General features: G+C 40.6%; 2 long non-coding RNA genes across 2 annotated transcripts; both read right to left on the reverse strand.

The window, feature by feature from the left end:
* Nucleotides 1-24134: 24134 nt before the first annotated feature.
* Nucleotides 24135-55814, reverse strand: LOC132413849 (uncharacterized). Its single transcript, XR_009516832.1, has 3 exons — nucleotides 55631-55814; nucleotides 54607-54752; nucleotides 24135-24326 (listed from the first exon to the last, which is right to left on the reverse strand). It is a non-coding gene; the product is annotated as an uncharacterized lncRNA (long non-coding RNA).
* A 2238-nt stretch (nucleotides 55815-58052) lies between these two features.
* LOC132413852 (uncharacterized) lies at nucleotides 58053-108292 on the reverse strand. The gene is made up of 4 exons (XR_009516833.1): nucleotides 108121-108292; nucleotides 103550-103687; nucleotides 96956-97105; nucleotides 58053-58226 (listed from the first exon to the last, which is right to left on the reverse strand). It is a non-coding gene; the product is annotated as an uncharacterized lncRNA (long non-coding RNA).
* Nucleotides 108293-144179: the final 35887 nt, after the last annotated feature.

The raw sequence follows: 144179 nt of genomic DNA on the forward strand, positions 1-144179 counted from the left end.
CCCTCCCTATCCCACCCCTCTAGGTGGTCACAAAGCACCGAGCTGATCTCCCTGTGCTATGTGGCTGCTTCCCACTAGCTATCTATTTTATATTTGGTAGTGTATGTATGTCCATGCCACTCTCTCACTTTGTCCCAGCTTCCCCTTCCCCTTCCCTGAGTCCTTCCCTTCCCTCTAGTCCTTGTGAGATTTAATTCAACAAGGACTAGAAGGAAATGCATGTTAAAATGTGTGGAAGGGCTTCCCTGGTGGCGCAGTGGTTGAGAGTCCACCTGCCGATGCAGGGGATGCGGGTTCGTGCCTGGGTCCGGGAGGATCCCACATGCCGCGGAGCGGCTGGGCCTGTGAGCCATGGCCGCTGAGACTGTGCGTCCGGAGCCTGTGCTCCGCAACGGGAGAGGACACAGCAGTGAGAGGCCCACATATTGAAAAAAAAAAAAATGTGGAAAATCTATGTGACACTAAAGAGGATCACAGAGTCAAGCTAAACACGGGAGACAAACTTTTAAAAAATTCTGATTGTGCGTCCATAAGCTAAAATGCAGCTGAACAAGTAGATATTAAAGAAAGCAGCAAACCCAGGCACAGTCCTGCTTCCTATATGAAGTGGGTAAATATTAAAAGGACACTGAGAGGTCATTATAGTTTAGAATCACTGCATAGCAGGCTAAGAATAGGGAAGGAAAAATGGAAGTCAAGGACAGAAGGAAGGAAGAGAAGGAAGGATTAAATCAGTAACAGAACAAACCAAGCCTACTTTCCTCTACAAATACCATTTCTGCCAAGAGAATAGAGGATGCTAATAGTGTTCCATCTTCAATAATCCACCTAACAACAACCTCTAGTGTAGCTACTGTAATGATTTATGCAGTAATTAGCAGAAACCCTCCTTATCTATATTATCTAATGTGGATTTGCAGAAAAGAACATAATGTAAAAACCCTGAAATAAGAAAACTCTAAGAGACATAAGCACACACCCAAAGCTACTATTGGACATAGAGGAGTAAAAAGAAACAATTGTTCTTTCCTGACGTCAGAATGTGGCAGGTTTAACACGAAAAGGGAAGTTATCTGTGGATTTGTCCTGTTTTGTTTTGTTTTGTTTCGATGATAGCATCTGCTGAGAGACTTTTAAAAATGGAAGGAAGAGCTACAGCAGATCTAGCAGAGACAAAATGAAAAGCTGTCTTTCCTGAATCCCAAACAGCAGCAGATAAAAAGGAGAGAGTAAACGAAAAGGTCATCTCACACTCGTGGCCTTCTGGGTTTGGGGTTTTCCTTTTTCCTTTGGCCACTACCCTGCCATCCATTTCCATGTTGTTTTTCTTGTTGAATCAAAAGTGATTATTTTCCAGAAGCTCTGCTTGTTTAGGTCATGGGAATTGGAGGTTGTTATCATTGTTGTTACATTTGGGATGATTCTCCAGAGTAACAACAAAGTCTACAATGTTTATGAATTTATTTTCTAGTTTGATCTTTCTATCACCTTTACTCTTCCAGATGGGTTTCAGTTGCATCTGTATGCCTCCCCTGTTGTTTATGAAAGTACACTTAATGTTCGTTATCCAAGGCTGCCCTGCATTAACCTCATAGAATTATATGAGCAGAGAAATTTTAAAGCATAAGAGACACAGAGTTTTTCTTAAGTCTTATTAATCATATTTTGAAAGGGATAAATGTCTTGACAAACTAGTCTGATTATATCTGGTCAAGTAAAAGGAAGGTCTTCAAATCAGCAGACAAAATGTATTCAATTTACATCTATAGTGTGTCTAAAACTATACCCAGGCACCGTAAGGGACGGGGCATTTTTAAAATACAAGACTTGGTCCTTGCTCCTACACAGTTTAAAATTTAACTGAAACAATTTAGATAGCCAGGAAAAGGCAAGCAAGAGGATGAGAGGTCTCAGAAGGAACAGAAATGCCAGCAAGACCTTGAACTCTTAGGATTCGTGGAGAGGTAGACAAGGGACTCCAGCCGGGGAATAGCAAGATTAAAGACATGTGGGAGGGTTGCTTTGAGAATTTTCAGGAACACTGAGTAAGCCTAAGAGGAAGCAAGCAGAGAAAGCCAATTAACATGTTAAAAGGGAGTTTCAATTATTTCAACTCTAAGAAGGGGTCATTTTTCTGCTCATTACGGCATCAAATGCTCTGACTAGATGAGGTATTTTTCCCCATTTATCTCAAGTTCTATTTCCTTTAATGCACAACTTTTTTGGTAGTAAACTAAATACAAGATCTGAAGTAGTGCTTCTCCATAACCAAAGTATGACCTCTTTCCTACAGAAACCACATGTTAGCAGCACATGTTCCTCACACCACCTGCCCACCCTACTGTCAGCCTAGTAATAGTTGGGTGCAGGGAAGGGCTCAAAAAGCATGAGGGCCATATGGGCTGGGTTTGACTTTTTCTGTTTGGGGGGGTTTGGTGGGATTTTCCTGTTAGTATTTTATATAGAGATAATGTTCTATTAATTACTTAACTTCCACTCCTTTGGAAATGGAAATAGTGCTAAAAAGCCACACCTGTAAAACTCTGGGTTCTGCTGTTTAATTTTGAAATTTCCCTTTAATTCTCCTCCTTCAATGGGACCAATGTTCAGGTAAAGCTGTGAAACAACCTGAAGACAAATAAAAGGGAAGACAAATAACAATAGGTGCCATTTACTAGTATCTTTCATATGTCAGATCTCTGCCAAGGACTTTACCTGCATTATCTCATTTAATCCTTCCCACCATGCTAGGAGGTCGGCATTATAATCCCTACTTTATAAATAGGGAAACCGACAGGTTGAGCAGTTTCCCAAAGTCACGTTCTAGTGAGTGATGGAGCTAGAATTCAAGGCCTAGGCCTGCCCTTAACTACCATGCAAATTTCAATATGGAATGTGGAGAAAGTGAAAGGGAAGAAGGGCTACAGAAGAGAACAACTGAAAAGATGGTACTGGTGTCAAAATGACTGATCTATCATTCTGAAGCAAGAAGGTAGCTGAAGAAGTACCAGGATTAAAGACTTTAAAACTGATGAGAGATACAGAACTGATGAGCAATACCTAGAGAGTTAATATTTGGTCTCAGCTATAAATACTCTGAGCCATTAAAATGCAAATCAAAACCACGAGATAAAAAAAAAACAAACCATGAATCAAAACCACGAGATAAAAACAACAACCCACGAGATACCACCTCATACCTGTCATAATGGCTATTATCAAAAAGACAACAAATAACAAATGTTGGCAAGGAGGTGGAGAAAAGGAAAGCCTGTTGGTGGGAATGTAAATTGGTGCAGTCACTATGGAAAACAGTATGGAGTTTCCTCAAAAAATTAAAAATATAACTACCCTACAATCTAGCACTTCCACTCCTGGGTATTTATCCAAAGGAAGAGAAAACACTAGCTTGAAAAGATATAAGCACCCCCATGTTTATTGCAGCATTATTTACAATAGCCAAGATATGGAAATACCCAAGTTCCCACCGAGGGATGAATGAATAAGGAAAATGTGGCATGTACATACAGTGGAATATCATTCAGCCATAAAAAAAATGAAATCTTGCCATTTACAACAACATGGATGGATCTTGAGGGCATTATGCTAAGTGAAATAAGTCAGATGGAGAAAGACAAATACTGTTATCAACTCACCTATATGTGGAATCTAAGAAACCTGAACTCATAGAAACAGAGAACACATTGGTGATGCCAGAGGCAATCTAGGGTAGGAGAAATGTGTGAAGAGACTCAAAAGGTACAAACTTACAATTATAAAATAATCAAGTCATGGGGATACAATGTACAGCATGGTGACTGTATTGCATATTTGAAAGTTGCTAAGAGAATAGATCTTAAAAGTTCTCATCATAGAACTTCGCTGGTGGTCCAGAGGGTAAGACTCAGTGCTCCCAGTGCAGGGGGCCTGGGTTTGATCCCTGGTCAGGGAACTAGATCCTACATGCATGCTGCAACTAAGACCCAGTGCAGCCAAAAATAAATAAATAAATATTTTTAAAAAGTTCTTATCATAAGAAAAAAAATGTGTAACTATATGAGGTGACAGATGTTAACTGGACTTATTCTCTATTTTTACCATCAATTATCTGTGTGGGCTCTGCTCTGCATGGATATAGTCAAAATGAAAAAAAGTGACCTTCTCAGAAAAGCCAAAGATTAGAAGCTCCAGAGGTGGTGCCCAAGAAGGAGAAATGGTCTCTAGTTTTATCCTTTCTTATGAGGAAATAATATCAACAGAAGAACCAAGGAGTAGAGGAATAAGCTCTCTCAACAATATCATGCTTATCTTCAAAGCACACTATCTGGAACATTTTGTCATTTTTTTAGACCACCAGTGTTGAGAAAAGACTATTTAGAAAGACAATAATTTAAATGTAACAGGATCTTTTTTTGTAGGCTAGACCAGGGTTTGTGTTGGACCAGTATCTGGATTTAGGCAACACTCCTGGAAGTACTTAGGATCTTCCCTAAGACCCTAAAAAATTGTCTTTCAGCATCACAGGATGTTCAGGGACATGCAAGACATGGAAAGGACTCAAACTGTGACAACAGCGATATTCAGGTACATTAGAAATATGTCTTCTGGAAAAGTCCAGGGAAAAGTAGATGTCAGGAAAGGACAGCCAAGTGCCCAAAGAAAAGCACTGTATATAAGGAGAGTATCTGGGATGGTAGATGAGAAGCAGCACAAGACCTGAGTATCCAAAGCTGAAATGCTGACTGGTCCAGAGCAAGGAGATGCACGACACCTTCTAAAACTCAGTCTCTTGATGGTGCCTAAGCCCTTAAACCCAAGCAAAAGGAAGTCACTAAACAGCACCTGGGCATCTTTGTCTCTTGCGATCCAAGACTCAGAATTTAAGCACAATCCATAATCCTACATATCTGCTCTCATCACTAGTTTGTTCAAGCCTCAGGGAAACTCTTCACGTCTCTCATCCTGTCTTTGAAAGAAATGACAACTGTGTCCACATGCCATGAAGGTTTGTGGGCTATGCCCCTGCCAACTTCAGAGACTGACAACGCTTCAGAGCACAGGGATGATGTGAGTAGCAAAAAGTACTTAAGGCAGGGAAAAACATATTAAATACTGTGTCACAATCATTCCCAATATTATGAATATAATGGATTCTTGCATAATGAAGTATCATTTCCCATTACTACTGAGCATCCACTGTCTTCCTTCTCTTCACGTTTCAAATTGGGGTTCTAGAGGCATTCACAAATCAGCACACCACTTACAGCAGTTGCATATGCAAGACGAGAAACGTTCTTCAATATTAAATAGCTCACATTACTCTTAAATTATACATACATAAGTTTATCTTTAAAACTATGCATAAAGATCTAGACAAAACATGCATGAAGCAAAATATCTCTTTTTTTTTTTCCTCTGCAGTACACGGGCCTCTCACTGTTGTGGCCTCTCCTGTTGCGGAGCACAGGCTCCAGACGCGCAAGCTCAGCGGCCATGGCTCATGGGCCCAGCCACTCCGCGGCATGTGGGATCCTCCCGGACCCGGGCACGAACCCATGTCCCTTGCATTGGCAGGCGGACTCTCAACCACTGCGTCACCAGGGAAGCCCCAAAATATCTTTTTTTTTTACATTGGCAACTAGATGGACATTGAACCCTAGAAGTAGTAATAGCTTTATTTTTATAGGTATATTTAAATTATTTAATTTATATTCAGAAAATTAAAATACCAGCTTTATTTTTTAAATTGATTAAAATTTATGATTTTCATTAATTCCCATTTGAATTTTACCTCTTAATTTCAATAGATCTTTAATATTTCAGAAGAAAAAAAGAACCATTTGGAAAATATGAAAATATTTTATTTTTCAATGTTTATATTTATCTTAATTTGTTTTAAAAAAGTGTGTTCAAATTTAGTACACCATAAGTAAAATTATTTTTTTCATACTTTAGATCATCAAGGTTGAAAACAAGATAAAATCATGGTAGAAATACAAAATGGAGTTCAGAAAAGTAAAAAGACTGAAATTTTAAAAATAGAAATTTCATTTTAATGAAGGGACATTTGTCAAGAAAGAAGGATAAGATATATTAAAAAAAAACACACAAACTTTTTTTTAATGTGCAAAACTGTATCAGTAAGATCTTAAGCCACTCTGCTGTACGAATTGCCACTTGGCCACTGGAGAGCTTGTAACATAATTGAAACAGATGTATCTCTTGAAGTCTGTTTATGAGACAGTCTAATTATCTCCCACATACCCATGTGCCCAAGAAGGAGAGAGCTGGGCTCTAGACGGAGAGGACAATTTCCTGTTGACCAGAGGGTGAAATGAACAGCTTGGGTCAGCAGCAGCAGAATTCCAGACCATGGCAACTCAGAGGATAAACACTCCAGGTCACTAGAGGTCAAGGGCAAGTTGTGCATGCCAAGCAGAGAGGCAGCAGCCAACTTACAGGACCAGAAGGGCCCAGACAGCCAGCTTCTGGCTTCTCTTCCTCTGTCTTCTGGAGGATTCCCTGAGTAACACAGTAGCCATAACAAATCAGGGCCTGCCTCTCAGAAGAAGTTGTCATTGACCCACCAAATGAGAGGACTACTACTGTGAAAGTCACCTCTACCGGGGAACTTCCACAAGCTGGTGGAATCTAAGAAATATTCAGCTTCTATTGATACAAGTGAAAATATTTTATATGAATATTATTAAGTAACAATATCCCAAGGCCAGCCCTTAAGTAATATAAAACTTAGAAATAAAGACATTATTAAGGGCTTCCCTGGTGGCACAGTGGTTAAGAATCCGCCTGCCAATGCAGGGGACATGAGTTCAAGTCCTGGTCCGGGAAGACCCCACATGCCGCGGAGCAACTAAGCCTGTGAGCTACAACTACTGAGCCTGCATTCTAGAGCCAGCGAGCCACAACTACTGGGCCCACAAGCCACAACTGCTGCAGCCTGCGCGCTTAGAGCCCGTGCTCCACAACAAGAGAAGCCACCACAATGAGAAGCTCGCGCACGTCAACGAAGAGTAGCCCTCGCTTGCTGCAACTAGAGAAAGCCCACGTGCAGCAACGAAGACCCAACTCAGCCAATAAATGAATAAATAAATAAAAAGACATTATTAAGCAAGACTAATCCATTTAAAAAATTTCCCTGAATACAATAAAATACTATTTTGAGATATGTATTTAAAAATCTGGGATTTTCAGCTTCTTTCGTCTCACACTTTAACTACCTAATACAACATATGAGGTACTTTAAGAAACCAAAAAGTCTCAGAGATAACTTGGTGAACTTTAGGTTGGCTAGTTTCTTTAAGACATAATTGATATGTTATAGTCTTCTACGCCATAAATGTCATAGGTACCACTGAATAAACATACTTGAAAGAGAGGCTCTCTGTTCTAAAGCAAGCATAGCAAAGAAAATGTGTTCGGAAAGGATTCTTTTTCTAAGAACTATAGAACTTATTATTATCAGTTTTTTTCTGGGGAGAGGATTCCATTCTTTTACAATTGTCAACATTTCCTTGAAAACAAATGGGAGTTTCTCTCTCTGCTTGGGATATTTGTCGCCAAAGGACAATTTTACTGAGGAACTTACCTCTCCAGTCATTGGTGAAAATATGAGAACTTTCCAGAAGAACATGTCCTGTAAGTCTCCCATCGGGAGGAACCTCTAATGCCCTCAGCCACATTCAAATCTTTCCAGTGACTAAATTTCTATGCAGGAGGCAGTCTTCCCAGATTGGTCCACTCGAGGCAGGTGAGGGGAACTGAGGCATAATGTAATGGAATTGTCTGAATGGTTAATATTTCTCTCTGCTACTTAGGGAGCTTTTCTTCAGACCATTTAAATAGGCATAATATTCACCACACATGTTAGGTGTCCTAGAACTATTTTAAAAAGACTCTTCCAACTGACCTCTTTTAAACAAATCACACCTCTCTCTGCAGTTGGAGAAGCAGCCCACATTCAAATACCAGTTTCCCACTTGGAACACATAGGCTGGGGAATTTTCCCATTCATCTCTTCATTTTGTTGGCTCTCTTATGTTAGCTATGTCTCTCACTAAGCTATTTTGAGGGCAAGGTCTTAATGATCTAGCAATCCCACTCCTGGGAATATATCCGGAAAAGATGAAAATCGTAATTCGAAAAGGTACATGCACCCCAATGTTCATAGCAGCACTACTTACAATAGCTAAGACATGGAAACAATCCGAGTGTCCATCAACAGACAACTGGCTTAAGAAGATGTGGTACATATATACAATGGAATATCACTCAGCCTTAAAAAGGAACAAAGTTGGGTCATTTGGAGAGACGTGGATGGACCTAGAGAGTGTCATACAGAGTGAAGTAAGTCAGAAAGAGAAAAACAAATATCATATATTAACACATATATGTGGAGCCTAGAAAAATGGTATAGATGATCTTATTTGCAAAGCAGAAATAGAGACACAGACACAGAGAACAAACGTATGGATAGCAAGGGGGGTAGTGGGGGGTGAGAGAAACTGGGAGACTGGGATTGACACATATACATTACTGATACTATGTATAAAATAGACAGCTAATGAGAACATTCTATATGGCACAAAAAAGTCTACTTAATGCACTGTGGCGACCTAAATGGAAAGGAAATCCAAAAAAGAGGGGATATATTCATTTTGCTATACAGTGTAAACTAATACAACATTGTAAAGCAACCATACTCCAACAAAACTTAATAAAAATAACCTATAATAGAAAATAATCTGAAAATAATATTTATAACTGAATCACATTGCTATACACCTGAAACTAACACAATATTGTAAATCAACTATGCTTCAATAAAAAAATTAAAATAAATAAATAAATTAATTAATTAAATAAAGCCATTAAAAGCCAGTGTTTAATGAGCATTCAGTATATGTCTGACATTGGGCTATAAGCTATGCATGAATTATCTCATTTAATCCTTTTGCAACACTATGAGTTTGGATCTGTTAATATGCTCATTTTTCAGATGGAGGTGCTGAGGTTTAGAGAGATTAAATAAACTGCTCCAAAAATCTGATACCAGAATCCAGACTCTGAAGTATTTAATTGCATTATTTCTAAGAGACATATTTTTTCACATTTAAATATCTCTGGAATTGCTGGGATATCTGACAACGTAAAATTTATTACAATTAAAACTGGCAGTGGTTTTCTTCCTTACTGGTACTTAATATAACACTGTGCCTCACAACCTATGGCATCTCCATTTCTCTGACCTATTTTAGTCATTTTTAATTTCCATCTAAGTCATATTTAATTCTCCCATAGGACCTGACCCCATCCCAGTACAGGGTAGACATTCAGTAATTCCTTGCTTATCCTCCTCATTTACTCCTCTTTTTCCCCCAGTTTTACTGAGATATAACTGATATATAACATTGCATTAGTTTAATGTATACAACATAATGATTTGATATATGTTTATACTGCAAAATGATTACCACAATAAGTTTAGTTAACATCCATCAGCTCACAATAGGGCTCACCAATGTGCCTGCCCCTTCAGGGTGATTCCAGGTCTCTCTTTCCATTGACCAAGCTGCCCTGTGATTTCAGGGTAAAAGGTTGGACATCCCTAGTAGCTTATTATACTAGCTTGTGACCTGGCACAAGAATGACTAGTGTGTAGTCATACTTATAATTCAGACCCTGGAAAATTTCATACACATCATACAGCTCAGACAAAAATGACAAAATAACTGGGTGACATGTTGTCTGTAGATCAAATGAGCTTGTCACACCTGCATCTGCTCTTCTCACGAAGCAATGGAGACCACATGGTATGGTGGTCTCCATCACCAGTTATACTCAGCACCCACATGTGTCTCCCACATGGGCAAATATCCCACACCCATCAGTGTTCGCAGCTCCCTAACACCGTCCTTTCAAACAGACTTGAGCAGCATCTTTTCTGGTCCCACAGAAACCTCCCAGATGCCCCGCCACTCTTTCCTTTATATACCACTGATGATAGCTTTGGTATAATTCATATAACTTTGTTCTTAGAAAGAAAGCTAGACAAAAAATCCAAGTGTAAATATAATGAGAATGACCTGGAGTACCCCTCATTTACATATCATAAAAATGTCTGAGGGACAAACAAGAATCATACTAATTTTTAAAATAAGACTGCAATGTTTAGCTAGAGTACGGGAGTAATTGCACCAAAGTGAGTTGAAGCCAAGACATAAATTTCCGGTGGTGCCGGAAGGAAATCTGCCATGTATATGGGCAGCTCACTTTCCGGCCCTGGGTCTATGAGGCTTTAAAAGCAGGCAACACACATATACCCCAGCACCTCCAAACCATCTGTCTAGATTTGCATTTATGGAGGTTGTTTTCAGGTGAAACTTCTGCCCAAACCTAAAGACAAGCAAGCAAGTCAACTAAATGAAAACAGTAAAAAAGTAAAGAGGAAACAGCTCCTGAGGGGAGAATGAACAGGATTCGACCTCATTTAAATACATTTCAATCACCTATTGTGGCTCTGCAGGCCTACCGGGGCATCCTCTAGTGCATGTGGTGGGTAAAATGGCGTAGAGTAGAGCCAGCCTTCATTTGCCCTCTATGCCTATCACCCTCCTGGCGCATTATTTGAAGCGCTCCCCTTCCTCCAAATTCTTGAGACTTGCAGTCCTCACCTGTCTCCTTATTGGCCCCTTTTTGCTCTAATCTAATTGGTTGACTTAATACAATTCACATTTTCCATCTTCAACAACACCCCCATCCCTTCCTGTCCTCCCCAAAAGTACACTACACCTTCAGAGCCTGAAATGTTCTATTTTTCCTGCCACATCTTCCCTACCAAACAGACTCTCCACCTTTGTCAGGAAAGCCACTAATACTTCAGAGCCAGGAGACGCAAATGCCGAGACCTTGCCGTATACTCACAGTAGGCTAAATATATCCCAATCTGCAAATATAAACAACCCATCAGTCACCCATGAGACTCGGAAGCCAAAGGCGCATGAGCTACCACAATCTGTTGACATTGAAGTCTGAACCACAGGGCAGCCTGAGTGAACTGGGGACTTGAGGTCAGCTTGGAAGGGCAGCCACACTAGGAATCCCCATGGCTGCCCACAGTTCCAGATGAAGTTCCCTCCAGCAGTCCCAAGAACACATGCTGAAGTCTTAACCCAGCATCCAATGGGCTTCTGAATTAGTCAGGGCTCTCTAGAGAAACAGAACCAATAGAACGTATATGCATAGATTTATTTTAAGTGATTGGCACAAGTGATTGTAGGGCCTGGTAAGTCTAAATTGTGCAGGGCAGACTAGCAGGCTGGAAATTCCAGCAGAGTTGATGTTATAGTCTTGAGTTCAAAGGCAGACTGGAAGCTGAATTCCTTCCTCTTCCAGGGATCTCAGTCTTTTCTCTGAAGGCCTTCAACTGATTAGATGAGGCCCACCCATACTATGGAGGGTAATCTGCCTTATTCAAAGTCTACTGATTTAAATGCTAATCATATTTGAAAAATACCTGCACAGCAACATCTAGATTCGCGTCTGACCAAACAATCATGGCCTAGCCAAGTTGACACATAAAATTAACCACCACGGGTTCCAAGAAGCCTGGTCTCTTCCCAGGAAGCTCCAAGTACTATCCCCTCTTCTCCAGGCCACTTAGCCTGGGAGCTGATCCAGCCTCCATAAGAACAAAGTCACACACACACACACCCCCCATAGTCTTATCCCAAACGTCGGTGAAGGATCCCAAAGGCCCAGAGACTTCTTAGTCACCCCAGATTCCAAGGGCAAGTCTCTCCTCTCCAGAGCACAACACGCTGTCTGAACATGGAGTGTGGGCTTCTCATTCCCTACACCCTTGCATAGATCTTAAAAGAACCCCGTCACCCCACCAAAAGAACTGAACTGGGCAGTTGATAGAGTCACAAAATCCACCTGTCACATACTTCTAGACTGTGTCTCTTGAACATCCAAACAGAACACTCGTAAGTATTTATTCTTAAATTACATTCTTAATTACTCAGAGATCTCTAGACTGGTATCATTTTACTTAAAAATTGAGCATCTTTAGTATGTCAACATTTATACATATCAGGAAATGTGTTCATTTAATCTCTAAGCTTACTCTTAATTTCAGAAATAGACCAATTCCCTACTGTTTTTGGTAACAGAGATGATAGCAGTGAGAACACACACATATAAGAAGATACATCCCAGGCTCAGAGGCCATGTGAATTTGGTCCCTGAAGCCACAAAGTAAGTCAGGAGGCAGAGATCACCGAAAACAAAACAAGGCGAAAGTCTGTAGAGCACTCATTTCCCTACGGTTGGCGTCACTTCTATACACAGAGGCTTTGTAAAGCATTCTGAGACCAAGGGAGAGGAATGCCATTCAGCAGAGTGAAAAACAAAATATGAACCACGGCATCACCACCAGGGAGAAGATTTTCCAAATACCTCTTCATTTTCTGGCAAGACAATTTCAAGCAACTGTAACATCCTAAAATAAGTTACTGCAGATCCTAGTAGCATTGTAGAAATGAAATTAGTTCCTCTATTCTTAGTACAATAGATTATTCAAATAGTAATGGACAGCTGCTGCTAGTGCCCAAAGAGCCTTGCATTCAAGGAGGAAGTGGCCACAATTTCTGCTTCATGCTGGTCTGCTCCCTCCCCTAAGAGGGAAGTGGAACAGTGCGATCAGCTGATCTAATCTGCCTTGTTATCATCATCGGTAGTTAACATTTATTGAGCGTCAGTGGTACGTAAGCGTCTGGCAGAGACTAAAGCTACTCAGTGGGCCCCTTGGCCTGGTTTCAGCCCCAAAATGTCAAAAAGACCAACCACCAAAAATCCATAGCAAGAGGGAGCAGACTTGCCTCATCGGACAGAGAGTTGCCTGATTACACAACAGGAAAAAGAAGTGGCCAGAAAAGAAGTTGAAAGAGGAAAGCAGATTTTTGGAAATGTGTCATTTCTTTCCTTCACCCGTTGGCCTCTTTGGTAGGGCTTTTGTAACGAAAGGATAATTATTTACAGAAATGGTTCACAGCCTGCCAGAGAGAAGATCAGAAAAATATTAAAGATTTCTCGTTGAACAGAGGAGGTTTTGATTTCTGAAGAATGACAAAGTTCTTCTCCACTCAAGTTGTAGTCAGTCTGGGAAAACCGAACATTTACAGTTGCCCTGGTGCCACAAGTTGAATCTGGCATACAGAGAAAATGTCCTCATACCAGACAGGAAAGTGTGCATACCTGTTTTCTAGTAGGTCACGTGGGCCTGAGTCAAATTCTTGGTATACTAGTCATGTGACTTTAAACAACTCACAACTTCTGTGTCAGTCTCCTCATTTGTAAAACAGAGATGACAATGAAACCAATCTGAAAGGGTTGTTGTGAGGATCAAGTGAAATAACACATGTAAAACTGTACTAACTCTGTAACTAGCACAGTACTTGGCGCACAGTAGGTACTCAAAAAATATTAACTATAATGTGAGAGCACTTTGCAAACATCGAGTAGGACGCAAATGCCAGTTACCTTGTATGACATGAATGGTTACAGAATCATCTTTTAATTGCTTCCAAATAACATGTTTCCTTTCTGTAAACAGACCCACATGGTAAAAGGTGTCTTGTGATGGTGAGTTTCCTGTCTGGCTAGAGGCCGAGTTAAGAGGGAGGTGCCCTCCAGAGCTGAGGAGGAAGGTGAGGGAAGAGGTGCTAGTTCCAACCTCCCCCTCTTTCATTTTAACGGAGCTGGAGAGCCTGGACCCCTGGAAAGTTCTTCTGTTGTTCGTGCAGCCACATTTTTCATCTTGCTACGCAATATTATCACTTTAAAACATTTGAGAGTCAACTGACAGAAAGGGTATCTCCTGGCAGCATTCGACTGGGGAGGAATGAGGCATTCCCCAGCCCTCACCGTTTTTCCCTTTCCCCTCCTCTACTCATACCCTGCAATGGAGCTCTGGATCTCTGCACAGAGCTGCCATTCCTGTACATGGGACGCAGCCTAGTGTGATGCTGAACTGTCAGCCAGGGTCAGACGACATGAATTCAAATGCCGTGTGACTTTGAGAAAGTTACCTTACCTCTCTGTACCTCAATTTCCTCATCTGTTAAATGCAGATAACGGAAATGCTTACATCAAAGGTTTGTTGTGAGTATTAAATGTGATAACATATGTAAAAAATAGGTGATCGATAAACATTAGCTATTAGAATCACCATCTTCATCATCATCATTATTGCACACATTCCTCACTCCTCTCAGAACATCCACCCACAAGCTTGGCAGTCATCCTCTCTGTGAAAGTACTAAATCATCTTCTATGGCAACTGGTGACACTAAGTGAGAGGAGACTAAGAGGACAAATGTAGAGGGGCCACAAATGCATTACCTGCGGTCCGAATTAGAATAGTTCACCATCATGAAAGACGGCAAGCCCTGCGTGGAGAGTTGAGCGGGGAGCGAAATAGGATATCCTTGAAGTCACTAAGGTTTAATATCTAGTACAAGGTTTTCTTGTACTAGATGGACAGAATGACTCATCTGTGCTTCAGGGCTACCGCCTGGTTTCACAGATGAGAAAAGTAGGGCCCTGGAGTAAATGAGTTGCCCAGAAGTTCACAACAGACACTAGAACCCAGGTCTCCTGACATCTAGTCCAGCACTCTTCCGTGACTTCCATGACTCTCCCTTGTACTGACATGTTGTACAAACTCTGACCCCAGGTTGAGAGGGAGGGAAAGGCAGGCTCAGGGCTGGAGCCTCACTCATTGGGGACCATCCCAGCTGCATCTACCAGTAAGTTGACCTTCTTCCTGTCCTGTCCTTACTTCCTTATTGGTCAATTCCTCTTCCTCTCCCAGGTCCCAGCCAGGCTTGCAAGAAGATACAGCATGAACATGGCTAAAGCAATAAAATGCAGGTTCCCAGGTTCAAAGCCCTTCTCCGGCCCCTCTCCTGTCTTCCTTACTCCCCCACACTTCCTCTGTGTTCTCGTCCTTTCCATCTAGGCCCTGTGACCACTAGCCCTATAGACTCTCCCTTGGAGCCCTTCTTTCCCTGCTTCCCTTCCCTTCTACTCTCACACACTGCAGGAAATGCCTTTCTTTGCCCTTCCATCCAGCCACCTGGCTATCCCCCCATCCTGTAAGTCTCAACTGCGGCCTCCCTAGCTCAGCATCTTTCTGAATCACTCCCACCCGCTGTCGGATGGGATTCAAGAGCCACCCTTCCTGGTTCCCACGTGTGTATTTCTATCTTTGCATCCTTGCACTTACCACACTTTTTACAGTTTGCTTCCCTGGTACCTAGAGCCCTTTGAGGGCAGTGACCATCTGCTTTCACATCCCTGGGACATAGCATAGTGCCTGATCCAATACTAGGTTCTTAATAAGTATTGGTTTGAATGAATGTAACACAAGTAAAGCTCTCCCAGCTATGCCATTAGGTACAACTGCCCCTGTTTGCATGTCAGTGACTTAAAACCCTTTCACGAGTTCCTTAACTGATGAAATAAGCAGTGGTGTTATTTTCTGTTCTGATTCTGATTTTCATACCTCCTTTCATGAGACGTCCCCTCACTTCTTTTTCTCTCTTCCAAAATCTACAATTTCAAAATTAACCTCTCAACTTAAGAGGTTAAAACGGACTTGATGTCACAGGGGTTGCACAAATTGTGGAATCCTTGACTAAGCAGGAAATACAGTTCTTGCAATGACAGACACACCAAACTAATGGTAGAGAGGTCTCACTGCATTCAATACACATGCTATAGCTGAAGGAAGGTGCCCTGGAAAACCACACCTCCACGCTCAGGGTCACTTACTCACTTCTTGCCACCCAAGAAGCTTACGAGGTGCCCCTGGTGCATTCCTTCTTCTCAGTTTCCTACTTAACCCCTTTCTCCTCAAACCTCCAGCCCCGCCTCCTTATTCTCACCCTCAGCTGCTGTAACCTTGCTTGCCCTTTCACTGGAAAGAGAATCCACCCAAAGGGAACTCCCACAAGCTTGCACCTCGGCACACATACCTCACGCATCCACACCTGCGCCTTTGGACTCTCCTCCTCTATCCTGGAAAAGGCTAACGCTTCCACCTGTGCACTTGATCCCAACCCTTCTTGCCTCTTCTAGGACATTTCTTCAGCTCTTCTCCCCAACCTCATGCAGCATTAATTTTTTCTTCTTACGCTGAGTACATCCATCAGAAAACATGCTCTCTCCCACTCACCTGACAAAAAAAAAAAAAAAGAAAACAAAAGCCTCTCTTCCTAGCTACTTCCACATTTTCTCCTTCCCTTTATAGCAATGCTCCCCAGGAACTGTCATGAGAAGTGTTTTCAACTTAATGCTCTCTGTTGTGACTTGAATCTACTCCAGTCATACTTTTACCCTCAAAACTCCATCAAGATCCCAAGCCCCCTCCACATTGCTAAAGCTATGGTCCAAACTCTGTCTTCAGCTTACTGATATTTCAGCAGCATTCGAGGCAGGTGATAACTCTATTTTTCTGTCATCTCCCTCTCTGACTTTAAGGACCCCTCACTCTCCTGGATTTTCTCCTACCTGTCTGGACACACCATCCTGACCTTCTTTTCTGGTTCCTCTTCATCTCTCAAATCTCTAAATGTTGGTATATCCCAAGCTCAGACCCCAAATTCTCTATCTATACTCACTCCCTTGATAATCTTATATAGATTTATAGCTTGAAATACCGTTTTCATGTTGGCCATTTCCAAAGATGTCTAATTAGCATCTTCAGCTTATCATGTCTAAACCTGAACTCCTTTTTTTTTTTTTTTACATCTTTATTGGAGTATAATTGCTTTACAATGGTGTGTTAGTTTCTGCTTTATAACAAAGCGAATCAGTTATACGTATACATATGTTCCCATATCTCTTCCCTCTTGTGTCTCCCTCCCTCCCACCCTCCCTATCCCACCCATCTAGGTGGTCACAAAACACCGAGCTGATCTCCCTGTGCTATGCGGCTGCTTCCCACTAGCTATCTATTTTACGTTTGGTAGTGTACCTATGTCCATGCCACTCTTGCTTTGTCACAGCTTACCCTTCTCCCTCCCCATATCCTCAAGTCCATTCTCTAGTAGGTCTGTGTCTTTATTCCTGTCTTATCCCTAGGTTCTTCATGACATTTTTTTCCCTTAGATTCCATATATATGTGTTAGCATACAGTATTTGTCTTTCTCTTTCTGACTTACTTCACTCTGTATGACAGACTCTAGGTCCATCCACCTCATTACAAATAGCTCAATTTGGTTTCTTTTTATGGCTGAGTAATATTCCATTGTATAGATGTGCCACATCATCTTTATCCATTCATTCAATGATGGACACTTATGTTGCTTCCATGTCCTGGCTATTGTAAACAGTGCTGCAGTGAACATTGTGGTACATGACTCTTTTTGAATTATGGTTTTCTCAGGGTATATGTCCAGTAGTGGGATTGCTGGGTCATATGGTAGTTCTATTTGTAGTTTTTTAAGGAACTCTTGATACATACCCCCAAATTAGCTCATTTGACGCTAACTGCAACTCAGTTCTTTCAGGTGCTCCGTCAGAAACTCTTGGAGTCATCTTCAGCTCCTTTTTCTCTTTACCCTACAGCAGCTCTGTCGGCAGATCCTGTTGACTCCACTCATGTTCTGCCTTCCTCAGAATCTTCTATTATTATTAAAAAGCTCTAAGCCTTACACAACTACAGAAATTCAAAAGGAACCACAGATGCTGTCAAGAATGCCAGAGAACACAGACGACCCCAAGAAAGAGCCACAACTCTGCCTGACCCTCAGAGCCCTCCTCACTCCTTGCCTCCCCTGACACTTCTGCCCTAGCCCCTTGTTAGCTAATAACATTGCTTAATTTTTTGTTTTGAAATATTTACAGATTCACAGGAAGTTGCAAAGAAAGTACAGAGATCCCACGTATTTTTTTATCCACTTTCCATCGATGTTACATCTTACGTAACTATCGCACATTATCAAAACCAAGAAATTGACATCCGTGTGTATGTATTGCTCCATGTCATTTAATCATATATGTAGATTCCTGTAACCGCCACTGCAATCAAGAGACAGAACTATTCCATCATGAAAACGAAATTTCTCATGCTACCCCTTTATACTATCTACTTCCCCTCACCCTTAACCTCTGCAAATCACTAATCTGTTTTGCACCTCTCTGGTTTTTGTCATTTCTTTAATGTCATATAAATGGAGCCATATCGTGTGTGACCCTTTGAGACTGGCTTGTTTTCACTCAGCGTAATACCCTTGAGGTCCTTAGAAGTTATTGTGTGTATCAACAGTTTGTTCCTTTTTTATTGCTAAGTAGTATTTTGTGGTATGGACGTTCCACAGTTGTTTAACCACTCACTTGCTGAAGGATGTTTTGGTTGTTTCCAGTTTTTTTTACTATTGCAAATGAAGCTGCTATGAATAATCCTGTACTGGTTTTTGTGTGAACATAAGCATTTATTTCTCAGAGATAATTGCCCAGGACTGCAATTGCTGGGTTATATGGTAAATGTGTGTTTAGGGTTTTATGCTCGTTTGTTCTTTTCATTTTGTTTTAGAAACTGCTTAACTATTTTCCCGAGTGGCTGTACCATTTTACATTCCAAGACTTTTCCAGAATCCTACCACTTCTCACTACTAGGAGACTACCCTGATCCGAGTTGATGTCCTCTCTCCCCTGGATCACTTTAATAGCACCGTAACTGCTGCCTCTACTTGGTGTTCTCTCCCTACTCCTTCTGTCTACTTTTCAATCCAGCAACCAGAGTGATCCTGGTGAAATGAAATTCAGGTTGGGTTACTCTTTTGCCTGAGACTGTACAATAGCTTCTCATGCCACCCTGAGAGAAGTCAAATCCCTGACCATGACCTAGATAGTGTGCCTATCCTCTGATTCTGTTTCCCATTGCTCTCCCCATCACTCACTCCTCTCCAGCTATGACAACAGCTCCCTTGACCTGCCCTACACTCTTGTCGACTTCACATTTGCGGTTCCCTCTGCCTGGAACGCCTTCCCACATATCCCATTCCCAGACTCCTCAGAACTTTATTCAAACATCTCTCTCAGGGAGGCTTCCCTAGCCACCCTACCTCCCTACCAACCTCCTCCCCTGCTTTGTTCTTCTCCTTAGTACATTATCACCTCCTAACATGTCACATGTTTTACTTACCTTATTACCTCTCACCCTTCACTAGAATGCAAAAGCACCCTGAAGGCAGAGATTTGTGTCTATTTTGTTCACTGCTGAATCCCCAGTGTCTAGAATAATTCCCGGCACATAACAGATGCTCAACGAACAGGTTTTAAGTGAATGGATGGATAGGTGAGTCAACAATCACTAACTACAAAAATGTGATTGCCAGCGTTTCATATTTGTACACAACATCCCTGGGTGGAATGCCATTCACAGCACATTGAAATGGAGGCCAGAACAAAGCATCAAGACCACTTAAAAATGTTCCCAGGAAATAATGACACATACATATTTGTAAATGGGCTCATCAGTACTGCACTGGGCCACCCTGCTAGAGTCTTTGCATTTCTGTGTCACTAGAACAAAACTCTGGAACTGTCCCAGTTCTGAAGAGTCACATTGGTACACACAGCTCAGGAAGCTGAACAGCAAATCAGAAGTTTAGTCCCTGATAACCTGGACAACAAGGACACATACAATTCACATCACCCTTTGGTTGTCGATCCAAACACAAAGATGAAATCCTTCACTCCTTCAATGACTGCTTCTCAAAGCCTAAAAGAACAGAATCTCACCTCACTACCCATGGCATTACACTTTGGAACCAACCTTATACTTGGTAAGAGATAAAATTTAACCAAAACACAAAGAGTTCACAGTGGGTAGAAGAAAGTTCAACGCCAATGAAAAGAGTCTCTTTATAGGCTGACAGGTAGCAAGGCATGGCATGGACATGCTAGAAAAAAATTCGGAGGCTGATTTATACTTACTGATATCAATTGCTAGTTTTTTGAGTGCTTCCTCTGAAAACAGCCAGCAATTATATAGCACATATTACATACCAAGGACTATTCTAAACAGCTTACTAACTCAATCAGCACCCCCAGCCCAAGACAACACTAGGAGGCAGATACTATAATGAGCCTCAGATTACAGAAAGTTTCACTAATGGGTCCAAAGACACACAGCCGATGAGTGAGGCCCCCTGGACTTGAACCTGGGCAGCCTGGCTCTGGAATTTGTGTTCTTCACTTTGCGTCTCCATTTGGTGCTAATGTCTCTGCTAAAATGTTACCCTCATTATCTCATTGAGTGTTTAAAACCACACCAAGCGGTAAGAGAAGGGGAAACCGAAGCTTAGAGAGGTGAACTAAGAAGCCTGGGAAGTGGCAGCGAGGGTTTCAAACTCAAGTCGGCCTGACTCTTAATATCCATCTGCGCGGCCTCTTCCAGCCCCTACTACCTTTTCCTATGCGGTTCCCCTGGTGGAGGGTAGGTTGCTGTCCCTTGGCTACCCACCCTCACCGCCCTCTGTCCAGACTGCAAGCCTCCACACATACAAATTAACCTCTCCTTCCTACACATTTCCCTCAGTTCTGTAGGAAAGGAAATGTGACTCGTGTCTCACTGAGGCTTTCCTTTGAATGAAGTCTGCTACTTAACTCAAATGAAGTTTTTATCAGTCTGGCTTCAGACACTAAGGTAAGAATCTCAGAGAGCATTATGGACATATTTTTGACCAAGAAGGTCTCTTCCTGATAGGCCATAAATCATATCCCCTGAGCAGTCATCTTGATCTATAAGGAAAGCTGGCCAAACCACAGGAGGCCACATACTGGTTGTGTGATCTCTGACAAGTCATATCATCTCTGTGCCTCAGTTTCCCATGTGCAAAAATATACCTACCTCGTGGGGTGTGAGAGGATTCCTTGAGCTATATACAGTGCTTAGAATAGCAGTGCTTAGAAAAGTTCCTGGCACAAGGTAAGTGCTGTGTAAGTGTTTGCTATTGTTACCATGATTATTAAATGCCTGGCTCACTGCCCTGGCACGGAGTGAGGAGATGGGCTCCCTATCTCTTCATTCCCAAAGTCCTCTCAATCTAGAAATACTTTCTGCCACGGGTTTTCAAGTAAAACTTGCTTTCTGCCTCGTGAAGTGGAGAATTTGGGCTGATTTAATAATACCTGCTATTTATATAGTGTTTTTCTTCCTTGAAAGACCTCTGCGCAACCAACAGTTCTTTCCATGACCCTGAACAAAGAAAGATTCTTTAATGGGAAATTTGTGAAAGAAATGTCGTGGGCCTCCTTTTCAGAAATGGCTGAGCTAGTCAAAGTCTGCTTACTGTGAGAAACATGACACAAACTACCACAAAACAAGAACTTGCAGGTTACAAGAAAATGCCCTTTGTTCAAATGCAAAAAAAAAAAAAAAAACTCTTTTACATTTATCGGCATTTGAGAGTAAATTTGCATTATTCTGAACGCTTTGCATGCTGCTTCTTAGGCTTCTTTTAAAAGAAATTTAAGAGAAGGAAAAGAAAAGAGAATAGCACAATAAAAAAAAAAAAAAAAAAAAAAAAAAAGCATCCTTTCCTTATCTAACTCCCTCAGTGGACATTTAGCAGAATTAGACTGCTAAGCAATGTTATCCCATTTCTTTGCACAATCCACTGACAATTTTCACCTCCTTTGTTGGAAACTTCTACGTTTCCTCCCTCTTCTTCAGTGTACTGTTCATCTTCCTCATTCAGAATCTATTATTTCCCAATCCCTGAATTTTAAATTAGTCACACTTAACTCTTTCCTTACTTTGTGCACTCAGTTCTGAAACATAGGCAGGAAATGCATTCTGCTTCCTACAACTTCAGAAACATCTGAATACACACTTCCATAATAATTCACCGCAGTAACTCGCAACATTGCAACTTCAAATGAAAGGATCTGCTCAGGAAGTTATGAAAGAAATCAGATAAATGGTTAAACACCTACATGGTCAGAGATGAAGGGGTTTTCCTAAGTAGGGTATCATAAGGCACTCTGCTTCCTGTGAGCCTGAGGACAAGAGCTCCAGTCCTCCGAGGCAAACCATCTATGTCTAGCCAACAGTGACTCCCCTCTTTTACCAATCTGATTAAAAGATCAGCTTTTGTACCCACATGGCTTTCCTTTCCAGATGTCTGGCCTGTATTTGGCATAAAAGACATTGGGCTATTCACAGGTGGGAGCCCTGTGATTCTGCCCCATGGGTAAGACATGCCTGGCTGAGGGCCTCATCCAGAATGACAACTCAGTGGGGTCGGTCTGCAGCCACATCTCCCCCACTGTCAATGGCTCTCACACATGCCTTTGACTGTAACCTCTGTCTGCAAACAGTGCAACCATTGCTTTGACTTCTGATTACCACACAGCCTGTTCACAGGCACAGGTAAGAGCTGTGTCCGAATAAGCAGAGTGCTGTTGTATTTTCTTCATTAGATTGAAGGATTCAGTTACCTAATTATGGGTGTCCTTAAGTCCATGGTGGCCAGGTTTATACAGCTGAGTAGGATTTGTGTTGCTGGGAAAACATACACTCGTTGTGCATTTTATCCCTGTAGCTTTGCTTGGTTCCAAGAATTCTCTTTGTTTTTGTTTTTTTTTGGCGGTACGCGGGCCTCTCACCGTTGTGGCCTCTCCCATTGCGGAGCACAGGCTCCGGACGCGCAGGCTCAGCGGCCATGGCTCACGGGCCCAGCTGCTCCGCGGCATGTGGGATCTTCCCGCACTGGGGCACGAACCTGTGTCCCCTGCATCGGCAGGTGGACTCTCAACCACTGCGCCACCAGGGAAGCCCCAAGAATTCTCTTTGAAGTCAGTGCTCTTCAGTTCAGATGATTAGCATGTGACTTTAATAAGGTCAGAGCCATCAATCTATTCATTTGTCAGTTATTGTCACTCAATTCCATGTCACAGACTATACTAGTCCTAGTCGATTGACTCAGAAATGATGGTAGGTTACCAAGAAGACCAACTTATGAAAATGCGGCCAGATCAGCACAAATCCACCATCCTAAGAGATGAAACAATTCAAGCATCTATCCCACCAAAAAGAAATGGGTCATTGCCCTGTGAAAACAGCTGCACTGAATATAGAAGTGTTCCATTAAGAGTGCCATTCACCCAGTGTTTATGTACACAACTCCAAGCCAGCACCTGTATTAATACCTAATGTCTGTAATTAATATCTACAGTGTCAAAAGATGAGAGTCTAAGGTTCACACAATTAAGGACGTCACCACAACCAAAGCCTTCATGGATTTTCTCTACGGTCTAAAAGCATAAAATGCAATGAAATTGGCTTTGCCTCCAGAGTAATTGTGGCAAAGTTTAGAATGCCATCAGAATGTATTACATCAGTAAACTGAGCATGAAGGCTGATCACCAATATAGATCATTTTTAACAAAAAACATAAAGAGCCGGAAGTAGGTACTTCCCATATCAAAACAGCCAGAAGAGTGAATGTTCTGGCCCAAGGGCAGGGCTCACTTTGTCTCAGGCGTAGATATATCCCCATCAGTGAAGACGAATTAATAGAGCTCCTTTTGCCAAATGTCATGGATTAGTCAAATCATACAACTAACTCTCCTGGTTCTAAATAGAATACCTGTGGCTTGTCCATAGGGATAAGATGCACTCATCTGCTGATACCAGCACTCATATATTAACTAAGTTCAACAAATAAGCCTTAACCACCTAATTCAGGCTTGAATTCCAGACAGCCATTGATCAAAGAATTATATAAATACATATAAACTCCCATCTGTGATAAATACTATGTGTGAAAGGTTTCTAGTGCTAAAAGAGCAGAAAATAATCAGAACATATCAGTATTGTGATTATACTGATCAAGCGGAAATAAATATAATATTTAATTTTCAGAATTCTTGTGGAGATTAAGTTTGATATATACAAAAACATATTTTTAAATGATACATACTTAGATAAAAATATGGATCATTTTACTATAGTGGATAGACTATGTTGCAATAATAAGTAGTAAATAAAATCTCAGTAACTAAATACATAAAAGGTTTATTTCTTACTCGGGCAAAATCACTGGCAAGTCTGGAAGCTCTCCAGGGCAGTTCCCTTCAAGCAGAGAATCAGGAATCCAGTCCACTTGCATCCTGGGGCTCCAACATCGCAAGATGTGGCTTCTAGATCATGGTGGCAACAAAGACCCTCAGAGCAAGGGATCGCAGAGTCATGCACTGGTTCTTAAATGCTCCATCTTCCCACAAGGGCACTAGCAAATGTCAGGGAGAACATGACTATTCAGTAAATAGTTCTGCTATGAGTGGGAAAAGCATGGTTATTGAACAAGTTATCCAACTTTTTCTGAGACCATTTTCTCATTGATCAAGTGGAAAAGGTGATTCACGCTATCTCACAAGGCTAGAGAATTAATGTGAAGAACTTATATACCGCAAGGAGCCATAGAAAAGGCTGTTACTGCTCTGTCTACCACAATCACCAATGACACCAACACCAAGGGGAAGAATAAAAACTGAGTTGAAGAATGATAGGCCTGGACTACTTTCTGCTGATGGAACAGGCCAGCCAGCCTGGCACCTAAGAATTGACAGTATCCTAAATCATGTCATTTGCAGGTAGAGTAGGGGAGTGAAAACAGCACTGAAGAAAACCGGTGCAGACCCTGGCCCTCTCCGCTAACCTCCTGGAAAGCACAATTTGGTTTCTGGGTCACTGCACATTTACCTAATTTTCTTACTGGGCTAGTCTAAAACTGTCTAATTGTTAAGAGACCCAGTTTTTTTTGTTTTTTTTTTTAAGAAGGCTAAATATACCTCGTTGCCTAAGTACTTTCTCATCCTGAATCATATAATCCTGGGTCAGAGATGAGGTATATCACTTGTTTAACTGGCATTATTATTCCCTATTTGACCATTATAGAGCCAATGGTCCTGATCTAAATTACAGACCCTTCTTTACCTAACTAAAAACCAAGAAACCAATAAAGAAGCAATTCCTGGTTATCATTATGGCTCCCAGTTGTCTTTGCTAAGATGGAAACTCAGGTGGTATTTATCTATTTGAAAAATATTGTGCTTATTTATACTCTCTTAAGCAACCGTCCTCAGCACCAATATGTCTGCTAAATATGCTCCCTTTATTGCTTTGGTGACAGATTCGACAGTTAGGTACACAGCATGACAAATGTATATCTTCTTCATCATGGGTTTTAGTCCTCTATTTGCTCGTGCAGGCTAGTCACAGCTAGAGTGAAGAAAGCAGTGTGCTGTAACATTAAAGGCAATACCAAAAGCAGAAAAAGGATATTTCTATTAAAAAAAGGATAGTTCTATAAATATTTCTATAAAAAAAGGTGAAAGAGAATGAAAGGAAAGTAACTGACTGTGAGAAAAACGTCTCAGAGGTTCCAAAAATCAAAGATTAAAAAAAAAAATCCAAACGCTTGGGAGATTAATTTAACCACGACAAAAAGATGATTCTGAGAGAAACAACCTACAAGACCAATTGAAAAATAGATGGCTGTTTCAGAAAATAGAATAAAATTGGAAATGCTGAGAAGGTAGAAGGGATATGGTAGACAAAACGGCACTTATTTAAGAAGGTTGATAGCCAGAAATGTATGTTACTATTAAATACTGTGGTGACCCAAAGCAAATAAAATACCCCAGTAACACTACATTTCTGTTGCCTATTAAGAGAAGTTATAGAATCTTGGGGGCTTTCCCTCAAAAATAAACTTTGAGAAATCACACAAAGGAAAGCGATTCACTACATGACCTTGTAGAGATTCATTCTTAACTAAGTAGTCGAGTGTCTTTTTTTAGCTTGTTTTATGAAAATTGTCTATGCATTAATATTACATCATATTATGAAAATAAATACATTGGGATGTTTCGAAAGGTGCTTGCGGGGCTTCCCTGGTGGCGCAGTGGTTGAGAGTCCGCCTGCAAATGCAGGGGACACGGGTTCGCGCCCCGGAAGATCCCACACGCCGTGGAGCGGCTGGGCCCGTGAGCCATGGCTGCTGAGCCTGCGCGTCCGGAGCCTGTGCTCCGCAACGGGAGAGGCCCCAACAGTGAGAGGCCCGCGTACCAGAGAAAAAAAAAAAAAAAAGGTGCTTGCACATCTGTGTTTATGTGTGTATGTTCTGCAGGAGGTGTGACTACAGGTGGGTGATTGCTTGTATGTGTACGGTACGTTTACTTATGTCTGCGTGACTTGAGTGTGCCCATATGTGGTTGTGCGTGATATGTGTGGTCGTGCATATGAATGGCTGTGTAAGTGTGTGGCCTGTGTGTGTGAATGTGTGACAGGGTATATGAGTGTAGGTGACTCTATGCATGAGTGTCTGTGGGAGGTGTAATTGTGAATATACGCAGCTCTGTGTGAATGTGGATGTATATGGGTGTATGTGTTTGTATGTATGTAAGTATGCGTGTATGAGTGTATATGTGAGTGTGATGTGAGTGTGCGTGTGTGTGCACATGGGCACATGTAAGCATAAGGAAGAGCTGTTACTAACAGTAGATCACTTCTAATAACCCCAACGGTAAGGTGTTTCCATGGCTTAGAAGGAGACAAAGAGTAGAGATATCTAGGGGCTAAGCAGCATAGCAACTTGCTTCTTATGAGATCTCTTAGACCAGAACCACATCAGTGCTGAGTCGTTTCCTAAATGGTCCCCTAGAGGCTGAGGCCTGCTTTCCTCACTGCCCCATTCACTGCTCTTTTTATCCTCATTAGCTTGAGAAGGCAAACAAACTCCAGCAGTAGCCCTTATTTGCTGCTAACCAGGTCCTTCTCAATTCTAGGCCTCCTCTGTGAAGAAGGTGCCAGGCTCCACCTGTTCATGCCTGCCCATGACGCCTTCCAAGCCCTGATTACAAACACTTTCATTCAAGAAAGCCTCCCTATCCAGCGCTCCCTCACACTGATCTCTCCCTCAGCCCTTAAGAATAGCATTTATCATTTTGAATTACAGATTAAATTGAATTAACTGTACAAAGAGATGAAATCACGTGGCTATCTGCCCAGGGTGATTATAATTATAATAGTTAACTTTTATTGAAAACTTACTATGTGCCTGGCATTCTGACAAATAAGCCTTTTATATACATCTCAATTAATTGTCACAACATGCCTTTGACATAGCTACAAACATGACTTCCATTTTAAAAATGAGGAAAGTGAAGTCCAGACGGTTTAAGTAACTTGTCCAAAGTTTTTTTTCTGTCTACGTTCTCTGCTGTTCATATCGATTACGTTCTATTGATCTGTTCTCGAATTCACAGATTTTATCCTGTCTTTTCCACTCTACTATTGAGCCCACCCAATGAGTTTTTACATTGGTTATTGTATTTTTTTTTGGTTCTATAATTTCCTTTCAGTTCCTTTTTAATATTTTCTATTTTATTTCCTGAAATGTCATAATTTTCCATTTGTTTCAAGAGAATTTGTAATTCCTTGGGAAGCACTTTTAGAAGGCTGCTTTAAAACTGTTGTCAGATCATTTCAAAATCCGATTCATCTTGGTATTGGCATTTGTTGACTGTCTTTTCAAATTCGTGTTCTGATCTTTCTGATTCTTGGTATCAGTGATTTCTATTGTTCTCTGAGCATTTTGGATATAGTAGTAGGAGACTCTTGATCTTATTTTATCTTATTTTGAGCAGACAGCCCCCCTAGTGAGGTGTACTGCAAGAGTGTATATGTTCAAGTTCCCCCTGGGCCCTGCCAACACCAACTTGGCAAGAGCAGGGCACTGACTCACCCTGCCTCACTGCAGATGGGGTTCCTAGTCAGCTCCCCCTTCTGCCCTATTGATGTCTTCCTGGTGAAAGTGGGGCACCAGCTCCCACCTTGCTGGGCTCTGCTGCCACCAGGGGAGGGGAGGGAGTGGGGCGTAGTGCCAGCAAGCCCTGCCTCAAACCTAATTCTGTCTTGTTGCTACCGAATCGGATCCGGTGGAAGCTCAGCTCCCCACTGGGTCCCGCGGAGCCCAGGGGAAAGTGGAGGGCCGACTAGTCCTGGCCTGTACCACCTCCTTAAGGTTCATTGCTGCCGGGTGAAGACAAAGACTCAGGTCAACACTGGGCCCTGCTGACACTACGCCAGCAGACTTGGTTCCACTGGGCAGGGAATCCCACTTGGACCTGCCAACACCATCCGGTGGAAGAAGTGAAGCCCGCTTCTGCCGTGCACGGGAGAGAAGGTTAGCTTCCTGCTCAGCCCTGCTGACACCACCCTGTGGGGTTAAGGGAGAAGGCTGCCTGCCTGCTTCCACCCAGCCAGGGGGTAGAAGATAGAGCGGGCATCTTTCCACTGGTGTCTGTCACTTGGCTAGAGTGTTTTCAAATGTTCCTGATCCTTTGCTCAGGGAGAACAGGCTTTCCTCGGAGCTTTTTAGTCTGTGCCCGTTGGTGGCTCTGGCTTGGAGGCTTCTGCAGTGCCTGTACAGAATATATAGATGACAATAAGGTAACTCGGGGATGCACAACCGTGTCATTCCTCAAGGTCCCAAGGTCCAGGCAGCCCATTCTTCTTCCACCTCTCAGAGACTTCCTATGCTTTTTTGTCGTATCATGTCCAGAGATGTTCAGTTGTAATGGGGGGAACCTGGGAGAAATGGGGCTACTCCATCTCAGTGAAATAAGAACTATTCAAGGTCTTATAAACTCAGAAATAGTAAGGCCAGAATTTGAACCCAGGAGGTCTAGTCATAGAAACTATTATTTTAATTGTCAAGCTAGCACTACTCATAATAAAATTTATATGTGTCTGAGTTTGCTAGGGCTGCCATAACAAAATACCACAGACTGGGTGGCTTAAGTGACAGACATTTATTTGCTCACAATTCTGGAGCCTGGAAGTCCACGATCAAGGTGTCAGCAGGGTAGGTTTCTTTTGAGGCCTCTCTGCTTGTCTTACAGATAGCTGCCTTATCACGTGTCTTCACATGGACTTCCTTCTGGATGTGTCTGTGTCCAAATGTTCTCTTTTTATAAGGCTAGTCACGTTGGATTAGGGCCCATACCAAGAACCTAAACCTCATCTTAATTACCTCTTTAAGACCTCATCTCCAAATACAGTTGCATGCTGAGGTACTGGGGATTGGGACTTTAGCATATGAATTTGGGGCAGGGGACACAACTTAGCCCATAACAATGTATCAAATAATAATATAGTATATAAAAGAGTATATTACATAAAGGTAAGATATAATAAATGTATGTTATACATAATATGAGAAAAATAGCCTGAATGTACAGTTGGCTCTTGGCATCAGGGTGAATTGACCAATTTGCACAATTCGCACATTGGATGTTCTTTTTTTTTGAATATTTTTTTTATACAGCAGGTTCTCAATAGTCATCAATTTTATACACATCAGTGTATACATGTCAATCCCAATCGCCCAATTCATCACAACACCACCCCACCCCCCAGCTGCTTCCCCCCCCTTGGTGTCCATACGTTTGTTCTCTACATCTGTGTCTCTATTTCTGCACTGCAAACCGGGTCATATGCACCATTTTTCTAGGTTCCACATACATGTGTTAATATACGATATTTGTTTTTCTCTTTCTGACTTACTTCACTCTGTATCACAGTCTCTAGATCCATCCATGGCTCAACAAATGACCCAATTTCGTTCCTTTCTATGGCTGAGTAATATTCCATTGTATATATGTACCACATCTTCTTTACCCATTCATCTGTCGATGGGCATTTAGGTTGCTTCCATGACCTGGCTATTGTAAATAGTGCTGCAATGAACATTGGGGTTCATGTGTCTTTTTGAATTATGGTTTTCTCTGGGTATATGCCCAGTAGTGGGATTGGTGGATCATATGGTAATTCTATTTTTAGTTTTGTAAGGAACCTCCATACTGTTCTCCATAGTGGCTGTATCAAATTACATTCTCACCAACAGGGCAAGAGGGTTCCCTTTTCTCCACACCCTCACCAATTTTGTTGTTTGTAGATTTTCTGATGATGCCCATTCTAACTGGTGTGAGGTGATACCTCATGGTAGTTTTGATTTGCATTTCTCTAATAATTAGCGATGTTGAGCAGCTTTTCATGTGCCTCTTGTCCATCTGTATGTCTTCTTTGGAGAAATGTCTAATTAGGTCTTCTGCCCATTATTGGATTGGGTCGTTTGCTTCTTTAATATTGAGCTGCATGAGCTGTTGATATATTTTGGAGACTAATCCTTTGTCTGTTGATTCGTTTGCAAATATTTTCTCCCATTCTGAGGGTTATCTTTCCATCCTGTTTATGGTTTCCTTTGCTGTGCAAAAGCTTTTAAGTTTCATTAGGTCCCATTTGTTTATTTTTATTTCCATTACTCTAGGAGGTGGATCAAAACAGATCTTGCTGTGATTTATGGCAAAGAGTGTTCTTCCTATGTTTTCCTCTAAGAGTTTTATAGTGTCTGATCTTAAATTTAGGTCTCGAATCCATTTTGAGTTTATTATTGTGTATGGTGTTAGGGAGTGTTCTAATTTCATTCTTTTACATATAGCTGTCCAGTTTTCCCAGCACCACTTATTGAAGAGACTATCTTTTCTCCATTGTATATCTTTGCCTCCTTTGTCATAGATTAGTTGACCATAGGTGCGTGGGTTTATCTCTGGGCTTTCTATCTTGTTCCATTGATTTATGTTTCTGTTTTTGTGCCAGTACCATATTGTATTGATAACTGTAGCTTTGTAGTATAGTCTGCAGTCAGGGAGTCTGATTCCTCCAGCTCCGTTTTTTTCCCTCAATACTGCTTTGGCTATATGGGGTATTTTGTGTCTCCATACAAATTTTAATATTTTTTGTTCTAGTTCCGTAAAAAATGCCATTGGTAATTTGATAGGGATTGCATTGAATCTATAGATTGCTTTGGGTAGTATAGTCATTTTCACAATATTGATTCTTCCAATCCAAGAACATGGTATACCTCTCCATCTGTTGGTATCATCTTTAACTTCTTTCATCAGTGTCTTACAGTTTTCTGCATACAGGTCTTTTGTCTCCCTAGGTAGGTTTATTCCTAGGTATTTTATTCTTTTTGTTGCAATGGTAAATGGGAGTGTTTCCATAATTTCTCTTTCAGATTTTTCATCATTGGTGTATAGGAATGCAAGAGATTTCTGTACATTAATTTTGTATCTGGCAGGTTTACCAAATTCATTGATTAGCTCTAATAGTTTTCTGGTAGCATTTTTAGGATTCTCTATGTATAGTATCATGTCATCTGCAGTGACAGTTTTACTTCTGCTTTTCCAATCTGGATTCTTTTTATATCTTTTTCTTCTCTGATTGCCGTGGCTAGGACTTCCAATACTATGTTGAATAATAGTGGAAAGAGTGGACATCCGTGTCTTGTTCCTGATCTTAGAGGAACAAGATCTTTCTGTTTTTGTTCTTGTTCCTGATCTTAGAGGAACAAGATCTTTCAGTTTTTCACCATTGAGAATGATGTTTGCTGTGGCTTTGTCATATATGGCCTTTATTATGTTGAGGTAGGTTCCCTCTATGCCCACTTTCTGAAGAGTTTTTATCATAAATGAGTGTTGAATTTTGTTGAAAGCTTTTTCTGCATCTATTGAGATGATCATATGGTTTTTATTCTTCAATTTGTTAATATGGTGTACCACATTGATTGATTTGCGTATATTGAAGAATCCTTGCATCCCTGGGATAAATCTCACTTGATCGTGGTTTATGATCCTTTTAATGTGTTGTTGGATTCTGTTTGCTCGTATTTTGTTGAGGATATTTGCATCTATATTCATCAGTGATATTGGTCTGTAATTTTCTTTTTTTGTAGTATCTTTGTCTGGTTTTGGTATCAGGGTGATGGTGGCCTCATAGAATGAGTTTGGGAGTGTTCCTTCCTCTGCAATTTTTTGGAAGAGTTTGAGAAGGATGGATGTTAGCTCTTCTCTAAATGTTTGATAGAATTCACCTGTGAAGCCATCTGGTCCTGGACTTCTGTTTGTTGGAAGATTTTTTTTTTGTTGTTGTTGCTGTACGTGGGCCTCTCACTGTTGCGGCCTCTCCCGTTGTGGAGCACAGGCTCCAGACGCACAGGCTCAGTGGCCATGGCTCACGGGCCCAGCTGCTCCGTGGCATGTGGGATCTTCCATGACTGGGGCACGAACCCATGTCCCCTGCATCAGCAGGCAGACTCCCAACCACTGCGCCACCAGGGAAGCCCTGTTGGAAGATTTTTAATCGCAGTTTCAATTTCATTACTTGTGATTGGTCTGTGCATATTTTTTATTTCTTCCTGGTTCAGTCTTGGAAGGTTATACCTTTCTAAGAATTTGTCCATTTCTTCCAGGTTGTCCATTTTATTGGCATAGAGTTGCTTTTAGTAGTCTCTTAGGATGCTTCGCATTTTTGCGGTGTCTGTTGTAACTTCTACATTTTCATTTCTGATTTTATTGATTTGAGTCCTCTCCCTCTTTTTCTTGATGAGTCTGGCTAATGGTTTATCAATTTTGTTTATCTTCTCAAAGAACCAGAGATTAGTTTTATTGATCCTTGCTATTGTTTTCTTTGTTTCTATTCCATTTATTTCTGCTCTGATCTTTATGATTTCTTTCCTTCTGCTAACTTTGGGTTTTGTTTGTGCTTCTTTCTCTAGTTCCTTTACGTGTAAGGTTAGATTGTTTATTTGAGATTTTTCTTGTTTCTTGAGGTAGGCTTGTATAGCTATAAACTTCCCTCTTAGAACTGCTTTTGCTGCATCCCATAGGTTTTGGATCATCGTGTTTTCATTGTCATTTGTCTCTAGTTATTTTTTTATTTCCTCTTTGATATCTTCAGTGATCTCTTGGTTATTTAGTAACGCATTGTTTAGCCTCCATGTGTTTGTGTTTTTTACATTTTCTTTCCTGTAATTCATTTCTAATCTCATAGCATTGTGGTCAGAAAAGATGCTTGATATGATTTCAGTATTCTTAAATTTACTGAGGCTTCATTTGTGACCCAAGATGTGATCTATCCTGGAGAATGTTCCATGCACATTTGAGAAGAAAGTGTAATTGGCTGTTTTTGGATGGAATGTCCTTTAAATATCAATTAAATCTGGCCTATTGTGTCATTTAAAGCTTCTGTTTCCTTATTTATTTTCATTTTGGATGATCTGTCCATTGGTGTAAGTGAGTTATTAAAGCCCCCCACTATTATTTTGTTACTGTCCATTTCCTCTTTTATAGCTGTTAGCAGTTGCCATATGTATTGAGGTGCTCCTATGTTGGGTGCATATATAATTGTTATATCTTCTTCTTGGATTGATCCCTTGATCATTATGTAGTGTCCTTCCTTGTCTCTTGTAACATTCTTTATTTTAAAGTCTATTTTATCTGATATGAGTATTGCTACTCCAGCTTTCTTTTGATTTCCATTTGCATGGAATATCTTTTTCCATCTCCTCACTTTCATTCTGTATGTGTCTCTAGGTCTGAAGTGGGTCTCTTGTAGACAGCATATATATGGTGTATATATATATGGTTTTTTTATCCATTCAGCAAGCCTGTGTCTTTTGGTTGGAGCATTTAATCCATTCATGTTTAAGGTAATTATTGGTATGTATGTTCCTATTCCCATTTTCTTAATTTTTTTGCGTTTGTTTTTGTAGGTCCTTTTCTTCTCTTGTGTTTCCCACTTAGAGAAGTTCCTTTAGCATTTGTTGTAGAGCTGGTTTGGTGGTGCTGAATTCTCTTACCTTTTGCTTGTCTGTAAAGCTTTTGATTTCTCCATTGAATCTGAATGAGATCCTTGCCGGGTAGAGTAGTCTTGGTTGCAGGTCCTTCCCTTTCATCACTTTAAGTATATCATGCCATTCCCTTCCGGCTTGTAGAGTTTCTGCTGAGAAATCAGCTGTTAATCTTATGGGAGTTCCCTTGTATGTTATTTGTTGTTTTTCCCTTGCTGCTTTCAATAATTTTTCTTTGTCTTTAATTTTTGCCAGTTTGATTACTGTGTGTCTCATCATGTTTCTATTTGTGTTTACCCTGTATAGGACTCTCTGTGCTTCCTGGACTTGGATGGCTATTTCCTTTCCCATGTTAGGGAAGTTTTTGGCTACAATCTCTTCAAATATTTTCTCAGGTCCCTTCTCTCTCTCTTCTTCTTCTGGGACCTCTATAATGCAAATGTTGTTGCGTTTAATGTTGTCCCAGAGGTCTCTTAGGCTGTCTTCATTTCTTTTCCTTCTTTTTTCTTTATTCTGTTCCACAGCAGTGAATTCCACCATTCTGTCTTCCAGGTCACTTATCCGTTTTTCTGCCTCAGTTATTCTGCTATTGATTCCTTCTAGTGTAGTTTTCATTTCAGTTATTGTATTGTTGTTCTCTGTTTGTTTGTTCTTTAATTCTCCTTGGTCTTTGTTAACCATTTCTTGCATTTTCTCGATCTTTGCCTCCATTCTTTTTCTGAGATCCTGGATCATCTTCATTATCATTATTCTGAATTCTTTTTCTGGAAGGTTGCCTATCTCCACTTCATTTAGTTGTTTTTCTGGGGTTTTATCTTGTTCCTTCATCTGGTACATAGCCCTCTGCCTTTTCATCTTGTCTATCTTTCTGTGAATGTGGTTTTTGTTCCAGAGGCTGCAGGACTGTAGTTCTTGCTTCTCCGGATGTTCTTAATATCACGGCAGGCGTGGATTATAACTGCCAAAGGTATGCAGAGGAAGAAGCTATTGCCCCCTCTGAGCCACTCTGGTTGAGGAATAGGAAATCCATGGGCTCATCCTCCCCTTTTCCTGAAAAGACACCAGGGCATGGCCTCTCACCTCCTGACCTGGGAAGGGGAAGCTGCTAGAGACAGTCAATGTCTCTTAACTGCTTGTTGGGGTAATTTGCAAGCTCAGTCCAGGTCCTAGTGCCCATTTCCACTGTTCCTCCAAAAGCTCGGTCACCTGAACTACAGTGACACCCAACGACATGGAAGAATCTTAGCAATTTAATATTAAAATTTAAAAGTAAGTTTCAAAACACTGCTTACAACGTGTTACCCTTTTTATAAAGTGAGAACAATTAAAACAAAACTGCATATACTTTGTAAGAACACTACAATGACACATATAATTAACAGTGATAAATACAACAAACTATATAAAAAGAAAAGCAAGGAAATGATGAATATAGGATCCAGGCTGGTGGTTACCTCTGGCAGTAAACATCCATACAATGAGGTGGGGATGGAGGCATGGAACAGGTTAGATTTAGTAACAGCCAGGGTCCCAGCTTTTGTTGTGGATGGTGGATCAAAGGAGATCTTTACATTATTTAAAATAACAGAACAGTCAATTAAATAAACAAAAGTGGGGGGAAACTAGGTTGTTAAGAGTTGACCTCAGTCTTAAATTAGCTAAGAGTCAGGGTTACTTATTACTTTCCTCTCCTCTCCCATTCCTCCAGTTAATGAAGAATGAACTGTATATTTTAAAGGATGATATAGGTTTCCTACCTAAACATTTTAGTGTGTCACCACCCAAGCTGAAAAATAGCAGATCAAGAATTATTTAGGTGGGCTTCCCTGGTGGTGCAGTGGTTGAGAGTCTGCCTGCCGATGCAGGGGACACGGGTTCGTGCCCCGGTCCGGGAAGATCCCACGTGCCACAGAGCGGCTGGGCCCGTGAGCCATGGCCGCTGAGACTGCACGTCCGGAGCCTGTTGCTCTGCAATGGGAGAGGCCACAGCAGTGAGAGGCCCACGTACCACAAAAAAAAAAAAAAAAAAAAAAAAAAGAATCATTTAGGTGTATCCTCAGCATTTGCTACCTAAGGAATTTTCCAAACATAGTTCCCAGCCCTAACCCCAGAGATTCTGATTCTACAGCGGCAATAAGATCTGAGAATCTATATTTTATGTTGAACTCCAAAGCAGCTCCTAGGAAGTTTGACTTCAGTGTCTTGGTGATTGACTGTGTCCTATACGTTGCTACCACATTCACTCTCTGAAACTTTTCTGTTTCCATATTACTCTTCCTTCAGGAATCTTTACTGGTTCATTTTTGCTGGCCAAATCTAAATCCCCTGCCCACCTTTCAAGGCCCTCTACAATCCGGTGCCACCCTAATTATGCAGATTTATCTTACACATTCTCCACAGGCATATGTCAATACAATCAGGCTGCCTCTCGCTGCCACCAAATGTGGAGCTCATTCGAGCCCCCAGCCTAGTTTCTGTGCAGTCCTTGTCTGGAAAACTTCTTCCCTCTCCTCTGTCTCTCCAGATCCAGCCCCAGATCCAGGCCAGCCCCAGGCCAGAATCAAAGCTGTCTTTCTCATATAAGCCATTTCTGACTTTACCAGCACATAGTAGCCCGCAATGGATTCCTGTGAAGCGACAGACACATTTCCTCATTTCTCTTTACTCATAGTGGACCTCTGTGTGCCTACTTTTTTTTTCTTCCTCTTCATCCACTTATGATTTGGATTACACTGAAACCAGTGGACACTAACAGCACCATCACTTTGGCGATTCCTTCTAGGAAATGTCCATCTCCTTTTGTTCCCTGACTAATGCCTAAGCCACGCTGTTGACAGAATGACATCCCACCACTGATCCTAGTCAATGGAATAGGAATGACTCTCTAATCCAAACCAGGCCAAGGAGGTCCTTCCCCAGGATTTTTAGACTCAGTGCCCAAAGATTTGAAGCAGAAAAAGATAACAGTTTGGATGCCGATGTCTTAATATCTGCCATGTGTTCTGCTATGGGTAAAAGAGAGGCAGAGAGGGCTAATGTTCCAATAGAGAAAAGAAGGAGCAGTTGAACAGAAACAAGCAGAATCAAGGACTGGAGAGAAAGTTCTGGTAGTGGTTGAGTGCATGTTTCTGGCTAGTTCCTGAGCCTTGACTGAATTCCTTTTCTTGGGTTAGTGAGACCCCTCAGTATTTAACAAATTCTTCCCTTTCAGTTTTGCTACTTTAAATGGAGTTTCTTTTACTTTCATGCAAAGAATCAATCTTCTTTATGATCCATTCTCCATGAAGCTGACCCTGCTCATCCCTGTCCACCTTCCTGAGTCCTCTCTCGCCTGCCAGTCAAGAAAGCATGCTGGGCTTCCCTGGTGGCGCAGTGGTTGAGAGTCCGCCTGCCGATGCAGGGGACACGGGTTCGTGCCCCAGTCCGGGAAGATCCCACATGCCGCAGAGTGGCTGGGCCCGTGAGCCATGGCCGCTGAGCCTGCGTGTCTGGAGCCTGTGCTCCACAACGGGAGAGGCCACAACAGTGAGAGGCCCGCGTACCAGAAAAAAAAAAAAAAAAAAAGCGCATGCTATGACAGGGATGACTACTATTAACTAGTTCAGTTCTCATTTACTGAGTGCCCTGTGACCATGTGATGCTGGGTGCTAGAGATATCAGACCCTAACGCCCAGGAGAGAAAAGCAACATTAGACCACACTCTAAAGAAGGAGTTGACATTCAGCCATTCGCTCAGCTCACCTCAACTTTGACCTTCCCCAGAATCTCCTTTCGTTTCTAGAATGTAAGCTCCCAACATTCCTGGAACCACCCTTCTGGGTCTCAGGATTAATATTTACTGATTAAAAGAGAGAAGTGTAATTATATATAATTAAATACATTCTCTCAGGTTTGGCAAAAAAGGAAAGAAGACTAAACCCTCTTCTTACTTCAGTGCAGGGAATGCATATTCTCAAACTTCACAAAATAGATTATCTCCTTGATACCTGACTTTCAGAGAACAAATCATTGACACACATATCAGCTCACTCAATGCGTTGACTATTTTTACTCCAAATCTTCACATTTATATAGCATATATCCATATTCTTAAACTATGGATTTCATGAAGCAATAAGAATTCTGAGCACATTTAATATATCTAATATAAATTAGTTAATTATTTGCTCTGTGACCAAAGCAAGGATTGTGCTTTGCTCCCAACCTGGGTTTCACAGATAACACTGTAGCTGGTGTCCCAAACTGCACTGTGGCCATGAAGAAATGTTCCCACTCACTTTGCACCAGATCTATAGAGCACACATATTTATGCCTGCCAAGTATTCAGGCTTTTGAAAGGCTCACCCTGTGTCAGAGCTCTGAATTCTGTAGTATCAATGGAATTTCGACACACAAAATAAAGTTAGCTGTGGTAAATGATTAGCAAGGGAAAACTGTGGGTCCCATGGAAAAATCAGAACAATAAAAAGTGTAAAAAAAACCCAGTCTTTTGGACACTCCCAGAGTCTCTCCCTGTGGATCAATTAACTGACACACTCAGATGCTGGCTGTCCTTCTTGTTTTCAGAAACACAGTCCCAATTACTGGGCTCCAAACTGCTACATTTTATAGCTGAGATGATTTACAGCCGATGTTTTCATTGCACAGTATGTGTTCCTCTTTGCTAAACAAAAAGTTCACAGAGAAGAATGGCAATTGAGGAGGGAGAAAGGGAAACAGGCACCTGAAAGATCAGACTCAAAAAGCCAAATGCAAATTAAGGAAAAAAACAGCAGTCTTTGGACTTCGGCCCATATTCTTTTGCATTTGTTGCCAAATGCGTATTTAAAGAAATACCCGCAGTTTAGAATTTACTTTTTGCCTTTGTTGGAAGTGCTGATCTGCCATAGGGTTGGTTGACCAGTAAACCTGATTCAGTCACCAAAGGACAAAAAGCTATCAGTCAATCTATTTTGCTATCTTGCTTTATTTATGACCAAGTCAGATAGACTATCGGAGATCCTTTTACTTGCTTAATGCTCAACCATTAAAAATATTTCTAGTGAAGTGTGGGAAGTAGGTTTCAAATTTAATACAGATGTGGACGAAGCCTCAAACCTATCCCAAACCATCCGCTGAGGAGGAGAGTTTACTTGCTGTAACAGATTTGGACTATTTGGTTTAAATAAATGAGGCAACCACCTCTTCGATGTGATGGTACAAAACCACTCTTCCCTGACCTGTGGCTTATAAATGAATTTTATTTTCCAAGTTCTGTCTTGGGAAATTAAGAAATTACACACGATAAAAAGGGAATCTGACTCAGAAAACGGTACAGATTTATCTGCTGTAAAACCTTTGTACTCAGGGGTTTTCAGTGAGGGGAGAGAGGGATATTACCTTCCAGGAATCATCTGGCAATGTCTGGAGACACTGTTGGTGTCACAACTAAGGTGAAGGGGGCTATTGGCATATGGTGGGTAGAGGCCAGAGATTTGGTTAAAGGTCCTCTATTGTGGAGGACAGCCCCCCACAATAGAGAATTATCCAGTCCAAAGGTCAAGAGTGAGGGGATTGAGAAACTCCGCTTTATACCTTCACATGAATTAATGATCACATACTTTCATAAATTTAGCTAACTAACAGCAGGTTTCTGTACAGTTTTATCTCATCGAGGAAAGTGCCTTGGGTGAGGAGGAATTAAGAAAAAGGCAGCAGAGACCTCAGAGGGAAAGAAGAAAACTAAAAAGGGCAGTTACCAGAGTTGAACACAAACCTCTCCCTACATTTCACTTGGGCTTAAAAACCAATTACCTACTAGAACCTAATTAATAATCAGCCTTGTTACACCCTCATCTCTGTTCTAAAAGATGACTTGGCTCTACTCCTGTTCCCACAGGTGTTCAAATTTTCCATTAACTTCTTTGCACAAGGAAACAAATTTCCCTTCTTTTTTTCCTCACCTCTTGGGGCTTCTTTCTGGACTTCTAGGTCCTAGAATTTAGCTTTTGATATTCAAGACAGAAAATAGGCCTCATTTACAACAACCTTTGTGTATTATATTTCAAAGTCAATTTCGCATTATTCACCCCAAAGTCTATATGTTTTGTCTATGATACAACACTGGGACAGAGGTATCTGCCAACTTAACAGAGAATTCTCATGATATAAAGGGTGCTAACCCTCTCAGTTCTTTAAAAGTATTGATACACATCACAATCTGTCAGACCAACATTTCCCATCACTTTTCCTTAGAAGAGTAGTTCCTTGTATGTTGCCTGGAGAAGAGTCATACAACCACATAAGATAATAACATTATACTACAAATGAGTAACTGAGTGTAGACTATGATCCTGCACTCTGCGGAATGTTTTATATACATTATATTTTTCCTTTCCACAACAGCCTGAGTTGGGACTCGTTTTGCCCATTGTACAGGGAAGTAGCTTGCCCAAGTTTCATGGCTAATGGTGAGCCTGGGATTTCAGTACAAGTCCATCTGTGCTCAAATCAGTGCTCTCAAATATTGTGATCTACTACTGGGTTAAACAGTTAAGTAGAAGTTCTTTACTGCAGAATTTCTTAGACCCTTTAATATACTACTTCTATTTATAAGCTCTGAACTCATTTCCCAAACTGATTTGTCCCATGCATCTTTTTCACCATGAAGCATCCTGCATGATCAGATCTCCACAGGACCTCTTTAGAACCAAACCATGTTCTGCACCTGGCAGGACCTGGTCAGAGAAAGATCTGAAGGGAAGCTCACACCAGTTAGTTGTTCACTGAGTAACCTGAACTGGTGACCACAGAATCACCACTGAAAAACCTTGAGAAGCACGACAAGTGTCAGGGGGCTGATGAGAGAAGGTGTATTTTCTGAGAGCAGAGGCTAAAGGGAGTCAGGCTTTTTGTAGAGTTGCTTTTAGAACTTAAATCAAGCACAATTTTCTCCCTACAAGCTTCATGTTGGGGTCTTTACCAATGAACAGCTGGAGAGTATTAAAAGCTGTGTGAATATTTTCTTACATTTGAGAACAGGAGATGTTAAAATAAACTGGCAAGGCAGGCTTGGTGACTTATGAAGTGTCCCGCGCTATAAGCAGTCTGGCTGACTGCGAGATTGGTTCATAAAGGCCAAAAATGAAGTGTTACCATTGAATGCATTTCCACATTTCCATAAAAACATTGTTAGCTTGCTATGCTTTTCAAAACTTTCCTCTCTGTTCCTTACTTTTATAGTCAATACTTAAGTGGGATCATGATTCTGGGAAAATTCAGACTGGGAAACAAAGGACAGTCAGATAAAGGGATATAATGTATCCCATAAGTCATATACACTTAGAGAAACCAAGAGGAGAGACAGCAAAATAAAGCCAGATGCGAATTTGATATGATTATATCATCCCTTCCAATAAGAAGAACACTTCCAAATTCACATCTTTTTTTTCTCTTGGAATTAGTTGCATCACTGAATTCTTTCAAATAAGTGAAGCGTTGAGCAGCTCTTGCCCAAAAAGAATTACATGAAGCCCACACAGGGCTTTGAACATTCATTTGCATTTGAATGATGCAAATTGTAATTTGGTATAATAAAGTCTATGTGACTGAGCAGGAGAAATTATATGAACAACCAGAATTCCATTCAAGTCCTCTCCTACTTCTAATCCCAACATGCTAACTTCAATCTACATGTGCCATCAGAAATGTGTTTCTGTAAAATAAATAATAGCCTTCCTAACCCTGACACATCTGCCTGGCTTAATAGGATCAAATTATTGGTTATTATGGGCTATTTTCATTTAATGTATTCTCAAGGATTCCCCATGAACAATATATGTTTCTGAGTCTTCTTTGGTACAGCAGTTACAGCATTATGGTGCCACAATAAGAGCGAACCTAAGACATGTTGAGGTTCTGACGTGGAATTAGCACAGTGACAAATCTGTATTATGAAAGATCATATCTTTGCAGGAAAAACAATATTGATCATTTGACTATCAGACTACAAACCTCTATAAAGGTACCTCCTTATTTTCAAATACAAATAGACAACAAGGCAAGAAAAGCTGTCTGATCTTTCCTCAAAAGGGTTAATTTGTATAATTTCTAAGCCTGAATATTACACCATAGGATAAGGGGGACTAAGGTATCACAATTTGGGGGAATGCCAACATGAAGGGGAAATGCCATTTCTCTTCACTGTGTGTGTGTGTGTTTGTTTGTCACTATAGCATTGCACCGTCCCCTTGAAGCTGAGCTTAAATTTTGCAAAGCACTTTCATAAAAAAGTATGACTTTCTTTAGTCTTTGTATCGACTCTTAGACTTCAGAGAATCTTAGAAGTCATCTAGTGTCCCCACCAGCCCCTCCAATCGGGACTTACTTCTTCATTGATGGGCAGTAATGATGGGGAGGCAGCTAAGGATGCTTTGGGGTAGTTACATCCCCTGTTGTGTGTTTCCATGTTTTGAAAGTGCTTCCATAAACAAAAGCAGAATTTACTTCCATAAAGTTCTTCAGTACCCTCAGGAGGAGCAACGCAGACTAAATCTAGTCCCTCTTTAAAAGACCAAAAGGCACACCAGTCCACCCTTGGAAGGATCTGCTCTCCTGAGAGCCAAACATGGCTGTTCATTCAAGCATTCCTCATGTGATGGTGAGGAGACTCAAGCATCCTTGCCTCCTTTCTCTGACACTCCTTCACAATCTCGTCTTCTCTACCCACCCTTTCATGTTTCGGTTTTCTCATTTTCCTTCCCCTTGTCTTCTCAAACCACACACTCCCAACTGTCATATGGATGAAGATAACCAATTCTGAATCTCCAATACAGATTTCTCTTTTGAGCTCAACTCCTACCTGAACCATATGCAGGCACCAAAGGCATCTCAATCGCAAAATGTCACAGCAGCGTCTTTCCTCTGCATTCTCAATCTCGATCAATGCTATTTACCATCACCCAAGGAAGACATTTTGAGTCATAATAAATCCTCTTTCCCCCCTCAATAAATTTCCCTTCCAGTAACTCTACTTCCTAGAAAATCCTTGAATTCTGTTCCCTCTTCTCCATACCTCTCCTACTAACCTTCAATCTGGTCTCCTTGGTTCCAGTCTCACCTTATTTCCCTCACTATGGCCAGAGTGATCTTCCCAAAACACAGCATGTTTGTGTCACATCCATTCTAATCACAATAAAGGAAACTGTATCTAACAAAACCCCCTTTCACATCGTGCAAAAACTACCCTTATTGGTCATGTTCTATCGACAAAAAATATGCAAATAAATCGTATTCTGTTTTTTAGAAGAAGTTTGAGTTATACAAAAGAAACAGTTGTCAGAAAGGAAGAACTGCTGCTTTCCAAAACATTTCCACCCAGCTCATCGGTTCTCAGCTGTTAGTTGACAGTAAACATATGGGAGGAAACTACAGTATCAGACAAAGATTTAAGAGCCCCATAAAAATACCTGTATATTTAAAGAAGACATTTTCCAGACCCTCATACCTGTGTAGGATAAAAGGATATGTTCTGAGATTCTTTCAGTTTTTAAGAAAGAAGTTAATCTTCCATCTCCCCCATCATTAGTAACTCCACTGGACTTTTACGCCTTTCTACACACAAACATTATAGGGGGTTCCGATAGAGTTCTCTAGGAGGGATAAATGCACTGAGGAGAAGAGTTTGAAAGGTTTGTGATTCAGTGGCAGAAACAGAAACCTTTATTACAGTTTTTTCATGAGGCAGGTTAGCTTCTATTTCATACAAATTGTCCCTGTCACGAACAGCATCACACTAGAGATGAAAATGGATTTCATTAATCTTCAGTCACTTTTATGGAACAAAGCAGGGTGATTTAATTATATATTCTTAGGATCCTAAAATTGACTCTCCCTTTCTTGGCTCTTACAATTTTCAGTAAATACACACTAAGACTCACAACTTTGGAGTTTCTTGATGAGTTCCCAAACAAAATATCTCAGATGTGTTCATTTGTCTAAATTTATTTGAACAAAATATTTAAAGGATGATGATGGAATGGACCCTTCCAGATGAGTAGGATGTCTTGAGTTTTCAAATTTACTTACTTCTCTTTTGACAAAATCCACAGTAGAGTCTCATTGGCAGTGAAGTAAAATTAAAGAAAAAGTTCTTCTTTATTATTGTTATTTTTTAAATTGACATATAGTTGATTTACAATATTGTGTTAGTTTCATTTATTATTGTTATTGGACCTTGAAGAGTAATGAACTCTGAAAAAATAAAACACTAAATCATTAATAATAAATAATTCCAGTTAGGTCCCAGGCCTGAAGTCTGAATTTTTTCATCTCAAAAGGACTGACATACACTCTAGAAACAAAACTGGTTTTCTTGCATGTTTATAAGTGTTTATGTAAGTGTGAAGCAATGAGTTTTATTCTTCACTTCCTTCAAAAACAGGAGTATTTTGGGTTAGATCAGATCTTCAAAGCCACAGTCAGGTGTTGCCAGCAGCTTCTGAATAAGTTCATTTTTACTTGGTGTAGGTTTAAAAAAAATTGGTCCATTAATGAATATTATTTGAATTGAATTTTCATAGTTCTGTGGAAAATCAAGCAGCACACATGTTTTGGTGGCCATATCACAAGCTCTTCACCCTCCCCAAGGACTTGTGAGGGTGGACATGTTCATGGTCAAGTCACTGTCCTGTTTGTCTACCCAAACCAGATAATCTGGGTCACCATTACGCAGAAAAATGAGACTTGATACTGTTTCAAAGAAGGAAAAATAATTGCAATAGTTTTTGCTCTAAATTTTGCTATAAAATGCTTTTTTAATCCTCTCCAGAAACTTAGAGACTATTTCAGATGCAACAGAAAACTTGAAAAAAAAGAATGGAATGGGAAAGAACGGGAAGGCCATCCTTAAACATGATGCTTGAACAACATCAATCCCCTACCTAAATGCAACAAAAAATGAGGACAATAGCTCTCTACGGTGGATAAAAAATAAATAAAACCTGTGAGTGTAAAACAAGAGCACTCTGAGAAGATGTGTTAACAGAGGATTAACCTCTGAAATGCTAATAAGATAGGGAGGAAATGATAAGAAAATTAGACTGCATTTCTCCATACTGAGCCAAAGAGGTAACAGTGTATCATTAGCCAAAACTTTTATATGCGTTGCCATATATGAAAATCTACATACATTTTGCCCTATTTTTAAAAATGGATGTGAAATAGGAACATTTTAAAACACCTCAAAACAGCACTAGTTTCAGATATTTTATTTAACTTTAACCTCTTCTCAGGACCCATAACTCATTAATTAAGGATTCATCTCTATATTTTAGATCTTGGTTTAAGGCCCCTCGTACCACATATGTCAATCCAGGGCTATCTAAAGCACTAATTTAAAATGTCAAAAGTGTAATTTTTCTTTACAGCAGAAGTAGAATTATAAAAATTAGATCTTTCCATTACAGATGACGTTTACCACTCTAATCAAGGTTAGCCTTACATGTGGTTGGGGTCAGAGGTTGAATGAGAATGATTCTCTACTCCAAAATAACTCCAGCACAGGTCTGCCATTGAGATTTTGCTTCCACCTTGGTAAATACTCCCATTATCCCGGTTCTGAGTCATAACAACCATAATCATAGTTATTGTATTTTATTGTGGATTCTCTATGAACCAAATACTATGTTCAGCTCTTAATAATTGACATAAATGAGTCCTTAAGTATGGACACTAAAGTCAAGCTCCATGTATTTGAACCCTAGTTCTTGAGAAAATTACCTTACCTTGCTGAACTTCTGGTTTTTCAAGTGTCAAATGGGCTTAATAGTATCTAAAATCATAAGGTGGCTGTGAAAATGATGACCGAGAAAAATTAAACAATTTCCCTAAGGTCACACACAGCTAAGAAGTGGAAGAAACAGATTCCAACCTAGTTCTTATAATTCCAAATTCCCATAACTTTCCACTATATCACACAGCCTCTAAGGGTGCCCAGGATGACATGCAGATAGAAAGTACCAGAGAAGAACAAGACACAAACACACACAGTGTTTCTATTCTTGGGAGGAGACACGGACCTTTTGGGGTCCTGGGATAACCTAAAGAAGACAGATTCCGTTTGACTCTCAAAATCTTAGGAAAGCATATTGGCGACGTGTTGATCTGGACATCATGGGAGCTGACAAGGAGTTTCCAACCGACTGTGCCCAGCATACCACAGAATATAAGAAAGAGAAAAACTCTTTCTCCCGGTAAAACATTTTACAGTCCACTCCCAGCTTCAGCATCCTTTGAACCCCTCAAATACTTACATTTTATGATAGAAGATGAGGGTACCTTTCAAGAAAGTTGGGATGAGTGATGCTACTCCTTGGTTGTAAGCTCCACCAGGGCAGGCAGACCATCAGTTTTACGGATCACACTATTCATACTACCTGACACGGGCTGAGTTAACTCTCAATAAGTGTTTCTTGAATTGAATTCAATCCAATTGCTACTCTGATCTTCATCTATAATGCACAGATATTTGACCCTCCTGTTTTCTCTTGAACTCTTAATTAACTTCTAGCAAATATTCCATTTGTCATGCATTTGGATGCCACCCGCATTAAGCATCTGTAAGGCAAAGACCCAAAGCCACACAGATAGACATATCAGCCCAAGGAAAATGGAAACATTCCACATCAAAAGGAATGTGCATTATTTTAAATGTTTCTGCTTAACATGTAAGATAATTGATGTTGACAGAGAGATGTAATATTACATGATACTGACCTGGATTTAATGTAGACTTTCCTCCTTCTTCATGGAATCCAGAAAGTCTCTTTTCTTGGTAAGATGTTACAGTCATCTGAAGAATATGTGGTCCAAAATAGCAAGGGGGGAGGTAAAATCCTATAAGACCAAGTCTCAAAGCCACATGCCACCACTCTGAATCTTTGGTGCCATCCTGCAGGCTACCTACCACAGCTTTCCTCCATTAAGTCAAGTTTAGGAAGCTGAAATAGCATTGTTCATAAGGCTATATAAATGCAACTACCTTTCTGTGAAGCTATTTGGAAATACATGTCAAAAACCTTTACAATATGTCTATCCTTTGACTGCATAATTCCTCTTCTCAGAATCTATTCCAAGAAAATAATCACAGATGCAAAGAAACATCTGTGTTATAAGAGAAAATAAGTTTATCTTTTATAAATAAATAAATTTTTATAAATAAAAGATCCAGAAAAACAAAATGGTCGATTAAATTCAGGTGCATTCATTGATACTAAGACTCACTTTTTTCCAGATTTTAACATCTCTGAAATTGGAATGTGTCTTATGGTAGCTGGCCCCTTATTGTCACCATCAGCTACGAAGTAGCCACAAAGTAGCTGTCACCGGCAGGCATGCATTAACTTGGTCACAGATGTTCATCTTGTCATTACCTCAAATGATTGATGTACATTGTTGGTACTACACATGTTGATTTCACTGCCATTTAAAATGTCTTCAAAAGTAACACTGTGATTGGGTATTGAGATGAAAAGTTATTGTGTACACAAATAGGCATGTAAACAGAGCTGCAGTGGGTAAATTTTATATTGGTGAAGCACATATTCATCCTAGGGGAAATGATCACTATTCCATATTTTGTTCCAAAGCAAAAAATCGTGTGTTTTATAGAACCTAAGTAGATGAAACTGTGCTACATTTTGTTTGCTGAGGAATATGCAAAAGAAGCATCTCCTACACGCTAAGTAGTGCAACTCAAGCCAAGAGCATTGCCAAACGCTTAGGAGAGATGAAAGAAATGTCAAAGCATCAAAAGGCTGGTGTAAGCAACAAATGTGTTTCAGGAGATCATTAAGGCTTTGTGTCATAGCTTAATTGGAAACATTCTTTTTTCCTTTCGTAGTAGTATGTAAAATAAGGTGTTGTACCTTATTTTAATGGCATCTTAAAATCATTTAAAATAAAGACTTCCTGGAGACATAGAGAAAACTTTGGGCTTAAATAAAAATATAAAAGAAGAATAAGAAACTGCAAACTCACAACCATGTGAAATAATTTTTAAATAGTGTAGAAAAGTGAAAGAAAATATATTAAAATGTTAAAAATTCTGTCAAGTGAGACTATAATTAATCCTTATTTTCTTCTTCCTTTTTATGTTGCCCAGATTGTTTTTTTTAACTTTCCATGTTTTTTTTCTAATAATAGAATGTAAAATTGGAAACGTTTTTCTTTTTTTTAAATTGAAGTATAGTTGATTTACAATGTTGTGTTAATTACTGATGTAGAGCAAAGTGATTCAGTTATACATATATATACATTCTTTTTTTAAAAAAGAATGTTTTTTTAATTAGTTCAAAATAATATTTAGAATATTAAAAACAAAAGTGGAAATGCACCCTCCAGGGTCTCACCACTTCCTTTATAACCATGACTGTTATTTATCTAAGCCTTTTTGAATCTGTTTATACTTTATATCCTTATTCTTCTGTGAGATTCATAAGCTTCCAGTTCCACCTCCTGCCAGGTGTTCCTAGATTGGGCACGTGCATGTCAACCCCAACTATATTCTTTACACCTTCATAATGTTCAATCAAACTTTCTTGGCCTTTGCTATTCCAACCACAAATGCTAATTTATTAAATTTTTTCTAAATATTGAAGCTCTTCCAGAAAAATTAAGGATCTTTCCAACTCAACTTTCTTAATACTTATAATTATTTTGAGTTCACTACCCTAGGCTATTCTGAGATCAGGTCTATAGCAGAGCACGTTTATTCCTAAGTTATTTATCCAGTTGTGGCATCTTTCAGTTTCTTTTCTGTATGACAGAAACTAAGAGGAACAAAAGAGGAAACACATCTTTTTTCTGGGTATATTATCGATCAAAGGGCTGCCTAGCTGGTACCGTTTGCAGCCATGGACTTTTTGATAGTAACCTTACTATCATAAACTAGAATTTCTGAGTTCACTGAGAAGATGAACAAGGAGAGCATAAGGTGAAGATGGAACAGAAATAAGGAAACACAGAGGCCGAATTAAACCTCAGAACCAGGGGACTCTGGACAAGCTGAATTCATGCTGGGGAATGTATCCCCAGGCCCATCTTTTTCTCTGCCCTGGATCTTTCTAAGTTTTACTGCATTTACAAAATCCGTCTCTGTCTTCTCTGGTCTCTCTCATTCTTCTACAGTTGAAAAAAAGAAATGTGCCCAAATGCCACAGGCAGCCTTGGGTTGCAAACAGGAAACAGGATGAACCCCAACTTCACATGCTTGGGCTCCTCCTCTGACAGAAGACTTCCCCCAGAGGAGCATCTCTATTTGTCTCTGCAGTTAGCAAGGTTGCATCCTTTGTGCCTCAGGCACATGCACACTTTTGTCACTCGTGGAATCTGTGAGTGGCCCTCCTGCAGATGTGGCGAGACTATCAGAGCAATCAGTTCCACAAAGAAAGATCACCGTGGCCCAAACTAAGCTCTCCACTGGCACCATCAATCAGCCAAGTCCTTCAGTCCCCCACAAGTAAACTTATTTGATGGTATAATTATAAAATCATCTAAGCATTTAACCTGCAGTCCATAAGCTTGTTCAGCTCCCTATTTGTGCCCCATCCCACCCCCAACTAGTTAAAATAATAAATAAATAAAATGTGGTTTGATGCTACTCGCTAACAACTGATAATCAATACCTGACTTGGTCTGAGATTGAAGTTCAAGACTTAACTTTGCCGGAGCTAGACTTTTCCCAGCGACTTGGACACAGAGGCATGGTGGGAAAGGATGAGATGCAGAGATGACACGGCAACATAGAGCTTACTGCAAATCAGAGACACAACACATCAGCTCAGCGTGGGGAGAGGAACATCCGGAGTGCAAAGTTGAAGGAGATGGGAGAAGGGTGTGCTGGAAGTGTCTTGTCACCGTCACATTAAGACTTAGACTTTGTGGGACTTCCCTGCTGGCACAGTGGTTAAGAATCCGCCTGCCAATGCAGGGGACATGGGTTCGATCCCTGGTCCAGGAAGGTCCCACATGCCGCAGAGCAACTAAGCCCACGTGCCACAACTACTGAGCCCACGTGCCACAACTACTGAAGCCTGCGCGCCTAGAGCCCGTGCTCCGCAACAAGAGAAGCCACAGCAATGAGAAGCCCACGCGCTGCAACTAACAGTAGCCCCCGCTCGCCGCAACTGGAGAAAATCCACACACAGCAACAAAGACCCAATGCAACCAAAAACCTTTTAAAAGTTTTAAAAAAGACTTAGACTTTGTAAAGTCGAATCTGCCAAAACTTGTAAAATAAGGATACATCTCATTGCTCTGTCATGTGTGAGATGTTCATTAGCATTTCATGCAGGCAGGCAGAAAATTGCTGGGGGAAAAAGGAAGAAATCACATTCCGAGCTCATCCCTCACCAAGAGCTGCAAATGTGGCACTTCTGCACAGGAGGAAACCATAGCCTGCTGGCAACAGACGCTTCATCAACCCAACCCACAATGAAAACACAAAGCAAGCAAAAGACGCTGCATCTTTACTGCTCTCAGGACGTTGAGAGTATGTATCAGTCTTAGGAACATTTCCTGGGATCATTACATAAACTCTCTTTGCACCTGAAGTACTGTGCTCCCTACCTGAATTCTGTTTAACTCATTAGAACAGAGGTATGATTCACTTCTTTAATGATCAAATATACTAGAAATCTGGGGAAATGAGGAGAGAGGGAAGGAAAGGCATTACCGCAGCCAGAGCACTAGAGGGAGGCTGGGTTTCATCTCTGTCCCAGCCCCATTCTTCCAGGACTTTTCAGAAGAGGAGCCCTCTCGAATCACGCAGGGCTCCACAGCCCCAAGTGATAAACCAACCTCGATGCTGGATTTGACTTTCATCTTTCAGGTTATGTTGGTCCTTGTCACTCTGCAAGTTCCCAGTTATCCATGGCAACAGGGAACACATGAAGCAAACGAAGGCAAGGCCTTCAAATCCTTTACCTCATCCTTCAACACCCTTTTAGCAAAACCAATTAACATGGAACAAAGTGGACTGCTTGACATTTTACCCCTTCCGCCTTTAATTGCCCTGTTTCTGGTGGAAGAGTAATGAACAGCGACATGGTCTAAAGGCCGGATGTCTAAAGAGGACAAAGTGGGCTGGACTATTGGCGCCTGAATTCTGAAGAGTCAGTTTTGTATCTGAGTCACTTCCAAGATGAGGGCGTTATCTTGCGGGAGCCTAGACTGACCAGTGTTTGGCCTAAGTAGTGCTTTGCGTTACAAATGTATGCTGAGGGGGAGGACAAAATAAGAAGCTATTACATTGTCTTAAATGTGTGTCTTTGAATTGACTTCCTGTCACCTGCCACTAAACACCCTCATGTTGCTGCCTGCAAAGGACTGACAGCTTTCAGCTGCTGCTGTCACCGTTCCTTGCACGCTGACACCTCAGATCGTAGCACCAAACCTTAGCACCCCTTTCTTTTAATATACCAGGATTTATTCCACATCATCCAGTTCTGATGGTTCATCACTTAAAACAACAAGAACCACCTGAGACTATTACTTAGCCGTTTAAAAACCATACTGATGCAGAACATTCGATGACATGGGAAAGTGCTCATCATATAATATTAAATGAAAACACCCAGATACAAAATTATATATGCAACACGATCTGATTTGATTATGCATATATATGTGTGTGTGATTCCAAAATATTAATCTTGATCATTTCTTGGCAAAGTGGTTAAGAGTAATTTTGATTTTCTTCTTTATGCTTTCAAAAATTTACTAAATTGAGCATGTATTATTTTCATAAGCAGAAAAGAAATAATCTTTTCAGACTGCTACACAGAGGTAAGATAGTCCTCAGTTTAAACCTGCATGTTATTGTTTATTTATACCACATTCTACTCCACTAACTTCACTTCCTATCGTCTGGATTTCCCAAGGCCCACATGGTTCAACTTTGTTTCCGGCATCCGGGATGCAAATGAGGCCAGCAGGGTGACTTCTGGGTGACTCAGCGCATCATGTGTCAGGAAGCAGAAGGAACCAGAAGACCTGGATCCTGGTCCCCAACCTGCCCCCAAGAGTAATCAGGGCCTTGGAAACCCCTGAGCATCCTGGGCCAAACTCTCCCCATATATGAACGGAAAGATTGGGCCCATCTCACTCGAAATTTCTACTTTCCATGAGCTGCTAGATCCAATGGCAACAGAATGTGCTAATCGCCATGAGTGTGAGGTTACTGCAAAGTTCTGTTCACAGAGCAAATGATTCTCACGCAACCAGGAGTGGTGAAAGCCAATAGTCATAAATATGCAGGAGATCCAACATGCTGCTTTATCTCAGAACAAATCTCTCAGGCAAAATATTCATTGCAGATGTAAATACAGCCCAAATTTGGGGCGGGGGCTCAAAAAAGAGACAGGCAAGGTAGTCTTTGAGAAACTTAAATTATGTAATATTCCAAACATAAATAAGGAGTTAATATTTAAGTTTAATATTTAAGTTTAATAGTCTGAATTCATCTGAATCATCAGGTGACTCAAGTATAAACACCTGGAATGATTACAATAACCTGATCTGAACAATTAGTCATAGAAAATATAACCCTTAACTTGGATGGGATTATTGACATTTTAAAGCTAAACTCTGAAAATTATACAAGCAATACATAAATTCACTGTAAAATAAAATTCAAACCATACAGATATACATAGAGTAAAAACTGGAAGTTCTCCTTCAAGTCTCACCCTCTGCCCACCCACGCCTCTACTTATAGGTAACCTATTTTAGACCTTTTAAAAGTACATATCTTTACATAGTTCCTATCTGTCTCTCGCAAAACACCACAAGAATATCTATAAATATCACAAGTCTTTGTTCTGTCAAATTTAACCAAAAACTTGACAAATTTCTTACTAAAATGGAATAGTTGCTTTTCAAAGAAAAGTCCATTATTTATAGCTTCTAGAATTGATGCTGACCATTATTCTCTATCTCTGCTAAATCTTGTTATCTTTAAAATAATAAGCAAATAAACATGGATATTAGAGGAAGAAATGTTACTAGGACAGCAAGAACAGCACAGAAGCCTCTGCGTGCGCAATTCTTGGCCTCCCAGACACAGGCATATGCCACCCTTATTAGCTCAGACTCTTAACTGAGCTCAACAGATGCCCCAGGTTAGTTCCCATTTGACAACACATCCTGCCTGTGGGCACTGCTAGGAAACAGCATCACAACTCTTGCTTCTCTGCAAAACCCGGACAGAGCTTTGGGCTCGAGAGGAAGGATCAGGTATTTTGCAGGTACTAGAAGTCCAGAGATGGCACTTAGGGACCAGCCCTTAAGGTTTCATTATTTAAATGCTGACACGGACAATTTATTACTGGCAAAACCAACTCTGTGCAGAGATCACTTAAGTATAGAGCTCACCTAAGAGGGGAAAAACATAAGGAATTAAATACAATTAGCCAGACAGCTAAGGCCCTAAAAATTATTACATTAGGCTCAGGGAGGGGAAATGATGCTTTTGTTAAAGGAGAGGAAATACACTCTATCTACTAATAAAAACTATCATTTATTGGTGATGCTATTCTAAGCATCTTATGTGTAAGTTAAACAATTTAATTTCACAACAAACCCAGACAAAGGTGCTATTATCATATCCATTTTAAAGATGAGGAAACTGAAGAACAAAGAGCTAGTCAGCTTCATCTTGACAGGATCTTGGCTCTCCCTCCTAGTAGCAAAATGGCTGCAGTAGTGTCAGCCTTTACATCGCCTCACCACACCATTCAGAGGAAAAGAAGCCCTTTTCTGGAATCCACATTCTCACTGGCCTGATTGTGTTACATGCTCTTCCCTTATGGACAGGGAGACTGAAATATTCAGATTAGACTAAGCCAATCAGAACCATCTGATTACATACCTGGAGGTATAAGTAGGATCAGTGTCATGTAAACTTCCTGGGGGATAACGGATGCTGGAGAGGTGAACACCAAGCGTCTACTACAGTACTCATCAGCCAGAAAAACACAGAGAGTTCCTCCAACAGTATAATTATAATATACTCCAGCTTGAACCTCTTAATTCCCATTGGCACTATTTGTTCTGAAACAATATGTCCTCCACGTAGTTACCTTTTTTTTTTTAAGTCAAAGTTTTATTCTATCTCCTCTTCCCCAGGATCAATTTTTCCTAGGGACAATAGGTTTGCAATACATGTTGGGCACTCTTAGGCATATATGTGATAATTATTTTAATTAGAAAATTTGATAGTGCAGAAGTAGGACTATCATATACTTTGTGATTAGAGAAAAATCAAGATTTCAAATGAGAAGATTCTTTCTACCTAGTCGTCGTACATATGCGTTATTTTACCCCTGAGTTATAGAGTTAGTGCTTACACACAAGCAAAGCGCACAAGTAAAATCAAGAACTGTATGAGCCCTTATGAATTCCTCAGAATTGCTCCTCTGCTTTTATTCTAAACAGATAATTAGCTAACCAATTTAAAAGATGTTCTCAAATGAAGATGCCACGGTGTTCCTTGGGAACACATTTTAAAGTTTAATGACCTTCACTATCAGTGTGACACTTATACTGAAACTAACATTGAATTCAAGTTAATCCAATAAATATTTGTTAAATTTAGTGTACCTACTATGTAACCATCTTGATCATGCCCGTGTCTCAGTAGAAAACATCCTCTACAGTAGCCTCCATAAACTAGAAGACCACAATTGTACATAAGTTGATCAACACATAGGTATCTGAGCATCTGTGCTAGGAAAATAGGCATGCAAACAAGTGTAAATGTTATCCTCGACCTTACCTCTCCAGGATACATGGTTGAATTCCATTTTCCTAGTTCTTCATCATTTCCATGGCTTTTCTCTGGACCTTCTGCTAGTTTTCCACAGGTACGATAAATTGATGTCTCACAATTGAACTCCACAAATACAAACAACAAAATGGATTCTAGAAAAAAATAAGTGGTTTATTTTGAGAAGCAGATTCCCAACCACAATACTTTTACATTAAGTTGTGCTTGAATGGAAAAGAAAAATAAATATAAAACTGAAAGAGTAAACATAAAAGATATCACCTAATAATCCAGAAACATCTCATATGATTGTTACTAGGGACGACTAATCCAGTACATCCCTTGGCTAACACCAGCTGTCCATAACTGAAGCAGACCAGCAACCATTCCCAGGCCTACAACATACGTGCACGCTGCCGAGAAGGACTAATTCTATCAAAGCCTGAGCAGCTCCAAAGTTCCTTCAGTTCTGCTCTTAAAGAAGTTTCAGAATCATTTTAGACCTCTCCAGTGTGATTTAAAGCTCCAGAACAGGCCTATTAAGGGGTGATTGAGGTCATCTTGTTTAATGCAAGAATCCCTCTACACCCATGGTTATCCATCGACCCAGAAATGGGAAGCTAAGCATGGCTGCTCCTATGATTGTCAAGTTCCAAATATCGGGAAGCCATTCCTTACACTAAGTCAAAGCCGAGTCCTTATACACCTCCACTCTGCCATTCCTACCAAAATATGTCTAATCCTTCTTCCAATGACAAGCCTTTAAATAGAGGAAGTCAGCTATCATATTCCCTTCTTAGTCATATCTCCTCTGTCTTCATAGAACATCCTGCAGCTCCCATATATTTTGTGTCATCTTTCTCCTTGTCACTTCGGTTAAGCAAGTTAAGTGATACAAAATCTAGACGTTTTGGAAAATGTACCTGCTTCCTTTTCTACCACACTGCTTTTGTTAAAGGTGTTTATATTCGTTTTGCAGTCACTCCGAATTAAACAAAGAAGTGAACCAGTATACAACCCAATAAGCATTTACCCTGAGGATGTCCATTTTGTCATGAGTCAACATTCATACTGCTTTGTGTCTCTTTAAATGATACTCTGCTGATTTCCTCCACCTTTGAGTCTCTCTGTATTCGGCCTTCCCCATTCAGTCATTCTTGCCCAGGAGATTAAGGTCAGGTAGCAAATGCCTCTTTTCTCCATCATCTAACTGATCATGCTGGGTGTGACACTTCAACCTCTCCTTCATCTGGAGAAGTGACCTCATGTTAGATGGTAATGCTGTGGAGGAGAAAACAGAAAGAGAAAAAGCCTATTAACCTTCAGAAAATGATCGTACAGTTTGTGCTTCTCAACACCTGATTATTTTCTAAGCAGTAAAACTTTCAATTTATTAAGCCCTAGGTGGGTAAGTGATGCTTTTATAAACAGAGAACATGAGATACCATTTTTCAGTGATCCCGTGGCAACCACACAAACTGGGACAGATTGAAGTAATGACCAACTATGAAAACCACAGATCTGAGTTCCAAACACAAGGTGTTCTGTCTGCACATTTCTACATTGTTATTTAGATAGGTAATTCTAACATGTAACTCCAAAAGGCGGAATTCAGACTTGGTCTGAAAGACCTGGGTTATAATTGTAGGTCTGACCGAAGTATTCAGTATAGACCCAGCTTCTACTGTGTATAGTACCCTTACCTATCTTTACCTTCAAAACACCCTGTCAAGACCCAGGAAGAAGGGCTCCATTTTACAGATGAGATCACTGAGGCTTGGAGACTTATGACTCGATGAAGCTCACGTAAGTGCCAGATGGAGTTAAAATAGGAAATAAATCAATCATTGAATCAGGATACCATGCTAAGTATTCATCGTAGTAGTCTTCAGTGTTTATTATAGCCTCTCTTCTCTGAGATCTAATATAACAAAATTAACTTCTGCTTTTACTTGCCCTAGATTTTTGACAAGTGACACAAGCAAAAGTCAAAAGAGAAGAAGGATCCTAAGAAGGTTGCAAACATGTGTCCTGAAGGAAACATCCCCAGGGCACTGCCCGGCAGCCAACCCTAATCTTGGCTTCAGTGATGAGAAGTCATCACATGCTCTGATAATGCACAAACACTGCAAGGTTATCTTAGCACCTGCTAGTGGCCATGCCCCCTTCTGTTCCTTGCTACAGAAAACTGGCTCTAGATACCTATTTCCAGCAAGTATATAGGACCTTACAAAATACTGGGTCTCAAGATAGGAGTACCCAATGTTCCACCCTCTCTGGATTAAGGTATGAAAACATTTTTTTTTAATGTACCAGTGTGGGGAGGGCATATTTTTTCTTTCTCATTTTCTGAGATCACTGGGAATTTTCTCACTGAAACTTTTTCAGAAAAAAAAATCCTTGGGGGGGCTGTGCAATTTTCCAGATATTTCTGAACCCTCACACCACTTACTCTGGGATTAACCACATGAATATCATGAATCATTTTTAGGTAATTTAGCACAGAACAATTTTCTAATCTCTGCTTTGCCATTTTCTTTATAACTGTGGGCTAGTGACATATGTTCCTTCATCTGTAAAATGGTGATAATATTAGCCTACTCCAGGAGACTTTGTAAGAATAATAGAAGAAAAGCCTTTAAGTTCATCTATAGCAACCACCCCCATGGATGAAGATTTCTAAGGGATCTGGGAGGGGTCGGAGGGAGCACAGAGGGAGTGGGATGATATAAGGAACTGAGAGCAAGAAGCCCAGCCCACCCCTCCCCCAAATATATTATCCCACCTTATCTTTCTCTAGTACAAGCACTCTCTTATGATCTACTTCTTCTGGGCCAACAGTTTCTCCATCAGACCTCCTGTAGGTCCCAGGTAACTACAAATCCCATGTTAAGAACACTTGCTTAAGATTTTGCTGGAGCTTCTCACATTTCTATATATGCATTGCTGATTTTAAGACTGCCCGAAATATGTGAAAGCCATGGCTAAAGATTCTTTCATTAAGGAAATTATAGTGATGTGGAATCTGTTTACTTTTCACCTTGGAAACCAAATACATTACCTGCCACTTCCTGTTTTAGGCTTAATATGGTTGACAAGCTCATACAGCCCCATATCAGTAAAGCAAAAGCTGGTCTCCAGTGGAGACCATCCTGTCATTCTTACATACACAGTCAGCCTTGGAGGGAATAAAGTAATACCCACCACTGGAGAGCCAAGGAAAACAAAAGAGACTAACCTCAACTGAACACCAGCATGGCAGAATTGTGAAAAAATAAAGCCACAACTTTACTGGATTTAAAAGGAAATTACATAGAGAAAAGCACATTTTTTTTTGGTTCACCCAAATAAATAATATTTAACTCTATTAGTAACTTCTACTAGTAGTTAATTCCTACTCTCTTCTACTGAAAACACTTAGTTTGCAGACAATGTGTATCAGTGCTTACAGGTCAAGACACTGACAAAACCTCAATTCAGGAGCTTCCCTGGTGGCGCCGTGGTTGAGAGTCCACCTGCCGATGCAGGGGACGTGGGTTCGTGCCCCGGTCTGGGAAGATCCCACATGCTGCGGAGCGGCTGGTCCCGTGAGCCATGGCCGCTGAGCCTGCGCGCCCGGAGCCTGTGCTCTGCAATGGGAGAGACCACAACAGTGAGAGGCCCGTGTACCGCAAAAAAAAAAAAAAAAAAAAAAAATTGATTCAAAACATAACAACTTAGACAGGATTTTTGATCACAGATGTCAGTGTTTTCAAAATGCTAGAATATCACTTAATAGCAAGCACTTTTTTAAAAAAGAGAACTCAACTGTATTTGTCTATAAATTTAATGTGATAACCCTACTTTTTTAATTACATAAAATTTTAGTATCTATATTGAATTTGATGAAGATGTTTACCCATAAATATAGCTAAACAACAACTAACTCCTTCTTATGGGAACAAAATCAAGACAAAGGATATACTTGTCAAGTATAAAATCTGATAAATTTTAGTTTAGCTTCACAAGTCTTAAAAATGACCTAGACTAGATGATCACATATTCGTTCTCCTCTTCCTTTCCAACCACCTGCTTTGTATCATAAGCCATACCCCTCCATGCTTTTGATCCCTTTCCTGCATATGTTAAAAAGCCAGTGGTTCAGTAATTTCAACCCCTCTCTCTCTATGTGTTTCCATCTACCTTTTCAACAGTTATCAAATTAACGATCTGTTCATCTCCAAGTCACTACTGAAGCACCCCATAAATCTACAGATGTGCTTTTGATTCAATACATTTTACCCTCATTCCTTCTCTGCTAGACCCTAAAGAAGTCATTCAGATTAGGGAAAACTATTTCCAGAAGAGAATCATCAAAGGAGTGTTTCATAGCCTTCAAAAATCTACATCAAATCTGTAAAACTTTGATTGTGAAGTATTAATTAAGCACTACCATTGCAAGGTACCGTTAAAAAGTGGCAAATATCTGTGTATATACACAAATGCATATATGTAAAATCAATCAAATATAAATACATAGGTATAAACGATTTCAGTAGATAGTTGTGTGCATGTGTGTTTACTATTTTTGGCAGCTCGGTATCCACTTATCCTTTCTATAAAATACCAATTTTCTTTTGGAGAATTACATCTTTCCAGTAGTATTGTTTTAGTGGAACAGTAAATCCAGTGCCTGCCTCCCACTAGGAAAGTCAAATAAAACAGCATTCCTCACACTTTCTCAGAAGAGTCAGAAGCCCAGGGAATCAGCTGCTGTCTTCCAGGATTTACATCTTATGTGAGAGATGCTGGGCTGGAGGAAACGCCTGAAATCATTCTTTCCAGCTATGGTTCCCTGACATGGCTGTTCCTTGTCTGGAAACATTCTGAGCCCTTCAGAGCAACCTTAAGAAATGACTATTGCCAAACCCTGTTCTCAGCCTTCCAATTGATTTGCTGAGCTCCTGGTCAATTTCCAGGAGATTCCCTTCTTAAATTGCCCAAAGTCAGTTTCTGTTGCCTGCAACCCAAGGACTCTGACCATTACAGTTACTGATGAAATAAACACTGAGTAGGAACACACATCAAATATATTATTTACACTTGGGGCAATTAGTGTATATGGATAGATGCATCCAGTTGATCGAGGAGTAAAGAGGACCCAGGGAAGTTGAATTTCCAAGCAGGAAGGCTACCATGAGCTCTCTCCAGGGAAATGACAAGAGCTGAGAAAACATCTTTTTCAGGCATGATACACACACACATATATCTAGCAATATGTTCTGAAATTTCATTAGTACCTCCAATGGAATATCAATTAAAATTCTCAATAGGGTTTTTCAGTGAGAATTCCAATAGTGAAGAAATGAGTCACCTCCCGGTGTTGAAAAATTTTGTACTTTATGCAGCAAGTTTAAAGAACATTTCATCCAACTATTCAATATATTTGTAGATTATTATACTCAAATGGCTGAGGGTATTTCATTGTTCACCCTTGCTATCTCTTTTAATAGCTACTTACTATCCTGATTCCCCTACATCACCCAGCAAAGAGGGGATTTCTTCACTTTGTTGATGCAGAGCATTAACTTAATGTTGCAGAATTTAAGGTCTTCTCTTTTATAAACTTATAATACCCTTTCTCTCCCTGTGCTGTAAGTCTGATTTAATTATCTCCCAGAAATCAGTAAAGGTACTATTATTGTCTTTGCTTGCCCTTAATCCTTATTTGATTAAAGTACCACATGCTTATTAATTGGACTGGGTTTACCTCAACCTGCTCAATTGTAAATATCAAAGGCAACAGTGGGACTGCTGGGGTGACTTTAACAGGCACCCTGGATTCAACAGATGGTTCTGGGATAATCAGTAAACCGATAGAATCCACAAAATGCCAGTTCCTCTCCCTCGTGCCGCCCTGTACCGCCAAGCCCCCCGCACCTCCTCTGGGCCCAGGTCCCCTTCTCTTTCAGAGCTCTAGCCAGCAAGGGAAGGGAGATATTTATAGGAATCAGGAGGGTGTGTGAAACCTATTATTCCCCATTCGAACAGGCTGGAATCTTTTTCAATCTTGTAGGCCTTTGAAAGACTTCAAGTGCTATTTGATTGAAGCCCTGCAGTATTGACAAGAAAGGGCTCACTAAAAATTTCAGCATTTGAAAAAGAAAGAGAAAAACATAGGCCCCTGTCAACACACTTTTTTAAAGAAAGTACATGTATCATTGTGATGCTTTTACCAGTGAGTGACCTTTAAGATTCTAGGACAAATAGAGAAGGAAGGAGGGAAGGGAGGGAGAGAAAGAGAGGGCTGGTTGTCTTAGCTCTAAGAGGGAGCAGTATTACACCAAAATCATTTTCCCACCAGCAGGCATTTCCAGGGTTTCCACGAATACCAGGCACACCTGCAGCATAGGAGAAGACATTTCAATATTACCCTAAGTGTTAGTTTCCTATAGGGCTGTCATAACAAAGCATAACGAACTGAGTAGCTTAAAGCAACAGAATATTTTTCTTTTGCAGCTCTGGAGTCTAGAAGTCTGAAATCAAGGTGCTGGCAGGGCTGGTTCCTTCTGGAGCCTCCAAGGGAGAATCCGTTCCTTGCCTCTCTCCTGTCTCCTGGTGCTTGCTGCCATTCCTCGGCGTTCCTTGGCTTGCAGCCACGTGGCACTCGCCCTGTATGTCTCTGTGTCCCTGTGTACAAACCTGCTTCCTCTTATAAGGACACCAGTCATTGAATTAAGGCCCCACCATAATCCAGGATGATCTCATCTTTACTTGATTACATTGGCAGAGGCTCTATTCCCAAATAAGGTCACATTCACAGGTACTGCGGGTTAAGACTTCAACATATCTTTTTAGGAGACACAATCAACCCACAACACCCTCTATAGTACAAAGTAGCCTTGTGCTACTGCTTAGCTATTCCGTGTTCCTCTTTGTCTATTCAACCCTTTCTTGAACTGGTTCTCAGTCACTGTGGGCCTTACATGGATGTACTGTCATATTTTAATTTAAATTTTATAGAGTAGAAGACAATTTGCTGTGAATAAGAGGTGAGGAACATAATCTATCTGGATCCAAATAAAGACTGCTCACTAGAACACAAGAATTTTGCCTTGTAAGTATATGAGAGAAGGGCAAGCAATAAGTCCACCAAAATGACCACCACTGGAGCAAACTAGTGAGCAGTGTGAGAAAGGGGAAGGCTTTCCTGGACACCTTGAAGCATCACTACACTGCGACAGCAATTGCACTGTAATTGTTGCTTGCTTGTTGTGCTGTTGGGAGACCCTCAGTCTCTTGCAGTGTGCTGTCAATCTGTTAATGCCTAGAACACAAAAATGTTAAGAACCTCTAGATTCATTGTTGAGTGTAGATCAAATGCTCCAACTCTAGCACCACTTCCACTGAATAATCATAATTTACCAGGTGCTTAACTCAGTACATTGTCTACAGATGAGAATTTCAGACCTATAAAGGAAATGATTTGGGGTAGCAGAGAACCTTTTCACGTTTATTCAGTGATTTGTTCCATGTATATAGGAAAATAAACCCAACTCAGGGCTCAGATAAAATCACCAAATGTCACTGGAAAAAAACAAAAACTGATCTCAAGAATATGAATCTCAAGACATTTGTAGCTTCTGGAGAGCACCTAGAAGACTCTGCCCAGGCTCTAAGCCCCAGCAGGTCACTGAGGAGCAAGAAATCCTGTCACTGGGGATTTGTTCTGAAGATGTGTGAAGAGCTGCTCGACACAATGCAATACCCACCCCCACGTAACAGCTAAGAACTTATAGAGATTCTTTCATCAGATACTTTTCCAGTCGAGAGAGAGGAAGGAACCTTTCTGGGACACATAATGAAAGGAGAAGCAAAAGGGACCCAAATAATGTCACCCTTTCCTGGCTGTGCCCAGGGGCTGGTGCTGTAACTCTTCTCCCCATGGAGCTTCTGTACAGCATGTCCCTAGATGACAATTTTCCATAACTTGGATGATGAATCCATGAGGTATGAGATCTGCACAATTATTTTCTCAGAGAAAATTCATGTTCAGTGAAGAGAAATGAGGGAAAGAGATCTGGGAAAAAGGAAAAATAATGTGTTCTGTTTTTGCTCCAATGATCAACTTCTTCATCCCTCTGCCACCCTAACCTGCTGACTGCCGAGTCCTGTGTGTCTGATCCTGAAAGGCCAAGTGAACGTTAGGTCGTAAAATGAGAGCCCAGGTCCCAGTGGCCTTCCATCACTCTGTACAGTCCACAGCAATCTACTCAAGAAGACACTTCCCATGCCCCACTGAGATGCTGGGTCAGATGCAGAAACATCACCGATTAAATGCCAATAAGAGTGCGTCAATTTGTAGATGAGAGGAGGACTCTAGAAATGTGAGTGGTGCTGAATCTCTCCTGTGCTCACCTTTCCGTCTCTCTCCTTCAGAAACCTCTTCCCTACTTTTCTCCACAAAATCCTCCAGCCAGAACTCCTGGGCCACTATGCTGAGGCTATAACCAAAATAGCATGTTCTCTTTCATGGGACACAGTGGTGCTGCCGAGTTACTTATGCTTTTTGGTACTGAGGTGCAGCAAGACCATCTTGTGGCAGTGACTGGTAGTCATTTCCCTCTTCTTTCCTGGGCACACAGCTGGACCTCCCTTTCCAGCTCCCTCGTAGTTAGTTATAGCCACAAAATTGAATTCTAATTGGTGGATTGTGAGGGCTGAGTGACACTCACAGGTCTGGCCCATGAAACTCCCATGCACAGTAATCCGTGTTCTTTCTCCATCCACTAGTCTGATGCAACAAATACAACCACTTTGGAAGCCACATGGGGAGGACAGCAGAGCCACAAGATAGAAGGAGCCTGGGTCTCTGAATCACCACTAGGAGCCTCCAATCAAACCCTTTAGGGTGTTACATAAGTGAGAAGTAAACTTCTATTGTATTTGAGCCATTCTACATTCTTTACTCAGATTTGCTTGTTACAGCAATGAATCTACCTTAATTAATATGCACCTTCTTTCTGAGCTGCCCATCATGGGGCCTGTGTGCTTTCCTATACTGTCTATCACTAGAGCTTCTGAAACAATACAGCTGATATAAGAGAACTTGTTCCTTACTGGTGATAAAACTTTACTAAACAACAGGCTTCTATATTATTGTACAGAAGAAACAGGGTAAGCTTTAGAGTCAGACTGAGCTTGATCCCTTTTCCATAACATTCTGCCCAGGTGATCAACATCAGCTCACTTAATCTCCCTGACCCCAAACCCTTCTCTGTAACTGGGATCACTAGCCCCAATTAAATATTAGAATAGAGTTGCAAAGCATAATGTTTAAGGGGTAGAATCAAAGCATTTAGGACAGTGCCTGGTACACAGTAGATCCTCAATGACTAGAAGGTATTATTATTTATATCTATTAGCATTTACTTGATTGTACCCTTTAAGTATAGGAACAATATCTTATTCATCCTTCTATCTTCAACATCAAGCATGAGTTCCTAGAAGATGTGGATTATGTCTAATTTATCTCTGTAACTCCAAATCTAGAACAGTGCTGATTACTTCAGTGAAAGGAAGCTCTCCTTAGTATTAATATTCTCACCAACTGTGACCTCCAAAGCAAGCATCGTGTCTATAAATCTTTCTCTAGAATCCAGGAGGGGGACCTGCATATAACAGGCACTCAACAATAGTAATTAATAAACTAATTTCTCGCTGGTAGGTAGATGATGTGATTCTGGTTATGGGCATTGGTAGGAGGCAGTGACCATTATATCGCAGATGGGTCTGTGAGAGAATCTAGGTTCCAAATCAGTAGTAGCCTGAATTTTCAAAACCTCCTGTACTACGTACGTGGCAGCACTGCCCACCACAAACAGAACACTCATTCAAAACTAAGCATTCTCCAGTTCCCACTTGCATAAATAAGGCAGACAATGTAGCCTTCCCAGTGGCCTCACAAAGTTGTCATGAAGGTCAAACACCATAATAGATGTGAAATGATATACATATACAGAAGGATACTATTATGGTTGTTATTATCAAAAAAGCCATCTTCTGTTATCTTTGTTATCAGCACTCTCATGGTTTGCATTCTTTCCCCTCATCTGGTAGGATATCCTGTGTCATATCCTCTCCCTGCATGAGGCACGACCATAAAGTAAAATATTAAGACAAATATTCTTATATTACATATTACATAAAGACAAATACTTTTATTATTAAATTGACTGTTTCCTGAACACACCCAGAAATGACTCATCCCTTAGAATATAGGGTAATAAAGCATTTCATTTTGTCCAGGACAAGACTGTATCACACACAAGAAAGACTAGCAGGTGATAAGCCCCATTGCACTTTCTCAGATTGTTTCAACAATGAGTAGACCCGTAAGCAGCCTCTGAAATGAAAAACAGGAATTGGGAGGAGAAGGTAGAGCAAGAGCTGAAATGAGGAAAAGAGGATGAAGTTAAGCTTTGACGTAGCTGGAAGAAATGTAGTTCAATTACACTGTATGCATATAAATAATTGCCCTGATTACATCAAACGAAGCTTGAAAGAAGGTTAGATGTGTCGCCAGGAGAGCTGCCAGGCTTAGGGCCAAATGACCCCACAAAGTTACATTCCCTTGGCGCTTTCTCCAAGTTCTCCCCTTTGGAGGCTCTGATATTTCACGCTGTTAGCACACACAAGTGAATTCATCTCTTGAGGATTTAAGCTCATGGGAGATTGAGGGATAAACAAAAAGGCCAGCACGTGCCTTTACGCTGAGCCATGTAGCATTCAGGATCTTCAGGCCTGTCTCCTCAAGCCAGCCCAGCCTCTGCAATTATGAATACAACACGGAACGCAGACTGAAAGCAGAAGTTCACTTTGTGAGCCTAGCCTTGGAGCTAGCCTGAGTCCATGAGTGGACCACTTCTGGTCCATTCATCAGCACAACAGGAACACACCTGTCTCCAGGAGTCCGTGCATCAAGTGGGGGAAGATGGGTACCTTTTGCCTTCCCAGGAGACAGCCTGAAATGTCAATGCCAAAGTTGACCTCTCTTGATTCCCTGCATCCCACACTCACCTGTCCTTTACTCCCCCACCTAAACCTGGATGTCATACGCTTTCTCATTCTTCATAACATTGATAAGGTCACACAAGGTTCTTGAGCCTCATGTTGATTGTATGTGAAATGTCTTATTTCTAAGGTTAATATTGCCAACAGACGATCTCAAGGACAATGTGATTTTTTTTTTTGTGGTACGCAGGCCTCTCACTGCTGTGGCCTCTCCCATTGTGGAGCACAGGCTCCGGACGCGCAGGCTCAGCGGCCATGGCTCATGGGCCCAGCCGCTCTGCGGCATGTGGGATCTTCCCGGACCAGGGCACGAACCCGTGTCCCCTGCATCGGCAGGTGGACTCTCAACCACTGCACCACCAGGGAAGCCCGACAATGTGATGTTTTTATTCAAGTTGTCACCTCTGCTTAGAAGAACTAGTGTTACGTTTCCTTAGAGAAGAATATATTTGGCCTGTTTATGATGCAAGTGCTATTTATTTGATGGTCGCATCTGCAAATCCTCAGGTATTCAACTTTCTTCTAAGAGACAAATATTCTTTTTATTAAAATTACTTCATAAGCACAAATTCCTTGCCAAAGGAAGTCTGAAATGGCAGGTTTTGTAACTAAAATAACAACCGGTACCTGAGGCACAAGGAAGTTGTTGAAATAACAATAGACTGGGATTCAGAACACCTGGGTTCTTGACCTTGTGCAGCCACTAAAGCTCTGGGAAGCCTGTTTTTCACACTTTTATTCTCAGTTCCTTATCTAAGAAGTGAGAGAGCTAGATGAGATCATTTCCAGGGTTTCTTTCTGCTCTAAATTTTTATGATTCTAAGGTACTTGAGCTGACATGCCAGACTACTGGAAAACATTGCTAAAATGGAAGAAAAAGAGCTACCAGTGACTACATCTTTACCATGTTTCAGGTGTTTTGCACACACCATCTCATTCAGTCCCTAAAACCACCCTATGAGTAGGTCCTATCATTATCTGCGTTTCGCAGATAAAGAACCTGAGGTCCAGAGCTGTTATGTGATTTGCCCAGTGTTATGGATTGAATGTGTCCCCCAGAACTCATTTGTCAAAGCTCTAACCCTCAATGTGATGGTCTTTGGAGGTGGAGCTTTTGGGAGATGATTAGGTTTAGATGAGGTCATGAGGGTGGGATCACTGTCCATCCTCATGATAGGATTAGTGCCCTTATAAGAAGAGACCAAAGAGAGACTCCTCCTCCCCCTGACCTGCTCCCTCTCCCTCTCTTTCTCTCTCTGCCCTGTGAGGACATAACACTACAAGAAGGCAGCTGTCTGCAAGACAGGCATTGAGCCCTTACCAGGAACCAAATCAGCCAGCACCTTGATCTTGAATGATAAGAAATAAATGTCTATTGTTTAAGCCACACAGTCTGTGGTATTTTGTTATAGCAAGCTGAGCTAAGACACCCAATGCCCTATAGTTAGTACAACGTCTGAGCCCTGTGCTAAAAACAGAGGCTGAATTAAACTACAGAAATGTCTGAAGAAACTGTCCCCAGGGCAATCAGCTGAATGCCAAGAGTTCCCGTTCTTGGGTGCCGCTACTCTGAAGGCAGGATTAAAATTAATTAGTGTCAGTGCCAACCCTACCCCCGATTGCATAGCAAATGACCTAGATGGTCTGATCTGAAGGACAGGCATCTAGAGGCAGCTTTGTATAGAAGAATCTCATTGGCCCAGGAGCTAGTAAGCGGGGCACCTGCTAAGCCACTGTTCGAAAGTCCATTCTTCAGGAATAAGCACTGCTCTCTCCCCAGGGCTCTCTTTCAAAGTGCAAACTCCACTGGATTGGGACACAGAAGCTCATTGCTCCAAGCTGGCCTCTTAGGTGCAGTCGGCAAGGCAAGCAAGCCGCAGATGATGAGAGAGGGTGGGAATTGGGAGGACAGAACTGACAAGAGGGAGGAAAGAAACAACGGGGAGGGCAGATGAAGACAACCACCTACTTCTCCCTTTGCTGGGACCAATCCTAGAGTAGAGAATTCTGCTCCAGACTCGAGCGCAGACGCTAACACCATTATTTATAGCTTACAGCCTCCCAAACCAGGCGGCACTACTCATATGGGAAGGGTACCAGAAGAAGCAGGGAGATATGATGGCGGGGACATTACCACCGCAGATGGTGGCCATGCAAGCTGTGGTGGCAGCTTGTTCAGAGTGGATTCTGTTCTGCTTTAATGGCATCTGTTTCCAAGTTAGGGTTGAGCTTCCAGGTCTGCTGACTCTGTTCCGCTTGAATCCAAGTCGGTGGCGGGCACCACATCCGGACCTCTCAGCCCTCGGGCAGGCTGCCTTGAGCCCAGGCAGAAAATGGAATTTCCCCTTCCTGCCTCGTTAAAGGAACCATCTAAGTTCACTTCTCCAACAGAAGCAATTTGGGCTGAACTGAGTCTTGAGCAGTAATGAGCAAAGGCATCAAGTTCCATGATCCTTCCTCTGTCTCGGTAACAAATGCACTGGAGTAAGAAGGAAATCTCTACACATGTCCTTACTCCCGCGGGGAATATGCGACTCCATCTGCCGTTTCACATGGGAAGGGCCGTGGATGGCAGCCGTTTCTAAGAAACCATTTAGAAAAGTTTTTTACAGGCCATACTTTGCATGTTTATCTCCGTTAAGTATTTCGCTAGGCAGCAGGCAGAGAACACCATGGGGCACAAAATGTCCTCAGTGTCTTTAGCTGTATCTATATTCAAGGGAGCAAGCCATTCTAGAGGTTTCATCTGGAATATCCAGATAATGAAGTTGCCACATTAATGAGATGTTTCTTATAACACGTCTCCTAGTCCATTCTTCCATCACCCACGTGTTGACCCAGCTTTCATTTCGGCCTCTTCAGCCCCATCTCAGGCACCAGATTTGTGGTTCAAGTGTGGACTTGTGAGGAGGAAAGTGTGAGAATTAGATCATAGGTTGAACCAAACCTCACTGCCTCAAAACACAATGAACCACTTTTGGCAGCCTGGCCAGTCCAACAGGAAGGCCAGCGGCTGAGGAACAGCGCCAAGCTTTAGCTAAGCACTCAAGTGTTGAGAGGTTTCATGCAAAAATCCTGAAGCAGAGCAGTGGAATTTTCCGGGAGTAGAGCCCCCCTGACTCCTGTCCCGGAAATCGTGCTTATTGGATGGTTTCTGGCTCCCAGCGACCCAGCTAAATTTCCTTCAGGCAAATAGAAACGAGCGCCAACTTTCCGCTGCCCCATCCTAACCAACAGGGGTTTGCAACAGGCTCTGACTCCTCTCAGCACCCTCTGCTCCACACAGAAGGTGGGTGGCAAACAGCCAGGCTCTGGGCTGGGTCAGGGGAGCAGAGACTCAAGCAGAGTCCTGGTTCTGTGCAACAGGAATGTGGGCCACCGTGGCAGCAGAGGGGGGATTTGCGGGAGGTTCTAAATGTCCTTAAGGGTTCAATTTCAACAGAAAGGAATCTCTGTCCACCTTCATCCTTTACTGATGCAAACACCACCTTGGTGGGGCACTGGGAACCCACAGTTACACAAAGGCAGAGCCAGGACTAGAATTCGAGGCTCCCGATGACTCTCCATCTATTCCTCCTCTCAGTCTCCTGGTGCAAGGGATGAGAAGAGAAAGAAGGTAAAGAGGGTCCTGGGGGCTTCCCTGGTGGCGCAGTGGTTGAGAGTCTGCCTGCTAATGCAGGGGACACGGGTTCAAGCCCTGGTCTGGGAGGATCCCACATGCCGCAGAGCAACTAGGCCCGTGAGCCACAACTACTGAGCCTGCGCGTCTGGAGCCTGTGCTCTGCAACAAGAGAAGCCGCGATAGTGAGAGGCCCGCGCACCGCGATGAAGAGTGGCCCCCGCTTGCCACAACTAGAGAAAGCCCTCGCACAGAAACGAAGACCCAATACAGCAAAAATAAAATAAATTAATTAATAAACTCCTACCCCCAACATCTAAAAAAAGAAGGTCCTGCTGGAGTGGAAAAATTTGAGAACGTCCATCAAGGGTTTTCTGTATCAGAAGTTGTGCAGTTTTCATCTGTTGTGCCCACAGTGCTCACGAGGTATCTGACTGGCTCCTCCAAAGACCTGTCCTTATTGAGTGGTGCCGGCTCTGGATGCAGGGGAACAGAACTCAGCTCTGCCCCCAGGCACAGAGAAAGAGCCCTCTGCCTCCCAAGGCCTCTTTCTTGCAGGCTGGGCAGCCTGCAGCTACAGTGGAAACATGCGGAAACCTAGAAAAGGGAAGCTGTGGTTCAGCCTTAGCAGACAAAATGCAGAGATGGAGCATGGAGGGCTTTCAGCTAACCCACAACTGCAGAGGCCCCTGCCCTACTGCCTCCACGGGCGCTGTTCAAAAGCCAGTGTGAAAGCACGTGAATTCCCCTGCCTGTGGCAGAAACCGTCCCATTAACTCATTGTAAAACGGGGCTTTGAGAGTCTAAAAATAAAAGCACAGTTTCTTCTTCTTTAGATTGTGGATCGACACGCAGCACAAAAGCTAGATTTTAAGCCAGGGCTCATGCCATCTTTAGGAAACGTGTATTCATACTGAAATCCAAGCCTCCAGGATTTTTCATGTGGGTCCTCCAGATGATATTACTTGTTTTGTCCCTTCTTATGTACAGAGATAACAGTAATCACTCTTTGTGGTCCATACCAGGGACCTCAAATACATCAGACAGAGTACATGTTCTTATTCCCGTTTTACAGATGAATAAAATGAGGCTGAGAATGTCTGGTTGCATGATTTGCCCTGGATCGTACAGCTAACAGGTAACAGGGTGGTGACTCAAAACCAGGCCTGGACCTGGAAGCCGGGCTCTTTCCACCCACCTCAGGTGCAGCTGGCCGCATCTCACAATCAGTTCAATCCTACTCTCCGTAAAGCTGAGCACATAGAACCCCCAGTACACCCACCCACCACCCATCCCACACTCTCCTGGATCACTAAGACTCAGCAAAGGTCAACTCTACTCTCACCATTCCACTGAATGCTAACCGGAGAAAGGCGAACTACCTCGTTTTCTTTGAGATACCTAAAAGCTCTTGATATGCCAATCAGGGGTCTACTTTGTAAGTGTTCTCCCCATGCTGGCTGCCAGCAGGCTGGTTTCATCTTTCGCTAATACCTATACACTTGTGGCCATACTGATGGGTTTACCTGAGGTTACAATCCTAGACAGAAGGAATCTAGACTGTTTAATTTTTGATTCAGTATCAAATAGAAAATCACTTAGAATTAGGTCTTTAATAAATGTTTGCTCTCTAACTGGAGAGAGCGGTGATAATGATGATTGATGATGATGATGACGACGGGATAAAGGCCTGTGAGGCTCTGGTCTGTAAAAAGCATCCAGAGTGCTTTACCAGAATTATCTCTTGAGATTTCCCAACAAGTTGCAGTAGGGGACTCAGTGGACACGGGAAGCACAGTCTCTGTGAACTGGTTTTCTCTGGTGGTACCAAATACTGGTTAGGGTCTCCCCTCTCCCAGGGCACTGAATGAAGGGGCAGAAGAGGCTCAGAGGCTGTGGAAGGCAACTGATTCAGGAAGAGTGCCTGTCAGCACACGGAAGCATCACCTGCTCCCATAACAGGGAGCCAACTGTGTCTGAGTCATCAAGCTCACAGCCAAACAGACAGGCTGGAGAAAGAAATCAACAAACCTTCACATTGGTGCATGGATTACTGGTTTGCCTGATAACATGCTGAGCATGACTCAACGGGGGGGATGCCGGAGGAGAGAGCCGGTCCCCCTGGTGAGCCAGCTGCATGTTGGGGTCTTCTCCCAGAAGGCTCTGCATCCCATGACCGAGCCCACGAAGCAGAGTCAGTGTGATAGCACGGAGCCTCACCCACAAACGGTTAACAGCCATAGCTGTGGTCTGAGTATAAAATGAGAGCAGAAATAATAGGGATAAGAATGGTGGGGACACTCTTGAGCCAGGATGGGGCATCCTCCCAAAGAAGACACTCAGACCCTGGCTGTGAATAGCTTTTAAAATGCTCCAAAACTGTTCCCCCAGGTATTCTACATCAGTCAAAAATTACCTTTAGCTTCTAAAGCAATTAAGTGACTGTAAATAAAGAATACAATAGCTTATGTTATGCCTTGAGTCCATACATCACACACCCCAGACTAAGAGCCATTGCCCTGATTCCATCTTGCATTTAGGACATTTGCTTTTTATTGCATCCGTGGTTTGCTGAGTGCTTTCAGGGAGAATAAATAAGGCTTTGAAGGAACAGCACAGGAAGTATATAAACTGGAAGTCTTTTTTTACTTTTAAAATAATTTTAGACATATAAACAATTATACGTCAATGGTTTGTAATCTGTTAAGAAGATGTACATTTTTTTTGGAAATCAAATCTTTAATATGAATACTTTCTGGCTTACTTTAGAAATAGGACACAGAAATTAACCCACAGATTCATATTTCAACCATCTCTAGTCAGTTTTGTTATTTTATTCTACAGTTCATGGAGATTAGAACTGGAAAAGAATTAAAATGTGTTTTTTAACTCATAGATCCTTATTCCGTTTTAACTGCAGGTAAAGATGACACACTATGGTGAAGGCATTTTATTACAGTTCAGAAGGGCAAAGACTGTGTGAGTTATGAGCTGTATGGGATGGGGGGCACTGAAAGACGCATGACAATTAAATTCAGAAATACCCATCATTTCTTGCATATGGTAGTGGAACAGATAAATAACACTCATGTCATTCTTTGCATTTGCTTAAATAAATGGCCTTGGCTTACTAGAAATACTGAATGTTGTCTTTTATATTAGAGCAAGCATTAGTAATGATACCACTGTCTCTGCACTTGAGGTCAGTTGGAAAGATGAGCGTGCCAGTTGCTAAGATGATGAACTCTGAGCCTTCCTTCTCTCGGACACCCACACACCCACATGCAAACAGTGAGCAGACCTGCCACGTGGTCTCAGAGCCGCAGGGGGAAGCGCACAGTCTGCAGCCAGCCCAAGCCCAGATCCTGACTCTACCACTTACTAGCGCTATCGCCTTGACCAGTTGCTCAGTCACTCACTCTCTGCCTCATTCTCCTCCTGTGGAAAGAGGGGCTAGTAACACCTCCTGTTATGTGGGTTCCTTGAGTTATACGGAAAGCGCTTGGAACAGTGTCTGGCACATAATAAATGCTACATAGCAGCAGCTTTTCCGATGATAAGAATCTTCTTTTTCAGATCAGTGCCTTCCTTACAACCTCCACTTCTACTCCTCTCCAGCTCCTACACCCACCCTCCCCAGGTCACTTGCAATGAGTAGGATCCTAGCTGAGCTTCCTGCTTCTAGTATATTCCACGCCACCCACCTCCAGTTCAAATCAAACATCCCCTCCTTTGTGGCTCACTCTACCCAGTAGACACTTCTATTACAGCACCTACTGCACTTTTGACTTTATTTATCTATCTATATTCATGTGTAGTGGAGCTGAAAAACACATTTAAAAATTTTTTTTCAGTCTTATTGAGATATAATTTTTATATGTGATGGTATGAGTTTCAAATGTACAGAATAAAGGTTCGACTTATACTGTGAAAGGATTACCACAATAGGTTTAGTGAACATCTGTCATCTCATATAGAAACAAAACCAAAAATACCTTTTCCTTGTGATGAGAAATCTTAAGATTTACTCGCCTAAAAACTTTCATATATAACATAGAGCAGCGTTAATTATATTAATCATGCTGTATGTTACATTCCTAGTACTTATTTATCTTATAACTGGAAGTACTTTGACTATCTTCCTGCAAGTCCCCCTCCCCTTATCCCCCATCTCTGGTAAACACATATCTGATCTTTTTTTCTATGAATTTGGGATTTTTTTTCTTATTTTAGATTCAAAATATAAATGAACTTACATGGGTTTGTCTTTATCTGACTTATTTCACTTAGCATAATGCCTTCAAGGTCCATCCCTGTATGTTGTCACAAATGGTAGGATTTCCTCATTTTTTATGGCTGAATAATATTCCATTATACATATATGTTTATATATATGTATATATACACATATTCCATTAATATTCCTATAGATATATACATTCCATTAATATTGCATTATATGTATGTGTGTGTGTATGTATGTATATATATATATATCACAACTTCTTTATCTATTCATCAATCAACAGACATTTAGGTTGTTTCCATGTCTTAGCTATTATAAATAAAGCTGCTATGAACACAGGGGTGCAGGTATCTTTTCGAGTTAGTGTTTTCATCTCCCTTGGATATGTTCCCAGAAGTGGGATTGCTGGATCATATGGTAGTTCTATTTTTAATTTTTTCAGGATCTTCCATACTGTTTTCCATAATGGCTGTACCAATTTACAATTCCACCAACCGTGCACAAGGGTTCCTTTTTCTCCACACCCTTGTCAGCATTTGTTATCTCTTGTCTTTTGGGGGATCATTCTAACAGTTGTGAGGTGATATCTCACTGGGATCCTGATTTGCATTTCCCTAATGACTAGTGATGTTGAGCATGTTTTCAGGTACCTGTTAGTCATTCATATATCTTCTTTGGAAAAATATCTGTACAGAAGCTTTTTAGTTTGATGTAGTGCTTTAGGTGTCATATCCAAAAAAAAAAAAATCATTGCCAAGACCCATGTCAAGGAGCTTTTTTCCTACATTATCTTCTAGAATTTTTCATGAAAAACACATATTTTGAGAGCTGATATCAGAAGCAGACTTAGATAGGAAATTGTCTTCATTTAAGAAAAATACCTTGACAGGTAAATTTTGGCAGGAAAGATGAGTCCCAAAGACTCTGACTGTAACGAGAAAAAGAAAGAGATCTAGTTCCTGTGCATGAGAGGGGCACATACATTTGGGCATCAGGGTGAGAAGGGAAGAATAAGTCGGGTAAATGGGGCAAAGGCAGTCAAACAACATGAAAAAGATTTCAGCTTGCAAGAAAAAGGTGGCCAGTGAGAGACTCCTGGTGACAGGAGCTGAAGGACATTTAAAACAGGAATGGGTCATCTTTAAGTTCAAATTGTTTGTATTTATGAGACGTGAGAAAGACCTAACACTTGGGTAAAGCCTGATACACCCACAAAGGGCTTGTGTTAAGTGGTTTGGGACCAAATCAAGGAAACGAAGCCGAGTTCCAGGCAGGAGTTGAGATGAAGTAGAGGGAAGAGGAGAACCACAGAAATGAGATAGAAGTGAATGTAGGAGTTCAGAGGCTTACAGCTTGGAGCCTAAATGAAAATATATACCTTCGGGAATTTGCAGAAATCTTGCTCATGAGGTTGGGCTTCCCAGCATATGTGCAGTGAAAGGCTCAAGGCCATATTATTTAAATCCCAAAACCCAAGTGTCTTGGCTTAGGTCTGCCGAGAAGCAGACATGATTGGACATTTAAGAGATTTACTGGGGAAACACCTGTGAAAGAGTAAGGGGAGGGTGCTGGAGAAAGTAAGAAGAGACTTCAGAGAGAGATGTAATTCTGACACTCGTGAAAGAAGAGGGGCCAGGAAGGAAAATTGGGTGGAAAGAGCCTCAGATCACAGAGCAGTTCTACAAAAGATCCAGCCAGGTTGGTGGAAAGTCCTCAAGTCAAATACACTGTTGGAGGAGTCCTGAAATAATGCCCTCACCATGCTGGTAGCAGCCCACCAAAAGTGTGTACTCAGTGCAAACATGATAGTAGATCTGGGTGGGGGGGGGGGCAGCAACTGGGGCTGTCAATTAGCCATGTTCCCAGAGCAGGGCATTGGAGATGCACATTTTCATCACCAGCACCCAGAGGTACCGCCGCTGATAGGAATCATGCCTGATTCATCATTGGATGCTCAACTGCTCAACACATGTTTTCTGAATCGCTAAAGTGATCCAACCTGCACATCAAACAATCATCCTAAATAATCTTCAAAACCAAATGTTGTGTACAGGAGGATTCGTTATGCTATTCTTTCTATTTTGTGTATTTAAAATTTCCCTTAATAAAAAAAGTTTATTACAGGGAATTCCCTGGTGGCCCAGTGGTTAGGACTTGGTACTTTCACACTGCTGGGGCCCGGGTTCAATACCTGGGAGGGAAACTGAGATCCCACAGGCTGTGCAGCACAGCCAAAAAAAAAAAAAAAAAAAAGAAAGTTCATTACAAATATTATTTAGAAACATTATTGTGTTTCCTCAAAAAATTAAATATAGAATTAATTAAATCTAGCAGTTCCATTTCTGGGTATATACCCAAAAGAACGGAAAGCAGGGACTCAACCAGCCCTCTTCATTCTCAAGTTCATAGCAGCACTATTCACAATAGCCAAAAAGTGGAGACAACCAAAATGCCCACCAGCAGAAGAAGGGATAAACAAAATGTGGTATATGCATACACTGGAATATTATTTGGTGTTCAAAAGTAAAGAAATTCTGACACATGGTACAACATGGATGAACCTTGACAGCATTATGCTAAGGGAAACAAGGCAGTCACCGAAATGCAAACACTCTACAGTTCCACTTATATGAGGTAACCAGAGTAGTCAAACTCACAGAGCCAGAAAGTAGAATGACTGGTATTCACCGGGGGCCGGGAGGAGGGGGAAATGGAGAGATAAGCTTTAATGGGTGCAGAGTGTCACTCTGGGGAGAAGAAAAAGTTCTAGCAATGGATGGTGGTGATGACTGCACAATAATGTGAACATACTTAACGCCACTAAAGCACACAGCTAAAAATGGTTCCAATGGTAAAGTGTATCTTGTGTATATTTTACCACAATGCGCCGCATGGCATGTGGGATCTTAGTTCCCCAACCAGGGATCGAACCTGTGTGCCCAGCTCAAAGTCCTAACTACTGGACTGCCAGGGAATTCCCAAAAATATATTATTCAGAGGATATATGTGACAGGGAGAAAAAGGTAAACAGGGCTACTCCACGTGACCATGTGGTCTCATGCTTTGAGTCCACCTCTCTGCCTCCAGACCCCTAATGAAGTCAGTACAGCTCCCGACTTCTCCCAGCCCAGCCATGTGGCTGGTGGGCTGGGTCCAAGGCTCTCCCTAATCGTTTTCCTCCCAAAGTCTGCTTAGGGCAACTTCTCAGACTCCACACAGGAGCTTCCTCTCCAAGCAGCCATTCCCAGCCAGCTGATCCCACCAAAGGCCACAAAGCCCAGGAGTCTGTAGCTTCTTAAACCCCAGACGCTGGCCCTGTGCTTTGGCCCCTTTAACTGAGCTTCTGCTTTGTAAAAATAAAAGTTAACTTGTTATGGTGAAAGTAGCTTGATGGCCTCTCTTTCCCTCAAAGACTTCTGCCAGGACGATGGAGTGAGAAAGAAAACCCAGGTGAGAAGCAAACTGAGTCTTTGTCAGGAGGGTGCTACAAGGGGCTGGCCCTGGGGGGTACGTGTTCTCTGTGTTAACAACAAGCCGGATAAACGGAGGAGGGGGCAGGAGGCAAGCCTGGGTGTGCCTTTGGTACCTGCTTTCCCCCTCTTCTTTTGCTCATGCTTCTGACCCCTGATCATGACACTCTTCTCGCTTTCTACTCTGCTTCAGGCACTAAATGACTGCAGACACCCCGTCCTTCTCTCCACTTCCATCTTCCTTCCTGCACATCTGTCCACTCACTCTATCAATTTTATCACTCTAGAAGTTCCAAGTCATCAGGAAGCCTGAGTTCAGAGTTTGGGCTCCACATCCTATGTGTTCAAGGCAGTGCATCAAGTGTGTCAAATAAGATAATATGAAATCAGTGTGATCAATTATGCTTATAAAGGTGGCAAAGACAGCTAACCCAAGGCGCCAAAAAGCCTATAAATCACCTAGATGGATTTATAGATCAAGGCACCTGGGTCTATAAATTGTTCAGAAGGTCAGGGGAAGAGGACAGAGAGAGCATAGGATGTTCAGATAAAGGATGCAAAAGTGTGGCTCTTCTCTACGGTGAGGATACTCAGAGTGCCTGGCCCCCTCTGCCCCCTGAGCCACTTGCCGTGTTAGTTTCCTCTTAGGTAATCCAAAACCAGTTCTAAAGAGCTTAAGCAGAAAAAAATATGATTAAAAGAGATTAATTCACTTACAGAGAATTTAGAAAAGCCCCTCAGTAGGCTTGGGGGCTAAGCTGCCCAGAAAATGCCCCAAATCACATTGAATCAGCCCGGTGGTTACAGAGACCTAGGCGACCACAGCCAACGCTGCCAGCGTGGGCACACCAGGCTCCCCTCGCCCCGCTGCGGCAACCGTCTCCAGACACTGGATGCTCTTCCCACAACACTAGCCAAGGTGCACCTCACACCATCCCTGGCTTCACTGGCTTCCAGTTCAAAGTCTGACTGGTGGGACCCATGTCACATGCCTGTGCCCTAACTGGAGGGATGCTGGGTAAGGGCCGGGGGGACTGGTAGGTCTCTTCATTGGGGAATTCTCCACTCATGGGCACAATGTTCATAGGTCCTACTTATGAATGTTGAGCACTCAAAAAGAATGGAACATGTGCCTGGGGGCACTGCGGCCACCAAAATGCCCTCCTACTTCTATTACTCCTCAGCAGTGTCTCACATAAAGCTTTGCTACCTAGAAAATGAGATTCTATCCTTGCTAAGAAATTAAGAAAGGCCAATTGTGTAGACTCAAAAACGCTCACTAGTACCCAAAGTACCCACAACCTTCAGGGAAAAGAGCAAAGTCCTTAGACCACCATTCAAAGTCGTCCACAACAGGCTCCCGGTCTGCCTTTCCAGCGTCTCCACTTACCTTCCAAAATTCTCTACCCTCCCACAGCCATACTGGTGGGCTCCTGCCGCCCATCCTGGGACCCAGCACGTGTTTTCACCTCGTTTCATATCCCTACAGGGCCAGCCACCATCCGCTCAGCCTACCCAAACCGTATATCCCTCAACACACAGCTCTGGTTCCACATCCACCACCCTCCATAATTTCCCTAATAGGAAGGACTTCTCCTCAAACTCCAGTGGTATGTAGAAAACAAATCTGTGGTTACCAGGGAGGAAGGGGAGGGATAAACTGGGAGATTGGGATTGACATATACACACTGCTATACATAAACTAGATAAATAATAAGAACCTACTGTATAGCACAGGGAACTCTACTCAGTACTCTGTAATGACCTATATGGGAAAAGAATCTAAAAAAGAGTGGATATATGTATAATTGATTCACTTTGATGTACAGCAGAAGCTAACACAACATTGTAAATCCACTATACTCCAATAAAAATTAATTTAAAAAAACTCCAGGGGTAACTATTACCTCATACTCCATTGTCAGTAGATCATGTACCATGTGACGTTACTTCTATCATTGTCTCAAACTCTTCTTTGTGTCTTTTCTTATTTATTTATTTATACATCTTATCTCCCCAATCATCCACTAAAGCCCTTAATGGCAGAAGCTCTTGTTAGATTTCTTGGAACACCCACAGCATTTCACATGAGGCTTCTTCATTGCAGGCAGTCCATAAAGATATGTGACTTTAAATTTACTTTACTCCACAGAGTTTTTACTTATCAAAGTGACAATGTCTACCCTTGCTTCTTAGCATGGCCCTGCTCTGCATGCTGACACTTGTGCATTTTCTTAAGTAGAACACAGGGCGGAAGAAGTCAGCAGTGGCCTCTTCCCCAGCAAGCACGCTGGCAGAAACAGAGATAACACCTCAGCATCTCTCATTAATCTGGAAACATTGGCCCAACATTTATCGGAATGGTGCTGATTAGGTGTTAGGTATTCTGAGAGCTCACAAATCCTTATGGCAACTCCATCAAGTAAATGACATTATTTCCATTTTACAGATGGGGAGCCTGTGGAAAACTCAACCGGGGTCACACAGCATGTAAGGGACAGACCCAGCATTGAACCCAGACAAGCCAGTTCCAGGGGCAGTGCTTTTCACCACTGGCCAGTGACCAAGATACCCTCTTTCATATCGCAAACTTAATCATGGTGTCTACAGAAACAGTATATTCTAAGAATTTTAAAGAAAAATTTCACAGAACAGTTTGTTTTAACATGGAGAATGGTTCAACAGAAGAAACCTTACCAATATTTCTCTGTTTCTAATTTTATTTGATAAATAAATATGATAAATAAATATTAAGAGATATTTATTTCTCTCTCCTTCAGAGAGCACATGCTGAACTTCCTCTCACCCTTCCTAAAGAGTCAAGTCAGATAAAACAGGTGAGAGAAACATCTGCCTCTTTGTGGCACAGAGATTCACGTAGAAACATCTCATACGTTCAAAAGTGTCTATGGAGAAACCAAACTTGCCCTCACCTCTTCAAGTTAATGGTATGCTAATCATTCTAACTGAGGTATGTCTGAGAATAAACTCCAAAAGCCTCAGTTTTCAAGAAAATACTAAGAGTGTGGTATAGATGGGTAAATACATCCTAGAAATCAAATCCTAATTCAAATATTTATAACAAGAGTTAATGGGAAGGTTAACATTTTCTAGTGGCCCAAGTCAAAACCCCTTTTTTGCCTTCTTCTTTTTCGTTCTATTACGCTCTGTTCATCCAAGGAGAGTATTATTGGTGATCTCTTGCTAGGTGCTTGACTCTCTTCTCTCATCAGAAATATAGTTGACTTTATTTTTCCTACCTCAGTGTTTCCTACACAGGATGGTAAGCTTCTAAACATCAGTGTCCGAATAAAAAGTAAGATTTCCATAATATGTTATGCTTTCAGCTTTCATTGGGGGAAAATATAAAATTATAGAAAATCCATTTACTATGGGAATGTTGTGCCGTCCCTCTTCTGGTGTTTTCTGGAAGCAGGTACCACATGAGAAAATGTCTCTAAACTTTTGTTCTACAAAAAGTTTTGCCTCAAAATCATTTGTCTTACAAACAATGAAAAGTGATCATGTTTTTCATTTTACCTTGGCCACCAGGAAACTCAGGACCAATTTCAGGCCAATCATGTTTATCTATTTTAGATACAACTAAAATTGAAGCCATTTATGACTCAGTAGGCCAGTTAACAATTTATTGCTTCTCAGCTCTAAATGCATCCTTTTTGTGCCTGCTCTGTGAAAATGGGCATGGGCCCTTTAAATGTTTTTCCTTTGTCAGCTGGCCCTATTAACCTTTATCAGCAGTGGGCTCTGGAGAGACAGTTCAGGATGAAAGGATTTTGTTTCCTGGTCTGGTGCTTGCTCTCCAGGCTCCTGCAGGGTGCACAGCTTCTCTAGGGTCCTCTGACAGCACACATGGCTTCCCCAGCACCCAGCACCTGCAGCAGAAGCAGCTTCCCCAGGCCCCAGGGACTCCTGCAAGGCACGGTGGTCAATATCGCCCGGCAGCCAGCAGCTTCCCCAGCATGCCTTTGGGATGACTTATAGCAGAGTCAGAGCTTCTCCGGTCAGGTGCCTCCCTGTGTGTTCACCTCCCAGTGAACAGCTTACTTCAACACCCTGGAGGGCAGATTGCCAGCAAGTTCCTGGGGCAAATTTCTAGATAATTCTACAGCACAGCATCACAGTGACTGCTCTGCTAACCAGTCAGCCACAGCCGTGCCAACCGGGACTGGGTCTCAGCCCCGGGGGAGTCCTCCTCCCACTCTATCTCAGCCCTTGGAATAGTGTCTGCTCCAAATCTCTGCTATTCCCATATTCTACAGAGTTCTCCTGACTTCCTCCCAGGCAACTCCTTTGTTGCTTCAATTCCCTGTTACAGTCAATAATTCTTTACATTAAACTTGCCATGTTCAAATGACTGTGTTTCTCTCTCCTGATCAGTTCCAAACTGAGAGGCTTAGCACATGTGCATTTTATGTTTTCTTCCTACCCTGACATCTACCCAAAAATGTTTTACACCGTGGTTTTATTATTATTATTATATATATTTTTTGCGATACGCAGGCCTCTCACTGTTGTGGCCTCTCCCGTTGCGGAGCACAGGCTCCGGATGCACAGGCTCAGCGGCAATGGCTCACGGGCTCAGCCGCTCTGCGGCATGAGGGATCTTCCTGGACCGGGGCACGAACCCGTGTCCCCTGCATCGGCAGGCGGACTCTCAACCACTGCGCCACCAGGGAAGCCCTCTATTATTTTTAAATTTAGATTTTACTACTTTATTGTGTGTATGCTTTCTTTAGTCTACTTTAAAGTGTTTGTGGAATTTAAAGGTTATTAATTCACTGAAATGTGTATGCAAATGAGGGGCATGTCTATTTAATTTGCTGTGTACCTTTCCCAGAAAAGAAGCAGACTCAATACAGTAGACCGATTATTTTTGATGAAGATAATGAGGTTGATGATCTTAGGTCTTTCCGTCCCAGGTTAGCCTTTCCTACAACTGAAATAAGGACTCTAGAAGTTTCGATGTTAGTACAAAGAATAACAAAGCTAGTAGAGAGACCCATGATAATAATAGCTCATCATTGTATTCCTCAAATCAAAATTTTCCAACTAGTGTAACAGAGCAGAGGATGACAATTTCAGATGAATATAGGAGAGACTAGTGAGCTTTGTGATGACTAAGAAGTAAAGTCTCAGACCAATTCCCAGTGTGGCCGCAAATTGAAAACTTCCCAGGTTAACCATCAATTCCATTGCCACTGCCCAGGGAACTGAGAACTGCAGTGTGGTGAGAGGACCTGGCTTTTGTTTGAAACCCTGGGGTCTACTGAGCACTAATTATATACCCTTGAGCAATTATCTAACCTCAATATCATAACAATGCCTGCCTCCCAAGGTTGCCGTGAAGATAAAGATGACCACTGACTATGATATCCTTTTCACAGTGCCTGGCACATAGGAAGCCTTAGCAAATGTAATTACCTTCTCCCCTGATATTAGTTTCCTAGGGCAGCCACAAAAAAATACCACAAATGTAGTAATTTAGAACAACAGAAGCTTATTGTCTCACAGTTCTGTAGGCAAGAAGTCTAAAATCAAGGTGAAGCTTGACCATGCTTCCTCTGAAACCCGTAGAGGAAGGATCCTTCCCTGCCCTTTCCAGTTGCAGGTAGTCCCGGACTGGGCTTGTGGCAGCATAATTCCAACCTCTGCCGCCATCTTCATGTGACATTTTCCCTGTGTCACTTCACGTGGTCTTTCCTCTGTGCACGTCTGTCTCTGTGTCCAAATTTCCCCTTTTTATAAGGATATTTGTCATGTTGGATTAGGGCCCATACTAATGACCTCATTTTAACCTGATTAACTCTCTGAAGACTCTATTTCTAAATAAGGTCACATTCTGAGGTACTGGGGGCTGGGACTTCTACATACCTTTTTTTTGGGAGGGGGGCAGAATGCCCCCCTCTTTAGTTTTTTGCTTAGAGGTTGCAGCCTAGTTCCCTTCCTCCATAGTGAATTATCAATTAGCTCTTTAGAGTACAACTTGTGCTTTATCACAGATTCTGGAATATGGGCTTACAAAATACACCCATCGAGGTAAAGCATAAGTAAGTCCATAACTTAGAAAACTCCTAACTCTTCTCGGCTTCCCTCATTCTGGGCACTGGGCATCGATGGCTGTCCTCAGCCTTGCTCCCTCCAGCCTCTCCTGGTCTCTACCTGCTCCAGGCCCTGCCTCTCATTACCAGCCCTGAACTCACCAGACACTTTTCCTTTTTCCTCTTTCTTAATCTGATTCCTTAACCAAAGACCCATAACTACCTATCAGCTGTATTAAAATCTGTATACTCTGCTAAACAGCTGCAATCTATAAAAAATGGCCCAGAGGGGCTTCCCTGGTGGCACAGTGGTTGAGAGTCCACCTGCCGATGCAGGGGACATGGGTTCGTGCCCCGGTCCGGGAAGATCCCACATGCCGCAGAGCAGCTAGGCCCGTGAGCCATGGCCGCTGAGCCTGCACATCCGGTGCCTGTGCTCCGCAACGGGAGAGGCCACAACAGTGAGAGGCCCGCATATCGCAAAAAAAAAAAAAAAAAAAAGGCCCAGAGGTAAGAATGACATTTTAGTTCACCTAAAGGGAAGGCCTTCACAGTCCCATGTCTAAGCCCAAGTCCTTAACTGAAATGTAAGAACTTTAGGGATTAATCATTTGTCAGTTGCTTCATTTGCAAATATTTTCTCCCATCCTGAGGGTTGTCTTTTCATCTTGTTTATGGCTTCCTTTGCTGTGCAAAAGCTTTTAAGTTTCATTAGGTCCCATTTGTTTATTTTTGTTTTTATTTCCATTTCTCTAGGAGGTGGGTCAAAAAGGATCTTGCTGTGATTTATGTCATAGAGTGTTCTGCCTATGTTTTCCTCTAAGATTTTATAGTGTCTGGCCTTACATTTAGGTCTTTAATCCATTTTGAGTTTATTTTTGTGTATGGTGTTAGGGAGTGTTCTAATTTCATTCTTTTACATATAGCTGTCCAGTTTTCCCAGCACCACTTATTGAAAGGCTGTCTTTTATCCACTGTATATTCTTGGCTCCTTTATCAAAGATGAAGTGACCATAGGTGCATGGGTTTATCTCTGGGCTTCCTAACCTGTTCCATTGATCTATATTTCTGTCTTTGTGCCAGTACCATACTGTCTTGATTACTGTAGCTTTGTAGAATAGTCTGAAGTCCGGGAACCTGATTCCTCCAGCTCCGTTTTTCTTTCTCAAGATTGCTTTGGCTATTCGGGGTCTTTTGTGTTTCCATACAAATTGTGAAATTTTTTGTTCTAGTTCTGTGAAAAATGCCAGCGGTAGTTTCATAGGGATTGCATTGAATCTGTAGATTGCTTTGGGTAGTAGAGTCATTTTCACAATGTTGATTCTTCCAATCCAAGAACATGGTATATCTCTCCATCTATTTGCATCATCTTTAATTTCTTTCATTAGTGTCTTATAATTTTCTGCATACAGGTCTTTTGTCTCCTTAGGTAGGTTTATTCCTAGGTATTTTATTCTTTTTGTTGCAATGGTAAATGGGAGTGTTTTCTTAATTTCACTTTCAGATTTTTCATCATTAGTGTATAGGAATGCAAGAGATTTCTGTGCATTAATTTTGTATCCTGCTACTTTACCAAATTCATTGATTAGCTCTAGTAGTTTTCTGGTAGCATCTTTAGGATTCTCTATGTATAGTATCATGTCATCTGCAAACAGTGACAGCTTTACTTCTTCTTTTCTGATTTGGATTCCTTTTATTTCTTTATCTTCTCTGATTGCTGTGGTTAAAACTTCTGAAACTATGTTGAATAATGGGAATGTAAATTGATACAGCCACTATGGAGAACAGTATGGAGGTTCCTTGAAAAACTAAAAATAGAACTACCATATGACCCAGCAATCCCACTACTGAGCATATTCCCTGAGAAAACCATAATTTAAAAAGAGTCATGTACCAAACTGTTCATTGCAGCTCTATTTACAATAGCTAGGACATGGAAGCAACCTAAGTGTCCATCGACAGATGAATGGATAAAGAAGATGTAGCACATATATACAGTGGAATATTACTCAGCCATAAAAAGAAATGAAATTGAGTTATTTGTAGTGAGGTGGATGGACCTAGAGTCTGTCATACAGAGTGAAGTAAGTCAGAAAGAGAAAAACAAATACCGCATGCTAACACATATATATGGAATCTTAAAAAAAAAAAAAAAAAGGTCATGAAGAACCTAGGGGCAAGACAGGAATAAAGACGCAGACCTACTAGAGAATGGACTTGAGGATACGGGGAGGGGGAAGGGTAAGCTGGGACAAAGTGAGAGAGTGGCATGGACATATATCCACTACCAGACGTAAAATAGATAGCTAGTGGGAAGCAGCCACATAGCACAGGGAGATCAGCTCGGTGCTTTGTGACCACCTAGAGGGGTGGATAGGGAGGGTGGGAGGGAGGGAGACGCAAGAGGGAAGAGATATGGGGACATATGTATATGTATAACTGATTCACTTTCTTATAAAGCAGAAACTAACACACCATTGTAAAGCAATTATACTCCAATAAAGATGTTAAAAAGAAAATAAAAAAGAACTTTAGGGAAGGGTAATGCATTTTGCCACTAACTCCTTTGTATGAATTGCAGGGGTAGGGTTCATATTAGGACACTGTGCTCCCCTGTGGAACAAGAAGACCATAAGGGAAGAAGCATAGGCTGTGCACATGTGTGTGAACAGAGACATAAATGTACACTCGAACTGGCCCAAGCCAAGGAAAACCAGCTAACGGAGCGGGGTCCCTAAGTTTTGTCATAGGCCTAAAGTCTTAGCAAAAATTGACATGTACGCACTGCCTCTGGTGTACACACCACGCACTGGGTGTCCCAGTATAGGCACCCCTGCTTCTCCTGCTCTATAAATCCCAGTAGAAAGGGAAAAGCTGGATGGTCTGGAGGAGGCAGCTCCACTTAGGCAGCCACGTGCAGGTGTGCTTCAAGCGGGAAATAAAGACTTCCCCGTGAAAAATCGTCTCCCCAACACTCCCCTCAGGTCTAAAACTCCCGTCATTAGGGTCGTTCTTAAGTTAAAGACATCTTATCTTCCCAAGACATTTGATAAAAGCAGAACACTTCCCGGGAGGGATACACTGTGTCCTTGGTGCCCATTAAGATTTTCATGAGCACTGGGTGTTGTATTCCCTGGTGGTCACCTTAGTCAGCTGTCCCAAGGGAATAAGTCCAACCATAGACATACGTTCGTTTTGTTCTCTGCTATGTCCTCAGAGCCGTGCAAATCCCTGGATGTAAAATGCAATCTGAATCTGCCTCTATAAAGTGGAGACAGAATAGCACCTAGCACATCATGTCGTTGTGAAGAGTTAATGATTAATACCTCTAAAATGCTTAGAACAGTTCCTGACATATAGTAAGCTCATGATTATTATTATTGAACAGGAAGGCCCCATGGGGTGATGTGAATGAGGGGAAGGGTAAAAGAAGTGGTGGAGGAAGTGTAGGGTGGGCTGAAAGGGAAATAGAGCAGACCGGCTTGTCTCACCATCCGAGAGTGTACAGAACAACCTATGGACACTGCCCACGCCCCAGGCCCACGGCACTGACCAGGGCCCGCTGAGGGCCTGGCACTGAACTGTGGTCCTCCTTTTCCTGCAGGGTTGAGCCAGAGGCCTTTGCCTCTCGGCCCTGCTGTGGCCGGAGAGGGGTGATAGAATGCAGGAGAGTGCGGCGGTGAGCAGCTTCCATACCTTAGAGAGTGACTGTGTCCCGAAATCTCTGAAACTGAACCAGATTAACAGGGAGCACCCGGCACTGGAAAGTAGGTACCCCAGATTCCCAACCAGGACCCACAGCATAGCATCCAGCCTAAAGGAGAGGCAAGGTGCTGCAACACAGTTTCCCTAAGTGTGTTACTGGTGGCTCATGAAAAGAAAAAGTATTCAAATAGGTTTCTGGGTTAAATACAGTTAAATGTACTTCTTTAGAATAAGATTTCTCAGAGCCTGTAATATGCCTCAATGTATTGGGAATCTCCAGAGGTAGACACTGTGCATAGCGTTTCCCAAATGTATTTGACCAGAGAAGCCTGTTTTTAACACAGTATCCAGAGGCCAGTGTCCTGCTAGAAAACCCAGCGGGGTGTGGATAAAGCTGGATACAGTGTCTCCAAAGCCAAGACATCGAGAGTTTCTGAGCCCTCACTTCCTCATCTGAAAAAAGTGACGGGTTCTTAATTCAGTGGTCCTTATCTGAGAAGCTGGTAAAAGCCATGGATCCTCTCCCTGAAACTAGGCACATTTATATATGTGTCAGACTCTTTTATTCATACAAGTTCAGGGAATCATAAATTTCTCAACTATAAGATGTTCTAAGATCCCATCCATCTCTCAGACGCTGAAGGTACCTGAATTAGAAGGACATCATGGTAGACAGCCAGCGCTTTCGCCCGCCCAGCATCCCTTCCCTTTCCTTTTGGTGACAGCACTAGTTCCCCTTTGTGAAACTACCTTTTTCCCATTCTTAGTCCATGCAATTCAAGAAAAGTGGACCAACTCCCTTCAACTCCAGAAGTGGGCACGTCACCCAAACTTAACCAGTCACAATACCTCATTCCCCTTGCCCCGGCAAAGAAATCAGGGATAGCACAATGTTGATGAGAGAGTTCTCTAGGACTTGTGCTGGGGCTATCAGATCAGAAAAAAAAGAGGAAGAGATGGAGAGAGGGAGGGAAGGAAAGAAGGAGGGAAAGAAGGGAGGACGGAAGGAAGGGAGGGAGGGATTAAAGACTACATTGTGGCTTCTAAACTAGCAGAATGAAAGTTGGCAGTCTAGGCAGCAACCTTTATCTTTGAGAGGGAAAGCAATTCCTAACGATATTAGCTGAATCATCCCTAAAATCTACTTCCTCCCCCCAAGTACCCCATTTTTGTGAGCCAATAAATCGTCTCCTCTGTTTAACTTGCAACTTAAAGAGTGCTACATAATTCAGACCTCAATCTTGGGACTCCCAGGCCTGCTGGGAGGCTCAATTAAGATGCTCACTGTATTAATGCTGAGTCTATACTCGACAGATAATAAGCCTGTAAGGACGTTTAATGGAGGACTGTGTGTTGGTAGGTACCGGTAGGACCTGACCACTGACCCATGTGAGCTGTGCACCAAGAAGACCCCAGAGACCTCAGCTAGTTTCTTCCACCTGCTACCTGCTGCCTGAAATGCCATCCTGGAGCATCTGGGATGCTGGCGGAGGTAGCAGGAGGTATGGGGGTATTGCTTAGCCTTTTGAGAATCTAAGGAATCTAATCAATCCTCTTCTTCGAAAAATAAGGGAACATATTTGTGGGCAGTTTCAGGGGTTTACAGACTCTCGGAAGCCCCATAGAGACTCCTTCCTCAAGGGGTCTCAGGGCTGCATGACCTCACTTAGGTAGAGAGGAGTTGCTAGACTTGTTCCATGAGAGATCCCAGTCTCCCAAAGGCCTGAAGATGCCAAGGAAGAAAAAAGGGAGACCACCACCAGCACAAGAATGGAAAGGAAGGTGGCCGATAATCTGCAAAGACTCTGGCATTTAAACACACAGCATGAATAAGTCTCATTACCCCCAACTGCCCTTTGAGAAGGTTTTCTGTTCGTGGGACAGGGAGGCAGCATAGCTAGAGTCCCCCTCAGTCAGATTTGGAATTAACCTGTGGCCTAAGGTTTGGATTCCTGTTAAAAGTGATTCCCGGACAGAGAACATTTTAAACTCTTATCAGTCATTCATACCTTTTCCCAGGTAACATATTTTAATAAGAAGAATCGGGAACGCCTGAATAAAAAGCAGGAGGGAGAGTAGAGACGACAGATGTCCTCTGCGGGCGGCTTTGTCTGGGCTGCCTGGTGGAAGCACTAGTCTCTAAAAAAAGCGATCAATCCTAACTTTGAAACATTTTGCTGAATAACTGTTTTAAATGGCTACGTTCTTCCCATCTGTAGGAGATTTTCCTAAAAACACAAAAATTTAGCCAAGATCTCACAACGAAGGAACTACTGAGTTTAATTGCAAAGTAAGAAGCTGATGGTTTGACAAAGCCTCACCTATTTTTCTTCCCATCCTTAAAATGTTTTTTTATCAAAACTGGCCTCCCCTACTGAAGTCTGTGTTCCACTCCCAGCCCATCCCCCCAGCCCCCGACTCCCACACCCCACTCCCAGCAAGCCCGTGCTTGGGATCCTGCCCAGCCCTCGTGAGGCCTCCTACACATCCAAGGTCCAAGGCGAGGGAAGGAGGGGACAGCTGCAGCTCAGCTCCTGGCCACAATCCTTCCACCAAACCATCATCTGGGATCTTTTCCTCCTGCCCTACAAGATGTCAGAGCTAGGGTCTCATATGAGGAGTGCTCAGATGAATCTCCTGCGAAAAACACATTTTACAATCCAGAGCCTTTTGCCGAGGATAAGAATAGTCTCCCCTGTGCCTATTTCGGGCTCACACTGAGAACAGATAATAATTTACGTGTGCCTAACTCCTCCACAGCTTGAAAGTGCTTTTCTTTACCATTCTGCCTGTTTGTTTGTTCTACTCGGGAACCCAGAGGGGAGCCAAGATGTCAAATCTGCTCCGTAGCAACTGTCTCCCTCCAATTTCAATAGGGCCCGAGTCAGCATCACTACGGCACATGCAGACGCAGCCTGAGGTTCGGGCTGGGTCCTCGAGTTCACTTCATGGTATGGCTGCTGGTAGATGTGAATATTGTTAAAAGTTTGCCACCATAAATCCTTGAAAAATAAGAACAACTTATTTCTTATATGAAATAAGATTTTTACATCTAAAAAGCGAAGAATTAAGCCAAGCCATTGAGTTTCACCTTGTTTTGAAAGACTTGTTTCAGTACCAAAATCACTGAGCTTGGCATATTCCAAGAGGAAGCTCAGGGTGGGAGGGAGGGAGACGCAAGACGGAAGAGATATGGGAACATATGTATATGTATAACTGATTCACTTTGTTATAAAGCAGAAACTAACACACCTTTGTAAAGCAGTTATACTCCAATAAAGATGTAAAAAATAAAAAAAAAACCCTAAGGAACAGCTTTGGGCAAGAGCCTTACACCATCAGCTCAAATCTGATACAAACACAGGTCAAGAATCCGGTCACCAGGATCTGTGCTTTATGAATGACCATGTACTGGCACAGCCTCGGGCACTGAGCGGGGGATTTCACCGCAGCACCGCTAAGGAGGCTTAGAAAGTATGTGAGGCTTGTACGGGTGGTCCCCTTCTCTCTGTCTTGCACCCTCTTACACTCTGTAGACTCCCTTGGAAGCATCTCTTTGTTCTGCATCTTCACGTTGCCCGTCCACATCAAAGGGCTTTGTGCTTTGAACCACCTACCCAGGATGGCAGTTTGAAGACTTTGTGCTGCAGCTTGCCCGGTGAAAGCAGTCCCATGCCCTGGAGATAGCAGGCACCAACTGGCAGGATGCTTTCGCCTTGGTCCCTAGCAACTGCTCCCACACCCACGCCTCTGCTTACCTTGCTCGCTTCCCTAGCTACCAGGGCTCCCCATCCTAGCACACCTCTGACACCACCCTGTCTGTTCACAGCGTTCCCCGTGAACTCCTAGAACCCTACAGAGGGGGATCCCAGGGATTCCGCCTCTTGGAGCACGGACTGACTCTCAGCACTGACTCCCATTTTAATCCTGCCAGGCCCACAGTCTATTAGTCAAACCCCGCCAGTGCCAGCGTCTTAATTCAGTGTTAGACAATCTGGTCAGATAACCCAGTAGATCTCAATCCTGGATGCACATTTGAATCTCTTGGAAGCCTTTCAAAATGACTAACCCTCAGGCACCAGCCCCAGAGGTTCTGATTTCATTGGTCTGGCGTAGAGCAGTATTTTTTTTAGCTCTGCAGGTGGTTCAAAGGTGAGTCAGCGTTCTGAATCAAGGGTCTAAACCCAAGACAAGCAGAGTACCGAGCCCATTTGCAAATGCAAAACACAATTTCTTGCTCAATTATGACGGTTGAGACAAATACTGAAAAAGTTATTCCGATTTAATTTAAACAAGTCATTCCTCTAGATTCTTACATTTGTCTAACACTCAGTAGAATACATATTTTATAACGATATTTTATAAAAACCAACCAATTTTTTTCTCTTTCAGGACAGCTCCATAAAACTGTGTTACCTGTTGAACGTAAACTTTGTCTATGTGACTCCCTGGTTGAATATTATGCACCTTTGGACATAACGCTTTCACGCCTCCAAAGTGCTATGTAAAAGCCTGAAATAGTCGGGTTATGTAATATACAATGAGAATATCATTTACCATTTTTCCAATTAAATCTTCACAACTTTTCACTTAGTCCTCCAATCTGTTGCTGTGAGGTCCATGGAGTAGCAGAATGGTAGAAATGCAGAATCTACAGCCCCCACCCCAGACCAACTGAATCAAAATCTACATTTTTAACTAGAGCCTCAGGAGAACCCACAGCTACATTCACGTTTGAGACACCCCCTCCAGTAAGCCACTTTTATCAGCCTTTTTGTTAGAGCGGCTTCTTTCAGGGCTCTCCCTTTGTGGTCTTAGCCCCCCATGAATGCTCTGCTTCCGCCAAACCACACTGCCCCAGGTTCCAGGCCTCTCAGGCCTCCTCCCCACCATCTGCAAAGCCCCCTCCCCTTCTTTTTGCCTAAAGGCGGCACTCGTATTTCTCAATGCCCCAGTTGAGTCTCTCAACTCCAAAACCTTCTCCATAGCCCAAGGGCTCTTACCTGCCTCTAATTTTACAGAACCTGTCTAGCTACACTTTCATCCAGCATTAGCTGTGCTTGTTCTGTTATTTAACCCTTATTCTGCCCTTAATTTTCCAAGTACTTCTGCTTTGTGTCTCCTGCTAGTCTATCACTTACATGTTTTTGCACCTGTCATGGGACTTTGCATATACCAGATTCAACAAATATTTGGTGTTTGGCTTTGACTTGGATCTCTGATGGCAAACTATATAATCTGAAAAATCTATAAATCTGAGTCTAGAAACCTAGTAAAAAATATACAACCTCTACGTTTTGCTGGTATTAAAACTTCCAATATGCTGAACCCAGAAGTTGCACAATAATGTACTGTACAGATACTGAACTATTTTTAAATAACTGGAGAAAATAAATATCAAAAATAAAAATAAGACAACATAATATCAGGTATCAACTAACACTGTAAGTAGAAACATCTCATATTATTGTCGCTAAGGACAACTAAACAAATAAAATCCCTTAGCTACCAGCAGCTGCCACGGACCAAAATACAATGACAGCCAACCCCAGCCTATGATGTGCAAAGAAAAGCATACAGGGCTTCTGACCAAAATTGTGTCTACCAGGATACAGGCAGTCTCAAAACTCATTCCATTCCACTCCTGGATAGAATGACCCCATACACCGTGGCAGGTGTTTTTCTCTATCCTTTCATCAAGTCCATAAGTATTATTAGAATTTAACAATGTGTCTTATAGCAGGTCATAGAAATACAAAGATGGCTAAGACATGTCCTTACTGTCAATGTGCTCACAGTCCTAGTGGGAAGAGGCATAAACAGATCATTCTAACACAATGTGGAACATACAGTACTACAGTACACGTACACAGGGCATTATGGGAACACAAGGAAGGGCTGCCTAACTCAACCTGAAGCAATCAAGACTGTGGACTTTCTGCGGCTTCCCTGGTGGCGCAGTGGTTGAGAGTCCGCCTGCCGATGCACGGGACACGGGTTCGTGCCCCGGTCCGCGAAGATCCCACATGCCGCGGAGCAGCCGGGCCCGTGAGCCGTGGCTACTGAGCCTGCGTGTCCGGAGCCTGTGCTCCGCAACGGGAGAGGCCGCAACAGTGAGAGGCCCGTGTACCGCGAAAAAAAAAAAAAAAAGATTGTGGACTTTCCGGAGGTGGTGATACTTGAGTTGAGACTTAGAGATGACAAAGGAATTAGCCAACTGAAAGATGAAGAGTGATATTCCAGGTAAGGAGAAGTATGTAAGGAGAGGGAAGAGGACACTGACAACATGGTATGTGGAAGGAGCCTAGAAAGCTCTGCATAGTAAGAGGCCAGAAGTGATGAGGTTTTCTCTACAGAGGCAGTGGCCACTTGCTAGTTGATTAGCTTGGAGGCAAAAGACTTGGGACTTTATCCAAAAGGCAAATGGAAAATGTCTAGGCTTGAAAAGACTTCATGCAGCTTCCAAGATCTAATAAGCAAAATTAGAACAGCTTTGATTCTAGATGAACCAACTACATTAAAGCCATAGAATCCTCATCAACATGGCTACTTAGATACTAATTCAAACATTTCATGAATCATCTCTGCAGATGGATATTGGAGGACAAGACCTCTGAGATAAATCCCTTCCAGCCAAGATTCTATTTTCTGATTTTAAATGGCCAACAAAACTATGGACCCATAACATGGATCTGTCCTTCTGAAGGCACTAAACCATACTGCAGGACAAATACCACAGTCTTATTAAGATAGTGAAGTGAAAGGAGCATTAAAAGGGCCATAGAATGGGAGCCTGCTTCTTCTCACTTCTAGCTAACTTCTCTTTCCAGCAAACTATATTTTTCTCCAATTATAGCTCACCATGTCAGGCAAATGTATGCGATTATTATGTCTTTATTCTTAGTATTTTAATTTAAATTTTTTACTGAGTTTTTTCATTTGCAACCAAACAGTTCAATTATTTGCTTTACACTTATTGGTACACACATACACACACAGATTTTTACTCAATTTTGAGAGGTAAGACGCTGGTTGATTTGAATGTTGGCATTTTGTGAAATGTTGCCTCAGTATAAAAAATAAATTGTTTACTCTGGATGTTCAAAACCATTAACACAGAAGAAAAATACCAGCAGGAAATAATTCTGTTTGGTTCAGGCAGATGATTAGATACATTATACCCAATGGTATATATGAGCTGGAATCATTCAACTGCCTGCCTTTTAAATACGTCATGTCTCCAAACTGCACCTTGCACACTGCTTCCTCTAAGAGCTCCTAATCTGGGCCAGGCTTCTCAAAATGGATGAAACTAAACTAACTCAGCCATCTTTTGCCAATTTCACTGTATCTGGATTCAGCATTTCATCTTCCCATCTAACCCGTGTAGGTATTATTTTCCTAGCAGTGATTTTACTTTTTGGCGATGGGCAAATGTCCATATTTACAATTTTAGCCTTTTCAGGACCACAGAATTAAGCAATCATCAGGAAAAAATAACAGTGATGATAAAATTTAGAATAATATTAAAGAGGTAAGTGTGATAGTTAAATAAAAATTAAAAAATCAAGTAGACCAGGGATGAAGGGCATGGGCCCTGGGGCCAGACTGCAGAGTGTAGTTCTTGGTTTCCCCACTTATACTATACTAGTATAGTGTACTATACTAGCTTTGGATAGGTCATTTAATCGTTCAGAGGTCTCAGTTATCCAGTATGTAAAATGGGAATAATAATGCTAGTTCCTATCTTTAATGTAGTTGATAAGATTTTTAACAGTAATTTATACACAGCATTTAAATCAGAGCTTGGCACATAAGAAGTTATATGTGCTAGCTATTATTAGTATTATCATCAACATCATCATCATCATCATCATTATAAGGTACCACAATCCATTAATCTCAATTCTCAAAAATAGTTTCATGGAATGTCACAGGGTATTTTCACATTCACATGTCCTCTTCTTTTCTAGCACTTCTTGGGATGTTTGAAATACAAGACAAAACAAAAATAACTCTTCTCAAGAGATGATATTACAAAGATTAGCTAGCAGAAAATATGTTGCAGCAGACATTGTTGGTTGAATGACCCAACCCCATTTCCAGTCTCTTCCCTAGGTCCTCTTCCAGCTTGCAATGTGCACATGACACAGTGCAGCAGGAAAAGCATTTTCCCCTCTTCCTACTGAAATGATCGCCAGCCTACGAAGGAAGCCCCCAAAGAATCAGAGACCTCAATGCTAACCTTGCTGACCCCCCTTCAACCAGTGCCAACAGCTACCCGCCCTCAGATTTTTCATCATATATGAAAAGTAAACCCCTTTACAATTGAGACTTCATATTCAGGTTTTCTAATGCATGCAGCCAAAAGCTTTCCTGACTGATACATTTATAGACTCCACGTTGCTCATGAGACGACCCGAGAGATCTCAGTCTGCAGCAGTCATTCTCACTGATGCCTGATTTCTTTTCCTAGGGTAAAACTAGGTCCCTGGTGCTTGTGCTTCTGCGTTCAGTGTTCCAACTTGCCCTGCATAAGTTGCATCCTGGAGATCCAGGGAGCCCTTCCTTCTAGGTCTTCCCCATTCCATCTTTCTGCTCCCAGGTGCTGATCCCACTTCAGCTGCTCATGCTGCAGGCTTTTCATTTCTTGCCCTCCAGGAAGCCACACTCTGGGTGACCAGCATCCCTACACTGGTGCTACTTATTCCCCTTGACACCAAGCTCATAAGTTTTCTCTTCAGTGTCACCTGGTAATGGGGGCAGACATCTTCCCATCACTTGTCTCTCTCCACCTTATCAGTTTTATTATTGTGGCCAATTTTTCTTGTCCCCAGTGGTTCTCAAAAAGCCCACCTGCCCAATCACTCCTCAGCCCCTTCCGGTTCACTAACGAAGTCTAGTTGCAGCTGTATACACGATAAAACTGGTAAAAGCTACACAGCTTGCAAATAGTGTTTCCAATTGTCATACTGTATTATTGTTGTTTAGACAATCAAACTGTTCACTGAAATAATTACATTATTGAAATATTTTTAAATTGTCTATGGACTTATTTCAGATAGTACTTCTTCAGCTCTAAAATTATTCAACCATTTCAACAACAAAGAAAAAACTGTAACTTGGACTTGGTGATTGATATTTTCTTCTTCATCAACTTAGTTCACAATTTGGAAACAAAGGTTTGTCTGTTTAATATCATATGAAAAATTATAGTCATCTTGGATAAACAATAGTGTCAATAAATAACATCTACATAAGAATGAAAAAGAAAACCTATATTCTTGCTGCCAGCAGACATAACTTTTGTTGACCTTTGAAAGCCAGGGGATTAACTAGCATTTGGGGGGAGACATTTTGAAAGACACAGAACCTGTCATATTTTCTGCTTCATGAGCTAAACATAAACAGTGGGGAGACTGTTACAGCTGTCTGCTAACAGATGAGGCTTTGGAGGTTGTGAGCCAAAGGAACAGCAAAGACCATTCTGTGTTTAATAAACCATATACCCTCCAGTACTGAGATAACCCCTGCCAGGGAGTTAACATTTGGAAAAAAAAAAACAAAACAGTTCTTCCAAGTCATGGAGGTATAATATAAGATCCTGTGATTGTAAAGAAATCACATGGGTTGTGAAGAGAAGCAATTGTGAGGGATGTCATTTTTAAAATTTACTATAATTTACAAATAAGAGAGACCTGAGCTGATAAAGTATCATCCAAATTACTATTTGAAAATGATTTATACCACAGGGAACACAAAACAGTATTTCTATTTGTTTTTCTAGCAAAACATAACATATGTGCAGCAAAGTGAATCAGAAACTCTTCCCAACTCAGAAAAACTTTAAATCATAATAATAATGAAGATAAAAGTCATTTTCAGGCAGTAGCTCAATAATACACTGAGAATGGAGTCACCACATACATAATTCAGGCATAATGTAATCCTCAAGACACATATTCCTAAAATAAAGAGGCAGACAGCCTAGGTGTGGATCTGGCTCTTGCTGTGTTACTTTGTGCAAGTAACTGAATATCTCTGAGCCTCAGGATCCACATCTATAAAATGCAGGTAATAGCTACGTTGCAGGGTTGTTAAAATAAGTGAAATGAATTGATATTTTTACAGTTTTAGAACAGTTCCCAAACATATAATAAGTGGTACTTAAGTATAAATAACAAATAATAACAGCTGTGTAGCTTACCTGATGCCTGATGGGATAAATTTAAACTAATCCGTCAGTGGAAGAGCTATGGAAGCCTCCAGTCTAACCTCTTCTCTCACACAAGAATCCTCTAAGAACCAAAACCAAAACCAAAAGCATGACCCAGCAATTCCGCTCCTGGGTATATATCTGAAAAAAACAAAAACACTAATTCGAAAAGACACACGGGTCCCAATGTTCATAGCAGCATTATTTACAATTGCCAAGATATGGAAACAACCAAAGTATCCATTAACAGATGAATGGACAAAGAAGATGTGGTATATATACACAATAGACTACTACCCAGCCATAAAAAAGAATGAAATTTTGCCATTTTGCAGCAGTATGGATGGACTTGGAGGGTATTATGCACAGTGAAATAAGTCCGACAGAGAAAGACACTGTATGATATAATTTATATGTGGAATCTAAAAAATACAACAAACTAGTGAATATAACAAAAATGAAGTGGACTTGCAGATATAGAGAACAAACTAGTGGTCACCAGCAGGGAGCTGGGGAGGGGCAGAATAGGAGTGGGGGAGTGGGAGATAAAAGCTGTTGGGTGCAAGATAGGCTACAAGGACATATTGTACAACATGAGAAATATAGCCAATATTTTTAAATGGAGTGTAACCTTTTAAAATTGTATAAAAAATTAAAACAAAAACAATCCTTGACACACTCTGACCTGAGGAAGAGGAAACTGGAAAATACCTCCCTGTAATTCCCACCTTGAATTCTAAATCTGAACCTATAACAAATAAATCCAAGCCTGCTTCCACATGGCAAACCATCACAATTTTTAAGGAACCACCATCACCTTCTCTTCCTCAAGCCAAGCATCCTCTATCTGTTCATCCTCTGAGACTTTGATGGGGCTCCAGCTCCCTCACCATCTAAGACACTGGCCTCTACAGACAGCAAGTTTGTTCGGTTCCCCAGGAAAGTTGGGCGGGAAGTACCGGGATGTGATTCACGTGGCGGCCTATCTGCCACTCTCATTCTGGACCTTGATTTCTATTAGCTGAGGCTCAGATGGCGCTCCAGTTTTCTGGCATCTGTGTCACGCTATTGCCTTATACTTAAAACTAGCCTCTTGATCTGCTGAAAAGCCAGAGCACTCAGCTCCATCCTTACAATGACATTTTTAAGCCTAAACTCAATAATGTGTATTTATCCCTATTAAGTCTCACTTGATTATTAATCAGGATAAATGTGCATGCAAATGGAATCACAGTAGTACACCAAATCAGATTTTAAATTCTCTAGAGGAAATTCATTTTTTATACAGGAATCTTATGATCAAATTTTGTAAAGCAAATATCCTTCAATTGATATTTTTGGTAACTATCTATTAGCATATTATAGCTGTCTACAGCAGGAAACATACATTAAGCTTTGGATTCTACCATATTATGTTATTAAAGCAGATCTGCCTTCCTGTACTTTGATTAGGCTAATACTAAAATTAGTTTATTTTCCTGCAATGTACTGCAACCAGAAGATTAGCATGCAGAAGAGAGAGCCGGGAGGCCACAGACCCAAAAACTATGACCAGGTCTAAAGTCTCCTAAAAGCGTACAGTCCTCAAAGGGCAAACCAAGAGTTAATTCTTGGCTTAAAATTTCCCTCCCATGCCTTTTATATGAACGAAATAATACTGTGAAAAAAACATTACAACTGACCCTCTCCTATTTGTTCAGTTTCCACTTAATTTGGTTCCACAATTGGGTCACTGTCCTCCAGGGTTCTCTACTAGGTAAGGCCCTTAGGCTAAGCCTTCTACAGGCTGAGTCCAGTTCACCTCTCTTGCCTCATCTCTAATGACACTCCAACACTGTCACCCCTAGAGTTTCACCAGCCCACTCACCTGTACTCTCAGCTCCATCCATGTCTCAAAACCAGTCCTGACAAAGGAGGCAGTTGGTAAGGCCTTAAACCAATCCTGTGGTAAGATAACTAGTATCTCGTGTGCCTGGGTGAGCCCTGGGAACCAGAAGTGAGCTAATTCTACCCAACCACTGAGCACACTGTGCATGGCCTTCCTGCTCAGATTCTGACTGAGCCTTCCTGTCCCCTTACTGGGGTTGAAGCTCTTCCCTAAGTCTGGACACTTAACTGAGGCCCTGAGAACTTTCCCAGCCCATTTGCAGATCCCTGTTATTCAGTTATTACCTGGGATCCAGCCATAAATCAGAAAAACCTCCACATACCACCATGTACCTCCCATTAGACTTTCAATGTCAGTATCACTGTCCATGGATCTCCCACCACATTGGAGACTGAATCAAAATCTACCCTAGATCTTTCAACACCACAATTTGAACTACTGATACTAAGGAAAAACTTGAAGAAGAAATACGCAAACCCATGCATAAAGAAAGTCACAACTCCTTTTTCTGAGGAATAAAAGACGTCTCAAATAGCTGAAGATACATGGCATGTTCCTGGGAATGGCAAGTAGTCAAGGCCAAGATATACCAAGAATCCAAACCTTAGGCAGCACCAATCTACCCGTGGGGAGATTTTTTAATCAGCATGACTCAGGTGTGGAAGACTGATGATTTGAATTCAGCCAGGCTTGGGATTTTGCTAAGCAGGTGTGAAAGAAGAACATGGGGCAAAACAGTTGATACTGTCAAAGAGAGACAGAAGTGATGGAACATAAAATCTAAATGGCTTGGGAAACAAATATAGAAAGTGGGTAACAGAGAAAACAAGAATCTAGAGTCTGGAGAGCCTAATGGGACAAAGATGAATGAAACTTGCCAGAGGCTATGTCAAGAGACCAAGGTCTGGATATAAAATTTCAGTGCTGAAGACACTGGTGATGAAAACATGCTGAGCATGCAAACAGAAGGACATGATGAAGAGGGGCTATGGTAGAAGCTATTGGAGATGAGTAACTCAAAGCCCGGAGAAGCCTGTGTCATTTGGGCGGGTGTTGAAGTCATCCAGGATACAAGACAGCCTAAGGATCCACGGAAGGACTGAAGCCAAGTGCCCAAGTGGAGCCTCTTTAGAATGGTGGGAGCATTGGCTCATTTAGGACAATAAATTAGACACAGGACAAAAAACAGAAACCTGGCTTGTCTTTAACTTTTCCATTTCTAAGATTGAGAAAGGGGAGATAAGAGTTCTTGGTTTAAATGTTCTGGTTAATTTCACAATCAAATTTAACTTCACTAAGAAAAGTTATGAAACATGGTTCCTTGGCAGTAACAGTACCAGTCAAGCGATATGGTACCACAGCATGAGATTTCAAAGATCTATATTTCAACACTAATGAAATAGAAACCATTCTAGAATTGCATTTAGCATGGCAAGAAAATGAACTCGGGGGGATTAATTATTAAAACATAAAATGTAAAAACATGCATTTGACACATATTTATTTCATTAGTTTAGAAAACTATTTACAAATCATTAAAATTCTTGATATCTATAACCAAAAAGAAAATGGTGGAAGAAAGGAAATGAGACTGATTCTAGCTAGGACAGTGGATAGGAACTAAAACAAAACTGTAGAATGTTATATAAAAGTGACTGCCATGGGAAAATTCCAATCACCTGTAGCCTCCTTAGTACCAGCCATCAATTTCCTTGGAATGCCGTTCCGTTTCAGTACATCAGTTCAAAGAAGATGTACTTGAAGCACTGAAGTTCTAATATCAAACCAAAAGTAAAAAATCAGTCATGTAAAAGCAAAAGGTAAAGTTCTCTTGGTCCTGATTCCTTAGATAAATAATTAAATAATAATGAAATTGGAGGGCTAATTTCATTTTAAAAATTCCAACTTGTTCAGATGAAAGTCTACTAAAAATGGCATATTAAATGACCTTGCTTTGAGGCCCCAGTGCTTGATCCAAGGAAAAAGTCCTCTGCAGCTTGGGTTAAAGTAAAAGCTTCTCAACAAATAATCCCCAAGTATTTTTCTGATTATTACTCATACACTAAGTTCATAAAAACTCAGAAAACTATTAGGTTGGGGAAAGAAAAGATTGAGCAAACTATGACTGACTTTTGGGTTTTCTTATTTCTTCTACGAAGTGAAATTCTGTTCATCTTGCTCATTGATATCTCAGACCACCAGACATCCTCAAGTTCTATACCTTATGCAACACCCAACTGAGACTATGAGAGAAGAGTAACCGACATTATCCACTTCCTCTGCTAAGGTCAGACCACTGTCACCACTGACTAATTTACCATGGAGAGTGGGACGCTTCCTAACACCATACACAAAAGTAAACTCAAAATGGATTAAAGACCTAAATGTAAGGCCGGACACTATAAAACTCTTAGAGGAAAACATAGGCAGAACACTCTATGACATAAATCGCAGCAAGATCTTTTCTGACCCACCTCCTAGAGTAATGAAAAGAAAACCAAAAATAAACAAATGGGACCTAGTTAAACTTAAAAGCTTTTGCACAGCAAAGTAAACCATAAACAAAACGAAAAAACAACCCTCAGAATAGGAGAAAATATTTGCAAACGAAGCAACTGACAAGGGATTCATCTCCAAAATGTACAAACAGCTCATGCAGCTCAATATAAAAAAAAAAACAAACAACCTAATGGAAAATGGATGGAAGATCTACATAGACATTTCTCCAAAGACATACAGATGGTTAAGAGGCACGTGAAAAGCTGCTCAGCATCACTAATTATTAGAGAAATGCAAATCAAAAGTACAATGAGGTATCACCTCATACTGGTCAGAATAGCCATCATCAAAATATCTACAAACAATGAATTCTGGAGAGGATGTGGAGAAGAGGGAACCCTCCTACACTGTTGGTGGGAATGTAAATTGGTACAGCCACTATGGAAAACAGTATGGAGGTTCCTTAAAAAACTAAAAATAGAACTACCATATGATTCAGCAATTCCACTCTTGGGCATATACCTGGAGAAAAGCATAATTCAAAGAGATACATGCAGGGCTTCCCTGGTGGCACAGTGGTTGAGAGTCCGCCTGCGGATGCAGGGGACATGGGGTTGTGCCCCGGTCCGGGAAGATCCCACATGCCGCGGAGCGGCTGGGCCCGTGAGCCATGGCCGCTGAGCCTGCACGTCCAGAGCCTGTGCTCCACAACGGGAGAGGCCACAACAGTGAGAGGCCCACATACAGTGAGAGGCCACAACAGTGAGAGGCCCACATACAAAAAAAAAAAAAAAAAAACAGATACATGCACCCCAGTGTTCATTGCAGCACTATTTACAATAGCCAGGACATGGAAACCACCTAAATGTCCATCAACGGAGGGATGGATAAAGAAGATGGATAAAGATACAATGGAATATTATGCAGCCATAAAAAGGAACGAAATAGTGCCATTTGCAGAAATGTGGATAGACCTAGAGACTGTCATAGGGAGTGAAGTAAGTCAGAAAGAGAAACACAAATATTGTATAATATCGCTTATATGTGGAATCTAGAAAAATGGTACAGATGAACTTATTTGCAAAGCAGAAATAGAGACACAGGTGTAGAGAACAAACTTACAGATACCAAGGTGGGGAAGAGGAGGTAGGATGAATTGGGAGATTGGGATTTACATATATACACTACTATGTATAAAATAGATAGCTAATGAGAACCTACTGTTTAGCACAGGGAACTCTACTCAGTGCTCTGTGGTGACCTAAATGGGAAGGAAATCTAAAAAAGAAGGGATATATGTATATGTATAACTGATTTACTTTGCTGTATAGCAGAAACTAACACAACATCGTAAAGTAACTATACTCCAATAAAAATTAATTTAAAAAAAAAAACAGTTCTGGTAGAACCAGGATTCTTGACAGGAAATTAATTTTTAACTAAACATATTCATTTTAATATTTGTCTTTCTATGCAGTTCCCTCTCTTAAACTTGGGTTGGGTTTATTACTCTTTTTCATTTGAGAATGAATTTTTATTCATCCTCCTTACATATGTTGTACATGGAGACTGAGATCTTTAATTGAAACTACAAAAGCTCTAAAGATTAATAACTTCATTGCTGAGGGCTCATATACCTTAACAGGTAAGTCAACTTTTGATATTAACGTTTGAAACCGGTTTTTGTTTTTAAATTACAAGTAGTAAATTAGGCAAAATAATGAGGGAAAAAAGGAAGAAACACACACATACAAAAAAACTTTTTGTTTTATTCTTCTAAAGTGACAAAGTGACAAAGATCCTATCAATCAGTTTCTGGGTAGCATATGAGTATGCCAGTATAACAGTTAAACCAGACAAGGATTCTGTAACCTCTCTGTTTCAATTTGACAACTTAATCTCCAAGACTCAAGTCTGGAACACTTGCTAACCAAAGTATTTTATGACCTATACCTGGAATTATTCAAAAGAAAATAATAAAACATATCATACTGAGCACTTTTTCTTTTTGGAACGCCAGGGTAAAGTCTTGCAAAGATCTGATTGAGCAGCAGTGTCCCTCCGGAGATAAATTTAGCAAAGATGCTTTGACCAGGAAAATCTTTTTCTCGCAAGATATGTAAAAAGAGATACAAAGCAATACGTATGCATTTGTGCTTTTCCTTCCTACGGTGACAATGTACAAAGGTTTTATCTACCTTTATTTTTGATTGCAGCTCAAATTTCAGATAAGCTCTTCCCCTTGTAGACAATCCACTTGTAGATGCTTTGGCCCTGGAGCCTGTGTTCTTCCAAGTTCTTTCTCTAAGAAGAAATTCTTTGTGCTCAGAAGAAATCTGTCACAAAATAATGCATGAATGGAAAGGGTGAGTATAACTCGGCATTTTTTCCTTTAAAATTAGTCACTTCAGAAGAAGACAGATCATTAAAATTTGCCCTAAATATCAAAGGTTCTAATTCAGCAAAATATTTTGAGATTCATGAGTGACTCAAAGTAGATAACGATTAGAGTTGAAATCAAGAGAAGTACTATAAAGCATTAGCCAAAATACTGGAGACCAAAGAAGAGAGATAATGATAAATATCAGCAAAACCACTCACAAACAAGTTTTTTACTTTATAAAAGCTTCAAATACAGCGCCATACTAATTCATTGTATTGATTAAAATGACAGTTTCTCAACATGTCAGAATAAAAATAATCAAATAGCTTTGCCTTTAAACATCTTGTATGTTGTCGAGAGGGTATTCATTTATCCTTTTCATCTTTGAAAAAGATTAGATTTTCAACCAAAGTGTGACTAGCAGACTCATAAAAATTGCTATCATATTCACTTTAAAAATATACTGCTCAACCTTTGCTAGATCCCCTGGCTTACCTTTGTTCTTACATCAATGAAGCATTTAATCTTGCCTGTCTTCTTCAACAAAACCAGTGAAATAGTCAAACCATCCAGCAAGAACTGTTCTCTAGAAATATGAAGCTTTGGTGTCAGATCTTAGCCAGAATGTGTGCTCCCACACACCGCCAGAAATTTATGGTCAGCTGGATAGAATCTTTCTTCTGCAACACCATTTGCCCTTTCTCCAAGTCCAAAGCAAAGATCTTTTTGAGCAAAGTAGCTGAAAAGACAGGCTCAGGATAAAGGGCAAATACAGACTGATTTTGTATAATTGACCTTTCTTTAAGCTAGAAAGAAAATAATTTAGAATTTCTATACAAGAATCAGAGAGATGTTTTTCTTTTTGTAACTTTTTTTAAAAGTAAAAATGCACTTTTTACCCAAATTTTGAAGGAAATATTGCTAGAATAAGACATATGAATTTAACATATTAAACTAGGTAAAAATCTGAAAAATCTTTTTAGTGCAGGTGGCTTATTAATACTTCCCATGTATTACTTCCTCTCACTTTTCTACCTCTCTCTTTGTCAATTTTCTACTCTACTCTCTTTTGTGTTTTCTCTTATCCCTGTCCTCAGGTTAGGGAAGTTTCCATGGTTCAACCTTCTTCCAATTTCTTGCCTCTCTCCACTTGATATTTCATAGTTGGGTCACATTGTATAGCGCTTGATACATTTTACAACAATTACCACATTTGATTCTCATAGCTATCCTATGATATAGTCCTGTATAATCGTCCATTATACACCTGAAATCACACACCTATTAAGTGGAAATCACATACGCATTAAGTGGTAACATAGAAACTCACAAGAATCTTCCAATTGTCTTCACCCACTTCCAAGAGACCACACAGACCACATAGAAAAAAAAAAATCTGTCTTTTTCATCAATGTGGCCTCAACAATTAGCACAGAACGAGCATATAATATAGTTATACATATACGATATATGACTATACATATTTCAGCAGTGTAATGCGCTCAATATATTAAATAAATGAATGAATGAAAGTTAGCTCTACTTCTAATCTTTGCAGGAATCTTTGTAGGAAATCTTACACTTTTCAAAGTGCTTTTTAAAATATGAACCTCCCTGGTGAACAAAACATTTTACGAATTAGAAAGATCAACTACTCTGGTCCCCTATTTTACTGATGAAGATATTGTGGCTCAGAAAAGCTAAAGAACTTATTCATAAGTAGCCAATAGTAGTGCCAAGCTAGAGCCTAAAGAATATCAATATGAAAAGAATTTTCAATCCCATACGAACCTGTGGGCTATTCTTTACTATAATGTTACAGTTAGGAGTTATGACTAGTTATTTTCATCATTCTGCACAGACCCGATAGTGCATACATATCTATTTAATGTCACATGGGCTAGGCTATCGGGATAGGGAAAAAAACTTAAATATTTTTACAAGCAGATTGCCTTTAAGCTGTGCATTGAATTAAATACAATTACTCAGTTCCTTCTACATTTTAAAATATATAATTAAAAGATCAAAATATTTTGATAACCATTTAAGCCAAGATAATAGTTCCCCATGTCTCTGTTCTGTATTAACACGCCTTTAAATAGAAAGCATTCATGAACTGAGACATTCCTAACACATTACATGTATGCTCACACATGTGTGATGCACACACACTGTTTCTGGCAATATTCATCACGATTCACTGCCTCGCCTTTTGGCTCTCCAGATGGCCCATTGGTTCTATTCAAACTGAACTCTGAGATTCCTCTTTCCTAATTGCTGGCTTCCAGAAGGAGCCCTTTGTGGCAGCTATTCCCCCCAGTCAACTGCAACATTCCATTGCTTGAGCCTAAGTTTCAACACAGTCTTCAGGCTCTTCCTCTGCCTACCTAGTTCATAGCCACAACCAATCCTTGATTATCTATGCAGAAAGGGGGGAGGGGTAACAATAATTTAAAATATCATCATCAAAGGAAAATTATTTGAAAGAACAAAAACTATCATACCAGCTCAGACCTGTGATCTCAGTTTTTTTGGTCTCTGAAAGCAGCAACTAGACTTGTGGAAGAATTTGGTTATCAAGATGAAGCGTATATTTCTTATTAGTCATATTCACTCATTTATTCATTCAGTAATTTTAATAAAGAGTGTAGGATATATAAGACCTCAATTAAGTGCCTGGGGGATGAAATTAGGGGAGAGAGAAAGAAAGGAAAAAATAAAAGGAAGGAAAAAGAGAGAGAAAGAGAAAGGAAGGAAAGAAGGAAGGAGGGAAGGCATGCAAATCATTATTTCAAAGCACTTAAATCCTAAATGGAGACCTCCAGCTAACATTTCTGTGATGTGATTTTTTTCTCTCAGCCTCTGTGCTTCTCCACTCTCTCCCCCTACCTAGTTAATGCTGATTCGTCTTTCACATCCAACATCCAATTTTGCCCAGTAGAAACTTTCCTTAAACCTACCTCCCAACCACAGTAGTTGCCCCTCTGATTTTGCCTTCCTCTCCCATCTATTATCACATTAGATCTAATTTTATATTTTAAATATATTGTTTTATTTTAATTATATTTAAAATATATTTAACATAGGCATTAACTAAGACATTGTATTTAATCATATTCCATTATTATATTTAATAAATATAGTATTATAGATTTCAATTATTTACTGTCTCCCCAGAAGCGTATACCATGCCAACCACTTAAGAGGTCTCCAGTAAATATTCCTGAATAAAGAAATGAGTTAGTAAATGATAGATATAAGACAAAATGATGTAAGCTCTTAGTGGTTAAAAATTCAAGTTTTGAGTCAGATTTCTGGGTTCAAATCCTTCTTCAAATCCTTACTAGCTGAAAAAACTTGAGAACCGTGCAGAGATTAAAGTTGCCTCAAGCAAGAGGAGATTTTTAGTAAGGATTTTGGGAGGGTTGATTTTATGTGTCAGCTTAGCTAGTCTATGGTACCCAATTGTTTGGTCAAACAAATTAAATCAGTAGACTTTGAGTAAAGCAGTTTACTCTCCATAGTGTGGGTGTGACTCATCCAATCAGCTGAAGACCTTAGAAGACTGAGGTTCCTCAAAGAGGAAGAAATTCTCCCCCAAATTGCGACATAGAAACCCTGCCTGAGTTTCCAACTTGATGCTCTGAGGCATTCAGCCTCAAGACTGCAGCATCAACTCTTACCTGAATTTCAGATCTCAGATTTTCCAGTTCCCAAAATCACGCGACCCAATTCCTAAAACTAAACCTATTTCTCTCTCTCTCTCTTTCTTTCTCTCCCTCCTTCCCTCCCTCATTCTCTCTCTCTCTATATATATACACACATATATGATATAGAATAGTATGCAATATAATAATACATACATATATATTATATATTTTACATATATAAATTACATATTATATGTATATCTATATATACTATATAGATATAATATACATACAATATATAAATTATACATGTTTATTTACTATATATTATACATACATAATAATTAAATATTTATATATTATGTATAATATGTTTTCTAGAGAAACAGCATACGTATATATATATTTTATATATATATATATATATTATATATATACGTATGCTGTTTCTCTAGAAAACCCTGCCTAATACAGATCTATACTAGGTAACCCAAGAGAAGCCAACAGCCCTGTCTCACACAGAAAAGGAAAGACAGAATCAGGTTCCTGGGACCAGGGCCATTTAGATGCCCAGTTACCGAGGGCCTCAGCAGCTGGAATTTGTACTTCTCATTCTTTGGCTTTGCCATCAATGTGGCTCTGCTACTCCTTCCCGTGTCTATCATTCTCCAGTAGCTGGAGATTGACTCTTCATATGCTGATCTGTTTATCTGTTCCCTGCCTTGTATCTTCTTACCTGCTTACGCATAGTTTCTGTCTTTTCATCTTCCTCATCACTTCTGCTTCCTCATGACTTTGGTTTGTTGTGATCCTCATGGTGCAACGCTACTCCATCGCTTTTCTCTAAGCAGTCTTCTACTTTCAGCTCCCATGGCTGGCCTCTTCTCTGTCATTACGATTCACAGGTCACATTCCTGACAGAGAGAATTGAGTCGGCACAGCTCATCTTTTGGAGCCAGCTGATGGTATAGGGCTCTGGATAGCCTGGGAATCAGCTGCCTTTGGGGCAGGTACCCATCTCTGGAACAATGAACTACAACCGGACACCAGAGTCATGGGATACCTAGCATGGCCACCTGAGACTGTTTCTTCCCATAAAAAAATTTCCCTTGGAAGACCCTTAAAGAAAAACAGAACTACCACATGATCCAGCAATTTCACTTCTGGGAACATACCCAGAGAAAATGAAAACACTAACTTGAGAAGATATCTGCACCCCCATGTTCACAGCAACATAATTCACTATAGGCAAAGCCTGGAAACAAAGTGTCCATCAATGGATGGATGGATAAAGAAGTAATAAATGGAATATTATTCTGCTACAAAAACAAGGAAATCCTGCCATTTGCCACAACATGGACGGACCTGGAGGGCATTATGCTGAATGAGGGAAGTCAGACAGAAAGACACGTGCCATATGATCTCACTTACCTAGGGAATCGAAAAGAAAAAAGGTCAAATTCACAGAAAAAGAGATCAGACGCTTGTATTTACCAGAGGCAGAGGGCGGGGGAGGGGAAATTGGAGGACGGGTGGAAGAAACATACAAGCTTCCACTTACAAAAAAGGGAAGTACTAGAGAGGCAATGTACAATATGAAGACTGTAGTTAACACTGCTGTATGATATACAGGAAAACTGTTACGAGAGTAAATCCTGGGAGTCCTCATCGCTAGGAAAATATTTTTTCCTTTCCTTTCTTTTTATTGTATCTATATGAGAAGATGGATATTAACTCAACCTATTGTGATAATCATTTTACAATATATGTAAATCAAACCATGATGCTGTATGCCTTAAACGTATACAGTGATGTATTTCAATTAGTTCTCAGTAAAACTTGGTGGCGGGGAAGAACGTGTAACTTCAGGAACGGCAAAGACGTAACACACTGAATCATTATGATGCATTTGGATGGGCTGAAGTATTAGGTGTAGGATGGCTGTCCTGAGAGATATGTCACATAGGCTTTCTCTTCTGTAGACAATTTGGCTATTAAATCATTAGGACTCGATGCTCCCTGGTAGTCTAGTGGTTAGGATTTGGTGTTCTCATTAGGACTCTACTGCTTTGGAAAACAGTTTGTCTATTCCTTAAAATGTTAAACATAGTGTCACCATAGGAGCCCATAATCCACTCCTAGATATACACCCAAGGGAATTAAAACAGCTTTCCATATCAAACCTGTACATGAATGTTCAAAGCAACATTATTCATAATAGCAAAAAAATCGAAAGAATCCAAATGTCCATCAGCTGATGAATGAAAAACTACAATGTGGCATATCTACACAATGGAATATTATCCAGCAATAATAAGGAATGAAGTGCTGACACAGGCTATAATGCTGATGAACCCTTAAAACTTATGCTAAGTGAAAGAAGTCACTCACAAAAGACCACATACTGTATGATTCCACGTATGTGAAACCTCCAAAATAGGTAGAACTGTCATGACAGAAAATAGATTACTGGTTCCTAGTACTGGGAGTGATATGATGAGGAGAAATGGGAATCAACTACTTATGGGTACAAGGTTTCTTTTGTGGATGACGAAAATGTTCTAAAATTGATTGTGGTAACGGTTGCCCAACTCTGTGAATAAACAAAATCCATTGAATTTTACAATATAAATTGGCGAATTGCATAGCATGCAAATTACATCTTAATAAAGTTGCTTAAAAAAGTGTTAAGGAAGGAGCTGTGAGTACATGATGACATGTCTACAAAAAAGGAAAATGGCATCGGCAGAAAAGGGGCCAGCCATGGGATCATGACTAGGGTGGGCGCTATCTCTGCCCAGCCCTGTGGAGGGATCATTTGCACCGTCAACGGCTGCAGCGCAGACCACTTCTGACCTGTACTCAGTCACTACCAGGGACAAAGGAGACTTGGAAGTTGCATTGGTTACAAAATTGAGTCAGAGATGATGACATTATTCATAGTGTTGTTACGAATAGTATAAACAGTACTCACAGTATTCATAGTACTACCATGAGCCCTATTCTTTTATTCCTACATTAGATTGGGGAGCCTTCAGAAATATTTATCATCTTTGAGGGAGAAGGGGTTTGACCAGGAATAGCCCAAATTCCAGTGCAATATTCAGCTACACCATAGACTAGCTGCCCGCTCTTGATTTCAACTCCTTGATATTGTGGGAAATTGCAGTGAGACTTTGAAATGATCTCAGATCAATGTGGGCCCTTAAAGATCACTCCAAGCTTGGGAAGTATTGCTGAACTGAACTGCAACAAGGGCATCACTGAATAGACAGAGCTTAGAGCCACTGGGTTGGTATGGAGCTGTACTGCTCAATACAGTAGCCGCTCGCTCTAAGTGGCTATTTACATTTAAATGAACTTAAATTTTAAATTTAGTTTTCAGTCATATTAGCCACATTTCAAATACTCAATAGCCACATATAGAAAATGGCTATTAGGGCTTCCCTGGTGGCACAGTGGTTGAGAGTCCGCCTGCCGATGCAGGGGACATGGGTTCGTGCCCCGGTCCGGGAAGATCCCACATGCCGCGGAGCGGCTGGGCCCGTGAGCCATGGCCGCTGAGCCTGCGCGTCCGGAGCCTGTGCTCCGCAACGGGAGAGGCCACAACAGTGAGGCCCGTGTACCGCAAAAAAAAAGAAAGAAAAAAAAGAAAATGGCTATTATATTGGACAGCCCAGATATAGAACATTTCCATCATCACAGAAAGGTCTGTTACACAATGCCATTTGACATGCTCACTTGACGTTCAGGATGAAAGGAATGGGAACACAGTCTTACTAGAGATTTCCTTACAGAAAGATGACCTTAAGATTTCTAGGAAGATATTTGTGAAGAGAGTTCCAAGAAAAAGAATGTTTGAGTCCCTTGCCTCTGATACTGAATTTTTGAAGTTCGACCCATTTCCTGGAAAGTAAAGTGAATACACTGTGAAATACGGCCAAAGCCCCAGAGCATGAAATCACCTTTGCAGTGCCAAATGCAGCCCCATTATATCATGAGAAATGTATGCCCAGATATTGGAGCACAAGTTGGGTGTGTAATTCAGCAAAGCCTTTATGGAAGCCACGAAAATCAGAAAATTGGGGATTTTCAAGAGAAATCCTATACGAGTCTCTGAGAAAGAGTCCTGAAAGCTGACCAAAACAAACAGCTATGATGAACAATGGCAAGTTTGAGGAAGGAAAACCATGGAGCTCAATAGAGTTTCATGAACCCTTCTCTCCAGGGCAGCCATTCTTGCACATGGTTCCTACCCAGCTGTCGGGAGTGCTGAGAAGCTTAATCATTCAAGCAGAACAAAGAAAAAAGGCTAGAAATATTACAGGAAACAGCATAAAGAAGAGGACTTAATGAGTAACTGGAAGTTGGAGAGTGTCTGGGCCTACAGTGTTCAACACTGACAAGTACAACAAGAACAGTTACCCTAGGGCTGCCTCCACCAGGTTAGGAGACAACAGAAGGAGATGGGGCTCCACAGTTCCTCACATATTTTTTGTTGTTTATTCAACATTACTATGAATCACCTCCTTTTACTTTTTAACCCTCTCATAATGGGAAAACAATTAATATCACTAGAGCCTCTTGGAATATTTATTATAACCTTTTCATTGTAATATTTATCGGTCAAGTTCTTTTAACCAGTTGGGTTGGAAACTGGGTTGTCAGTGGTAGAGCCTATAATTAGTGTGTTCATACATCCTGGTTTGCTTCGATGGCTCTGGTTTATGTTGTTGTTCAGAAGTAATTATTAACAGAGCCCCCTTTCACTCACGGAAGTCCTAGTTTGGACAATAACTATATGGTTCCTTACCCATAATGCTATTCTCTAACTGTGTTCCAACATGCCAAAGGCAAAATGTGTTGTTTTTCAGTGGCTGGTGGTTTTAGTGCCACTTTCCATTTCAGCAAATGTCACCTTGGGTGGAAGACATTACTTCACCAAGTTGGTATTGCTGACCATTTTCAAAACTATTTCATTCTGATGCCTTTTTTAACCTCCCTGTACTTCTCAAATTCAATTTTAGTGTCAATTTTGCTTAGCACAGTCTTCTTCCTGTCCTTCACTCTTCAAGAATTTTTTCCTTTGGCTTTCTAGTTTCTTAACTCTGTTGTCTATTTTTCTACATTTACTGTAATGTGTGCCTTCTATTTGTGGTTTCCTTTCTTCCCACATTCAATCTGTCTGTCATGTTTTAAATGACTATCTTTTTAATAAATGATAGCATTTCACAAACATCCACTGGTAGAAGGTGCAATACCTGATAACTAAACTTTTTATTCTACCTCAACTATATGATATGGAACTTTAGTCTGAGAGGTAAAAATTTCTAGTTCCTTTAAAACTGTCTGAAAAGCGGTAGTCTGCTGGTAAATGTTTACCAACCAGTTTGGCGGGGGCAGGGAGGGGAGCATGTGGAATGTCCTGATTTGTAGCATTGCTGATTTCTATGGTGTAAACACCCACACCACAGACAACTTCAAGCTACCAACATGACCTCAACCAATCTGTGAAAATTTAATAATTGTTCCAGATGAGCCAATACGAGCCAGCTCCAGCAGACCACAGCAAAACCCTTTGTAGAGATACAGAAATTAAAGTTCCGGGGGGGGTCGGGTGGTGGGGAATCACATAAAAAAAAATCATTCTAATTATCTGAATTTTGTGTTATCATTAAAGGAGAAAAACATACACTGAAAAAATAGATTGAAATCAGCTTATATATGAAAAAATAACACTTAAGTTTCCATTTGGTAACTAAAAATTCAGTAGGAGCTATTTCTGGGACATAAAAGTGCCAGGTAAACTAACTTGATTCTATCCTCCCAAAGATTACTCTCAAATCCCCAGAACATTATTACAGAGTTAGAACTCCAGGTTACATGACTGCCACACTATAGCAAATCCATGGGTCAGAAAACTTCCACAAGCTGGAACTGAGCCTCAGGGCAGAAAGTGAAAAAGTCAGATACTATTAGAGCTAAGGTCACTTGACTAGCTATGGAAAATCCTTTGGCATTCAGCAAGGTTCTAAGATTGTCTTTTCTCTGTTCTGAGAGATTCCAGAAGGCCTAAAGGTTACATTTGGTATCAGCGCTTTTTTACCCATCTAAGCATTATTTTTATTCAAAGCCAATGTACAGCTTTGTTTAGTCTTGATGGCATAATACATAATAGAAACTAAAATAGGTTAGAGGTGGGGAAAGCCCTTTGAGGAATAAGTAGTCTAAGCACCGCTCACATCAATTCAAATGCTTTCATCAGATGTAAGAGAATATGCACAGAATGCACTAGCTAGAGACCCCCAGTGAAGGTGTCTAGAGGACATTCTGTAGCCAACACAATGTCACCTCTGAACTTGAAATATTTGGCCTGAAGGAAAAACATAAAGGCTGAAGATTTACTGACCCCAAATTTATTAAGATAAATGTCTTTGAACACATCAGCCATAAATCATTTTAGATTCTTTTAAAACTCATATGCTAAACTTTATAGAGAGCAGATTAAACATAAAATAGGTTCTGTTTAGACTTGTAAATTGATGCACCATTTCTAGAAAGGCTCATATTTATTGTTAGACATTGTGCTAAAACCTCTCCACAAATTATTTTATTTAACCTATTATAAACCCCAGGAAGTAGATACTATGATCCTCATTTTACGATTAGGAAACTAAGACTTGGGTCAGTCACTTACCCAAAGTCACATATCTAGAAAATGGCAGAATCTGAGTTAAAACTCAAGCATGACCCAGAGCACCTACATTTAACCAAATTGCTGCCCTGACAAAAGCCTTAAAATTATCTTACACTTTTTGAACCGCTCATCCCACTGTTACAAACCTATCCCAAGATAGTAAGTCATAGGCAGGCACAATGTAGCAAACAAAAGTTGGAAACAATGTAAATGTTCATTAACTGAAGAATGTTAAATGACCTATTCAAACAATAGAATATTTTTCAGTCAAAAAATTGTATTCATCAAGAGCATTTCATGAGATGAGAAACTCGTCATATAATATTAAGGAAAAAAACAAGTTATAAAGCAAGATAGTATCTCACTATACAAAATAAATACAAATGTGGATGGGGAGAGCTAAAAGAGAAACAGCAAAATATCTCTGATGATCTCTGTGGATTAGGGTTATATATTTTTTTACTTTTCCTTCAGCATCTTCTTATTTTTCATTTTTTTATGATGAATACATACCATTTTTACCATGAGAAAAGAGTCATTTCTAAATTCAACAAAAGCATATACACAGTTCTTATTGCCACATCCGACGAAGGAAATGTTGGCACTAAGGAGGGTCAAAGAAATGTAACTAGAATGGTCAGAGGAATGGATAATAAACTAACATTATCAGATCTGGGAATTATTCAAAAACTCCTGAAATGCGTAGGCGGGGAATGGCACAGCCAACACAGTCCTGGCTGGGGAGCATAATGAATAGGATTCCCAGCCAGTAACAGGACAGAGACCCGGGCCAGCTCCATTGTCTCTCATCTACCTCATAACCAAGACCCTTGGACAATTTGCCTTCCCTCCCTACCTCTACCCTCTCATCCCCCACTTACTTTTTAACTCACCATAACCGGGTCTCTTCCACCTAATTTCCTCTGCCAACTCCACAGCGATTGCTCTCACCACCACCATCAATGTTCTCTTTGTTATGAAATCCAATAGTCCCATTCAATCCTTGTCTTATATGAATGACCTCTCAGTCACAAATGACCCAACTGACTCCTTCCTTGAACATCTCTTTCCTTGAATCCTGTGACAGAATACCCTTCTGGTTGTCTCCTCAGTAGACATTACCCCAGTTTCCATGAACACACCCCTACTTCTTTGCCAGCACATTGCCAGCTGTGTTCAGGTGTGGGCAGCAGTATGCTCAGAGGAAGTAATCCCCTATCCTAGCCCCAAGAGATGAACCGTGTTGGCCTAGACCAATCAAGGGAATCTCATTCCCCTTTGCTGTACTTGGTTTGGGAGTTGGTCCTGGCCAATGGAACCTGAGGATGTGTTCCTCCTTATGTATAATTCTTGTCTTTAAACTCAGTTTTTGCCAATTGGCCCTGTGACAGCCTTTTTTGTGACCATGAGGGGAAAACCAGGAGAATCACCAGAAGCCAATGTAAAGCTTGGACACTGAAGAAATACTGAATTAATCAAGCCTGGAACTACCTACCTCCGGACCATTATGTGAGATAATAAGCCCCTATTGTTTAACCACTCTTAGCTAGATGCTCAGTCCCTTGCAGGCACAGGATCCTGGTTGTTATTGACATACTTCTTTCCTGGCCTCCCTTCTACATTCTGCCTACTCCACAGGCCTTCTCCTCAACTCTACCACCTCCTGCAGGTTAATGTTCTGGAAAGTCTCACCTCTGGCCTACTTCTCTTATTCCATTTACTTTCTCTTCGAGCTTTCTCTCCTCTGCTTGGATGATGTCACCTACATGTATTTATTTGCAGTTTACATAAATATTATTGAAGGACTAGTATGAGCCAGATCCTGTTCCATTTTCTATGATCTGGGAACTTGCTGATGAATAGAACCACTGGGGTCCCTGGACAAGAGGGAGGGGGTAAAGGAGGAGGGGAGGGGAGAGGAGAAGTTGAGGTTGAGGATCTTTTCATGAGACCTACTGTACAACATTGTATCTTTCATTAACAATTCAATACTGTACACTTAAAAATTTGTGAAGAGGATAGATCTCATGCTAAGTGTTCTTACCACAAAAAAGGAGGGTGGGAGCAGAAGGAAACTTTTAGAGGTAATGGATATTTTATTGCCTTAATTGTGGTGATGTTTTCACAGGTATATGCATATCTCCAAAATCAGCAAATTGTATACATTAAATATGTCCAGTTATTTTTTGTATATCAATTATATCCCAATAAAGCTGTTTAAAAATTTTTTTAAATACAAAATAAAAAGGTCTTTTTGTGAAGATGTTCAAGTCTTTTGCCTCTTTTTCTATGGGACTGTCTTTTTTATATTGATTCTAAGCAGTTTTTATTCTAAACATTACTCCTCTTTTTCTATTCTCTAAGTTTGTATAGTATTGTATAGTTGTTTCTTGAAGATTTTGTAAAACTTCTGGTAAAGTTATCTGGACCTTAATTGCTCTCTGTAGGATGGCTTTTTATTTCTTCTTGAGTCAGTTTTTGGAAGTTGTATTTTTCTAGAAATCCATTTATATTTTCAAATGCATTAGCATAAAGTTTTCTGAAATATAAATTTAGGGCTAAAAATTCTCCTCTGTGTACAGTTTTGGTTGCACCCCATCAGTTTTTATACATAGTATCTTTTTTTAGGTGTGATTCTAAATATTTTCTAATTTCTATTATGATTTATTCTTTGACCCATGGGTTATTTAGAACCTTGTTTCTTAATTTTAACATATATTTATTTTTTTCTACTTATCTTTTTTTTAGTGACTTTTAACCTAATTGCATTTGTGGTCAGAAAACATGTTGTGTATGATTTTACTATTTTAAATTTGTTTAGACTTCCATTATGGCACAGGATACATCAATTTTTATAAATGATCCATCTGTTCTTAAAGAAATGTATTCTTCACTTCTTGGATTTAATATATGTGACCATTAGATCAAACTTGTTAATATGCTGCTCACAATTTTCTCTCTCCTTATTGATTCTGTTGTTAACTAGTCCTGTTACTTAGTTACCTAGTTCTGTTGTTAACTACTTCTGTTACATATCCCACTATGATTGTAAAGTTATTTCTCTTCACAATTCTGTTGATTTTGCTTTATACATTTGAAACTGTATTGTTTGGAGCATACAACTTTAATACTGCTACATCATTCAAAGGCACTGAGCATGTTATCTTTATCTCTAGTGATGCTTTTTTGCCTTAAAAGTCTATTTTTTAATAAATTAATACAGCTAGCTTTAACTTCCAAAATAAGATTATTCACTTCTCATAAGAAAAAAGAAACAGAACTAACATTTCTGGAATTATGGTTTGTGGTTTTGAATATCATTGGTTTGCCATGGTAAACACTGTTCTTCCTCTGACAACTAGTTCTTGTTTTTACCGAGCTCAGGGACTCTGTTAGAAAAACATATATGGGTGGGTAGATGCCAGGGCAGGAAGAGGGAAGATGTGGGCAAGACAGGTAGAGGTGGGTAAGCAATGCTAATTGTAGAGTGGGTGTCACAAATCCAAATGTCTACAAGGGGCAAACAGCTGATTTAGGCAATTACACAAGGCAGGGGAGAACTGTCTGATCTGGGGAGCACTTGCCCTTCCAAAGGCAGCTATTTGTCATCCATTGATCCTTACCCTGTTCAGATGTTGCCAGATCTTTCTAGGAGGAACCTGAATCTAAATCTACTGAATTTGAAAATTTTGCAGCTAATTCATTTTTTAAATTTTATGCAAGTCAAATAAATCATGTCTGTTATCTACATCTGCAAATCCTTGCTTCCACTGGCAAATCCTGGAAGAGACTGCACTTAGGAGGAAGAGAACAAGTAGAGAAGGCCTTTCCCAGCCCTGCTTATCCTCCCAAATGGGTTAACCCACTCCTCTTTACACAGAGAAATTTCTCCTGGGAAATGCAAACTTAATTCATGTTCTAGGTCTTCAGAAATGGGTTTTTGAGATCTTTGGCCTCATTGACTGCCACAAGCAGCATGATACGCTGGTCATCCCTAGAGACAGAATTGGAAGATAGTGAGAAGCAAAAGTGGGGCTCACATATGAAGGGATACCAAAAAGTTGCTACCAAAACAAAATTCAAAACTTTGTCCAGGGCCCCGTTAGCAGCCCTATGCCAATGTCCACATTTGAACTAGTCCAGTCTGAGAAATACAGAAAAAAGAAGGAAGGAAAAGACAAGACGTCCCCTCAAAAATATATAATATGTATATACACACACACACATATATACACATATACATATATAGGTATATGCAGGCGTATGCACATCCAAAGTCCTTAATTCTTCCGCTCATTTGTTATTTCAAAATAATAAAATATTTGTGAAATATCTCCAGGGAACCAGTTTAGACCACCACCCAGAGGAGGTGCTTCGATGACTGGCTGAATAAGATGCTCTTTACAAAAAATAAAAAGATAGAAAGAAAGAAAGAAAAAGACTGAGTCCCTACTACTTACAAATCACATTTAGATGTTTTCACATACATTATTTTATGTAATACTTGAAACAAAACTGTGCAGTACTTCCATTTTATAGTGAGAAAACTGAAGCACGAAAGAGATAACTTACCAAGGTCACAGAGTTAATAAGTGTTAGGATTCAAAACCAGGATTCAAAATCAGGTCTCCTGTGTGGAAATCCTGTTTTCTACTCTATCACACCTTCTTTAGCTGACAATCAGGTGAGAATCTCAGCTCCAGCAGCCTGATTCCTAGATCAGCAAGACTTCTGATAAAGTGTGGGAGCTGGGAGGTGCCAGTGTTGAGGACTCAAAACTGTGAAATCAGACTTGAGTAGCGGGACTCAGTGTGTAGCAAAGGCAAGACCATTGGATGGTTGCAAGGAAACACTTAAGTCTGAGTTTTAAAACACTTTTATTTCTCACCCTCCCCAAATCGAATCCCCCTTCCCTTCCCGCCACACAAACTTATCCAAACATAAAAGACATTTTACTCCAGATTCAAAAAACTACTTTTCTATTTTTTTGATCCCCTTACACAACTCAATCAACTAATCACTTAGCAAATTTCAACTTTAGATGATACCATTTCACTACCCACCTTCTTATATTTTTAGTATATTAAGATAGGTAAGTCAATGTGTATTGCCTCAGATAAAGAAAACATACTCCTTATATAGATTAGAACATTTTGAATAACAAAAACATTCTATCTACTTTCACCATAGTTTCACTTAACAAAATCGTTAGTTGTGCAAAAAAAAAAACTCAGTGTTTTCTTTCAGATAAAAAATAGATAAATAATAAGCAACAGAAAGTGGACACTTAAATTAATTATTCTTTTCGATATGCACAATGTAAAATTTCCTAAGGAATTGTGATAAAAGAGATTTCACTGGAAAGGAAAATTCTTAATTCATTTGCCATCTCTCTGGTCAATCCTCAGACTGACACTTACAGAGCAAAGCCTGTCATAATTCTTCAGCTTTTAATTTATCAAAGCTTTATTTTACACATAAAAATCACACATGCGTAACCCACCTCCCAACTGAGTGAAATTTAACTTATTCTTGGTCTTTGTTAGATCCATTCCAAAGTGAACAGCTTCTCCCCTCTCAATCTGATCTCAGGCCCACCTGGCTCACAAATGCTTTGAATGTGAAAATTCATGAGAGCTTTGATAAAACATTTAAAAGAAAAACAATGTCTTATTTACATCAATCAGTATCTACTGAGCTGCCCTGGACTGAATTATGGAAGGGAGGGAGAGCATCTGAAAAGTGTAAACTCCTAGATTTTGTCCATAAACAAAATTAATCTTTAAGTAAAGATTTCCTCTACCATTGACTGAAATCTATCTTTGAAGAGTTCGGTGCGGGGTGGGGGAACCTTCAATATGGCAGAGGAGTAAGACGTGGAGATCACCTTCCTCCCCACAACTACATCAAAAATACATCTACATGTGGAGCAACTCTTACAGAACACCTACTGAATGCTGGCAGAAGACCTCAGACCTCCCCAAAGGCAAGAAACTCCCCATATACCTGGGTAGGGCAGAAGAAAAAAGAAAACACAGAGACAAAAGAATAGGGATGCGACTTGCCCCTCTGGGAGGGAGCTGTGAAGGAGGAAAACTTTCCATATACTAGGAAGCCCCTTCACTGATGGAGAAGGGGGAAGGGGTGGGTAGGCTTCAGAGCCACAGAGGAGAGTGCAGCAAAGGGGTGCAGAGGGCAAAGTGGAGAGATTCCCACATGGAGGATCGGTGCCGACCAGCACTCACCAGCCTGAGAAGCTTGTTTGCTCACCCGCCTGGTGGGTGGGGGCTGGGAGCTGAGGCTCAGGCTTCGGAGGTCAGATCCCAGGGAGAAGACTGGGGTTGGCTGCATGAACACAGCCTGAAGGGGGCTAGTGCGCCACAGCTAGCCAGGAGGGAGTCCGGGAAAAAGTCTGGAACTGCCTAAGAGGCAAGAGACCATTGTTTCAGGGTGCGCGAGGAGAGGGGATTCACAGCACCGCCTAAACGAGCTCCAGAGAAGGGTGTGAGCCATGGCTATCAGTGCAGACACCACAGATGGGCATGAAACACTAAGGCGGCTGCTGCAGCCACCAAGAAGCCTGTGTGCAAGCACAGATCACTATCCACACCTCCCCTCCTGGTAGCCTGTGCAGACTGCCAATGCCAGGGTCCCGTGATCCAGGGACAACTTACCCAGAAGAACACACGGCGCACCTCAGGCTGTTGCAACGTCACACCAGCCTCTGCAGCCACAGGCTCGCCCTGCATTCCGTACCCCTCCCTCACCAAGGCCTGAGTGAGCCAGAGCCCCCGAATCAGCTGCTACTTTACCCCCACCCTGTCTGGGCAGGGAACAGATGCCCTCAGGTGACCTACACGCAGAGGCAGAGCCAAACCCAAAGGTAAACCCCAGTAGATGTGGGAACAAGGAAGAGAAAGGGAAATCTCTCCCAGCAGCCTCAGGAGCAGCAGATTAAATCTCCACAATCAACTTGATGTACCCTGCGACTGTGAAATACCTGAATAGACAGCAAATCATCCCAAAATTGAGGCGGTGGACTTTGGGAGCAACTGTAGACTTAGGATTTGCTTTCTGCATCTAATTTGTTTCTGGCTTTATGTTTATATTAGTTTAGTATTTAGAGCTTATTATCCTTGGTAGATTTGTTTACTGACTTGGCTTCTATCCTCTTTATATATATTTTTTTTTCCCTTTTTCTCTTTTTGTGAGTGTGTATGTGTATGTTTCTTTGTGTGACTTTGTCTGTATAGCTTTGCTTTTACCACTTGTCCTATGGTTCTGCCTGTCCATTTTTGTTGTTGAATTTTTCAGTATAGTTTTTAGTGCTTGTTACCATTGGTGGATTTGTTTTTCAGTTTGGTTGCTCTCTTCTTTCTTTCTTTTTTTAATTAATTTTTATTTTTAATAATTTTTTTATTCTTTATTTTAATAACTTTATTTTATTTTGATTTCTATTTTTTTTTCCCTTTTCTTCTGAGCTGTGTGGCTGACAGGGTCTTGGTGCTCCAGCCTGGTGTCAGGCCTGAGCCTCTGCAGTGGGAGAGCTGAGTTCAGGACATTGGTCCACCAGAGACCTCCCAGCCCCACATAATATCAAACGGCAAAAGGTCTCCAAGACATCTCCATCTCAACACTAAGACCCAGCTCCACTCAATGACCAGCAAGCTACAGTGCTGGACACCCTATGCCAAACAACTAGCAAGACAGGACAACAACCCCACCCTATAGCAGAAAGGCTGCCTAAAATCATAATAAGTTCAGACACCCCAAAACACACCACAAGATGTGGTCCTGATGACTACAAAGACAAGATCCAGCTTCATCCAACAGAACACAGACACCAGTACCCTCCACCAGGAAGCCTACACAACTCACCAAACAAACCTTACCCACTGGGGCAGACACCAAAAACAATAAGAACTATGAATCTGCAGTCTGCGAAAAGGAGACCCCCAAAACAGTAAGTTAAGCAAAATGAGAAGACAGAGAAATACAGAGCAGATGAAGGAGCAAGGTAAAAACCCACCAGACCAAACAAATGAAGAGGAAACAGGCAGTCTACCTAAAAAAGAATTCAGAGTAATGATAGTGAATGTGATCAAAAATCTTGGAAATAGAATGGAGAAAATACAAGAAACGTTTAACAAGGACCTAGAAGAACTAAAGAGCAAACAAACAATGATAAACAACACACCAAATGAAATTAAAAGTTCCCTAGAAGTAATCAATAGCAGAATAACTGAGGCAGAAAAACGGATAAGTGACCTGGAAGATAAAATAGTGGAAATAACTACCACAGAGCAGAATAAAGAAAAAAGAATGAAAAGAATTGAGGACAAAGACCTCTGGGACAACATTCAACACACCAACATTTGAATTATAGGGGTCCCAGAAGACAAAAACAAAAGGGACTGAGAAAATATTTAAAGAGATTATAGTTGAAAACTTCCCTAACATAGGAAAGGAAATAATCAGTCAAGTCCATGAAGCACAGAGAGTCTTATACAGGATAAATCCAAGGAGAAACACGCCAAGACACATATTAATCAAACTATTAAGAATTAAATACAAAGAAAAAATATTAAAAGCAGCAAGGGAAAAGCAACAAATAACAAACCAGGGAATCCCCATAAGGTTAACAGCTGATGTTTCAGCAGAAACTCTGCAAGCCAGAAGGGAGTGGCAGGACATATTTAAAGTGATGAGAAAGTAAAACCTACAACCAAGATTACTCTAACCAGCAAGAATCTCATTCATATTCGATGGAGAACTTAAAACCTTTACAGACAAGCAAAAGCTAAGAGAATTCAGCACCACCAAACCACCTTTACAACAAATGCTAAAGAAACTTCTCTAGGCAGGAAACAGAAGAGAAGGAAAAGAACTACAAAAACAAACCCAAAACAATTAAGAAAATGGTAATAGGAACATACATATCAATAATTACCTTAAATGTAAATGGATTAAATGCTCCAACCGAAAGACACAGACTGGCTGAATGGATATAAAAACAAGACCCATATATATGCTGTCTATAAGAGACCCACTTCAGACCTAGGAACACATACAGACTGAAAGTGAGGGGACAGAAAAAGATATTCCATGTAAATGAAAATCAAAAGAAAGCAGGGGTAGGAATTCTCATATCAGACAAAATGGACTTTAAAATAAAGACTATTACAAGAGACAAAGAAGGACACAATATAATGATCAAGGGATCAATCCAAGAAGAAGATATAACAATTGTAAATATTTATGTACCCAACACAGGAGAACCTCAATACATAAGGCAAATACTAACAGCCATAAAAGGGGAAATCGACAGTAATACAATCATAGTAGGGGGCTTTAACACCCCACTTTCACCAATGGACAAATCATTCAAAATGAAAATAAATAAGGAAACACAAGCTTTAAATGATACATTAAACAAGATGGACTTAATTGATATTTATAGGACACTCCATCCAACAACAACAGAATACACTTTGTTCTCAAGTGCTCATGGAACATTCTCCAGGATAGATCATATCTTGGGCCACAAATCAAGCCTCAGTAAATTTAAGAAAACTGAAATCATATCAAGTATCTTTTCCTACCACAACACTATGAGACTAGATATCAATTACAGTAAAAATCTGTAAAAAATACAAACACATGGAGGCTAAACAATACACTACTAAACAACCAAGAGATCAGTGAAGAAATCAAAGAGGAAATCAAAAAATACCTAGAAATAAATGACAATGAAAACACAATGACCCAAAACCTATGGGATGCAGCAAAAGCAGTTCTAAGAGGGACGTCTATAGCAATACAATCCTACCTCAAGAAACAAGAAACACCTCAAATAAACAACCTAAGCTTACAGTTAAAGCAATTAGAGAAAGAACAAAAAAACCCCGAAGTTAGCAGAAGGAAAGAAATCATAAACATCAGATCAGAAATAAATGAAAAAAACATGAAGGAAAAACTTAAAAACATCAATAAAACTAAAATCTGGTTCTTTAAGAAGATAGACAAAAATTGATAAACCATTAGCCAGACTCATCATGAAAAAAAGGGAGAAGACTCAAATCAACAGAATTAGAAATGAAAATAGGTAACAACTGACACTGCAGAAATACAAAGGATCATGAACAATTACTGTAAGCAACTATATGCCAATAATATGGACAACCTCGAAGAAATGGACAAATTCTTAGAAAAGCACATTCCAAGACTGAACCAGGAAGAAATAGAAAATATAAACAGACCACTCACAAGCACTGAAATTGAAACTGTGATTAAAAATCTTCCAACAAACAAAAGCCCAGGACCAGATGGCTTCACAGGTGAATTCTATCAAACATTTAGAGAAAAGCTAACACCTACCCTTCTCAAACTCTTCCAAAATATAGCAGAGGGAGGAACACTCCCAAACTCATTCTAGGAGGTCACCATCACCCTGATACCAAAATCAGACAAAGATCTCACAAAAAAAGAAAACTACAGGCCAATATCACTGATGAACGTAGATGCAAAAATCCTCAAAAAATACTAGCAAATAGAGTCCAACAGCACACTAAAGGATCATACACTATGATCAAGTGGTGTTTATGCAAGGAAGGGAAGGATTCTTCAATATATGCAAATCAATCAATGTGATAAACCATATTAACAAGCTGAAGAATAAAAACCATATGATCACCTCAACAGATGCAGAAAAAGCTTTCACCAAAATTCCACACCCAATTATGATAAAAACCCTCCAGAAAGTAGGCATAGAGGGAACTCACCTCCACCTAATAAACACCATATATGACAAACCCAAAGCCAGTATCATTCTCAATGGTGAAAAACTGAAACCATTTCCACTAAGATCAGGAACAAGAAAAGGTTGCCCACTCTCACCACTATTACGCAACATAGTTTTGGAAGTTTTAGTCACAGCAATCAATCATAAAAAAGAAATAAAAGAAATCCAAATCAGAAAAATAGAAGCAAAACTGTCACTGTTTGCAGATGACATGGTACTATACATAGAGAATCTTAAAGATGCTACCAGAAAACTATTACAGGTAATCAATGAATTTGGTAAAGTAACAGGATACAAAATAAATGCACAGAAATCTCTTGCATTCCTATAAACTAATGATGAAAAATCTGAAAGAGAAATTAAGGAAACACTCCCATTTAGTATTGCAACAAAAAGAAAAAAATACCTAGGAATAAACCTACCGAAGGAGACAAAAGACCTGTATGCAGAAAACTATAAGACACTGATGAAAGAAATTAAAGATGATACAAACAGATGGAGAGATATACCATGTTCTTGGATTGGGAGAATCAACGGAGCTGGAGGAATCAGGCTCCCAGACTTCAGAATCTAGTACAAAGCTACAGTAATCAAGACAGTATGGTACTGGAACAAAAACAGAAATATAGATCAATGGAACAAGATAGAAAGTCCAGCGATAAACCCACACATATAGTCACCTTATCTTTTTTTTTTTTTCGGCACACGGGCCTCTCACTGTTGTGGCCTCTCCCGCTGCGGAGCACAGGCTCTGGACGCGCAGGCTCAGTGGCCATGGCTCACGGGTCCAGCCGCTCTGAGGCATGTGGGATCTTCCCAGACCAGGGCATGATCCCGTGTCCCCTGCAACGGCAGGCGGACTCTCAACCACTGCGCCACCAGGGAAGCCCTAGTCACCTTATCTTTGAAAACGGAGGCAAGAATATACAATGGAAAAAATGACAGCCTCTTCAATAATTGGTGCTGGGAAAACTGGACAGCTACATGTAAAAGAATGAAATTAGAACACTCCCTAACACCATACACAAAAATAAACTCAAAATGCATTAAAGACCTAAATGTAAGGCCAGACACTATCAAACTCTTAGAGGAAAACATAGGCAGAACACTCTATGACATAAATTTCAGCAAGATCCTTTTGGACCCACGTCCTAGAGAAAGGGAAATAAAAATAAAAATAAACAAATGGGACCAATGAAACTTAAAAGCTTTTGCACATCAAAGGAAACCATAAACAAGACAAAAAGACAACCCTCAGAATGGGAGAAAGTATTTGCAAATGAAGCAGCTGACAAAGGATTAATCTCCAAATATACAAGCAGCTCATGCAGCTCAATAGCAAAAAACAAACAACCCAATCCAAAAATGGGTAGAAGACCTGAATCGACATTCTCCAAAGAAGTTATACAGATTGCCAACAAACACATGAAAGGATGCTCAACATCACTAATCATTAAAGAAATGCAAATCAAAACTACAATGAGGTATCACCTCACATCGCTCAGAATGGCCATCATCAGAAAATCTACAAACAATAAATGCTGGAGAGGGTGGAGAGAAGGGAACCCTCTTGCACTGTTGGTGGGAATGTAAATTGATACAGCCACTATGGAGAACAGTATGGAGGTCCCTTAAAAACTAAAAATAGAACTATCATACGACCCAGCAATCCCACTACTGGGCATATACCCAGAGAAAACCATAATTCAAAAAGAGTCATGTATCACAATGTTTCTTGCAGCACTATTTACAATAGTCAGGACATGGAAGCAATATAAGTGTCCATCGACAGATGAATGGATAAAGAAGATGTGGCACATATATACCATGGAATATTACTCAGCCATAAAAAGAAATGAAATTGAGTTTTTTGTAGTGAGGTAGATGGACCTAGAGACTGTTTTACAGAGTGAAGTAAGTCAGAAAGTGAAAAACAAATACCGTATGCTAACACATACATATGTAATCTAAAAAAAAAAAAAAAAAAAAGTGGTTCTGAAGCACCTAGGGGCAGGAGAGGATAAAGATGCGGAGGTAGAGAATGGACTTGAGGACACAGGAAGGGGGAATGGTAAGCTGAGACAAAGTGAGAGAGTGGCATGGATATATATACACTACCAATTGCAAAATAAATAGCTTGTGGGAAGCAGCCACATAGCACAGGGAGATCAGCTTGGTACTCTGTGTACACCTAGATGGATGGGATAGGGAGGGTGGGAGAGAGACGCAAGAGGGAGGAGATATGGGGATCTATGTATATATATAGCTGATTCACTTTTTTATACAGCAGAAACTAGCACACCATTGTAAAGCAATTATACTCCAATAAAGATGTTAATTTAAAAAAAAAAGAGTTCGCCCATTTCCAACAGGCAGGTCCTTGGGAAAATAGAATCATTTACGTTTAACTGAGAATTTACTTAACAATTTTGTCATAATATTAAGTCTTCAAAGAAATGCTTGCTTATTGATATCTTTTGGTAAACACATAGGCACACATAGCATGATTAAAATTCTTTGCAAAACATAGCCATTTCAGTTTTTCCAACCCTATTATAAAGTTTTGACTGTTCCCTTTAAGAAGTGCTTATTGTCACACAAGGGGGTCAATGATTAAAAAAGAATTATGTCTCTCTGGTTTTTTAATAGGAGAATTCAAAAAGTGCTTTTACAAAGAACATTTTAAAAATCTTCAGCAGTTTGTTTCATTCATAGCTCCAGGACCTTTGGCTAAAACCAAAAACCCATTAGCTTTTCTGAAACATTTCACTGGGCATCACATCTTATGTATGAATAGGCTCCCCTAAGGGCCCACATTATCCTCAGTGACACCTGTATTACAGTGTCCCATAATTCATAAGCCGGCCCCAGTGCATCATGGTCATATCACAGCAGACGAAGCAAAGTCTGACAGTACTCTGCTATTGACTAAACAGGACAAGGACATCCTGGTTCTATTTTCTCCACTTCAGTCTAGAATCATAACAATCTGTAACTCATACCAATAACCATTCCATAGAGTATAATTCCAGTTCTAAGGTAGAACACTACTTTATACTGATAAAATACAGTGGGTCTATCCATCTAATGGAAACTGGAAAGGAAAGTAAAATGCTGAAATGATAAACATTCAATATATAGCAGAGAATATTGTCTCTCTTTCCTGGAATAACAAATCTTCTGGGTTACTTGTTCACAAATGTTTTGCCCCACGTTTGGGGATTTCTTTAGCAGATCAACTAATCCTACAGCTCCTCTACCCTGCTTGTCTCTGGTTGCCCAAATAGAAAGGACTCAGTAGAATGAATGGATCCTAAGTAAGATACCAAATGAAAAATATCAAGAAAATTAACAATTTCTAGAAAAAATACACTGACATTGACATACTAGAAAAAATAAGCTACCTGTCTAAAACCATGGGATAGACTTATAGACTATATTAGTTTCCTATGACTGCTGTAACAAATTACCACAAATGTGGTGGTTTAAAACAACAGAAATTTATTCTCTCATAGTCCAGAGGCCAGGTGTCCAAAATCAGGTTCACTGGGCTGAAATTACTGTGTTGGCAGCTCCATACTCCCTCCAGAGGCTCTGGGGGAGAATCCTTTCCTTGCCTCTTCCAGCTTCTAGTGGCTGCAGCATTCCTTGGCTTATGGCCCCATCACTCCAACCTCTGCCTCCACAGTCTCATGACCTCTTCCTCTTCTGTCTGTGTTCCAATCTTCCTCTGCCTCTCTAATAAACACACTTGTGATGGCATTGAAGAACCACCCATATAACCAAAAATCCTGATCTCAAAATCCTTAACTCTATCAACATCTGCAAAGACACTTTTTTCCCAATTACACATTCCAGGAATTAGGAAGGAGATATCTCTTGTTTTCGGGGTGGTGGTGGTATTTTTCAGTCTATCACACAGACCAAGACCACAGTTCAAAAATTTAAACAAAATTTAGACAAAGAAAATGGTAAAACAAAACAAAACAAAACCCTGAGTTGTCCATAAGCCTCACACCATGTCCTTATGTCATGACTGTGTGATGTCAGGTGTTCAGAGTCATGTTCAGGCCTCAGTCACAATGATGCTTGTGGATTAATGGATTATCTGTCTTTAGGCAGCCACTGACCAACTAAGAAACCAATTTCTCTAACATTTGTCTAATAACAGAGATCATTGTAATGGGAGAAGGCAATATCCTTACCCGATACTAAAGTAGGACCCAACCTGTTCTCTGATTATCCTTTAAGGTTTTTGATCAAAGTGTTTTAGCTTAAAAGTTATCTGGAGACCAACAGTTTTTTTTAAACTGTTCACAGGATAGTGTCACTGACACCGATAGTTTACAAATAGGGAGGAAGAGTTTATTTCACAAAATGTCAGGTGAGGCTCTGGGAAAATATCAGGCCAGCTTCTGGGTCACTGGTGCTTAGCTTTCAGCTGCTAATGTATGTAAATGAGTCCATCCAGGGGCCCAGCTGTTGTATGTTGAAATGTACTGATGAAACTAAATTGGGATTTTAGAGAACACAAATCAAATTGCAAGCAAAATGACTGAAATACACCAGCCCTCCTTTGAAGCGTCATAGGCCAACCCAAGAAAAATGACTAATGGGTAATAATACACAGTTCCGACAGGAACCATAAGCCAGGAAGGAAGTCGCATGTAAAATAATAATAAAGAATATTAAGTTGCCACCAGGCCCTGCTAGAGACAAATGAAAACGGAACAGACTTCTCACCACCGGTCACTTATTCAATCCCTTTGAAAATGTCCCCAGAATCTGCAGACAGAGAATGCTTTCACTCATATTCCGTTTTTAACTAGAAATGACTGTTTTCTCAGATCTTGAAAAGGTTGATAAGGGATAACCTCCTGAAAAGGAGGCCCTTAGAGGTAACCTCTGGCCAGTTCATCATCCTTCCTTGGGCAACGAGGTAAGAAAACAGGCTGCCTTTATCAGCTACTGGTAGAGAAAATCATGAACTTTCTCCAAGATATCCATAGTTTGATGGCTTTTCATTTCTTCTCTTATAACATCATTCTTTTTTTTTTAAGTCTACATCTTTATTTTTTATAACATCATTCTTATATGTAGAATATGAAGTAATTTTTAATTGTCCACGTAACTTACATAATATTATTATTACTTTTTTTTAAATTTTTTTTTTTTGTGGTACGCAGGCCTCTCTCACTGTTGTGGCCTCTCCCGTTGCGGAGCACAGGCTCCAGACACGCAGGCTCAGCGGCCATGGCTCACGGGCCCAGCCGCTCAGCGGCATGTGGGATCTTCCCAGACCGGGGCACAAACCCGTGTCCCCTGCATCAGCAGGCAGACTCTCAACCACTGCACCACCAGGGAAGCCCCATAATATTATTTTTACTTTAAGTGATTTCTTTCCTTCACAAGGTAATTAGGGGATTCTGCAAGTTTAAACCCAAAGCTCAGTCATTAGTCACTAGTAAGGAATGAGCCCCTGCTGCCTGCTCGCTCCTTATATCAAATTATAAGCAAAACCCAGCCTGAAGCTCCTGGCCCACGCACCTCAGCGACAGCCCACACAGACCCCTGCAAAGGACAGGTAGCAAAACACCGCAACACAGGACAAGCAGCCCCTAATCTTAGATGGCAGCTTATTTCAGAGTATTGTTCTAGTCAGTCACCCTGTTTGCTCCTCCTTGACTTTACTGACCTGTTAGGACAGCAGTTCTCAGCCCTAGCTGCTCATTAGAAATATCTGGGAAATGTCTGTCAACATACCTGAAGTCCAGAACCCACCCTGGTCTGAGATGGGGCCAAGGCATCAGCATTTTTCTTAATTCTCTAGGTGACTCTAATGTGTAAAAGGTTTGAGAACCATTGTTCCACCTCGTTAGCTTCTGTTCCTTTTTACCTTCCACTTCTTCCCAGACTTTCTTCTACACTCACCTACCCAGACCCACCATATTTACCCACTCCTTTTCCGATCAATTCTTTTCCAGGTCCTGGCTTCTCCTGGCTCTTCCCAATGGAACACCCACCAAGGTTACAAAAATACCTTAGCAAGAGTCTAACTACACACCCACCATTTCCCTCCTTCACTTAAGCCCAGCTCAAATCTGACAATCCACATAACCTTTTCTTCTTGGAACCCAGCAACATTCAACACCTTGCTCTACATGTGGACCAAACGTCTTACCTTGGCCAGTCCCTTGTCCACCTAGCCATTCTCCTTTCTGTCACAGGGCTTCTCAACTTCAGAACTATCACATGTAAGGGCAAATCATTCTTTGTTGTGGGAGGCTGCCCTGTATACTAACAGAATGTTTAGCAGCATCCCCGCTCTCTGCTCACTAGATGCCAGTAGCACTCTTCCCCCAACCTGTAAAACAAAAATGTCTCAAGACATTGCGAAATGATCCCTGAGGAGGGGGAAGAACTGCCCCCCCATCCCAAATCCTATTGAGAACCACTGCTCTGTCTGTATGTCTAATCCCCCAAACTACTTCAATAGAGTTGGTTCCTCTGCCATCTGGTATGTATTTCCTTCCCAGTTTCAATTTCACCCAAGTTTACAATCCATTACTCTGAAGCATCTACTTCCACATGAGTTGACAACCTTCAGCTTTGATTCAGCTTCCCAAATGATGCCAACTTCAAAGCAGCTAAAACAGATTCTCACATCTGTTACTCATCCTTAACCCTCCTGTTGCAGAGGAACAACTGTAACTTCTCCATTACATACCTTTGTTCCATACAGACTGGCCTTATGCTATAAGCCCCTGTAAACACTAAATTAATTTATATAACAATGAAAATATTAATAGACAGAACATAGACCAAACCCTTTCTTAACATTAGAAATGCTAAGGTGCTTCCTGACTCTGAACACACTTACCTTCATTCCTCCCTTTGACTTGTGGAACAGGAATTATAATGTTCTTGCAAAGCCCTTTGAAATTCCAGATTGGGTGGAATTTCATTTCAATTCATTTTGAGTAAGAAATCTTAATTATTTGAGCTAATGGAGAGGAATGAAGCAGCAAAAATAGAAAATCCATGAAATACAAATTTAAGCACATACTGACACAAACACATATTCTCAAATTTTCAGAAATTAAAAGGTTACTAAAAGTTATTAGACTGGTTTTATTGTGTGACTCATAAATCATCCAAATGGAGAATTGCTAATATGTTTGAGAATTACATTACTGGCATAACATAGCCAGAGAAGTGACCTTCCATAGTTCTTCATCACAATTGGAGGTGATTTTAATGTCAACTTTTTTGGTAGCGTTAAATAAAAATTTTTATTTGCTTTATAGTTTTCTATATTTTATATTATCTTTATTAAACCCAGATTATTTTTATTGTGATAAACTATACATAAAATTAACCATTTTAAGTGTACAATTCTGTGGCATTACATGCATCCATTGTTGTGCAGCCAAACCACCATCCACCTCCAGAACTTTTTCATCTTCTCCGACAACAGTTTTGTTTTTTTTTTTTTAACATCTTTATTGGAGTATAATTGCTTTACCATGGTGTGTTAGTTTCTGCTCTATAAGAAAGTGAATCAGTTATACATATACATATATCCCCATATCTCTTCCCTCTTGTATCTCCCTCCCACCCTCCCTATCCCACCCCTCTAGGTGGTCACAAAGCACCGAGCTTATCTCCCTGTGCTATGCGGCTGCTTCCCACTAGCTATGTATACCGACAACAGTTTTTAAGAGATACTCCCTCCCTTATGTCTACTAATAATCTGCTAAATGTCATTTTAAGTTAATTTCCTGTAGCTCTTATTAAAATAAATGTAAAGTCTACCAAAACAGTAGTTCAAAAAGTTGTTTTGAAGGACAGCATTTATATAGGTTTGTAAATTCAATTTTCTTATACAAAAAGAGAATTCTTGTCTTTCATAATCATGCTTCATACATTCTCACTACTCAATGTCTGACTAATCCTGTCCATCCTCCATCTTCCTGTCAACAGCCTACACGGACTTAACATGTGCAAGCCCCAAAGGTTCTTTTCACCTGTTAGATCCAGAAACTAAAATTAAAGTAGTGATTTTCCTCACTTATCCCCAAATTGACTCAAACCTAGAATGAAACTACATGATGATAAAAACATGAAGCTTTTTTGAGAATTCTTTTAAGATGCTGGGTAGAAGAAGACTATGCATTACAGGGGAGAAATATAACAACAATATAAGGAAGTTTCACTGTTATGAAACTTTGTCATAGTCAGTTTGGGCTGCTGTAACAAAAATACCATAGACTGGCTAGCTTAAACAACAAACATTTGCTTCTCACAGTTCTGGAGGCTGAGAAGTCCAAGATCAAGGCGCTGGCAGATTTGTTGTCTGATGAGGGGCTGCTTTCTGGTTCTAGACACCTGTCTTCTCATGTGTCTTCACATGGTGGGAGAAACGAGGGGTCTCTCTGGGGTCTCTTTTTTTTAACTTTTTATTTTATATTGGAGTATAGTTGATTAACAATGTTGTGTTAGTTTCAGGTGTACAGCAAAGCAATTCAGTTATACATATACATGTATCTATTCTTTTCCAAATTCTTTTCTCTGGGGCCTCTTTTATAAGGACAGTAACCTCATTCATAACGGCTCCATCCTCATGACCTAATCACCTCCCAAAATCCCCACCATCAAACACCATCACATTGGGGGTTGGGATTTCAACATATGAATTTTGGGAGGACATAAACATTCAGTCCTTAGCACTGTTTTTTTTCTTGCTCACGTTTTAAAATAAACCCTCTCAGATCCCGAGGATAAAACTTTGACCTTACAGCTGTGTTTCTGACATAAACTCAGGGAGAGAATTTATACTTTGAATACACATGGTTCTGAGCAGAGAAAAAAAAAAAAACATATCTGCTATTGTAAGGTCGGAGCATCATTGTACAGGTCATTTATTTTTTAAAAGTCCCTGAAACTGTCATTTAAAAAACCCACAACTCTCACCAGCTGAACATTTGGAACCGTATACTCTAGCATTTCAGGGAAGTCAAATTTCTTTCCTACAACTCTTAAGAGGCACCTCTTGAAACTTTCCAGTTAAGATTTTCAAAACTGTGTGACAAATAACAGCCCTAGGGGAAAGCCCATAATATGGCTGTCAGTGAACTTAACTTCCATCATAAAATGGAAATGTTGTCAAGTATTTTGGGCTTTGGAGCAGCTGCCACCTAATAACTATTCAGAAACAAATGCCCAAATCAGTTTAGGTCTCATCATAAACTCTGACTTTCAATTCAAAGAGAAGGATAGTCATTTTTATGTATTTATTTATGAAAACTACAGTTAGAAATTTCTCAAAAAAAACACATATATAGGTACACAGAGGGATAATTGATTCTTGGTAGTGTTATCAAAAAAGTTAAGGGCAATTTTAAGTTAGTTCTTTTTCTCCTTAATACCTAAATTAACATATGCATTCATTCATTTATTCAACAAATTTTTACTGAAGATCTATTATGTGCTAGGCAGCATGGAGCCCTGAAACAAAAATAAAGAAATAAATGCTTTTTTCCCCCTCCTACGAATGGGCAGATAGAGGTCAAAGGTGAGTGCATATTAAGACCACGCCATAAAGTAGAAGTAAGCAACCCACGTCACCAGGAAATCTAAAATCCTAGTTTCATTTCCCTTACATTCCTCTCACTCTAACCTGTGACTTTTATTCAATGCTTTCCAAAGAAGAAAGATAAAGGCTAAATAAGAAAATACTTCTACTCCCCTTTCCTTTTATATACAGAAATGAGGGCTTGCTCTTACCTTGGATTCTTTCTCACCCACTCAGAAAGTAACAGAATGAATTCATGAGGAATAATTTGTAAACAATTTGGGAAATTGATGTCAGCTACTATAACAAAAGAGAAGCCCAAAATTTTAGAATCTGCCATTACTGTGCTTCATCTTTTCCACTTTGAAAAACCAGGTGGGTGGGAAGAGGGGGGGCAACACGCACAGGGTATCATTCCTAGTAGCTATTAAATGTATCAATATTTTTTAAATTGTAGGGGGGAAGTGCAAACATGCAAAGTGTGTAAGGCCTAACATGGCTAAGTTTTCTGTGATTTTTGGTAGTTCCAGAGGTAAAGGCCCTTTAACTGACCTGTTCACCATTTTGCTCTCTGTTGTTGAAGGTAAGGAAAACACACCTGAAAGGATATGCCTGTGTCTCAAATATATTAGGGGCTCAATTAATGATTGTTGAAAGTTGAACAGATGAGCTGCTATTTCAGCATTCTTGACGCATTACAGCAGGTGCTTGATAAACTACCTACTAAATAAATAATTTATTATGTCCCTCTCAACACTCCCTAATATGTCTCTTGATGATGAGATCTAGGGATGAGCAGAAAAAAAGAGTTTCTCATTCAAACACGGTGTTCCCAATATTATTGCAACCGAATCTCATGTAAAATTGCATGACCTGAGAGGTTTGAAGGGAGAAGAAAGGTGAACAAAACCTTATCCCACCCCTGCAGCCAGGTGCTCTGCATGTGACTTAATGTACATAAACCTTACCCCATAAACAGCTGCCTAAGTAGTTTCTAACTTGCTGTGCCCACCAAACACATCCCCCACAGATCCTCAAGGGGTCTTTGCAAAAAGGAATCCTCTGATTATTCCACACTTGCTTAAAACTCTTCATCCCTAATAACTAATGTCCAAATCCTTCAACATGGTATGTGAGGCTCTCATTGTCCCTTCAGCTGTTTCTTGCTTGGCTGGTGGGCTTTTTCAGTTTTTTTTTTGGCTGTGGGTTTTTTGGGGGGGGGGCAGGGGGCTTTTTTCCCATGAGTTTCTGGTTCTTACTATCTCCAGGTCTTTCCTCATTAAGTTGGCCTCTGCTTAGAAGGCACCTCCACTTCCTCTTCTCTACCTTTAAGCCTCACTTCTGGCATCTCCTCCTCTAGCAAGTCTATGGCAGGAGTTAGATATCCCCCTTTCTCACTCCTATAACTTCTCAGACTATCCCAGCACTGCACTTCCTACTTATTTTGTCATTATTCATTCAGCCCCCTTACTAATTCTCAGTGCTTACTCATTCGTGTATCTATATCAGACTGGCACAGTCCAGCACATAGTAGGTACTCAAGAGATTTTGAATGAATGAGTGACTGAGTGGTTGTACATGGAGAAATGTTGCAGGACCAAGTTAAAAGCTAATGACTTAAAGTGGCCCGTGATACCTCTTTTTTACTCAGCCCCATAGGCCACTCTTATCTGTGAGTAGAAGGAGAGGTGATTTCTGGCTCCAAAGGAGCATTGGCCTTGAAACTTATTTTGTGAGCAGAGTGAAGCGGAGAACTTGAGAGACTAATATTTCCCTAAACTATCCATCAAATACAAGCCCAGCAGATACCAGCAGTTTTCAACCCCATCACCACCACCCCCATCACCAAGTTCTTTTTTTTTTTTACATGTTGTTGTTTTTTATTTACTTTCTCATATAATTTTTTTTTTTCACATCTCCACTGGAGTATAACTGCTCTACCATGGCGTGCTAGCCCCTTGCCTACAACAAAGCGAATGAGCTATACACATACACATGCTCCCACATCTCTTCCCTCCCACGTCCCCCTTCCTCCCACCCCCCCACCCCACCCCTCCACCACCAAGTTCTTAACCACAAATGAAGGTGAACTCCTCCCTGGAATTCTACAAGTTCAGTATATCTTTAATGTTTAGGACTTTTGTCTTTTAAATTAATGTAAATTTCCAGTGAAACGACTTAATTCCCCAACTCATACATCCACACCTCAATTAGCTAAACTGATGTTCCAGGAAGGTGTCCCATATTCACTTTATAGCTTCCCATCCTTTTCCAACTCCCCCAAGAAATGCCTCGTTAAGAAATATGGGATACGTTGTAGTTCCTCTTCCGTACTACATTCTTACAAACCAAGCATCAGCCATAATTAACGAAAAAAAAACTAGAATAAAAACAGAGTGGGGGGGCTTCCCTGGTGGCACAGTGGTTGAGAGTCCGCCTGCCAATGCAGGGGACACAGGTTCGTGCCCCGGTCCGGGAAGGTCCCACATGCCGCGGAGCGGCTGGGCCCGTGAGCCATGGCCGCTGAGCCTGCGCGTCTGGAGCCTGTGCTCCGCAACGGGAGAGGCCACACAGTGAGAGGCCCATGTACAAAAAAAAAAAAAAACAGAGAGGGGAGGACCTTCAGAAATAGAAAAAAGGGGGAGACTGGTTCAAGATGGCGGAGTAGAAGGACGTGTGCTCACTCCCTCTTGTGAGAGCACCGGAATCACAACTAACCTTTGAACAATCATTGACAGGAAGACACTGGAACTCACCAAAAAAGATATCCCACATCCAAAGACAAAGGAGAAGCCACAATGAGATGGTAGGAGGGGCACAATCACAGTAAAATCAAATCCCATAACTGCTGGGTGGGTGACTCACAAACTGGAGGACACTTATACCACAGAAGTCCACCCACTGGAGTGAAGGTTCTGAGCCCCACGTCAGGCTTCTGAACCTGGGGGTCCGGCAAGGCAAGGAGGAATTCCTAGAGAATCAGACTTTGAAGGCGGGCGGGATTTGATTACAGGACTTCGACAGGACTGGGGGAAAGAGAGACTCCACTCCTGGAGGGCACACACAAAATAATGTGCGCATCAGGACCCAGAGGAAGGAGCAGTGACCCCATAGGAGACTGAACCAGACCTACCTGCTAGTGTTGGAGGGTCTGCTGCAGAGGCGGGGGGAAGCTGGGGCTCACTGTGAGGACAAGGACACTGGCAGCAGAATTTCTGGGAAGTACTCCTTGGAGAGAGCACGCCCAGAGTCTGCCATTAGAGCAGACTACCAAAGAGCCCGGGTAGGCTCCAGTGTTGGCTCGCCTCAGACCAAACAACAAACAGGGAAGGAACCCAGCCTCACCAATCAGCAAACAAGCAGATTAAAGTTTTACTGAGCTCAGCACACCAGAGCAACAGCCAGCTCTACCCACCACTAGACCCAAGCTTTAACACAAGCTTTAAATGACACAATAGAGCAGATAGATCTAACTGATATTTATAGGACATTCCATCCCAAAACAGCAGATTACACTTTCTTCTCAAGTGCGCACAGAACATTCTCCAGGATAGATCACATCTTGGGTCACAAATCAAGCCTCAGTAAACTTAAGAAAATTGAAGTCATATCAAGCATCTTTTCTGACCACAACACTATGAGATTAGAAATCAATTACAGGGAAAAAAACGAAAAAAACACAAACACATGGAGGCTAAACAATACCTTACTAAATAAAAAAGAGATCACTGACGAAATCAAAGAGGAAATCAAAAAATACCTAGAGACAAATGAGAATGAAACATGACGATCCAAAACCTATGGGATGCAGCAAAAGCAGCTGTGATAGGGAAGTTTATAGCTATACAAGCCTACCTCAAGAAACAACAAACATCTCAAATAAACAATCTAACCTTACACCTAAAGGAACTAGAGAAGGAAGAACAAACAAAACCCAAAGTTAGTAGAAGGAAAGAAATCATAAAGATCAGAGCAAAAATAATGAAACAGAAACAAAGTAGACAATAGCATCGATCAATAAAACTAAACGCTGGTTCTTTGAGAAGGTAAACAAAATTGATAAACCATTAGCCAGACTCATCAGGAGGGAGAGGACTTAGATCAATAAAATTAGAAATGAAAAAAAAAATATGACACCACAGACATAAAAAGCATCCTAAGAGACTACTACAAGCAACTCTGTGACAGTACAATGGACAACCTGGAAGAAACAGACAAATTCTCAGAAAGGTATAACCTTCCAAGACTGAACTAGGAAGAAATAGAAAGTATGAAGAGACCAATCACAAGTAATGAAATTGAAACTGTGATTAAAAATCTTACAACAAAGAGAAGTTCAGGACCAGATGGCTTCACAGGTGAATTCTATCAAACATTTAGAGAAGAGCTAACACCCATCCTTCTCAAACTCTTCCAAAAAATTTCAGAGGAAGGAACACTCCCAAATTCATTCAACAAGGCCACCATCACCCTGATACCACAACCAGACAAAGATACTATAAAAAAAGAAAATTACAGACCAATATCACTGATGAATATAGATGCAAAAATCCTCAACAAAATACTAGCAAACAGAAACCAACAACACATTAAAAGGATCACACACCATAATCAAGTGGGATTTATCACAGGCTTGCAAGGATTCTTCAGTATATGCAAATTAATCAATGTGATACACCACAGTAACAAACTGAAGAATAAAAACCATATGATCAATCTCAATAGATGCAGAAAAAGCTTTTGACGAAATTCAACACCCATTTATGATAAAAACTCTCCAGAGAATGGGCATAGAGGGAACCTACCTCAACATAGTAAAGGCCATATATGACAAACTCACAGCAAACATCATTCTCAATGGTGAAAAGCTGATAGCATTTCCTCTAAGATCAGGAACAAGACAAGGATGTCCACTCTTGCCACTATTATTCAACATGGTTTTGGATGTGCTAGCCACAGCAATCAGAGAAGAAAAAGAAAAAAAGGAACACAAATAGGAAAGGAAGAAGTAAAACTGTCACTGTTTGCAGATGACATGATACTATACATACATAATCCTAAAGATGCCACCAGAAAACTACTAGAGCTAATCAATGCATTTGGTAAAGTTGAAGGATACAAAGTTAATGCACAGAAATCTTGTGCAGTCCTATACACTAACAATGAAAGATCAGAAAGAGAAATTAAGGAAACAATCCCATTCACCACTGCAACAAAAAGAATAAAATACCTAGGAATAAACCTACCTAAGGAGGTAAAAGACCTATATTCAGAAAATTATAAGACACTGATTAAAGAAATCAAAGATGACACAAACAGAGGGAGAGATATACCATATTCTTTGATTGGAAGAATCAATATTGTGAAAATGACTATACTACCCAAAGAAATCTACCGATTCAATGCAATCCCTATCAAATTACCAATGGCATTTTTTTACAGAACTAGAACAAAGTATCTTAAAATTTGTATGGAGACACAAAAGACCCAGAATAGCCAAAGCAATCTTGAGGGAAAAAAACGGAAGTGGAACAATCAGACCCCCTGACTTCAGACTATACTACAAAGCTACAGTAATCAAGACAATATGGTACTGGCACAAAAACAGAAATATAGATCAATGGAACCAGATAGAAAGCCCAGAGATAAACCCACACACCTATGGTTAACTAATCTATGACAAAGGAGGCAAGGCTATACAATGGACAAAAGACAGTCTCTTCAATAAGTGGTGCTGGGGAAACTGGACAGCTGCATGTAAAAGAATGAAATTAGAACACTCCCTAACACTATACACAATAATAAACTCAAAATGGATTAAAGACCTAAATGTAAGACCAGACACTATAAAACTCTCTTAGAGGAAATCATAGGACAAACACTCTTTGACATAAATCACAGCAATATCTTTTTTGATCCACCTCCTAGAGTAATGGAAATAAAAACAAAACAAATGGGACCTAATGAAACTTAAAAGGTTTTCCACAGCAAAGGAAACTATAAACAAGACAAGAAGACAACCCTCAGAATGGCAGAAAATATTTGCAAATGAATCAACGGGCGAGGATTAATCTCCCAAATATATAAACAGCTCATTCAGCTCAATATTAAAAAAACAAACAACCCAATTAAAATATCGGCAGAAGACCTAAATAGACATTTCTCCAGAGAAGACATACAGATGGCAAAGAGGCACATGAAAAGCTGCTCAACAACACTAACTAATTATTAGAGAAATGGAAATCAAAAGTACAATGAGGTACCACCTCATGCCGGTTAGAATGGGCATCACTAGAAAATCTACAAACAACAAATACTGGAGAGGGTGTGGAGAAAAGGGAACCCTCTTGCCCTGTTGGTGGGAATGTTCAATACAGCCACTATGGAGAACAGTATGGAGGTTCCTTAAAAAACTAAAAATAGAATTACCATATGACCCAGCAATCCTACTACTGGACATATACCCTGAGAAAACCATAATTCAAAAAGACACATGCACCCCAATGTTCATTGTAGCACTATTTACCATAGCCAGGTCATGGAAGCAACCTAAATGCCCATTGACAGATGAATGGATAAAGAAGATGTGGTACATATATACAATGGAATATTACTCAGCCATAAAAAGGAACGAAAGTGGTCATTTGCAGAGACGTGGATGGACCTAGGGACTGTCATACAGAGCAAAGTAAGTCAGAAAGGGAAAAAGAAATATCATATATTAACGCATGTATGTGGAATCTAGAAAAATGGTACAGATGAACCAGTTTGCAAGGCAGAAATTGAGACACAGATGAAGAGAACAAATGTATGGACACCAAGGCAGGAAAGCAGTGGGGGGGGGGGGAATGAATTGGGAGATTGGGATTGACATATATACACTAACATGTATAAAATAGATAAGTAATAAGAACCTGCTATATAAAAATATATATTTTAAAAAAGAAATCAAAAAAAAAAAGTGTGTGTGTTTTTAGTGTGTGTGTGTGTGAGGGGGGCTTGTCCTTAATATGAAAGCTACGCAGAACTTCACACTTGTATACCTAATGATTCTAGAGTTATTTCACACCACCATCATCCACATTCCCTTGAGAGCCTCCAATGAATCCTATTATTTCCATAGTTCTTAAAGAAGAAAAAAGTACCTCCAGGTGCTTTCTCTCTTGGCATCACTTCATACAAAAAAGACTCAGATATATTTGCATTTATGTAAAAAGATATTCAATACAGCACTCTTTGAAGTAGAAATTTTTTTAAAAACCTGGAAATTTAAACGCCCATCAAAGAAAGACTGGTAAAATAAATGACAGCACATCTAGACAATGGCATTTCATGCACAGTATCATGTAGCCATTAAATAAGATGAGGTAGATAGATCATTGTTACGTGTACGAGCATGCATTGCAGGAGCTCCAGGATAAGTGGTTAAGAGAAGAAAGCAAGGCAAGGAATAGGCATAAATTCTACTGAATACAAAAAAAGAGGGGAATTAGTTATGTATTCATTCATTCATATATTCATTCATTTATATGTAATGTCTCTGTAAATGCACTAGTGATTATCCCTGGGAAAAACTAGGGGTTACTGGAGGGTGGAGATCTACTTTTTACGATACACACTCTTATATTGCTTGAATTTTTCACGATAAACTTTTCAAAAACTAAAACAAAAGCTATCTGGAGGAAGTAAAGGCAAAAGCAAAGAGGAAGGGCAAAGCCTGCCTCACTGCCCACCTGACTCACTGCTTCCTGGCCACAGTCCAGCAGCCCGGGGCTGGTGTGATGGGCTCCAACTTCTGTGATTTCTCAACGTGGGAGGCACTATGCTTTCTCTCGAGACGGGGGACATCAGTGACTGAGGATGGTTCAGGAAAGAGCCCCTATATCCGAAATGCAGAGCCTCTCCCCACAGTCTTTAGAATTTTATCTTCATGCATTATACTTTTTATTAAGGCCCATCTCGCAGCATCTATTTCCTTTTCCCCACAAACTTTAAGAGGTCATCTCTACCTACATCCCCCATGTTCAAAGTAATTCACATGTGTTGCCAAGACTGTGGTCAAAGAAAATGTTTGTGAAGGACTTTTACTCCACATTGAGGACCAAACCACCTTGACAACAGGGGTTTTTGACAATAAACTCTGGGGAAAGGGCCCATTCATTCCTGGCCCTCCTCGCCAATTACCCAGTGAGGAGTCCTTCTGATGCCATTAGCCCTACAACAATTTAGGAAGCATTCCCAGTGTTCAGAGAACCCCTGAAATGAAATTAGACCAGTGTTTGAGCCATACCAAAGAGCCAAGACGAATAATTAAAGGGTGAATGTTTTATTCTTTAGTGTTTAATAGAATACATCACAAGTCACATAATCAATGATTCATTACTTCACACGCAGGGAGGAAAGCAATATTGAGGATTTCTGTTATACAACTGGTTGTGAACACAGAGAGAGAACCAAAATCTCTAGAGCATTTAGATGGTTGAAGAAATTCTCACTTAAAGTTTGGGCATGTCTGAAAAAACTTCCTCAGTTCTTAAAATATAAAAGGATTTTTCTTTTTCTTGGCTTTCTGTTTCATTAGAAAGCCTGATAATTGTATAATGATTTTTTCCCTTTCTCCTTCAATTTTGAGAAAATGGCTCAGTGATATGTATCACTGAGCATATAGTATTTTCAACAATTTCATAATCCCAGATAACTCTGAGGGAATCTTACATTGTTTCTCAGGTAAGAGTTTTTCAGATGCCCAGAAAAATTTAAATAATGCATAATTTGCATCTTCAAAATTAATATCCACAATGGATGTTTTAACCTTTGTCATTAAATGTCACAAATGCTGTTTGAGTGGTCATAAATGAATTGTCATCATTTGTATTCAATATTAATAGCAAAATTCACCAGCCTATAAAGTCAGAAAGACAGTTGTATAATAGTTTACATTACAATTAATGTTCACGTACCTCAAAACACATTTAGAATTAAAAAAAGAAAAAAACCTTGGAAAAAAATCACAAAATGTATAAGGTGACAAGAATTCTTGGTCAACTAGTTCAGCTTCCTACCACACGAGCTTATACTCTAATGTAAATATTCTGGTTGAATTTCTTCCATCTTAGTTTCAAGGGCCCCAGTAGAGAATAGAAATCTTCAAACATTAATACTTTTAGATGTTTATCATCCAAAACTGTGACAAAGAAAAGTTAACTTCAACATAGCATGTTTCTGGCTCTAGGAAAGCCTATTTTAGGTACTATAGCCACTGGAAACACAAGACTATTTTATTTATTTCTCGAGATAGATTTAGGTTGTCTAAGAAAACTAATTCAGCTTTTAAATCAGTTATAATAAGGAAAAACAGAAAAAAATTCCAAAGGATTTATTTACTCTGGTAGGTTTACAATAAAAATATTCAGTTTACAATTTTGAAATTTAAGTCAACTGAGTAAAGTATTTATGATTTAGATTATAAAAGAAATTCTTAAGGAATTCAATGCCTCCAGTCAATACTGTTCTAAATGCCTGCACTATCATTTATCACTTTTCATGTGGAGTACAAAAATGTTTTTGAATATTAGATTAGAATTTACCATAATTTAAAAAGTAAAAAATTATCAAAGCCTCACCTTACATGGCTTTAATGTAATAATAACATTCCATGGAAAATTCCAATAAAAATTGGAATATGTTATGAGCATGCCAGTTGCCTATTTTGTCTGAGAATTC

The sequence above is a fragment of the Delphinus delphis genome, chromosome 18, assembly GCF_949987515.2.
Source record: "Delphinus delphis chromosome 18, mDelDel1.2, whole genome shotgun sequence".
In the NCBI taxonomy this organism is placed as follows: domain Eukaryota; kingdom Metazoa; phylum Chordata; class Mammalia; order Artiodactyla; family Delphinidae; genus Delphinus; species Delphinus delphis.